The 144,179-nt window shown below is 37.7% G+C and overlaps 2 protein-coding genes across 2 annotated transcripts in view; one reads left to right on the forward strand and one right to left on the reverse strand.

The window, feature by feature from the left end:
- Positions 1 to 758: 758 nt before the first annotated feature.
- On the reverse strand, positions 759 to 58,896 carry LOC120772890 (homeobox protein orthopedia). Its single transcript, XM_040101760.1, has 8 exons — positions 58,715 to 58,896; positions 55,496 to 55,798; positions 37,154 to 37,389; positions 34,526 to 34,684; positions 7,125 to 7,329; positions 6,705 to 6,830; positions 3,533 to 3,696; positions 759 to 3,309 (listed from the first exon to the last, which is right to left on the reverse strand). Exons 2-8 carry the CDS (start codon positions 55,524 to 55,526, stop codon positions 2,917 to 2,919), a joined length of 1,314 nt encoding a protein of 437 aa, XP_039957694.1. The 5' UTR covers positions 55,527 to 55,798; positions 58,715 to 58,896; the 3' UTR covers positions 759 to 2,916.
- A 51,425-nt stretch (positions 58,897 to 110,321) lies between these two features.
- Positions 110,322 to 144,179, forward strand: part of LOC120772826 (retinal homeobox protein Rx) — a 59,125-nt gene continuing 25,267 nt past the window's right edge. The window contains exons 1-4 of the mRNA XM_040101633.1: positions 110,322 to 110,764; positions 117,629 to 117,748; positions 129,730 to 131,118; positions 131,442 to 131,608. Of these exons, the coding sequence (XP_039957567.1) occupies positions 110,371 to 110,764; positions 117,629 to 117,748; positions 129,730 to 131,118; positions 131,442 to 131,608 (2,070 nt within the window). The 5' untranslated portion in view covers positions 110,322 to 110,370. The remainder of the gene's footprint in view (positions 110,765 to 117,628; positions 117,749 to 129,729; positions 131,119 to 131,441; positions 131,609 to 144,179) is intronic.

Below are 144,179 nucleotides of genomic sequence, written 5' to 3' on the forward strand. Positions count from 1 at the left end.
TAAAACAAATATAAACAATTTTCCGATCACTTAATCAACACACACATCCCAACTTTCTTACGCTCGCCGAAAGCACACTCTCGTCCCACTGTGCAGCATTTATTTACACCTAAGTCGAAGCTTTTATATTTATGGGCAAATAGTAGATCCATCAATTTAAAATGTTCACAAAGACAAACATTTGTAAGAATGTGTGTTCGTGTGTGAAATATCGAATATTGGCTGCTTTGTCTAGGCAACATCAACTTATTTGTTGTTGTTAATTTTTCTTGCATATTTATCCTTACAAAGTGTGGAGGATAGAAAGGTTTAATTAAATTAGTTTAAAATGTTATTGCACAAAAGGAAGCAGAGTTTGGATAAAATTAGTTATTGTACATTCACAAGCAAATAACTGTAATTTTTCCAAGACCGAATGACACCAAAATTCTGACAAAATTATAGGATACATTGCGCTGTAAAATACTCGGCGGGCTATTGGACCCTAACAATATTTCCAAGAGCTGCAGTTAAGTATTTTTACGTTTTTTGAAGTTCGATATTTTTTTCGGAATTTGAACATTTTTTTTTAATTCGAAGTCTAACTTATTGGGAAAAAGTTTGTTGGTTATAAGTACTAAAAATTATAAAAAAATATTTTTCTTTCGTTTTATCAAAGTTAGCGAAATTCGAAATATGTATTTTTTTCGAAATTCGAAATTTAATTTTTTGGGAAAAAGTTACTCAGAAAGGATAAAAAGTAATTTTTTGTCGTTTTTCGAAGTTAGCTTGATTCAAAATATATATTTTGTTCGAAATTAGAAATGTGACTTATTAGAAAAAAGTTTATTAGTTACAGTTACTAAGGAAAAAATTATTCTTTTCGTTTTTCGAAGCTATCCAATTCGAATTACTTTTCTTCGAAATTCGAAATTTCGACTAGCTTATTCTAATCTAATCTATTATTATATATAGTGACCAAAAATGTAAAAATCTGAGCAGAATGCACTTTATCCTCTCATTTAACTTGTGTAAAACATTTGTCGCTCAAACTTATAATACAGTTAATGTATCTATGTATGTGTGTGATCAAAGTCGGATATTTGGAAAAAATTAAAAATAAAATTTTCCTATATGGCGTAGTTAAAATATGTAATCAAATTCGGATCTTAAACAAAAAAAAAATATTTCTAAAATACTGAATGGACTTGGAGACCTTATAATATCAGTCATATAATCCTGACCGAACAATATTATACAGCATTGAAATGATAAGAGGCGTAAATAATGCCCATATTTTTTCTTGTTTACGGTTACTAACTATAGATATTTAATAATACTTTCTCAATAAGCTCAACATCGAATTTTTTTTCGAATTTGGAGACTAACTTCGAATACCGGAAAATCATTTTTTTTATTTTCGAGATTATTTTCGAATAACGCATAAACTAATTTTTTTCTTTTGGAGACTAACTTCGAATAAAGGAGAAATTACTTTCTTAGAACTTCACCTGTCGAAAGAACGACTTTGATCCAATAGCCATAAAAAGTCGATTTTGTTATTTCCAGTTTACTGTTATTTTTTCAAAATTTCTCAAAAAAAATTTCAGAAGCTCATATTATGTTGACATTTAATAACATTCTCTTCGTATACTTCGTGTATAGTCGTGTAGCTTTGTGTTTAGTATACATATGTATATGCTTGTCTCTTTTCAGAAGCATTTTTTGTTTTGCTCGGCTTTTTGTTGTGATTTTTTATTTATATTTGAATTTAATTAACATTTACTTAGCACCTAATTATGTAATAACTTACTTGGGAACATGTATATAGATATATGTAAATATAGTCACTAAGTTTAACTTTAATTTGATAATTTATAATTACTCGTTCACTGCTCTTCATTTCGTATACATTTGTTCTTTTACATTTTATAGTCTTTAATTGCGTTTTTTAATTCGTTAAGTATATGCTTAAGTACAGTATGACACTTTTAAAGAAAACCCAAATTTTTATGTACACTTTATTTTTTAATATTATTTGCAACAAATTTTTAGTTTCAATAATCGAAACTGACCGCTGATACAGTGACTCAGAAGTTTACACGGTCGTAGCGGCGAATTGAAAAAGGATTTCGTAAAATATATTTGCTTATTTTCCTATCTAACTTTTTAGCTTTGAAAAGTTTTATTTTTAATTTTAAATGTTGGAATAAAAATTTTAGCGATTAAACTCTTGCGTCACTGTATATATGATACTGGCATTGTATGTAGAAAATTTTCAGCTATTACAGGAATTAAATTTTTTTAAGCAACATAATTTTTACAGTTAAATAAAAAGACTTTCAAAGGTATACAGTGTGTGCGAAAAATTACTGACTTTCGCAGTTAAAAAAAGCTTGTCTCTTTGAAATACAAAAAAAAATAAAAAAATTCACTGTTTCAGTTAAGTTTTGGTCAATACCTCTGCTGCATCCGTCTTTTCACAATTTCAATATATTTTCGTATCTGTGTATATATTCTAATCTAGTACTTACATACAAACAATTTAAGTCATAATGCAGTGCATACAAGTTTTTTTGTTTTTAAATCTTAATTTTAAATTTGCATTATGCTTGCAGTTCACTTTTTACGTATACTTCGTTCGGTTCTTTGCTAGGCTCTGTGTAAACTTTTCAACAAAAATTATAACTTCACCACAGCCCTTACAGCCACTGTACTCTGTTGCGCGCCCAGTGGCTGCCAAACTGCTGTGCGTTTCACCTTTCTTCTATTCTTACACGCAAGCGCCATCCTCAACCGTGTTGTTTTTTAATATCACCACCTTTGCGCCATGCCACCATTGCCATCAGCATCCGCTTTGGTCACATGCTAGAACTCATGATTCCCACAACTGGGGAAGCCGTAATCCGAAAAGCTTTCAAAGCTCTTCAACAAATTTCAGTAGACCGAATTGTGATGTTCGTAATTGTTGTGGGCGGCGGCCGCGTGATGCAAGTACGATGGAATCGCCGATGTGGCATTTAGTTCGGAAGCGCGACGCCGCAAGGCGGCTATACTGTGTCCTCGCCAGACATCTTCTTCGCCGACATTGCCGCCATCTGATGGCGATTGCATGGATTGGTGGCAATGTGGCACCATGTGTGAGCCACCGTTATTAGCCGTATGTTCTTGATGTTGTGACTGGGGTTGTTGTTGCTGCTGCTGCTGTTGTTGTTGTGGTGGTGGTTGTTGATGGTGGTGATTTTGTTGGTGGGCTTGTTGCTGTTGCTGCTGCTGCTGTTGTTGCTGTTGCGGCGTTGTTGGTTGTTGCTGATGATGTGGTGGACCACCCTGTGAAGGAAGAGTTTAAAAGTTAGCGATGTGAAATTAAGAATGTCATGTTGAAGGTGGTGAGTTTAGTCGATGCACAAACCTTACAAAATGCAAATGTCCTGCAGACACTTATGGAGCAAATATCTTTTACTTGCAGCAAAAAAAGGACATTTGCGTGACTGCTCGACTAAAACTCACCAAATTCACCTCGAGCACAACATTCATCCCCTATTATACACACCATTTGGTCGCCATTCATGTCGTTTGGCCCCGCGTTCGGCTGATTCGACAGTGGCGGTGTGACCGATGAGCACGAATTGATGTTCGGAGGCGTGGTCGTGGTGGGCGAGCCGCTGGCGCCGCAGCTAACGCCACCAACCGTGTGCTGATACATCATCGAATCACCTGAAAAGCGAACAAAAGAGTTAATCGTGAATTTCTTATGCAAACATGGTCATTTTCACGCTTGTGCTGCGTCTTCTCAAAATATACAAAGAAATAAAAGAATAAATACGCAATTCAAAGGAAAATACTCTACAAGCATAGGAAAATCATGAACTCGTCTCCAAATTTTCAATTAGCGCTGGAATGTGAAAGCAAACTGCAACCAAACTGTCGCCAAGCTACTAAACAAACACAAGTGTCTATGGGTATGTGTCACCTAAGCCTACAACAGTTCGGGCAATGGCGGGGGCATTGTTTGCACCCTTCCATTTTTCCATTTTGTCAACAGAAAATTGTTGCTAATTGTAAAGGCAAATAATCGAATTCATCACTGGTGGAAAAAATAAGTCTGTTGAAATTATTTTTCATCGATTTTTGGAGCAAATCAAAATGCGTAAAATCGTGTCTAATCAATTCTCTGGAAACTGGTTTACTTACAAAAGATTTGTCAAATTTGTTAATTTGTGAAAAAATTCAATAGAAGAGTTGTGTTTTGCTGCGAATACAACAACAACAGTATGATACTTTGCGACATCGCCGATTTGCATTTTTTTATTTTTCTTTCAGATAAGTTTATTAGGAACGATTAAAGTGATGAATGGAAAATTTGTGGCCTTGTGGAGACCAGCACAATGGCAGATAGGAGGCGACGAGCACACAATTTCATCAATTGAGTAAACACAAAATTAACAATAAGTCCACCAATGATCAATATGTCATTTGATTGCTCACTATGTGTGAGGGAAAACATTAATTTCCTGGCAGAAATCGGTAAAGTAGTTCCATAGTTATGATAAATTATGCCCTCGACACTCGGATTTTGAAACCGGAATGCAGCCGGATTGTTAACGAGTCTATGACTTCGAATTTGGCGCCATTACACAAGTATTTGGAGAGTTGGTGGTTTCAACAACCATAAGACATAATCTCCACCAATTTTTGTTTCTATAAGGCGAGGTCTATGAATTATTTAGTAGCCTTTCCTCCACTGTTGAGAAGAAATGGTCGACATCTTAGCAGTTTTAGCTGCACGAAACTACAACACAACAATTTAGTAAAGCAAGAACCGTTACACCAAGTACCACCGATTATTTCGGTTGATGAACATCTTGCTTAGATGAGCATATTAATGAATTTCTCACCTCTTTAATTTACCTTCACACTCCGATAAAAGACGCAGGTGAACCAGTCAAAGTTTCCTTTTATGAGTTTTATGAGTAAAAGTGCCTTATCCCTATAGATATCTAAAAATCCCGCTTGATAAAATTCACGTTCAGGAGGTGAAGGCATTATCATTGGTGCGACTGCTGCTGTACTCCGTCGCCACTTAAAAATTTCCTACAACGAGCTAACACCAGACCTCAACATAAAGAAATGTATTGTGGCGCAAAGCATTATAGAATGTTATAAGGAAATCATACATCCAGTGTCTTAAATAATCACACTATTGGAATGCCAAAGATCCATTCGATCCACAGATTCGCTACAGGACTTTGAATCATATTCTCTGCAGGCAAACAAACTGGTTAGTCGCATTATTGCTAGTTTCTTAATCGAAGAAATAATAATATACTGACTAATGTAGTTCCACCGTTAAACTTGGAAAAAAATGATCTGTGGTCGGTGTCAACCTGTACTTTAAACGAAGTTTAAGACTTTACAAACTCGAAAAAACGATTAATAGTTATTTGATTGTCGAAAGTAGATTAAGAGAAAAGGTTCAGGTTACGGTAGTTTAAGATGTCGATTATAATAGGGAGTTCACTTAAACAGCTTAGATATGTTGTGACACCTAAAACTCCTATATAATATATCGGAGGGTCTTTTGATCGGCCGATAAATTTGTGGTGAAGATTAATGTCAGTTTCGCCGAAGGTAAGACAGTCAAGATGTTTCAACCTCAATTATGCAAAAGCTGCACAATGAAGAAGAAAGTACTTGAATATTTCTACCTCACACTTTTCCATATAAGTTTGACAACTTAAGAGAAAAGGTCTAAAATATACCGAAAATGATAATATAGGGTAGTCGAAAAAGTATTTTCGTATTCGATCAAATACGACAATAATGTGCGAAAAAGATTATGATCCAAACGTTCATTATAAATATAAAATAAAAATAAGTTTAAGTTTGATTAGAAATACAAAAAAACTTTTCGACTACCCTATATGACCCGAATTGTGCCAGAAGTTTTGTTTCTTGTTTTTTACGATGATCGATCGATCAGCATAATTATACCACGGTTTTAAAAAAGTGACGGCTTGTGCGATATTTCTTGCAGTATTAATGGAAAATCTGGCTTTGGACCTATAATCTCTCAGGCAAAGTTGTTCAGAATGATTCATAGAGTATTCGCCGCATACGCGATTTTATAAAAAAAAAATGGACCAGCTCTAATGTTCCTTTAGTTTAGAAAAATCTTTAAGAATGTGAGGTCGATCTTTTATAACGAATCGCTGATCTTACGAGCACATTAAATTATTTAAATACATATTATTTTTATATATTTATTAAATAAGACGAGTCTTCAAAAATATCACTAAAAAAGCGCGTGGAAGTGGACAAAGCCCCCTTGATAAGGAGAGTATTACTATTTTCTTTAGAAGGTATTAATTATATTTGACGAGGATGAGCAATAAATCTGGTGACTTAAAACCATCAAAAATTTCTGAAAATTTTAAAACAGAAACACAAGTTTTTAAGTTTTCTTTACAAATTCTTTACAAATATTCATTTTTAAGAAATTTATTATGTTAGAATAGTATTATCAAGAGTTGTTAGTTTTACATTATAATTCTAATTATATCTAAAATTCTAAATAAAAATTAATTCTACAAAAATTGCTTTTTTATAAAATGAAAATATATTGCAAACTACAAATTGTTAGTTAAGAAATTTTAGTTGAAATTTAAATAATTAATATCTAAAGCTTCTACAGCTTGTTAAGGTTTATTGCCATATACACATACCTAAAGCGTTTAGTCCATAATGCTGATAGCTGCCGGCACCCATTGCGGAACCAATGTTAATACCCGAATTAAGACCACTATTTATTGTAGATGAGAGCGGCGAAGATTGATTTAGTTGACCAAAACCTTCGATTTGTTACGGTAATATTTGCAGGAGATTAGTATTTAGAGGATGAATTTTGTTACAAAAGCATAAATAAGAGAAAAGGAGAAAAAGAAAAGAATAAGCGAGTTAGTTCTTCGTTAGCTTGACTATTAGAAGCTGTAGTTTATAGGTATTCAAGACAGATTTCTACTCGCACAGCAGCAAATTTACAGCTTCAATTTAAATTTAATTTACGTTTGACTAAATTATCTGCAATTCCTCTATTAATCTACTTTTCTACGGTCTTTAGCTATTTGTATGTTGGAAGAACTCACCTGCAGTCATCGGATTTACGCCCACGCCCCAGCGATCGCCGCCGAACATGCCGGTACCGCAGAGGCCCTCGCCCATGGCAATGTTGGTGATGTTGGCGCCGAAGGGCGGCAGTCCGTGCGATGGCAGCAGCGCGCCCGGCGTGCGGAAGACATTTGTGGTCTTCTTGCGCTTCTTCCACTTGGCGCGCCGGTTTTGAAACCAAACCTGCAAAAATTTAAACAATAATTTCATTCAAATTTCTAATCAAATTAAATTTCTGGAGAAGTCAGTTAAATTGGTCAGTTAAGGAATGTCCGGAATGAGAGCTATGCAGGTGGACTAATGCGCCAATAATCAAACGTAAATACATGAGTGCGTACATAACATGTAACGAACATATGTCTGCTCGCACACACGCACATATGTACATGTGTAAGTGGCACACAGCGCCGTTGTTGAACAAGCTGAGAAAACACAACTTTAATCAAGATCAATTACCGGCTTCAACATGACCAACGCAGCAACTACCGCAACATATTTTACAATAAATAATCACCACACTTGTAGCGACATAGTTTGCACAAACACACGCGCCCACACATGCACACACATACACTTAGACGGCTGCATGCAAATTCGCCTAACCACATAATATTCATAAACCCAACCACTTCGAGTCGTCGCTCAATCAATATTTTGTATAAACACTGCTGACCACCGACACACTTGAACATAAATTTGCATACATATGCACATACTTTACATCTATATATATATACATACATGTATATATAGTAGCTATGTATATGTAGCAGATAGTTACATCGGAGCAAGAGGTAGGGCAATAATTTGTAAGCCTTCGAATCGAACACACAACCTAGGAAGCAAGCAATTATATCTTGACTTGTATGAATATATATATATATATACGAGTATATATATATGTGTTGATTACTGTGTATATGTACAATTGATATGTGTAGCAAGCCCAATCAAAGGAATCAAAGGATGAGCACTTATTGCGCAGAAAGCGGCAGCTCGACAAGCGCACAAAGGTAAGTGACGCTTCACTTCTTAAACTTCTCAAACTCTAGATTCTTCCTCAGCAAAGCACACTGTTACAGCTATTAGATACCGTCAAAAGTGAGACAATCCTTTACATGAAACATCCATATATACATACATATATTTCTGCATATTTGCATGTCTCATGTTGATTTCGAAATTTCTGTGAAGGAAACAGGAATCATGTCAAGAGTGGACATATTTCTATGAGACAAGTGTTAGTAGGGTTCGAAAGAATTTAATATATAAGAGGATTGCTGTAAAATGTTATTTAAACCCTCTTAAGCTTGATGACAAGGGAATACGAAAATCAAGAGCAGAGCTTTCTGCACATGAGTTTTTCAACACAGAAATTTTTTTTGAATTTAATATTTTAGGGGAGCAAAAATCATTGTAGTAATTTAGAGGAATGCTGCCGAGTTGTCAGTTCTTGGCCGAATTGTATAACATCTTTTAGTTTTTATGTCGAACGTTCTCTATATTTCCGAAGGCCAATCTCTTCAGCTGCTAATAATAAGCATCTTTGAGCGTATTGAAACTCTTTGCTAAAATAATTTTGCTTTTAAAAATTGCTTCTCTTCAGAGTAAATTCCTATCGGTTCTCTAATTCGATGTTTAAAGTATTTAAGGAAATAACTATAAATACGTTGCCCAACATCCCTGTGAACTCACTACATATGTATTTATAAAAACCAAGTTGTGATATAAGAATAATTGTCCTGGACTCTCTCTATGATATAACTAACAATAATATCCCAACCATCAAATCATATTTTTCAATACTATTCAGTTAGGGCATATTAAAGACTCTTCCAACAGGAACAACGTTAGTCCCTATTGATAGATGCTGTATATTCTTCTGCCTTCTCCGATCCTGTTTTCAATACTATTTCATCCAGAACTATAATTTGATTTTGGATCGGGTACACTGAACATGGTAATGCAATATCCAAGTTAATATTAGAATCATACTACAAGGAACTACGAGATTAGACATTAAGATTGATTCTCCGATCTTGATCTTGATTCTCCGAAATCAGAATCTAACACCAGCCAGAGTTCAGAATAGCTTACCCATCATGTAGGGACAAAATTTATATATATGAAATTTTAGTATCGATAGCGGTGACAAAGCGCTGATTGAAAAAGCGAAATCTATTGTTAAGGGCAAACCATAATGAATCATATTTACATGCATGCAAGTATTTTCAAACGAGTTCATGGTGAAAGTCTTCGCAAAATTCCAAAGTAAATTCCACGGGTAAATGATATTTAAAAAAATGTATTTTTCTAAGTTTGTAGGACTGTCTTTAATTACTAAGTCAACTTGGTTGTTTACAGCAGCTACTTAAGCCGGTACATTTCAGTAGTGCGCTGCGATTTTTACAATGGATAAAATAAATAATTGTCTCAAATTTTGTATTTCTAACCTTAATATCGTGTGGGGAATCGTAGCATATATTAAAAAGGGCTTAAGGTGATTCGTTATAGTAAAAAAAAGCCTACGAGTGGCACAAAGCCTTCAAAGACGGTCGAGATATCGTTAAAGACCTAACTCTGGAAGACCTTCGACCTCTTCAACTGATGAAAATATTAAAAAAGTGAAGGGTATGGTGCTTGAAAATTGTCAGACAAGTGTTAAAAAGATGGCAAGAGAGCTCGACATCTCTCACTAGTCCGTTCGAATAATTTTAGTGGATATTTTTAATATGAAACGCGTTCTTGCTCGACTTGTCCTGATAAAACTGGAGTTTTTTCAAAAAGCAAGTCAACAATCATCGGATTGAATGGAAAAAATGAGCCGAAACCAAGAAAACCATTCCAAAGCTGCTCAAAAATCAAGATGATGCTTATTTTTTTCGATATTCGTGGTTTGGTGCATCATGAATTTGTTTCGGACAGATGGTTACTAAGTTCGTAAATTCTATTGGGTCATATTGAGGCGTTTGAGTGAGACTATCCGTCAAAAACGGTCGGAATTTTGGAAGAAAAATTCATGGATTTCTATGATGATAATGCACCATCGCATCGAGCCACGATTGTGACCCATTTTAAAGCCAGACACGCAATGAATACCAGTGATCAACCACCGTATTCACCATATTTGGCTCCATGTGATTTTTTTTTGTTGCTTAAACTGATATTGCAGCTGGGCGGAAATCGATTTTAGTCGATCGAAGAGATAAAACCAAAATCGCTGAAGGAGCTGAAGGCCATCCCAAAATGTGCTTAATAAAAGGTGGGGATCCGGTAAGATATATCTGGTATGTTTGCAATGAAATCTTGACGAAGGCATGTCGGAAATAGACTCACAAATTCTCCCTTTACTTTCACACAAATACTAAACTTTTAGTCTAATCTGTTGCAATTTAAGTAAATTTGACTATTTTAGCCAAATACTTTAAGAATTTGGTATTCGAGTTGCTTTGAAGTTAGGATTCGTAAGGAAAATGGTTCTAAACGGTTTGAGTTGGTTCTTATCTTTAACTCAGTCATATATGGTTAAGAGAATTATTTTATAACTCAAAGGGCTATGAGCTCGTTTTCAATAGTTTTAAATTCTTTAACGAATATTGTAAATCTTTAAAACTTAAGCACACCCTCTTTATTATTTTGCATTTCAATATTTTATGGCACACCCTCTCATTTCCGTAAACTTCACCGGAAGCAGCATCCGAATCACTTTTGTTGACAACTTAGACAAGTTCCTTGAGTATACTTTTCACCAAACCTCACGAAGTCGCAAGTAAGAAGTCAAAAATGAAGTGCTTGAATCAGAGGAATGTGTTGGAATTAGGCGGCAAAGCAAAACTTATTTTTCGCCAAACAAAAGACTTTAACAACGCCTTCTACAACAAAAACAACTGCGCAAATACAGCACAGCAACAAAAAACACACCAAAATAGTATTTGGAACTGCAAGTGCAAAGTGACTTTGCTTGTAACGCTGATGTTTGGTCTCTGGAGAGTTTCGTTGTTTTGTCGAGACCATGTCGCTCCATCTGTCTTCATGTGTGAAGCTTGTCTGTTGCCGCAAAAACTAAACCAGCTGGTATTTCGGGGGTGTGCTTAACTAGGCGAAGGATTTGTGTATGAGTGTGTGTGTGTGTTGGTAAGTATGCCTTTACAAATAAATACGAAGTATGTGCTAGATATAAAGAAAAGAGCAAACAAAAAATATTTGAAAAGCTAAAAATATTCATTTCAATTTCAAAAACGTTGAAAAATTTAAAAGTTCAAATCTGAAAACACATTTTTTTATTCCACCAATTTTTTTTGCTAAAATTCATAATATAAACGAAATCGCTCATATTTTCCATACACGAGTACACACATACATACAAAACTCCGTGTTTGCCACAAAAATGTGGCTGGTCATAACTGCTTTTGCGACCTTGACTTGTTTATGTATTCTTTTACGAGCGTGTCGAATGGCGAGAAATAGCATCAAATATTGGGTGTGCATGTGTGTGTGTCTCAGTCTCGGTCTTGCACACTTTTTATGCATGGAATTTGTTGGTGTGCGTGTGAATGGTCTATTCATTTACTTTTAATTTAATAAATTAAGTTCACTCACACACGCACACAAGCAAGCAAACACTTTCGAGTAAGCTCGCACACACACACGCATGCACACCTGCAGTGTGACTAGTAAAAATGCTAAACGAAAATTGCCGAAAGCAAGCCACAAACAAATATGCAGGCTTTTTAGCTAAGCAATTGAGCTTTGCATAGCGTGCATTTAGGCGCATTTGGGTTTGTTTGCCACAACTACTTGCAATATTTTCACACTTCCTGCCACACTTTATAATTCTCACATGCCCTTCCGTTTGGCTGTCACATGGAAAATATAGCTGCGCGTGTGTATGCGTGTTTGTGTTGAAAATAGGCAAATCATTGCCTGCTTTATGGCGTGCGGCAGCCGTTCAAATTGCCAATCGCCAAGCGCACGTCGCCTGGGCGCAACCACCAGCCAAGTTGAAGGCGTTGAAAGCTAAAGAGGCGTTAAAAATCAGACGCTTAAATTTTCATGCTCACTGCCTCGCGCCTTTCCTCTCTCTCTGTTAGAGCGTGTGTGGCAGCAAGAAGCATACTTTTCAGGGTGTGCGTCGCCACTTACATTGATTTTTCGCTGTACCTTTTTTCACGTTTTTGTTTTTGTTATTGTTGTCAATTTTTGACTTTTTATGCAGGGCTATTATAAATGTTGTTTTGACGCTCAATTCCGCCCTGCCATCGTCCTTCATCCATCCCTTCATGAATAAATTATGAAATGATGAGCATGCAAAACACATTAAAGCGGCGGAGCGACCCGAATAACGGCAAGCCAAACGCTAAGTAAGTGGGTATCTGTCTTACCAAATCAGGTCAAATGCATTATAGAACACGCTCGGCGAATTAATCGAAAAGTTGCCTCACATGACTTCATGTTTGAGATTTGCGTTTGTATTCAAGTACATACATGCTTACACATTAAGGCACTGGAGGCCGTGTATTACAAATATCGACTATTGGCATTCGTACTCTGACAATTGGAGTCGATATACGCAAAAAAATTCCAACGGTACCTTTTGTTGAACGCCCCTAATGCATTTCTTTTGTCGCTTTAAATGCCTCTCTTTCATTTGTATCACGTGCTGAGAAGTGCAAAAGGAATGTGACATTTATAATATACAATTAAAGTAAAGTATTGAAGCCAATGAAAACCGCAGACTTTTTTATTTTGTTTGTTTTTATTATATCATAAAATATTAAATAATATATTTACCCACAGAATTTGTTATAAATTTGTTTCATGGTTTTCACAGGACGATCAATGAAAAAGGTATTTAGAAAGCAAAATTTGAAGTTAGGTTGCCAATGAGGTATAGTTCAGTTTAGAATGGAATTCTTTTGGATTTACGTCATAGGTAAACCAATTTTTGAATATGGGTGTATCCGATTTCTTTGAAGGAAATCGAAATATTACTTCAAATTACTTTTGAGAAACCGGCAACAAGGTGGAGCCTTATTTAGAAGCTTTGTTGTTTTTTTTCTGCTTAAAACTCTTTAAAAATTATCTAAGAATATGTCCCCAAAGTTATAGATAGGAATTCGAAATATTTTTGAAGCTAGAGGGGAAGTAGGGGCCGAGCGTCTGGCAGGTATATGAGCGCTTGGGCAGACTTTGACGCGCGATTTTTCGGTTATAAATTTTTTCTATTTTTCTTAATTGGCGGGCAGGATAGAAAAAAACTAAACTTCGTGTGGAATTGAGGCAAAGTGAAGTTTGAACGTACTTTTAAACAACATAAAGTAAAAATCTTTTGGTCAAAAACCACTTTTTTTTTCAATTTAAAAAAAAACTGAAGAATTTTCACTATTTTTGGAATTTTATTAGTTAAACTAGAACATAAGTTATTAACAAATGTGAATCTCCCTGAATTTTTTGTTTCAGATAGAAATTGCGACCTGTATCGGGCAAAATTTGCGAATGATATTTGAATATATAACTAGAAACCCTAGACATTCCGCTTTAATCATTTATTTCTTTCCTTCTCAAAAAAATCCTAAAAAAATCGATTTTTTGAAGCCCCTAAAGCAGGCTCCCCCCTTAAGACTGTTTTTTAGTATTAGGAAGATGCTCCCACTGATGTTAACGGTGTTCAAATTTTTTATTTAAGCGAGCCTTCTTGGAAAATGTAACTTCGGAAAAAATTAAGATATCTCGCTGAAACTTGGTACACATGCTCTCCGGTCCATCTGCCATCCCACTAAAGGTCATTAATCGAAAAACTATCAATAGCTATAACTTAGCAGCAATTGAAATACAATTGAATACTGAAATTTGGTATAAAAAACCACTTTATGGAAGGAGCACTTGTGGTTTAAAACCTTTAAAAGGTGGACCGCTCCTTAATCGGTTTAATATATTGGGTAGCCGAAAAAGTATTTTCGTATTTTGTCAATAGATGTCGTTGAAGTCGTACATATATCTGTCATGTCATCACTATATGGTTGGAAAGGTGAGATTTAAAGCTTAATTTAACCAAAAAACTTTAAAAGTTGAAAGTTGAAGAAAGTTACAGCAGTTCAAAAATGAGTAAAAATAATAAAGAAATTCGCTATATTTTGAAATTTTTTTATAAAAAAAAGAAAAAAGGCAGCGCAAGCCATGATGCGCCTCAAATAAGTGAAGTCAAGTGAAAACTTGCTCACGCCTCCATATATCTAATATCAGAATTTTCAAACACCGATTGACATTATACCAAATAACTACTACATACATATATATATGGCAGTCCATATGTAAGATATGTTTGCAAATTTGAACACTCCATCTTCAAAATAATATATTTTGATGCTGAAAATATGTGAATTTAGTCCATGAATTGACCGCACTCTCATATAACACATAAAGGGTGATCTATAGTAATTCGAGGTTCCCTACTTTTTTGAAGAAGAACACAGAAACTTCAAATTTAATGGAGAACGTTTGTTATCATTTGAAAAAACATTCTTTGGCATTTTTTGTTTGAAGATTATCTCTCTCAAATGTTGGCCGCGTATACTTTTCAAATGTTCCAATCATTGAGTTCAATAATCGATGGCTCGTTTGAGCATTTCGACTGGCAAATGGCGAAATACACGCGTCATGTTTTTTTCCAAGGCCTGAATCGAAGCGGCATTATCCGCATGGACTTTAGGCTTTACATATACCCACTGGAAAAAGTTTCACAGTGTGATACCACACGATCTTGGTAGCCAATCGACCGGCGCAAAGCGTGAAACGCTCACCGAAAAGTTCTCTCAATAAATCTATTGATTGATGCGATGTGTGAGAATTGGCGCCGTCTCGCCGAAATCACGAGCTTCAACTTCAAGTCACTCTCAGCTACGGCTGCTATATTTTCTTTACTGCCTGCTGGATATGGTCTATTGGGTCGTATATTACGCAATAATGAATGCTGGGTCTCAAAATGGATGATCAATAGGCCGACTGTGATGACCATAAGTAGGGCGAAGTGTTTCTTAAAATTATGTGGCCTGACGCTGAATATGAATGAAATTCGTCAAAGCTTTGTTTGACGTTTTCACATCAACTCATTATATCACATATTTCTCATTTAAGGATGATTTTATACAAATTTAGTTGACGCGCAATAAACCATAGTAATAAAACTAGTTAATAAGATTTTATTGAATGAATAGCGGAATTGCTTAGTTCAAGAACACAATCAAAAAAAATTAATGCCCCAGTGAATGCAAACGAAGCGTGTATTTCGCTGAGACAACAAACAAATATTAACTCACCCAAAACGAAATAGAAGAGCAATCAATAAATTATGCGCCACAATAATAATAACAGGTGTTTAATAACACATTTTCATAATGCACAATTAATGTTGCAACATAAAGAGTACAGCAACTAACAGCAACACAATTCATGTTCCTGTTGTTTTTTCTCCCTTACCGAACAGAGCTTTCATTTATTTTAGTTGCTGTCAGCCACAAAAGCATATTTCGCCATCGAACACCCCTGGGTTATGACGACAACAATAACAACTGCTGCCACATCAAAGTCTTTGCGTACATACGTGTGTGTGTGTGTCTATGGCTTAGCAGCGGAGCAACGGCGGCAAGAACAACCTTGACATTTGGCATTCACACTTCGCTTGTGGTGTTTACGGCGCAATCTGCTGGCTCATTTGATGAGCAACCCAACAGGTTCATAATATTCCCTTAACCGCCATTAAACCGCATCATCAGCGGCAATAACACCAACAATAACGCAACGAAGAGCATCAAATCAAAACACTTCCCTAAACAATAGCGTTGTTGTTGTATTTTTTCACTGCTCATTTGCTGTTTGGCCGCTTCCCTTCCGCAGATTCATGCGTTTGCTCGCAGACGGATATCATTTTCACCCTCTGCCATTTCTATTTATTCGGTTATCTGCTGCAATTTCGCGCTATTTCACTTCCTTTATTTGCCAGCGAGCGCGCATATGTTCTTACGCCGCAGTCGGTGTGTGCGTGTGCCTGGGCGCGCTTAATGCCTTTGCACCCTCTCAATTTGTGTTGTGACCACGGCCACGGCGTGTCCTGCCACAAAGGCATTAGCCGCATTATTGCCTTTTCATGAACTTCAACTTCATTTATTATTCGCTCCAGATTTGCCAATTTGCTGTTTGCTTTGTTGATTTATGTTCTAGCTGCTGGCTTTACGCCTTTGTTGTTTTTGTTTAATTTTTTTTGTTTGTTGAGGTGGTCCTCTGCAGCTAACAATGCTAGTTGATAGGTTCGTGGTCAAAAAGTCAGCAGTGTTGAAGTGGTCTTCAGAGTCGGTTTAAATATTACTTGCCTAAGTGGAAATATATGTTCAAGAAAGTTGCAGCTTAGTTATCAGTCCTAACAATTTATCAAAATAGTTGTGCATTCCGCCATAAGGAGTCATATATTTTTTATGTTAGCCAATATTCTATATATAAAAATGTATGTTGTTTAGCGGTTTTTGACATATTCTAAAGTAATCATCATTAAATAAGTTAGTTTTGGGTCGAATAAAGATTCATATATTTATTATAAGCTTCATTAGGATTGGTATTAAATTATATCGGAAAAATTGATAATGGTCGGGATGCCAAATTTAACGCGATCCCTCCCTCTCGAAGTTCTTTTTGTAATCCATTCGCGTATTTTGGTTCGATATTTTTGGCAAGTGCTTCCTGCTATAGACCACGCGGGAAGCCTCTACTTTCGCTCTCTGAGACTAACATGATAATTTGTTTCTTTCGTTGACAGTTACGTATGATTATTTTTAGGCAAGTTTTCTCGATCTTAAGATCCTAATTTAATGCTTAACAGTATTGTAGTACTCGAGCTTTTCTAAAAGGAAGACTATCCTGAAGTTTCAGTGATTCATTATTGGATTTTACTGATATCCATTTCTTCGAGAATTTTAAAATACGAGGATTGCCTTTTACATTTCAGTATTAGGGAACAAAAAGAAATATTAATCATCGAAGAACCCTGCTTAGTTTCTAAAAACATTATTCAGTAGAATACCTGTATATACACTTCTGCATGCGTTTATACCAATCGTCGAAACACTTTTACCGCTCTAATTGAGGATCCTCCAAAACATGTGTTCTGAACGCATCAACCGTCTCTTCAAGTGCAGAAAAACATTGACATCTTAGTATATTTTTTAAGTACGAGAATAACGATCCGATCCCAATCAACATACGGATCCGTCTTCGGCGGTTGGTTTTCCTGATTTAGTGATGAAAGACAACTGGCAAACAAAAGGTTGCGAATTACTCAGAATTTAGTTTACCACGTTTTTCTAGTGATAAGGTTGCCAGATGTCTAGTTTTTCCAAAAAACAGGCTACCATTTGTTTGGAAGTGCTTTGTGCGCGAACAACTTTTGTTGGATTCGGCTCATCTTGAAACACCCATACAGTCGACTGCTCTTCACTTTTGGGCTCATACATTTAAATCCATGACTCATTGCCTGTTACGATGTCATAGACTGTTTATAAGCACCGCTATCGTTTTTAATACTTATCTGGAGATGGGGCTTATGAAGGAGGTTAAAAAGATGGCTCAAGGTAAATAATATATTATTTGCCTCAACAAGCTATAATTAAGACCGAAAGTAACACAGCAAAACTTTGTCACATCAGCAAAAACAACAAACGCTTACAGTTCGAACGACGTAATGCTAATCCAGCTCGAAGACCAAATGTTTGATTGGTTTGTATAACCAAATGTTTAATCTTTCATCTTACCGCGGGTGGGGAAATAAAAAAATTTCTGACTAACGTTATTCACATCTTTCAATATCCCACCCGCGGTAAGATTAAAAAGTGATTGTGCTGGGTCAACATTGGGTTTTAGAAACCAGTCAAACAAAACTTCTTCTGACCAATCGACAAGAACATTTTCTTGGGCTATCGACAAACTGCGTATTCTCTACCGTGACATTTTTGAAAAATAATCGCGCAAAAATGTTCGCGATTTAATTGCATTTTTTGGCCGACATGAATATTTTAAGTTACTGTAAGCAACACAATTAGCGCTTATGCAGGGTTTGTCCGGAAAAAAATACCGACTGCATTCGGTAGAGGACGTTCCTAGCTAACGAACGAGCGGCTGGTCAGTTGTCTCCCAGCACCTGGAGAATCAAGACAAACATTTTCGCACGACGTGTTTCTGTGAGTGGTGCAAGCCGAAAACGCAGCGTTCGTTAGAGCAGAGGTACCCGATTAAATTCTGTGTGAAACTTGGTCAATCTGCGACAGAGACGTTTGATATGATCAAGCAGGCTTACCCAAATATTGCTTTAGCAAGAAGTGGTGTTTTTCCGTGGCTCCAGGCCTTGTTGGAGTGCTGGGAAGAGGTCGTTGCCTTCCATGGCGCCTTCAATGTTTGGAAATCGCGCTGCCAGTACTGCGTCGATGCAGAAGGAGCTTACTTTGAAAGTTTTTAAAGAATTGTAAATCGACTCAGTCCAAACCCTGTATGTCCAAACGTTCTGAATATGTACACCATTAAGATATCAAACTTAATGTTAAAGTTGTGAGTGAACAGATTGCATCACTGAGGTTGCCAAATCTAAATTTCTCCTCAGAACTCGTAAAGCCAAAACATGTATAGTAAAGTGTGTTAGCGATCTGAAATTTCGAAACTCAAATGTTATTCAACGATCTTGAGAGTGCCACTGGTATGTCCTTAGACCAGACAGCTAAAAAATTTTCCTTATGAAATCCTGAGAAGTGTAAAAAGTTACCAACGAGGACAAATTAAGCCCCAAAAATTGCCTTGGGATGCCATAATATTTAGTTTGCTGTTTCAAACGAACTCAGCTTCCGCTTTCCAAGTACAATATTAAATATTGATGTCAAAGCGAGTGAGGAAAATGTGCACATCAGACAACACAAATAATTCCGTTCACCGCGCACAAAACATCAAAAATCCATTCAAATTCAAATTCAATTAACAACTTTCAATAAAATCGCGTACGCGAAAACCAGCAACAACAACCACACGGTGAACAGGGTATTTTGAAGAGCATATGACAAATGCAATGACATTTTCGCGATTACAACAACAACAGGCAAAACAAGCACGCGCATGCAAAGCAAGTGGCTGCAACAACAACAACGCCAACGTGGCAACAATGCGCTACAGCTGCGGTAAGTGGCACTATCGAGCGCTGGCCGCAACAATAACAGCAAAAACGGAAAAAGATTGACACAAATGAAATTTTGATTAGTTTACAAAGCAAATATGAAATTGTTCATAAGCGGCGCCATCAGAGTACCATCAGAGAACTCAATATCGTCCAAAACCAGCACAAAAATGCAAAAAAGCCGAACACTTGCAACGCCGTGTGGCAAGCGTTATTGCACAACGTGCCGTAATCAAAATTCAATTTGATTTCCAAGTATTGCCGCAACATTGCCAGCACTTATCGACTCATCTTTTCCATTTTTCAATTTGTTTCCGATTTACCACAAAATTTTTTCCTTCAGCTTCGACAGGCTTTGCAGACCGATTTAATGTCAACAATCAATCTTTTTGCTCATGCAACAAAGCCACAGTATCGAGAAAAGCTGTAAAATCGAAGCGAAGCTACTCAACATGTCGCAATGAAAATGTCATCAGCTTTATGCAACCGTTATCGGTTATCAACTGCATTATTGCCCGCAAAGTATTGCCCCAGTCCACAACTATAGCCTCCAATTGCCTCAGCGGCTCCTTCGTTTGTACAAACAATCGCACAAGCGTTCGATAGCCACTTACTTACACATTCGAGTTTATGAGTTCAGCGCACACATACCAACATAACTGTATCCACCGTGCTTGCCGGCGGACGTCCTGCCCGTTGGTGAGCTAGTGAGTTGGTGAGCTGGTGAGCGGGCAGCTTATCCTTTCGTTTACTTTAAATGCGCATTGAGTGGTTTATGAAAATCGCTTTTCGGCCAATATCTTTTCATTTAGCGAAGCATTTTCGCATGAAATCTTCTTATTATGTGCGCCTTGGCGTTTGCTGTTATTATTGGACACAATGAAATTGCAAATAAATTCAAGCAGCGCCCACACACTCGCACACAATACAAATGCACACACACAAACACACTCGGGTTGCCGATTCGTTCAATGAAAGCTTGGCAAGCCGGCGGAAAGCAAAAGCCAAAAGCATTTTTATGAAAACACTCACATTCACTTACGCCGTGTTGTTTGCGGTGTGTTATCCCCAAAGACGGTGCGAATGGAGTCGATTTATTTTATGGTATCCTTTAAATCCTGCTTTACGATCAAGCCAAGCGACACTTGCTGCGCCACCACAAACCCACCGCCGCCATTTATTTCATTTATATTTGCTTTTATTTCCTTTTTTTTGGTGTTCACTGGCTTTACGCCCACGAATGCGCTTCGCTGCGTTCGCCGTGTGTTCTTTGTCTCTTTCCCTGGGGGTTTGGTCGAAACTTTTCATCATCTCTGTTTCGGGATTTATTTTCCTACTTTCGGCCACAACTTTTGCAATTTTATTTCACTTTCGTGTTCAGTAGTAACGGTTGTTTATAAGTTTGAGCGAAGGTTTTGAGGTTGCGAAGCTATGGAACGAGTTAGAGTTTAATTCTTTCGAAAAAAACTGTGCAGCTTTAAATTTGTTTATCATTTCGATTCAGCTTCTTTCCAGTTTCTTGCTCTTTTTCCTCTAGTTTACTTTAATAAACTTTTCATATGGTTTATGACTCTCTTCTATCAAGTTATTCCTAGACATAACTTTGCTTCTGAAATAACTAATGGGTTTTTTCAATAGAGACGCTACAAAAGTAGACCGAATGTGACAGCAAACGACAGCCATATTTTTACCTGTTCTTTTGACATCTCTCTTCAGTAAGGTTTGTCATTTCTTCATGGAGAGATATACGATCCAACAACGAATCGAAATTATTAAAACTTATTACCGAAATTCGGAGTCAGTGGCCTTAACTTAAAGAGCGCTACGTCCAATTTATGGTTGTTATAATCGTCCTGTCAGATCAAAAATTCAGGGTCTAGTGAAAAAATTTGAATCCACAGGGACAATCCGGTGCCAGTGAGATAAAGAAGTGTCCGTAGTGTCGAGAATATTCCTTAGCGTTATTGGTCAGACAGCAATTCACACGTACTTAATGAATCCCCAATGCATCAAAAATAAAAACGGTTTGCTGCGGTTTGTGGGCTGGCGGCGTCATTGGGCCGTACTTCTTCCGTGATGATCAAGACGATAACCAAATATTTTTGGCCCGAATTGGATGATGTGGATTTGGACAATATGTGGTTCCAACAGGACGGCACCATTAGCCATGCAGAGAGTGTCAAAATCTATTTATTGAAAACCAAGTTTGGTGAACGTGTTTTCTCATGAAATGGCCCAATCAATTGGCCGCCTCGGTCGTGTGATTTGACGCCGTACGCCAAAAAACCAGCGACAATTGATGAACTTCGTACAAATATCGAACGTGAAATTGCAGCAGTATCGCCAAGCTTTTGTAACCCGTTATAACAATTTGGGAGGAGGAGAAGAATCCTATATTAAGCCAATCTGAACAATACGAGAATAGTTCTTCAGTGTTCGATATATTTTATTCCAAAAGAGCAGCTTATTCGTCGAAGCCACTAAAGCATATAGCTGCTACACAAACTGATCGATCAAATCCATGGCTTCTATGAAAAACTTTGGTATTTGACAAGGTGTCTTCTCGAAATTTTGCATGAGTTATTATCCAAGGACTATTATAGCGTATAGCTATCATGCAAACTGACCGAACAACGTGACCAAATCAAGGTAAAGACTTTTTTATTCCTTTAAGCTCGTCTTCTTTATTTCGATGTTTGATCCCAGTTGGAGATTTCAAGCGAAGCCAAGTATCTCGACCTGGTCTTTCCAACAGAGTGGAGGTCTTCCTCTTTCTCTGCTTCCCTCGGCGGGTACTGCGTCGAATACTCTCAAAGCTGGAGTATTTCGGACGGCATGACCGCTGTCTCTTTATTCGCTGAACTATTCTTTCGAGGCTGACGTAGTTGTTGGTGTTAACGTTGGTTCCATGATAGATAAAATTATCTTATCCTTTTATACTACTGTATATGAAATTCACCTGTGAAGGGTACTATAGCTTCAGTTCAGCCGAACTTAACGTGCTTGTATTGTTTTAGACCAAACTTTCGACATGTAGACCTCAAAGAACTCTTCAAAGAAAACTCCTGAATAATTGAAAAATGCATTTTTAGTCAAAAGCCTCATGCTAAACTCAAAAATCACTAAGGTGATCTTTAGAAAAAGTGCTCAGAAGCGACCACTAAAAGAAATTTATCAAAGTGACGTTTCTTCTTCTTGTTGTTGTTAATATTTTTTAATTTCGGCAATAATTTTATTTTCCCTTAAATTATTAGCGTTCCGAAGAGCAAAGTGAAGTGAAGCGAAAGCTTTGCATGCTCGAAATGCGTTAATACATACATCCATACATATGAGCATATATACATATTTACCAAACATAAATACAGTATACGTGTACATTGTAAGTTAGGCGCTGTTATTCCGACACTTTGTCGCTTTTGTTGTTTGTATTGTAGTCGTCAATTGTTTCAGGAATTTCAAATCAAAATCCCAAAGCAGTGATTGTCAGTGGCAACCGGAAGTGCGCTGACGTCTTCTTTATTTTTTGAGACACCAATACTGCATGGGTGGAGGCAAGCGTGGAATGTTGGCAGAATTTCACCTGCAAACAAAGCGCAGCGAACCATTCACAATAGCGCACAAGCGAGCTGTAAAAGCAAACACAATGCATTTTTAGCAACCCTTAAAAGCAGGTGTGTCGCAGGCGGATGAAACAGCAAATCCCAAGCGGCGGCAGAGAGCAAGAAAAACAGCCAGCAGAACGCATGCGCGCTGCTAAGCTGCTGCTCTGTATGTTTGAGCATGTGTTGTGGGTGGCGGAGGTTTTGTTTTGTCGTTTCGCTGCCAACGAAACTTCATATTCGAGGCTTTCCAATGAACTCTTGGCGCCGGTACACTCGCTGTGCGGGAAAGTGCATGCGTTGTGCAAAATTTGCTGGAAGTTAGTTGTTGTTTCCAGTTTAGTTTGTTTGGATAAAAGTGTTCTGTGGAATTTAATATGAACTGCCTTTCATATTTTCCCATTTTCCGCCGCTCTTAAGCATTGTGAAAATTTCAATTTTTTATTTGATTGCATTTTCATATAAAAACGCATTTGTATGGTCTCCCACTCGTTGCTTTCTCTCTTAAAAAATCGCGTTTTTCGCATCTCCATCGCATACACGATGACACAAACATATGCGTTCGTACTTCAGCTTGCCACAACCGCACATCAGCCATAGACAATTCAATGAAATTTACCGTATCAGCGGAATAGCTTTGAAAATTGCTTCATTTGCCATAAAGCGAATGCGTGCGAGATTTTCTTTATGTCCTTTAATATTCTTAAATGACATTTGTGTGTTTTTGTGCCGTTTTGTGTTTCGCTTTGAGCCGACAACGTCGTAGGTTTAGTTTTAAAGTCTTAACGAATGTGTATTACAATCTTTCTATAACAACTTTAGCGGGTTCTATGACATGGGGCATAAATAAAAACTTTGGATATACACTTATAACCAATTAATGTTACGCCGTAGCTACGTTGTATGATAAATCGATGTTTGATTTCATTTAACTGCGTTGAAATATACCTCATGTCACCTTGGGGAAGAAGGGAGAGGTACTACTAATAAGAGTGCTACGGTAACATATTCGTTTATGGCAATAAAACTTGAGTTAATTGGTCTCAACGCAGAGTTTAAAGTACAAACATTATCCTTAAACTCAATTTAAGCACCACTTCTTCGAATGATCTAGAGGTACATTACGGAACGAAATTTCAATGCCGAATTAAAAAACTAAGCTGCACCCTTTGACTATTTTGCCCGTCCAGCATCAAGGTTCATCTGTGCTTGAAAATGTTGAATAAAGCCCGGAGTTCTTTAAATGCTTAATGAGAACATTTGAAAGTTGCTCACAAACACACTCCAGAAAATAAGTAAATATAAGCTCATGACGATAGTGGCCCACAATAAATCATAAAAGAATCGATTTGACTTTGATTTGCAAGACAAACTCAGACTAAAGCTTATGAGGTTTTTTTCATCTGAACTATTTTGAAAAGTTAAAACTGAAGTGTTCAAGAAAAACTTTAAATTTGAAAAATTCAAATTTCTCAGAGTAAAAAATTTTAAAAGGTAATATTTCCTAGACAAAATATCCCTTGTAATCAGAAAAACAATCGTCGCACTCGCGACTAGGCTTCCACGTCACTGTTGACAGTAATAACTTTGAAGTCGTAGATAATTTCGTCTATTTTGGAACCAGCATTAACACCAACAATAATGTTAGCTTCGAAATCCAACACAGAATAACTCTTGCCAATCTTTTGGCTACTTCGGAGTAGGCAATTGTTCTCGACGAACAAAAACCGATTTCTATAAGTCACTCGTTATTCCCTCGTTTTCGAGTTTTCGAGAGAAAGGTTCTGAGGAAGATTCATGGTCCTTTCCGCATTGGCTACGGTGAATACCGCATTCGATGTAACGATGAGCTTTATGCGATATATGACGACATTAACATAGTTCAGCGAATTAAAGGACAGCCGCTAAGCTGGCTATGTCATGTCGTCCAATGGACGAAAACTGTTGGATTGGATCTGAAAGTATTCGACGCAGTACCCGCCGGGGAAAGCAGAGGAAGAGGAGATCTCCACTCAGTTGGAAAGACCAGGTGGAGGAGGACCTGGCTACACTAGGAATATCCAATTGGCGCCACATAGCGAAAAGAAAAAACGACTGGCGCGCTGTTGTTAAAGAAGAAGAAGAAGCTTGTTTGTTGTCCAATTTCGTACTCTAAGATAAGATCAGGTTAATATTATGAATCAAAATTTGGATGATATTGGTCGAGCACGTTTCGAGATATGGGTCTTCACCGCTGATACTTTTATTTACTTATTTATCGAGCTTTCAATAGTTCTTAGCCCAGCCGCGGGTAGTTTGTGGATTTCAACAATTTCTCTCACGTTCTAAGGTGACGCTAAAATTATATTTGCTCTGTGCAGTGTAGTTGATTTACCTTAAGGGGTTTGGGAGATATGTATGTATATACATTAAACTTATTAGGGAGCAGCCAACGATGCCTTCACCACTGCAATCGCATGCACCACATTTAAATTTTGTATCGCGATTTGGAGCTTAGTTAAAGCTCTTTATAGGTTTTTGATAAATGGCGTCTTGTGGCCGTGACAATGATACGGTTCCATCTTCTGGACGAAGGAACATATACAAAACATGTCAATGTCAATCACAATCTCAATCAAAAAAACCGACGTTTGAGTGTCAAGAAGCGCGTGTTCGAAGTTTCTTATATTTAAAAAGATATCTTAATTTTTACATTTTTACTCAAGTTATCGCTTGTAGGGACATACGGATAGAGACAGACAGTCAACCGGATTTCAACTTTTTTCGTCATCCTGATCATTTATAGGTATATAACTCTATATCTATCCCGATTAGTGATGAAAGCTATTATACCTTGTTAAGAAAAATTGCAAGAGTTTAAAAACATCCTCCCCAAATATGCCCTAAAAAGACTAATAGATACCTGAAAGCGCTCGAAAACGAAATTGATATTATTTTCTTCGAGTACAAAGACGATTTCCTTAGATTTTTCCTTGGAAAAAAACTAAAAAAAATTGCAGTTTCACATTGACACAAACACTTTTTCGTTAAATAAAGATCTAATGGTTATTCCTTTTGAATTTAGATCCCATTTCCCATGCTCAATACAAATAATAAAATAAATCATAAAGTAATTTTTAATTCTACGCAATCTCTTAAGATAATTTATGAATTAAAAAAAAGGAATGAGGGAAATTGTACTTGAATACATTTTAAAAGAGCTCGCACGCAAAGCATCAAAGAGCTTCTGAGAAACTTAATCTGCTCACCCCCCACAGCATAAGCGACCATTAAAAGGCAAAGCTTTTTCATAATATTTTCTTACAGTCCACCGTTGCCATCCTCAATTCACCTTTCATATCTGCGTTTCTACAAAACTTCGCTAGAACAAAGTCGGGCAGCTCATATAAAATTTAATCAAAATGTCGTTTTAGTGAAAAAACTGCTCTTATCGCATGTGTAAGTGTATTGGTGTGTGGGTGTGTATTGGAAATACCTATTGCCACATGGCGTGGTGGGGCATAAAGATGAAATATGTTATTTTTTATACGCTCGTCTCATCTCTATTTAATTTTTTCTACAAACAAAAACTGCTCGTCGAATAGTACTCGGCGTGTGCGTGTGTGAGTATCCATTACGCAGCTTCCGTTCGGTTGCCATTGGCGTCCGCCCCCAATTTGTGGCAGAATGCCACCATTTTGCAGCATGCCTTTCAGCTGTTTCCAATAGGAGCAACATGCAACATTTTCGACTCGCAGTTTTTCGCTTTTCCAATTTCACATTTTTGGAATATTCATTCATTAGATTCTTCTTTTGTTTGACTGCAATTTGCTTTGAATACTCAACTTGAAATGTGGGCAATAACGCTGCGAGATATTCAGCTGGCAGCACAAAGTCAAATGCCATGAAAACCGTTATGTATGTGTGTGTGTGTGAGTGTATTTGCCCCGCTGTCGTAGGGATGGTTGTGGAGTGGTTGTTTAGTTGGTTGAGTTGCTGATTTGTTTTTATTGTTTTTGTTATTGCTTTTTAAGAATGCTTTGTGCTTGTACTTTTTGCCCTCAACGTGGCTGATGGCGAGCGTTGGCGCCAAGTGGTGTGGCGTGAAGTGGAGCATATCCATGGCATCGTATTTTAATTTAATTTTAAATGAAAAGCCATAGCAAACAACATAAAAGATAATGTTTTCTTATTTTCTATATTTATGAATATTCAAAGTGAGAGTGTGTTTGTGCCTTCTTTTACTAGTGGGGTTTTTTCAAGCTAAGGGTATGCATATTTGTGAACCTACTACACTTTTGTTGATTTCACGGAGTAGATATTCGAATTATTTAAAGAAATATATACTATTTTACAAATACTGTTCAATTGAACTGAGAAAACAGCGGAAATCGTTAAGCTATTTTTATTAACCTCGATTTTCATAGAATCATGTTTAATATTGGGTAGTCGAAAAAGTTTGTTCGTTTATTTTTATTAGATGTCTTTGCAGTCATATATCTCCAGTGCTACCAATGATATTGTGTCATACCATATAGTGTTGGAAAGGTCAGATTTTAAGCTTCATTTAGCCAAAAATAATTTAAATTCAGAAAGTTGAGAAAAAGTTACAACTGTTCAAAAATGAGTGAAAATAACGAAGAAATTCGCGATATTTTGAAATTTTCGTATAAAAAGGGAAGAATGCTACGAAAATCATCAATGAAATTTGTGAAGTTTACGGAGACGATGCTGTGTCAGTTCGTGTAGCACGAACAATGGTTCGCCCGCTTCCATTCTAGAAATTTCGATGTGAAAGATTACCTCGCTCTGGTCGACCTTTCTTTGAAAAGTCGATGAAACTATGAAAAAGATTGACCAGGACTGATCAACAGAAAGGGCTTCTGGGAGAGCTGGGCTGGGAAGTTTTGATGCATCCAACATATAGCCCGAACCTTGCACCATCGGACTACCATTTGTTTCGGTCAGTGCAGGACTCTCTTAATGGAGTAAAGTTGGCTTCAAGAAAAGCCTGTGAAAATTACTTGTTGCAGTTTTTCGTCGAGAAAAACTGATGGAATAATGTCTCTAGCGGAAAAATAGTAAAAAGTGGTCGACAAAATGGTACATATTTTGTTCATTATAAATATAAAAAAATAAAAAGTTTGATTAGAAATACGAACAGACTTTTCCGACTACCCAATATTATAAAATATATCTAATATGAGATCAAGTAAAATTAACCATCACATTAAAGTATAGGCTTTAGGTGGTTGCATAAGAGCTTTTCAACCAAGTTCGCGGAACTTCAGATGAGTCATTATCGTTGCTAACGAACTGGAGTTGTCCTGAGGAAACATAATTCCCCACCATTAGTCAATACTCACACTTCACTTCGAGGCAAATGCTTACTTCAGACGGTCCAATTTTTGACAGTACAGTTCCGAATCAAAAATTTTTTCAAAGGAGCAGCTCATAGTAACTGAATATCTGACAATCCCATCAAAAACATAGTTAATATTTTCTGACCGTCAATCCTAACCACCGTTTGACGCACTTTTCATCACCAATAACCATCCGCTTCAAGATCGATTTTGGTTCGATTCAGTAGCGATTCGCAGATAGAAATTCGGCCATTAAAACAGTGTGGTCCATCTTTGATATCAAAATTATCAATGTCACAAAAAGTAATCACATTTTCAGACTCCTGGCTAGCCTCCAAAAAAAACAAAAAAAATCCATCACTCACGCTCAGTTTTAAGACAAATTTATATATACCATGATGTGCATGTTCACTTTTAGTAGCAATAACATATGCCAATATATACATTAACTGATTTTGTTCTATGAATTTCACACCTACTCAAAACACCGAGCAAACAAGTTGCAACACACCCAAAAGACAATTATTCACATGCAAACCGTGCCACACGCCTACACACACCCACACAACAGCAGTGCAAAAACAAAAACACATTTATAATTTTATTATTCACACTGAGGCCAAACACAAGGCCAAGCAGGACGCCAGACGAAAAACCCACCGCCCATCGCATGCCGTCGTCGGCGAATTAATCACGAAAAATTCATTGTCCCCGTCGGTTGTTTAAGACACGTGCTACTTTACAAGCACAACAACAACATAGCAAAGTGTGTGTGTGTGTATACTTAATAAACAAACCAATAAATGTTAAACAACCACACAATGGAACAACAGCAGTCTCCGACGATGCGCCGTCCAGGCAGCCAGTAATCTCTCAGCGTGTTCGTTCGTAAAAGTTGCATTTCTGAAAATGATGATAAGTCAATTTCGCGGCGTGTTGAGGGTGCTTGCTAGGCGTCCAGCTGTGCAGACAGATGCTGGAGCGGCGTTCGAACTGTAATGGATCAAGGGCGTTTCACCAAGCTCCTAAGTTCCACGTGCCATCGCCACATAATTTGTACACAAACGTAAGAAGCGGAAAGTGGAAATCGAATGCCGATTTAAATGTACAAATTCGCGACAATTCAGTGATGATTCGGCTTTTTTCCGACTAGATACGATGGTGCAGATCACGACGCTGACTTACGAATTGGTTTTTATAATGCATTTTGAGTAAGTGATAGCAAGGCAACCAAACAAATAGAAGGGGAGGCTCCAGTATGCAGACAGATAGAGACTCCACTGCATACTAGGATGGCTGAACCACTGTGCGAGAGAGAAAAATTCGTCTTCGACGTGCTGCCCGGGCTTTACTATAAAGTCTATGAGCAAAAAACTGGGCCCGTCGACTTTCACAAACTCTTTTGCCGCAAATTTTTTAACAGACAGGCAGACAGGGATAGGTGGTAATCGTTGCTTGTAGTCTGAAGTTGTCTAGGAGTAGACGGTGTCAGGAGAATATAATTTGAGAATACTCTCCGCGACATAGTTTAAAGTCTAGCTGAGGGGTGGTGTAATGCGGTTGATTTAAACATCAACCCGTGAAAAACAACAGTGGTTCCTTTCACAAAACGAAGATCATTTCCGGACTTACAGAAAGTTGGAGGTGTCTGAAAAGGTCAAATTCTTAGGCCTCACAGTAGGCTCAACCTTACGTTGGAATAGGAATGGAGAATTAACACTGCCCGGAGTGCTCATGATATGCAGACGCCTAGCGGGTAGAGTCTGGGTCTGCAAGTCAGGTATCATCAGGTTTGCTGTATACCACGATCGAAAGGTCTATGGCCACATGTGGAGCGGTTGCTTGGGCATCGATGGCAACGTGTTCTTCGGTAGGTCTTCAACTATCGAAGCTACAATGACTCGCTGCATCTGCGCCTCAGGAGCAATGCGCGCTTGCCCAACCGCAACTCTTCGTAGGTCTTCGATCCGAGAACCAAATAAATATTTGTTTTATTTTCTTCAGGGGTACCCAAGTTAATCAAAAACACCTCACATGCTAAAACTCATAAAAGGCATGATCTGTAAATAAATTAAAACAATATTTTAATACAAACCCCAGAGATTCGCTTGCAAATAATGCAAAGGAATGTCATACTTCCGATAAAATATCAATGGTTGTTTGTACAAAAAACTCACACTAAGAGATGTATGGCCTAGTGTTAAATCTCATATATATGTACTCATAATTTATATGTTTATAGGTATGTAATCACATGTATAAAATACTTTTCAAGAATTATTATGCAGCGAGTGTTGCGCACCAACTACATTTTCGGGTAAGATGTTCCACACGAAGCTCTACCTTAATATCCTGTCTTTATCCCATCATTAGCTACAAATCCACGCCGATTGATTTAGGACCGAGCATGTGTATGCATATTAAACATGTGAGCGAGCACATGCCCAACAAGAAACACACACACATATATACATACACACATCCATACATATATGTATGCATGTACGAAAAATACCGACGCAAACGCACCCTTTCGCTCGGTGAGTCGAAAAAATCGAAAATCAAAATAGCTAAATTGCGGCAGGGCTTAACACGTGAAATGTGTTAATCATTTTGTAATCATCGCTGCCGTTAATATCCTGCCAAATGGCACATCGATGAATATACACAGCGTCAACAACAACAACAACAGCAACTAATGGCACACAACATGAAAAATTGGCCACAATGACAATAAAATTACAACAAATATAGCAATAATAATATGAACAACAACAACAACAATGTAGCCAGCGCGTCATTGATAGCCTGCCTACACGCTGGCAAAGTTAATTTATATGCTAATTTTATTAACAGCACAGCCATAAGCCCACACACCGCATTGCCCTTCGCCCCTCTTTGAGCATTGCACCGTCCTTGCTGGCTGCCAGCATGCGACTAAAGTCCAAAATAAATCCGACAATCTGACATTGTAAGCCTAAAATCAAACATATTTTGTTAGACGACGAAGACAATGATGCCACACACCCCACACAACAGCCCGTAGCCTGCGAAGTCCGGCAGATATACAGACATTAGACCTTAACAGTGGCGTATGTGCCAGCACAGGGTTGGGCGCATTAACACCAACAACCCAGCCGATTTGGCGTAGTGTCTTTTACCGTTTTAGCTGCCCAGCCCTTTCTCACTCTCTCACCCTCCTGTCGGCCAAACACTGATTTACAATTATTAAAACAATTTATCACTCGCAAGCTCGAAGAAAGTAAAAAAACGTATATCAATGTGTTTGGCTGTCGAAAAAACGACGCATGAGCTTCGTGCGCCTTGAAGTAGACTACACGCGATTCGTTGGCATTTCTTTAAGCTCGCCTTTGGCATATGTAAATCAAGCACCTCGCAATAAAAACTCAACCGAATTCATGCATAATCAAACGGATTCGGCAGACATGTGTCCGGAAGCGCCGTAGGGGTCCCGTTTAATTGTTTTATGGGCTGTTTAGTTTAGCATAGTTCTAGCCGAGATAAGACGCAATTAGCCACCTGTTTGCTGACGCTCTTAGGCCGCTGCGAAGTGCCTCACATAGAGCGTAAGTGATACTAAAGCAGCATGCAACAACAACAACAGCCACTTAGCTTGCTGTGGAAGCAAAGTTTTGCCACAAAGTGTCACGCGCTTGCTAACTACTCACGCTTGTATGTGTGTGTGTGGGTGAGAATACTCATTCCCGTGCGCGTGTGTGTGTAAACGAAAACTTCTTTTCTCGGCCCATTAATATCCTTTGTCGGATTAAAATGTTGGCAAAGGCACGCTTCACACCCACGCACACAGCCATACATTGCCGAGACACAGTGCGTTGGCCGGAAGCACAAAATTTAATGAAGCAGTAAATTCGATTGTCGCATAAACAACGAGGCAAAAACAACAATAAAAACCAAAATACAACAACCCACCCTTGTCAGCTAACCTAACACACCGGCCGCCCCACTGTTGAGGATAATGCCAGCACCCACACTTCCTTCCTTTGTTTCGTGCTACAAACAGCAGTGTGTGCCTACATAAACGTTTATGTATGTGAGTGTGTGTGCATGTTGTGTGAAAGCGTCGAAAAACTGCATTGAAATACCAAAAGTGCCTGTCGGACCCATCGTAACTTCTGATATGTGCTGCCAGCACACGAATGCGTCGGCAGTCGGCCACTAAGTGAGCAAAGCGTCCTCGTGTGCATGTGTGTGTTTTTTGTTTTTGTGCAGAAAAACGTACTTCGCCTCCTTTCAGCTGGTTGCAGTGTCTTCCATTTTTCTATAAAAGCCTGAAAATATGTGTGGCAGCCAACAGCTTTTAAGCCAGGTCGACACAAATTTAACTTTATGCACCGTTATAAAGCATACTTCAGGCGACGACGACGGAAACTTTAACAGAACGAGAGCGAAAGAAAGGTGAGCAGAAAATTTAAATTTGAAGTCAAAATCTGTTATGAGTGTAAAGAATGGAAATAAGGTGGAAATGGTATAAAAAAGGCGATAATAAGGTTGTTTGAAGGATGTAGTCCAGTATTGCCTGAAAAATAGTAGCATTATGTAACATTATATCTATGAATATGGTATGTAAATTGTGTAAGAGACCAGATATAGAAGGAAAGTTAGAAATGGAAAGGGACTATGTAGTTTTATTTTCAAAATTCACCAAATTTCAATGAGTGTGTCAGTATCAGATAGGTCGCGTACTCATATCTCTCCTTTGAGAAACTAGCTCACATTCTATTCTAATACAAAAAAATGCTAAAAAAACTTGAAAAATTCAAGAAGCATGAACAATGAAATATTTCGAACTTCCAGATAGCATAGGAGCACGCGACTCACAAACGGAACTACATTGACTGATCTGATGGAGTGGACGCGGGGATCTAATGCATGCAGCTCCATCTCATGCAACCCTTTAAGCTCCCGGAATAGTGCAATACCTCCTAAGCGGTAATCTTTGCGCTCGGGAAAGCCGATAATAACGCAGGAAATGACATGAAGAACACCAATAAATATGTCAATAACCAAGCGTCAGAGAATGTCCTTAGAAACAGGGAGGCGTACGGAAGGAAAACGCACATAATTTTGCTTACACGGTCTCAAAAAGACTGCAGGACAGTTGTTGGCCTAGTCACAAACAGAAAGAGCAGGGAAGTAGGCATTAGAGAGATGCTGAAACACAGCACTTGCTTTGGTCCGATTTTATCTAGAACTCTTCTTAAGTATCTAGGGGCTTCGCAGTTCAAGAGACTAGATGAACTATCAGAATTACATAAATATCAGGACTCTATTAAACTTCGCTAAATCGTTGACGTCATATGGTCACATGGTGTAAACTTCAGCTTCAATTGAACCTCCATCTGTCATTACAAAATACCTGTAGGTATATTTATATAACTCAATCCTGCAAAGTACTCCGTTTTCACACAAACTCAGTACAATTTCTCAGTGTTCAAAAATATATTCTTATAATATCTGCTCTCGGGTTCAATAAAAACTGTTTAGTACTTAAAATAAGTAAAGGAAATAATTCAATAAATTCTTAGTGGAATATTCATGTGTTTCTTCAGAAGTAATAAACAGGAAAACTTAAAATACCGCTTTTCGAAATCATTTGTATATTAGTATTGCATTTGTTTTCAATTATTATTGTCCATCACACCGTCTGTATGTATTTCCATTACTGCAAACACAATCCGAAAGCAATCACAACACTCCTTTCAGGCCGCAATGACATTTTAGAACAAATTTGCGGCCTAATGCAACAAATCGGACATAACCAACTATTGAACATCCACGAAATGTCATGTTGAACAAGCCCAACATGGATGACGAAAACCGCACTGCAACCAAAACCACCAAAATATCAAATTATTGTTTCGAAAACACCAGGCAGTTGACCCATCCGAATCAGCGCTGCAAGCGAAGCTAAAAATCGAAAACAAACAAACAACGGTAACGCACGCTGGCAGCAACAACAGCGCAACACAGCCGCTGGTGACAACTATTATTCTAAGCCGACAAATATATTTGCGTAGCTGCCATTGCCGACAACCGCAATCAACTTCGACATTTGTGCGCTCGAAACCGCAACATTTCGAAAGTGCACTCGCTGTCAATTTTGATTGCAAATGGCGACGCATATAACTGTCCGCTTTACATATTACACAAGAATAGTATGTTAGGCTTTCCAGCTTCTATGGTTTTGGCGCACTTACCTGCACTCTGGACTCGGTCAGTCCGATGCGCATCGCGATTTCCTCGCGCATGAAAATGTCCGGATAGTGTGTTTTCGAGAAGCACCGCTCCAGCTCGTTCAATTGGGCGGGCGTGAAGCGTGTGCGATGCCGCTTCTGCTTGTTGTTTTTATCCGAGTTCTGCAAGAGATAGAAACGCTGTTGAACGTAAGCCATTTACCACTTAAGCGATTGCGTAACATTATGTAATTAATAAATTCTAGCTTATAGCAATCTGCGTTAATAAAATATAAAAAATATAAACTTTTTCAGTTATTTATAGTATTACATTATCTGCTGAGCTGTGGACCTATCTAGGAATCTAACTATTCATCCTCGCTTCGTTAGTCATTCCGGCATTATTGTCAATGCAATACTTGTTTAAGTAAAAACCGTATGCGGGGTTCAGGTCAAAGCCAGGGAAATAGTTTGCTTTAGTAGAAGAGCTACCTAAACTTGGAAACCAGAATGCCTAGTGTTATTGGCCATTAATTATACACTTCATACCATATTATGGAAGCGTCGGAGTACATGTAATCATATATATTGGGTAGTCGAAAAAGTCTTTTCTTATTTCTAAACAAACATCAATTTATTTTTTTATAATTATAATGAGCTTTACTGAAACAAATATGTACCATTTTGGTCTACCACTTTTTGCCATTTTTCCGCTGAAGACATTATTCCATCAGCGTAAAACTTTTCTGGTTTCTCGACGAAAACCTACGACAAGTAATTTTCACGGGCTTCTCTTGAAGCCAACTTTACTGCATTAAGAGGGTTCTGCATTGACCGGAACAAATGGTAGTCCGATGGTGGAAGGTCAGGGTTATATAGTGAGTGCAACAAAATTTCCCAGCCATGCTCTCCCAGCTTTTGCCGAATCATCAATATGTGTGTGGCCTAGCGTTGTCTTGATGAAAGACGAAGCCCTTTCTGTTGATCAGTTCTGGTCGTTCTTTCGATTGCTTGCTTCAATCTCATCAGTTGTTGATAGTAAAACGTAGAATCAATCGTTCACCAGTGCATGCAGAAATGGTTCAATTTCATTTCGTTTCAGCAAAGAATCGCAGATTTTAATTAGGTCCTTTAAATTTTTCACAGACAATTCTTGTGGTACTCAAACATCGAGCTTCTTTTTGAAGCCAACGTTTTTTAGATGATTGAAAAGCGTTTGATGATGAATGGTAAGTTCTTTAGCCATGTCACGGTTGTTTATGTGACGATCCTGGTAAATGTTTTCCATAATTTCATCGACTTTTTCAATGATAGGCCGACCAGAGCGAGGTGCATCTTTCACATCGAACTTTCCAGAACGGAAGCGAGCGAACCGATGCTGTTCTACATGAACTGATTCAGCATCGTCTTCGTAAACTTCACAATTTTCATTGGCATTCTTCTATTTTTATACAAAAATTTCAAAATAAAGCGAATTTCTTCATTATTTGCACTCTTTTTGAAGAGCTGTAACTTCTTTTCAACTTTCACGAATTTAATTTCTAAATGAAGCTTAAGAGCTCACCTTACTAACACCTTATGGTATGACACAATGTGTTTGGTAGCACTGGAGATATACGACTGCAAAGACATCTACTGACGAAATACGAAAAGACTTTTTCGACTACCCAATATATCAAAATCGACGTGAAACTTTGTTTTCAATGTGAAAATTATGTTTCGAAAAAACTACAAAAAATTTATCGGCACTGACTTTGATCATCTATTAATCAATAAAATCGTGAAATTGTGTTTAAATATTATTTTCCGCTACCAACGCTTTCTTCAGCCCACGGTAGCTTACCGAAACATCAAATGTTATTTTAAGGTAATCAGTGAGTCTTTTATTTGTTGTGCATTGTCCATAAAAAAATCGATTTAAACTCAATGGGTCCAAAAAACCGTTAAATATTTTCATAAATTAAACCAAATCGATGATTTTGATCGAATCCTGCACCAAGTTCTTCTAGCTGACTCACTGCTTCAACTAATTTTTCTTTACTCACACAAATACCACAATATATTACCTGACATACATATATACATAAATCATACACAAGTACATATACAACTACAAATATAGAGAAGAAATACACTTACTTTTTCAATTTTTTCGATAAATTTTCGTTTGTTTGAATGAATGAATTCAGATTTGTGCGCGCATTTCGCATTCATTTGCCAATTAATAAACACAATAGACGCGCAACATAACATACACACACATACGCACATGTGCATGCATATATATGTGCAGGAAAATGTTTGGCAAACGCAACACAAATGAAAATCGGTTTTGTTTTCATTGGTTCGAAATTAATTCAGAAATGCCCGATTTGGTTTTTCAACAGCAAGAAGGAAATGCAAAGAAAGAAAAGAAAAAACATCGAGAATATGAATTAACAAACATTCAATAATGTGTAAATATGTATGTATTGAGAAAAAGGATGCACGAGCTTTATAAAATGCACAAGAGATGACGGTTGCATGATTCGCATTTGAAGCTCAATTTAACTTAATTTTTTTCAACTTTTTCTTAATTTTCATGAATTTTTCTTGCGTTGGCCCGCGCCTGCATCGCTGTGGCTTGCATTTCATTGCTTGTTGCATGCTCACCTGATCCTGCTGTTGCATGTTGTTGTTATTGGTATTGTTGTTGTTGTTATTGTGATGCGGATTAGGCGTGTCGCAGAGGCCGCCAGTGACGTGCAGCCGCGCCCCGCCGCCCCCGCCGCCGCCGTTCAGCACCGCGTCGGCCGGGTTCTGCGCGTTCGGCGGCAATTGGCCGAAACTATTGACGCCGGCGTGCAAGGCCGTGATTGCGGCCTTGGGTAGATCACAATCCTTGGGACCTGCAAAGAAAACCCGTAATCAATTATTTATTGAATATTATTATTATTTGCCATAGCCATGGTATAAATATAATTCAAATATCATATTTATTTAATTCTGAAACGTGCGAAGAGTACTTTAAGAACAAATATAATAGAAACCACTCATATCGAATCAAACATTTGAGTTTTGGAAGCGACATTATGCAATAACTCCCCCTCAGCTATTTCATGAATATGAATCAATGAATCGCGAGGCCAGTACACACAGTAAAAATTTTTTGTTTAGGGCAGTTCCGATGGGATTCTGAATTTAGTCTAAACCCAATACTCTAGTTCTTGAAACACTTTATATGGTTATATGGGTTTTCTCGCGTAAAAAAACAACATTTATTCAAATATCTGTTTAAAATTTCAAGAATATCGGTTGAGTAGTTCTCGAGAAATCTTGCCAACCGACTTCATAAACATAGTTTCGAGATAAACGAGTTTAACGACGGAGCTCTTAGCCTAGCTAGCCTCGAGCGAACAAGTTCTCAAGGCTGCATCTCCGAAACTATTACCCAGATCAACTTGAGAATTTAGGACAATATTCTAGAGATGTTGTAGAATTTAGTAAGCCAAATCGATTTTTGAAACCCATAAGCCCATGTAATCCACTAGTCGTAGGGAAATGATTGACTAATATTCTTAGTAAAAATTCTGAATATTTAAATTGAGTTGCTGCCTTCTAAAGTGTAGCCACTCACTTCAATCAGCTTCGTCAGTTTATTCTTAAATGTGTTTTTCATAAAACTACACTTTTTATCTTTGCTTGAGACAAACGATCCCATTACTCTATCTTCAGCATTTCTAAAACGACGAACATTTTGGGTAAAATTCAACGGGTTTCTTAAAAAGTCACAATTTTAAATTTTCAATACTTTCAAGTAGATAATATTTTTTGTTTAATCTACAGAGAAAGCCGAAATTACTGCAGCAGGAGAGGATCTTTTTAAGCGCCGTCGGAAATCGCGTGTAAAACTTTTACTCTGTCTTCTTAAACGTTAATAAAGTATTTTTGTAATTCCGAAAAATCGATTTGTTTGGTGCTTCTCATTGTGTGGCTGTGTTGAAGCAAATAAAGGTAGGGAGATAACTATAGGGAAGAATAAGGTTTTAAGGTTTTTTTTTTTAATTTTATTTTGCCAGTTAGTTTATTTTATGCTAACTGGTTACAATGGCTTCGATAAAAAAAAATAATGACTTAAATGAATGCATGCTTAAGAAATAAGAATGTAGTGTTTAAATTTCAAGTCGATCCTAAAAAAATCGATGAAGATATCAATAAGAAAGGTCTAAAAACATTTTATATTAACAAAAATTAAAATGGTCCTGCTTTACATGAATGATTACCTCGTACCTGGATTAGGAGCGTCTCGATTCTTTATATACCCTTTAAGAGTCAAGTTTTCATCAGCAAACCAATGTCTCTTTACGACTAAGCTCAATTTACCCAATGATGCAGTACATTTCACTAAGAATTTGCCAAAGGATCTGTAGAAATTTCAGCTGAATGCTGAAGCAGCTTTTGAAATAAATGAGTTTTGTGTAGTCTTTTGCCCATGTAAGTTTGAAATTATGAAATTCAGAGCCGATATAACCCAAGTAATTAAATTTGATTGCGTAAAAAACAGATTTTTTCGTTATTTAATTAGATGTAATTTTTCTCAAAAGAACGAAATAATAATGATCAAAAATTGTATTTTACTGATTCACAATTTTGTTAGAAAAGTTGCCAAAACCGAAAATGAGAGTAAAAATTTTCCAACAGTTCGATTTTTTGTGTGGTAGCCAAGGGATGTAGGGTCAAACCACCAACATTTACCAAATTGAGATAAAACTTTGAACTCATATTCGAAATCAGAACACCTCAAATACCGCACAGATATCCTAGCACAACAGTCGCAATTTTTTTCTACAGATTTTTTGATAATGATCCTTTCCATTTCCTTATTTCGTTTGCCTCCAAATAAAAGCACACTCGAAAGAGCATCGAAAAATGTGGGACAATCAATAATTAACGACTAAACCAAAACTGAAAAACAAGCAATGTTTTTCAAACTATGAAATCAGTACTTCTAAAACATATTCTTTTTTTTTTTGCTACTTATTTTATTTGATTCACTAGTTATAACCAACCTCAGATAAATATATAAGCTGCAGAATAATTTTGTGGTGAACTGTTTAATATCTTAAATTGCTTTTATTATTTTAAAATGTTTTCAGTTTTTCTGTAGTTGCCGAAATACACAAATTTTTCGATTTTATTTTTGTTGCTATTTTGGCATTTACTTTTAGTTTGGAAAGTACTCGCAGCTCATTAGCGATCAATCAGATATTAACTCATGCGTTTAATAGGCGAAAGTTAATTGAATTTGCACATATTTGCCGATGCGTGACACACAAAGTTATACACAGTATTGTTGTTGTTGTTGTTGTACATATATTGTATTCACCAAATATAATAGGCAAAATTGCAGCGTGCGATCACTAAGTCGGCTTATTGCAATTGCCATGCGCTGAAAGCACACACACACACAGGTCCGCTGTGCCCAGCACTGTTTCACTATTGCTTTTGTTTTTGGGCGCGTGTAATGATGACGCACGAGAAATCCGTTGGAGCAACACCGCTACTATCGCGTATCGCGCAACACTGAGGCGATCAAGTAAATTGAATTTTTCAACAACCTGTCATTCAAAAGATGCCAAAAACAGCAACAGCAACAAAGGAGACGAACGAAGAGAACGAAGTGCTACAGTGCATGCACACACGAACAACAAGCGACTTTAGTGAAATAACGGACGGACGCGACAGCAGCAGTCAGTAGTCGGCAGTGGCGGCAGCAAAAACGCTAACAACTTACAAGCACTTTTTTATTTGTTTGCTTCTCGGTGTGTGTGTGTGCGTGTGTGTGAAACAACTCGCTAAAACAGTAGCAACAACAATGCACGGGAAACATGTGGATGACAGTTGAACGAAGTTGGAAACGCCGTCAAGCAGGTGAAGATTGACAAGCGACACAGCCAAACACTCGCTGCCGTTTGCGATGGCTGACGGAATGGGGCGGACGGACAACTGTGCTGCCTACACATACACACACACTCATACTCGAAGAGGAAACGCCAAATACAGATGTAAGGGCGCAGAAGGCGGCGGCGCGGCGAATGCCTAACCCCATCAACGTCGCTCATTGTTTCTACGCCGGAGGCTGCGCTGATGATGGCGATGGTAATGACAATGATGGTGGAGGCATAGCGTAAAAAAACAACAAAGATGCTACAAACTACAAACAGCGCAGACAGCGGCGGCAAAAAAGAGGCAAAGACACAGTGAGCAAACAGAGGCGAAAAGGTAACACAGCAACAACAACAACAACAATAATAACAAAATAGTGTATATACAAATGGAGAATAACGCCAGCGCAATTAGCAACAACAACAGCAAGCGCAACTAAAACATTACAACAACAAAAAACGGCAATAATCAATAATAACGTTAAAGAAGTTAAATGCTAACAGCGACGGGAGCACCCACACACACACACACTCAGAGACCGACATAAGTGCCAACGTAGTGCGGATATAAATCAGCCTCACCAGCAGCAACGCGAAAGTGGTTCCGTATCTTGCAAAGAGTTGGAATTTTTTAACACGTACATGCGAGGCGATCCAATCCCAGGCGCTGAGCAAACACATGCCACATGCACGCATACATGAAGGCTGAAAATCGTATACGTATTAAATACTGTTTTACAATAGCAACAAAAAACGGTGAAATCACACCACCGACACCTGAACGGCAACAGCTCGAAGCGCTGCACGCCCGCTCGTGAAGTCACTGCGGCAGTGCCGGCAGCGGCAGTAAAGGCACTGCCAACAGCAGAAACAGCAAATATTTGTTTTGTTCGAATTGAAACTGTTTCCAACACTCGATGATCGCTTACTGCGCAACTAACCTAGGCTCAACTCTTCCGCGTCTTGCGTGCCTAAAATGATGTTTTTGGCATCCAAGCCATTCACTACAACCGAACGTGGCCAAGTCAAACATTTACAAGTCACTGGTGGATGCGAACTCACGTAAGTGCGAGCGCCTCGGTCGCGTCAAGTCAGTCCGAGCCATAACTGCTGCGACAAAGTAAGCCTCTGCGACAGTCGGTGGTGCAATGGTGTGTACGACAGGCGACAAGGGGAACAAAAACACAATTCTTCCAACGGAACAGATTGCAGGAATGAATTAATTTTTAAGGAAAGGTTGAATTGTTAAAGGGCAGAATACAGGCTCCAGAAGCATAGCTTTACCAGATAAAGAGATCAATTCAAGCACAAATGAACTTTTTAACAGTTTCTAATTTAGAAGAGCAGCTCTAACTTAATACATTAGTAACTATGATGTATGTACAATGAAGAAACATTATTGGAGCAAGGTTCTACGAGACCTAAAGTCTGAGACGACCTTACTGAATCAATGACCTCAACTACTGCATGAAGAGTCAAAAACAGTCTATACCAACTAAAACCGTTTCAAATATGTACTACTAATTACTGCGTGTGGTCCACAATAACTAGTTATATACATAAGTCCCCACTCTCAGCTGATCAAAAATCATCACTGGAGTGAGTCTTTTAATTTGCTGCGTACTGTAATTTTTAACTATGATTCCCCTTGCTTTATGTAAAATGAACTACAGGGCGTTCAATAATATCCTCTGAGCTGTTTGAGACCACGCGAAGGTCGGACAAACTACTCTTTACTTAGTCGCTCGCACTCGCATTCGTGTTGACTTTGTTGTGGAGGTGGAAGAATAGTAAATTGTGCGATTTCCGTTGAAGACACGAGCGTAATGTATTCGAATTATGTCGGACTTAAGGATTTGGTATAAGCGTGTGTGTGTAGTCGTAGGCACAAATACATTACGAATTCGTAAGACTTCTACAAAAAGTCAATATTGACGTCAGCAAAAAGTTGCACCTTAAATCATAAACATACATAAATACAAGTAATAGACATATCTGCGCATACATATTAGAGCGAATTGATTTACAGGGAGCCAAAGAAAATGTTCTACATGTACAAATACAATATTTGTTCATCAGTTTTTGAGATATCCAATTAAAATTTAATACGCATGCATTTTCATATTCAACTGATGATTTTTCGAAACCCGCCAGATCGAAAAACATATCACATATCTCCCACACAACCGATTATTCAGATTTTTTAAATTATCGTTGAAAAAATCGATGGAATTACGGAAAATATTGACTAGGACCGTCACATAAGCAGTCATGACATCGCTATGGAACTTAACAGTCATCATCAAACGGGTTTGAGTCATTTAAGAACGGCTGACTACAAAAAGAAAACCGATGTTAGAGTATCACATGAATTATCCGGCATCTGCGATTCTTGCTGAAACGAAATGAAATTGGATTATTTCTGAAGCGAAACGGTAACAGAAGACGAAAAGTGGATCAAATGCGACAATAATGTGCGAAAAAGAAAATGGTCCAAGCGTGGTGAAGCTCAACAAATAGTCGCAAGGCCAGGATTGACGCCTCGAAAAGTTATGCTGAGTGTTTGGTGGGATTGGAAGGGAATAATCAATTATGAGCTGCTCTAGCAGCAAGAAATCGAAAAAATTGGCCAGAACTGATCAACATAAAAGGCTTCGTCTTCCATCAGGACAACGCTAGACCACAGAAATTTTTGATGACTCGGCAAAAACTGGGAGATAGCCTTGACCTTGCACCATTAGATTCATTCGTTTCGGTTAATGCAGAACTCCCTTAATGGAGTGAAGTTGGTTTCAAGAGAAGCCTATGAAAATGACTTGTCGCAGTTTTTCGCCGAGAATCCAGAAAAGTTTTACACCAATGGAATAATGTCTCTAGCGAAAAAATGACAAAGTACGAAAAGACTTCTTCGACTTCCCAATATTATATTATTATATATTATAATCATAGTTGCATGTTGATAATACATATATGTATATATGTGCGCATACGATTTTTTTTTCATAATGAACTAAAAAAATTACAGGGTTATTTTCTATGTCTGGATAAAATAAAATATTAAGAAATTTTAATTTTAAATTTTCAAAAAAAAAAATTTTAAATTTATTTAAAAAAAATCAAAACAAATTTTAAGAAATGAATTTAAAAATATTTTGTTTTATACAATTTTTTTATTTTTTTTATATATTTTTCTTTTTGCTATAAATTAAATATTTTATAAGAGATAAATTTCAAAATTTTATTTTAAAGAAATAAATTTCAAAATATTTAATTAAAGCAAAAAAAAAAGTAAAAAGAGATCGGAAGAGCACACGTGAATAAATTAAAAAAATAAATTAAATATTTTTAGTTTATTTATTTCTTTTATTTCTTATATTTTTAATATTTAATATATTATTTTTAATATTAATATATTTTTAATATTTAAAAAAAATGCAAAAAAAGATCGCAGTTTATTTTTTTTTGTCGCTTAAAAAAGTCTGCTGCACTAAAAATGTAATTTTAATTCAACGAAAATGTTGGTTAAAATTTTCTTTGTTGTTTCTCCGAACCTTTTATCATCATTTAGTTCATATACCTGTCGGCATTGTGCCTTTGACTTTGATTTTGACTTTCCAGTGCCATAAAATGAAGACGTGTTAAGTACTGTGAAGTCTTAAAATCAATGATTTTTATTGTTTTTGAATTAGCTTGTTAAAATTTCGGTAGCTTTTGAAGCTGCCGTTTTGAATACTTTGTTTTAAAAAATATTTACAAAAAATACATACACATACATATATATGTACATATGTATATGTGTGAAAATTTTTGTGGCGTTGTGTGTGAGATTTGGATTTTCTCCTGTTTCAAATATTTTGAAAGAGAGCTCTAAAATCTTGATTTTAATTCTAGAGCTGATCTGATCAAATTTGACCGGGACTGACTAGAAATTACATTTCCACATATTTTCATACAAATCTTTATTATTGCATTTGAAGTAGGGCCAGTACAAAAATGCCAACGAATAATACAATTTTTCATACATTTTTTATAAAACTCGGCTTTGAAGACCTACAGTGACTTCATTGACTAAGCGCCTTCAGCGAATTTCGATTTTTTCAGTGTCGCCTTACTTTTAAAGCGTCATTCGTTAAATTATTGGCAGTTTTGACTTCATTTTTATAAACCCACGTCTCTTCACCAGTGATGCATTTAGTAAATAAAGGTCTAAGTTGTATAGCAATTATTTGCGATCTCTAAAAAACCAAAATTGTCAAAATAATTAAAAAAAAAAATCAAAATATTTCGAATTTATCAAGTCCATATCGATTTCTCGGATAAACAATTTTTTTTTTATATTATAAAAAACGAGTTCTGGATTCGTAACAAGTTTTTGTGGCACTCACATTACATCAACTCTAAGTGACACCTCTGCATTGCAGCAACAGCACACATTTATATAGACTCAGATATGTCGCAAGACTTGGCGTCATGATCAACCATCAGCTTGCGTCCGCTCCACTCCAAGGCGACAATCCACCGCCTGACAGTCGTCCCAGCCCTGGCACACCGCACCACACAGTCCCAACAAACTGGGCACGAACTCATGTAGTGGCATCATAAAATGATGCGTGAATTGGAGTTGCCAGCGAAGTGCTAATTTTTACACCAACATCCAGCGCGGCTACTGTTCATTAGCGTCGCCGCTCCGCCGCGTCTACACAAACCACAACACACCGCCGCGCTCGCACTCGCGCCCCTTCCACAGTCGCCTGCGTGTTGTCATCTTCGCTTGCATTCCGCGATATTGAAAGTGTATTTGGCTGCAGTCGCAAACCGGAAAACTCATCGCGCAGTGAAAAAACTGCTCACATTTAGCAATACTGCTGCGAAAGCAACAACAACAACAACTCATTTAATGTAAAACTGCATGCAAATATTGACGGTAAATAATCAATAAACAAATGATTAATGAATTTCCAAAACACGTCGCTCAAATATTTCACCAAGCTGCGAATGCAACCGAAAATTCCAAAAGCTTGTTGGCGTGCAATTCGTGTTTGAATGCTTTTATGCACTTTTTGCATTTTGCGTTCGTTAGTTAGTGTACTTTTGTCAGGGTATGCAAAGTTTTGCAATACTTCATTTTTTAGACACACTCTGCTCATTCAAATAATCATCACTAAGCGTACAAAAGCAAAGACAATGGCAAGCGATGCTTAGTCAATTAAAAAATCTAATCAGTAATAAGTACATTCTCATTTCATCGGTTCTTACTTTTGTAGAGATGTAATTGAGATAGATATAAGGTTATTTTCTCTTCTTTACTGGCGTAGACACTGACGCGATTATAACCGAGTTAAAACAGCACACCAGTCGTTTTTTCTTTTCGCTGCGTGGTGCCAATTGGAGATTCCAAGCGAAGCCAGGTCCTTCTCCATCTAATCTTTCCAACGAAGTAGAGGTCTTCCTCTTTCTCTGCTTTCCCCGGCGGGTACTGCGTCGAATACTTTCAGAGCTGGAGTGCTTTCGCCCATTCGGACAACATAACATAGCCAGCGTAGCCGCTGTCTATTACAGCTCATCGTTCCATCGAATGAGATATATGCCGTGACCAACGCGCAAAGGACCATAAATCTTCCGGAGAACCTTTCTCTCGAAAATTCGTACCGTCTACTTATCAGATGTTGTTATCATCCATTCCTCTGCACCATATAGCAGGACTGGAATAATGAGTGACTTATAGAGTTTGACTTTTGTTCGTCGAGAGAGGACTATATTTCTCAATTGCCTACTTAGGTGTTGCTACTGGTTTCAAGATAGACGAAGTTACCACCGTCAATAGTGACGTGGAGGCCAAGTCGCGAGTGCGACGACTGTTTGTTTGATGGCAGGAGATATTTCGTCTTGACCTCGTTCACTGCCAGACCCATTTTCTGTGCTTCCTTGTCCAGCCTGGAGAAAGCAGAACTAACGGCGCGGGTGTTGAAGCCACAATGATAAGGTCCAATCAGTTTGTTGACGGTGGGCTTTAATCTTTCACACAATACGCTCGATAGAACCTTATACGCGATGTTGAGGAGGCTTATCCCATGGTAGTTGGCGTAGATTGTGGGGTCTCCCTTTTTTCGGATTAGGTAGAGCACACTTAAATTCCAATCGTTCGACATGCTTTCGGTTGGCAATCCATCGGCTCCCGCCGCTTTGTTGTTCTTCAGATGCGTAATTGCTATAAGATTATTTACATATATTAAAATCACAGGGAAGAGGCGATTTGTTTTTGAAAGTATATCCATGCAAAAGATTTGTGTCGCAAGTATCAGCAGAAAGTATGGGCATATGATATCTGGCTTCCGCCTAAATTTTCTCATGGCAAATTCTTATAGCAGCTCCGCAGTGTGTTATAACTTTTTAAGGCCCCAAATACCGAATATATGAACATCATGCCTATGGCTGACTTTTTGCCGAAAATATCGGCTGAACTTTAAGTTATATCAAAGAAATTCGGAGAGAAACTTTCTATGATAACAGTATGTCCTTACGACAAAAAGGGGCAAATCCATTATCGGTCAACACCAGACAACACTTGTCCGGCTTTATTCCTTACGAATTTTGATAAAGTGTTCGCTTACACCATAACTTAGCCCATCCTTTCTTCTTTTAATCAGTTCTGCTTTTTCACCTTTACCACCCTTAGTTTGTCATTATTTGCTTCTTCTTTTCAACACTCTTTAAGTGCAATTTCTAAAATTCCAAGTCACACTTTATTCCACAAAATGCTGAAAATCGATTTATTGGCGTGGATGCGCACACATCCTGCTTTGCTTTGGCTTTCTATACATTTCGTGAGTTTGCTTAGCTTTGCCGCATGAGCTACGGTTTCGCATAGCACCTCTGGCCCCCTTCATGCCCGTTTTTCAGTCGTGAGTTCATTGAGTCTTGCGATTTTTCGCGGTTTATTCTTGAAACTTGTGCTCGCGCATATTTCTCCATGAACGTCACACATGCAAATGTGTGTGTGTGTGTGTGCTGACCATAAGAAAGCGCTGCGCTTCTAATGCCCAGCGGCGTTGGCAGACCGATGGCGTGAAAAAACGCGCAACGCCAACTCCAGCACCGCCAATAAGAAGAGGGGCATGTGAGAAAAAGCTTTTCGTATGTTTCGTGTCTGCCTGTTCGCATTCGCGCTTAGACACCCATCTACACACACTCACTATAAAACGGAGAGTGGAACAATTCGTGTGGGTTTGTATGTGTGTGTGCGCGTTCGCATTAAATTGCTGCCACTGTTTGCTTGCCGCAAAATCGTGATTAACAAATTATGGGTGCGGTGTCAGGTGTGAGTGATATTCTAATAATATTTTGTGGTCGCCGCCGCGTTGCTTTCCTACAACTTCGTACTTTATATTTTTGGTAGTCAAACATTATGGCTAACACACACACACATGCATACAAACATTTGTTTAACTGCACAGTTTTCACTTGACGTCAGTGCTGGTGCTGGGGAGACTGCGACTTGTAGACGCTGTGTGCGTCCAAGGGAGTCTTCTATGTGGCCCCAAGCGGTCATTGCGTGCAGTTGGTCTCCAATGATGTTGGAAAGAGGTCAACACGTTAAACGTGAGTTTATTCAACATTTTTTAGCCTTTTCTGAATCACACTTGCACAAATATGTGAAAATGTTGCAGCGGAACCTTATTCCGATCATGGAAAACTTAAGTTGAAGAGTCGCAATTTGTTGCTGTATCTTTTTTGTACCTCGCCAAAGGAAGCGCAATTAGCTGATGTCTGCATTGAGAATTTTGCAAACATTTAATCATTTGATCTCAAAGACAGCCAAGTTTAGAACACTCAGAACTGATTATTGAGTCGATTTAGGCATGCTCGTACGTCTGTAAGTCTCTCTGTCTATAGATAGGTGACCTGGTTCCTCAGTTTTTGGGATATCGTTCTAATCTATCTATCTAAAATTTTGCAAACTTCCGTTTTGCTCAAAAAGCTGCTTATTTCTTGGAATCACTGTAATCGGGCCACTATAACATAAAGCTACCATAAAAACTGACCGATCAAAATCAAGTTCTTGTTTAAAAAAACACTTTTATTTAAGAAGATATCTTTACGAAATTTAGTACAGATTATTATCCAAAGTGTAGCTATAATCTCCAAACATATTGCTCAAAACGGTCATTTGATTCGTTTAATAGCCAGAAGTCACACAGAGCTAAATCAGGCAAATACGGTGGTTGTGGTACGATATTGGTCAAAAATTTGACGAAAAACTCACGAAGAATCGTTGCAGTATGAGACACTGCATTGTGGAGTGCAAAAACCAAAAGTTGTCGGCCCATAATTCCGGCCTCCTTTAACGAATAACTTCGCGCAAACGTCGCACAACACTCAAATAGTATCCCTTTTTGACAGTTTGGCCGGTCGGATCGAATTCAGAGTGCACCACACCTTGATAATCGAATAAAACTGTCAGCAAAACCTTAATTTTTGACTTGCTTTGACGTAGTTTTTTTCGGTTTTGGCTCAGCTTTACCACGATATTCGGCCGATTGGTCATCTGTTTCTGATTCGTAAGCATTGATCCAAGACTCATGACCATTAATAATCGGTTCATGATATCCTGGTGATCAGAAAGCATTGTTACACAGACGTTAACGCGTGGCTGTTGTTTTTTTTTTAGTGATTTTGTAACCGATCGTGATTTCACATTTCGTGGGTCCAAATAAGCTTTCAAATTGGTTTCGACTGATCCTTCCGATATTCTAAGGATGCCAGTAAGATCTTTAACTGTTAATCGTGGATTCTCAAGCACCAGTTCCTTTATTTTATTGACGTGTTGATCATCAATTGATGTTGATAGCCGTCCTGGACGCGGTTCGTCGTCAACGCGTTCTCGACCCTCTTTGAATAATTTGTAACAATCAAAAACAGTTGATCGCAAAAAACTTACATCACCGACAGCCTTTTCCAACATTCTACCAGAACTTTGATTCCCCACACAAAATTTAATGGAACTTCTTTGTAAAAAATGCCGAATGCACTTTATGTACATACTCCAGAAATACAAGCGTGTACTAAACACTAATGATTACTTTGATATGATATGTGGCACAGATGTCACTGACATTCATACCAACTTAGAAAAAACATATTTCGACGAATGGGTTTTTGGACGAAATTTAAATTGCAAAGTCTTACTATCTTTGCTCACAATATTACATAGCTAAAAACTACCTTTTTGTTGAAGAAATAATGATGAACTACCATATTTACATAAGAGCAATTTCCGACTAATTGTTACCATTAACATTTCATTAGACAACTTAATGACTAAAAGCTAGCAACTCATGACAGATAAGACGGATTTAAGCTCTTAAAGGTTCAAATTCTTCTGAGCACACCTGAAGATATCAAAATTACGGAAATATGAAATCAAGAGCACACACCCGCTACTAAGCTCCGCTATGAACCACTGCGATTGTCGCGCAGCAATTTGAGTAGCCAATTTTATTGCGGCAACGCTTAAAAACGCATAAATTATCAGCCGCAACAGCAGATCGCCAAAGCCAAAGCCAAACAGCGCAGCTGTTGCTGTTGCATCTTTGCGGACGCGTGCTGCATTGCCGCACAAACCGCATAAAACGATTAATTAATTACGAATTTGCCAAATGAGAATTTATAGCGAACAATTTGGGCAATTTTCGAAAATTCGCTACAAGTGCGGCGCACGCGGAAAGTGTGGCAGCGCAAATGCTCGGCATATTCCGAGCTGCGGTAAGCTGCCAAAGCACACGGAAAAAATTTGCGAGCCGAAATTGCAGGAAATTTTCCAAAATGGCCGATTTGGAAATCGCTGCGTAGAAAATAGCGGCAAATCAACAAGGCAACAACAACAACAAAAGCGAAACCGGTAAACGCGCATGGAGCATGAAGCGGCTCATATGTGCACATAACGGTGCACAACAGCAAGCGGTGCGTAAAATTAAGTCCAACGAATTACAAATGCAATTGTGAAATTAATTTAATTAATCCTTTTGCGCCTGCCAACAACAGCAGCGCTGGCATAAACGTCGTGGCACAAACAGACTTGCGGCAGTTGGCAATCAATGGCACTCGCACTCACCGTTGCCAGTCGGCTTGTTGACGCCATTTCAGTCGGTTCACTCGCTGTGCCACTCACTCACTGCTGTTGTCGGCTGTCGGTGGCATTAAAAAGTTTTTACATAGAATAAATCGTGGAATTTTCACTTAATACTGACGGTAACAACAAATGTAGCGAGCGCGCTGCAGGCACAGCCAGCATTTCCACGCCGAATAAAAATGTTGCAGCAATTTAGGCGGCAAAGCAGGGAAAATGCAAATTTTTGGCACTGCCGCTACACACAAAACGGGATTTCAATTGGTGTTTGTGCATTTTCGAAAATGTTCACCATTCCTAACAACAACAACAAGCAACAAAAGACCGGCTGGTTATGCAAATGGCTTTTAATTGGTGGCAATGTTTCGGCTCGAGTACCTGCGTCCACAAGTGCCTGCCGAGCAAATTGCAATTTTAGCTAGGATTTGTACAATATGCACCACTGTGCGCGCGCTGCTATGGTGATGGCGTTGAGCGATTTCGAAAAATGTAAATTTTCATTGTCGTAAAACTAGGCTTTGTGACTTTGTTGTGGCTGCTGCTGCCGGATCAAAGGATTAGGAAATTTATTACCTTAAAAAAGGCTTGGCAACAAACGTGTACCACGCGTACCAACAATACATATGTGGAAAGTTATTGTTTTTGTATAATATGGAAGCTGTTTGCTGTTATATAATTTGTCATTACAAACATTCCGGAATAAAATTTGCATGCATAACTGTTGTTAGAACCGCTTTTCGGCTAATTCCATCTGCATTGCGGAAGCCATTTTTGGGATAAATGCAACAGACTTTATGTTAAATAGTCTTACTGTTTTTAACTATATTTTATTGGAACTTAAATGATTTACGGATAAAACACTCTAATCTTTAAAAAAAAAACTAGGTCAAAACCTTCTTAGTATTCAAAATTGTCTTCCAAACGTTTCCAATATATTGGGTAGTCGAAAAAGTCATTTCGTATTTCTAATTAAACTTCAACTTATTTTGGTTTATATTTATAATGAACTTTAATGAACCAAATATGTATTCAATAAGTGTAAAAGTTTTCTGATTTTTCGCAAAAAAACTGCGTAAGTAATTTCACCAGGCTTCTCTTGAAGCCAAATTGACTCCATTAAGGGAGTTCTGCATTGACCGAATCAAATAATTGTCGGATGGTGAAGGGTGGATGCATAAAACTTCCCAGCCAAGCTCTCCCAATTTTTGCTGAGTCATCAAGGATGTGTTTGGTCTAGCGTCGTCCTGAAGGAAGACGAAGCCCTTTCTGTTGATCAGTTCTGCCGCTTTTTTTTGATTGTTGCTTCAATCTCTGCAGTTGTTGACAGTAAAATTTAGAATAAATCGTTCGACCGGGCTAGATGATTCCTTTCCAATCCCACCACAATTTCGTTTCAGCAAGGAATCGCAGTTGTTAATTCGGTCCATTAAACTCTTCACAGACAATTCATGTGGTATCCAAACATTGAGCTTCTTTTTGTAGCCAGCCTTTTTTAAATGGTTCAAAACCATTTGATGATGAATGTTAAGTTCCTTAGCGATGTCATGGCTGTTTATGAGATTGTTCTGGTCAATCTTTTTCATAATTTCATCGACTTTTTCAACGATATATCGACCAGAGCGAGATGCATCTTTCTCGTCGAAATTTCCAGAACGGAAGCGAGCGAACCATTGTTGTGCTACACGAAGTGATACAACATCGTCTACGTAAAATTCACACATTTCATTGTTGGTCTGCGTGGCATTCTCCCTTTTTTATAGAAAAATTTCAAAATATCGCGGATTTCTTCATTATTTTCACTTATTTTTGAAAAGCTGTAACTTTTTTTTAACATCTCCGAATTTAAGTTTTTGGTTAAATGAAGCTTAAAATCTCACCTTTTCAACACTATATGGTATGACACAATGTCATAATTGGTGGCACTAGAGATATAAGACTTCAACGGCATCTATTGACAAAATACGAAAATACTTTTTTGGTTATCCAATAGTATGCCAACAATTTAAATATGTTTTTAAATATCAGAAATTGTCCAAAACTACTAGTGTCTTTCTCAATCTTCTTTAAAAAAAAATGCACTCCTAGTCTAAACTAATATTTTTTTATGTTTGGAAAAAAGTAAAGACCGGCTTTGTCCAATTCCTTACTCTTCACCCATACGTTTACATTGTCAAATTAGCAGAAACGATATTAAATAATCAAGCCCGTCTAAAATATTCAAAAACTCGGTTTTTTTTAGCTTAAAGTACACTTTCGATTCCCAAAATCATCATTCTACTGATAGAATAGTAAAAAAAGAAATCCCATCCACAGTGGTGTCGAAGCGTTCGGGTCAGTCCGCTCAGCAAACTAAGATTTAACCTTTAAAAGCCTTTTTCTCGAAACTTCATTTTACATTGGGGGCGACGCCTTTTTGCTAAAAATGTATGTACATACAATAACATACAAAGGATTATGTCTTATGCAGTTAAAGATCTATAGAGATCCTTTTGAAAAGGTGATTCTGATGATCAAAACGTCATCAAAATAAAGACATTGGTGCTTAAGAATCGGTGGTTGTCGGTCAGAAATGTTACTGGCTTCGTTGGAATATCGGAAGGATTAGTCAAAACAATTTCAAAAAATTATGTAGGTCTAAGAAGAGTAAACGCACTATTGCTTCCAAAATCACTCAATTTTTTTGAAAAACAGCGTCGCGTTAACGTCTGTGAAACAATGCTTTCTGATTACCAGGATGTCATAACACGTATTATTACTAGCGATCAACTTTGGCGTATGCTTATGACCCGGGAACAGACAATCAATCGACCGAACATCGTGGTAAAGCTGAGCCGAAGCCGAAAAAACCTCGTCAAAAAAGGTCAAAAATCAAAGTTATGATGACAGTTTTCCTCGATTATCGATGTGTGGTATATACCTAATTCAGGCCAAACTATCAACAAGGAGTATTATCCGTTATTCGTAAAAAGAGGCCGGAATTCTGGGCCGAAAACTCTTTGTTTTTGCACCACCATCAATGCACCGTTACATACTGCATTTATTCTTCATGAGTTTTTCACCATATTTTCAACCAATGTCGTGCCGCAACCACTGTATTCATCGCATTTGGCCTCGTGTGACTTCTGGCTATTCAGCAAACTCGAACGACTGCTCCAGGAAAACTGTTTTGAGTCAATTGAAGACATTAAAGGTGAATCGCTACGTATGTACATATATTGAAGGTTATACTCGAAATTGACTTTAACAACTGTTTCGAGGATTGGAAAAAACGTTGTCATAAGTGTATTGTGACCAAGGTTTACTTTGAGGGAGACGACACAGATTTTGAACAATAAATTAAGAATTTTAAAATTGCGGAAAAAGTCTTACTATTTTTTACTCGAAATAGTAAGTCGATTTTCAATGGAATATTTTCAAAGTGAAAAATTGATTCTACACAAAATTTACAGATTTCGATAAAAAATATTAAACATAAATAATAAAATTTCGCTCTAGCCTTACTTCTTATATTGCTGAGCAACGCGTTCGGCGCGAAAGCCATAAATTGTCAAATATAATATTTGCACCACAAGCAATACGTAAAGGTTATAAAAATGCAACGCTCGCACTATCGACGGCACACACACACAAACATGCACAGTTACACGCAATAGTTATTGACCAGCGTACATAATATACACTTGTATGCGGTGTGCTGCCAGCGAAGTGTTCGAGCGTGTGCTCGAAAAAATGTGCAATAAATTAATAATCGAACAAATTAAAGTAATTAATTACTAGTTGAAAAAACGGCACTTGAATTTTATAAAATATACGGCCGCTGCAGTTGGCCCGTAAAGTGGCTGGTAAAAGCGCAGAATCGGCCGGCAGCAGCGGCCAAGCGTTGCTGCAACAAATGGAGCAGTCAACAAGTGCACATATAAGCAAATACAACAACAACTACGATTGTTGCATTATGCGTGTAAAGGCCACTGGAAGCCCGCGTGTGTGTTTTTGCAATTTACATTAATTTATATACGTAACTGTATATAATATAACATATATACAAGTATGTATGTATAGATGGTAGGTGGTGATTTTGTCGAAAACGAAAGTGTTTAAAAATCATTAACATTGCGGTAAGAAGAAGTTAATATTGTATAATTTATACAATCAGTTGTAATTTGCATTAAAATAATTTCCACAATTATTGAGCCGAGCAATTATTACAATTAACACCGCCGTCAATGTTTGGCTTTGGCGATAAACGGTGGTAAGTGGACGGGCAAGTGGTCGCCCACCCATGGAACGGAGTCAGTGGGCCAGGCGCACTGCTAAATGGTTGTGACATCGGCAAACAGCCGCCACTGAACCGGAACGCGTCTGCCAGCAGCGATCGGTGCGCTTCAGCTCCGATTCGATCCATTTACTGGATCCGGTCTAGGCACACTCACACCACGGCGCTTGTATTGACACACACACTTGCCGCCGCTCAATTATCCGCCATTTAGCGCTGATTAAGTTGATTATAATTCCAGCGGTCCTGAGCGCTTGACCACCTGTGGATTGGTGTGGGAATCGCAAACACACACACGCACGCATGACACTGCGTATGCACAAAAAATTAGTTTAATTTGCTTGTTGTCTTCGGTGTAGCTGGCTTATTGTTGTTATTGTTGCGCTATTGCTAAATTGAAACATTATTATTGATTAGCGTAATTCTCCGGGCGATCTTAATTATGTATGTTTGCTTGAAGACACACAAAATGAAAAAAATAACAACTACAACAACACCGCAGCCTAAACACCCACACGAAAACTAACCGTTTACAGCGTCGTCTTTAGACGATTTGCATTTCGTTTATGAGCCGTTAATTGAGTTCGTATGAAATATTCCAATACACATTTCGAATATCAAATATTTATGAGTTTACCTATTGATCGTTAAATATTTGCGCTCCAACTTACCCAGAACATTGGCGCCCAGATTGTTCAGCATGTTTGCTGAAAAGTTCCGAATCGATAGCGCAGACAGCTTGCCGGTTTTCCGCTTAACGCGTTGATTTTGGTATTGAAATTTCTGTCGTGAGTTCTCGGTACTTTTTCTAGCGTATTCAATTCGATTGAATAACGGTTTACGTGTGTGTGGTAGTGTGTTGGTAGTTGCTTCGTAATTATTTTCAGAGAAGTTAATCGGTCGTATACATGTTTTATCACAGTTCGTGTGCCGAAAAGCTTGGCGCGACGGCACTACATTTCAAGGGAATCGTTCTGCAAAAGAAAAGTGTGCAGTTAGCATTTCGAAAAATATTAAAATATGTATTTTTTTGCAATGTAGTTCATAATATAATATAATGTATAATTTTTTAAATATTATTCAAGTTTAATAGTATTAGGTATTCGAAAATGTCTTGTATTTCTAATCAATCTTCTACCTCAACTTCCCCGGATTTAATTGTTTTTAGTTGAATGAAGCTTAAAATCTGTTTCAACACTAAATGGTATGACACAATGTGATTGGTAGCACTTGAGTTATGCGATTGCAACGGCATCTATTGACAAAATACGAAAAGACGTTTTCGACTACTCATTATACTCTTTATATATTTCGTGTTTTTGTCAATACTTAACACTTAAAGACTTGGTTGATAATTTTGGTAGTATCAAACCCATTGGAAAAGCAAGATAAAGTAACAAAACATTAATGGAAAAATAATATACGCGCAATCTAAGGTCGGGAAGTGGATGGTGGGGGGTGTATGTTTGAGATTTTAAGGGTTACAAGCGATTTTTATTGATTTGCAGCAAAACTGCGAGTCTTATTGAAAAAAGTTGAATGGCAAAGTGTAGCTAATAAAAAGATCTACAAATTTTGTATGTGCATCTTTTTCACATAACCTCAAAATGTATGTAAAAAATTCAAATAAATAGGTTTTTGGTTTTTATTTTTATATTTTACGAAAAGAATACGTCTTTCACGAAATTTACCCCAATTGGCTTTTTTTATATTCTAATAATATTTTTGATTTAAAATATTTATTCTTTAATCTTATTTTGGCTTAACAAATCACACTATTTTCAATAAAAACTAATCGCGTTACATAATATGTTTTTTTTTAAGCGAGTATTCTAGTGCAGAAATTTAAAAGAAGAAAATAAATATTCGATAGTTTAAATAATCAAAAATATACCCTTAAAATGATTTTTCAAAATTGAAATAATTTTCGTAGTTACAACCGTTTTAGTGTTGTGCCAACTCGAAAGGACAATACGCATTTTTCTCGAAACTAACAGGCGATCCAAGTATTTCTTTAGCCTCTTTTTGACAGATCACGCGTCAGTCGTAACAAGCCAAACTTTATTCCGTAAAGAATGTATTGCACACGCTTCGCTTAACTTATGGTCAACATAATCGACAAACTGAACGTACTATTCGCAATATCATCGCCCATCTGAGACCCAGCATTCATTACTATATAATATTCGACCGAATAAACCACGTCCAACACGCAGTGAACATATAGCAGCCGTAGCAAAGAGAGTACTCGGTTTGACGTAGGGAACGACTTGGCGCATTTTACGTCCAGATCATAAATTGAAAGCGTAGAAAATACAGCTTTTGCAAGAGTTGAAGTCCCTCGACCTTCCCAAACGATATCGCTTCGCTCTATGGGCTCTTGATCCAAGAAAATACGTTTTCAAGCCGAACTTCGTTCAGCGATTAGAATAATTTCTGGCTCCATGGGTATGCAAACAAGCAAAATTGCCGCATTTGGGACGTCAACGGTTTGTTGTTGTTTGTAAGCCGGTGGAAAAATGCCCGTAAGAACGTAACCGACAATGGCGACCGCTATCGCGCCATGCTAACCGACTATGTGATGCCTGAAATTGAAGCTCATGATCTCGGTGACATTTGATTTGAACAAGACGGCGCCACTTTCCACATATTGCATTCATCAATGAATTTATTGAGAGAATACTTCGATTAGGAGATAATTTCTCGTTTTGGGCCGGTCGGTTGGCCACCAAGGTCGTGCAAAAGTTTTTTTTTAAATTTCACAAAGTTGCAAAATATTGAAAAAGTCTACCCTTATTTTTCTTATTGAGATAGCAACATCTACTTCAAGGACGCATATGTATATCAAAAATTTTTTCTTTTTTAATTAATTTTATGTGCTCATCAAATATAAATCAACAAATGAAAAAAATAAATAAATCAAAAATGTTAAGTAAATAATATTTTTTTTCAAGGTGTCTGCTTTCTTTAGTCGTTGTTCTTTTCTTTTCTGAAACCTCTACCTTCTCCTGCTCAAAAAAAACTTGCATTACATTTAAGTTTAATCAGAAAATGTGAAAAAAGCCTCCACTAAACGATTTTGAGATATAAAATGAATATATACTATATCTAGTAAAAACATTTAAAATGTTTTACAATTTTTTTTGCAAAGAATTACTCTTTTTTCTGCAAAGGAAATTAACAAAATTTATAAAAATAATTTTTTAAGAATGAAATTTATTTATTTGATGACTAATCGAAATGGAATTGGAGAAGGTATTATCAAAAGTATAATATTAGAGAAATATGTATTACTATTAAAAAAGCTGCTCAATAAATACACAGAATTACTTCATACATATGTACATATACATATCGCTCATTTGTAAGACCGGCATAAGATAGTTTTGTATGCACATATAACACATAAAATTTAGTAAAACAAAACCTATAACACATAAAATTTAGTAAAACAAAACCTGTGTTACATAACTTGTTGGCCAGACGTTGTTTGATATACACAAAAATATGCAATAAATTATTAGTATTTATTTAATTTTTCGCGCTTGCAAATTTTGTTTTTGTTGTCATTCCTTTGTGGCTTTAACTAAAAAATGCGAAAGCTTCAAGTAAGCATACTAATATTTATTAGCAAACAAATGATGTATGAACTGCTTACTAAGTGTAAACTATTTTGTAATCTGGAAGTACGTAGGTACAAACATACATATTTACAACGGCGTTTGTTTTCCATAAACAAACTGCCACAATAAAACGCAATCGAAAGATCAAAGCCGCCGCTGAAAGCGATAACAATTCAAGTGTCATAAAAAGTAGCATAAAACCGACAATGCTAATGAAATGAAAGCGCCTGGAAATGGCAGCGCTAAGTTGTAATTAAACGCACTCACCTCGACTTGGGCGCACAAGCGGGCTGGCCTTCATAACACGAATTAATTCAATCAAATGTTTGCGAACTTCCGGCAACTCCAAAGTGACATAAAGAGAGTCATTGGCATCAATTCGAAATGTGGAAGTGCGAGCCGCTTTCAAACACCCACACATACAAAGTGCAGGTATTTTTATTTTCTAATTTATTTTTGATTTAATTTTTATTTGCTTACATAGGAGTCCCGCATAAACATATGAGTAGGAGCTTGTATCCTTCGAAGCTGCAAAACTTGAATTGAGTGTTGAAGGCGCAAAAACCTCAAGCTTTTCACACACCTTTCAGCTTCCCGGACGGATGAAACCGATTTCTTAATTATCTGGTATTATTATTTTTCATTCGGCTGCACAAGTTTTGGTGGCTTCAATCATTTTATTGATTTATATTTGCACTTCTGTCATTATTATTTTTATGGTTCAAAAATTAGCTTTGTTTTTGTAAACGCTTTTCGTGCGCCAAGTCATTAACACACTTTCAAAACACCAGCAGCATGCGCCTTTCGTCTGTTGCACCCTACCGCCGCTCCACTAGAAGCGCACTCTTTATTTCGTCTGCGGTTGAATCGACTACTTAATTCACGGTTATAATTTAATTGACACTTTTAATTAAATCCAACAAATTCTCGGCACTGCCGCGTCAGCAGCAACAACCACATTCACCGTTCACATTACAACACGACATTGCCATATTGCCACATTGCACTTGCAACACAACAATTTCGAGAAAGATTCGGTAGATGAGCTTGCTGTCTGCGCTGTGTCACTGCGTTGACCCGACTGGACGCGTTGGGAGCAAATTAATGTCCCTTAAATGGTCATTAAATGTGCGTGTCGGTATGAACTCACATATGTTGCAGCGTCTGTGTGTGATGCCTTTGTGCAACAGTGCAAAAATTTGCCAAAACTAACGGTGACGGATGCACAAGCGCGTTACACTCGGCGAGCGGACAATTCGCATTTAAATCGAATTGTTGTGAAATCGAAGCGAGCAACCACCAGCGGAGACGAGTCGAGCAATTTAGGCAGCCTGCCAGCTAAGCTGCGCTGTCTGTCGCCAAGCGTTGAGGGCGAGTTTCAATCGCCACCACCACCACTAACAACAACACTGCACGGCGAGGTTGAGGCTGTGGCGCTACTTCCAATTCGCAGTCCTCTCCAAATCCAGCCATTCGCTTGAACACAACAATAGCAAAACAATAATAAGACAATCGAGTGCTTGGCAAAAAAAAAAAAAATTTAAACTTATAACTCAGGGGCGTAGATACTAACTAAAAGTGGGGGTTCGTGGTTCTAAGCAAGCTCAGGATTCATACCAACCAATACTAACTTTATTATTGCTTAAGATATTTTTTTTCATCCGCGGTGACTTATTTTCGCACGCCCATGCGAATGTACATTTTTTACTCAGCCCCCCTGCACTTGTCCCGTGGCGAGATAAGCGCGTATGGCATATTTTTTTGGCTGCTTTGCCTAATCGCGCGTTAAGGCTGCCATTAGTAGCTGCACCACCGTGCATAACAACAACACAAGTACACATGAAACTGGCGATGGAGCCTGCTGCTCCAGCCCCAAGTGCCGCAAGCAGCGAATATATTGGCAAGCGATTTCCAATATGGAGGTCAAGGTGGCGCAACAAAGATAGCGCGACTCTATCCTATCCAACGGCATCGTTTGGCTTAGCAGTAATGTCTGTCTATCTTGGGCAATCGCTCAGCGCCAGCCATTTTGACACGGGGTGGGGTTCGCGCGCACAGACACACACACACCACTTCACTGTCTCCATCAGCACTTGTCGTCAACACTCGCAGCGCATCTCTGGCCCTGGCTGCTGCTTCGCTGCCATGCCAGCCGCACACGACTCGTGTGCTCTCTGTCGCTCACTAGCGCGCTCACCGTTATCAATTATGCATGAGTGAGAGATGCTCATGCGTGGGCGTGGTTTACATGGTGCGCGCGCTCTCCCTCTCTCTAGCTCTCACTCACTCCGCTTGTCGCAGTTGTTGTGGCGCGTCTATTGTGAATGGACGTGGTGTATACACCTGTTAGGCAATCGACTTCTTGCGCTACTGTAGTGCTGCTTGAAAACAAAAACAAACCGTCTGCTGAGACAGCAGTTGCGCTCTCCCACTGGAATCGGTCAACCTGACTTTCAGCTTCCTTGTTTGCTCAATGCACTTGGAATGCTTGCACAATACTGGATTTTCAGACACTTTCATTACTTGAGTTTTCTTAGCATACCGTTATTCGGCCGCCCGTATTATGCTGCTTCAAAGAGAACCACATTTTTATTATCTCCGAACGTAGACGATAGACGATTTTTATGATTTAATTGAGGTCTAAGCGCAACTGCTGTTGGTGTGCCTAAATGGGCCCAAAGGGTTTCAATTATGCAAGTAGGGGCAACTGCTTATGTGTGTATGTATTGGTGGGAGGGTATATGGCCACAGTGTGTCGAAAATGTTTTCATTGCAATACATTAATGCTTATTGTGTTGGAATCGCATTACAATAGTTTTGACTTGTCTATAATTCCAAACGCTGTCCAACGTTTCTCCATATTTAAGGTTGAAAGTCTCACAAAATGCGTCTGTCGTGAATTTGTTGTTTGAAGCGGCAACTTACTTAATACTTAAATAAGATTAATGGACATTTGCTGAATTTTATCTACTTTAAAAAATTAATTTTCAAATTTTTGGATTCCCTCTCTACCATTCCCGACCTCCAAGTGGAGCTCTGAAAAAAGATGGCTGGCTGGATATAGGGAACCATTCAAGGTCTGGTCAAAGTTTTGAATTTTGTTACAATGACGACTTCCCGAAAAAAGAAATCGTTTCTTCACTTCACTTTGTTTTCACTTCAGTGTGGCTTAAAATACGAAATTGTTATCAAATCAAAATATCTCCCTATTCAACCAATCTGAAGAGTTTGCAACTAATGTGCAAAGAGAAATTTTCCACACCGACTCTAAAAACAGCGTTTCGAGAAAAAGGCGTTTGTAGTTTTGGGAGTCGATTCTTCTTGCTTCTTGGCGGTGCTTACGCCTTACGCGATTAGGACCGAGTTTACGACAGCGCACTAGTTCTTCCATTTTGATATTGGGCGCCAATTGGAGATTCTAAGTGAAGCCAGGTCCTTCTCCTCCTGGGCTTTCCAACGAAGTGGTTCTCCTCTTCCCCTGCTTCCTGCGGCGGGTACTGCATCGAACATTCTTCAGTCTTATTTCGCTGGACTATGTCAAAGTCATAGCTCGTACAGCTCATCGACCACCGACTGCAGTATTACCCGTTGCCAATGCGCAAAGAACCATAAATCTTCAGCAGAACTTTTCTCTTGAAAACTTGTAACGCCGACTCATCAGATGCTGCCATATAGCGGACGGGGATTATGAGTGACTTGTAGAATTTGGTCTTTGTTCGTCGAGAGAGGACTTTACGTTTAAGTAACTGCCTAAATTCATTATTCACTATTAATAGAAGATAGTATTTGGTCTGCGGTTTGCATTTTATAGAAGATCCCAGATCACAAAATTCTTCATATATCTTGATACTGTTTTCCACATCGTCCTGTTTTCACGGCAGCACTCTGAGACCAACTAATTGGGATTACATTTTTATGAAAAAATACAGAGCTCATCAACAACACCGGGATCGGGTTCCAGGTAGATAGGTAGAGTGGTTGTGTCACGACGCATCTAGGCTTTTAGGAGGCCCATAGTGCTAACATCAGAACTAATATTCCCTCTCTCTATTGTCTTATTATCTTCTCTCTGAAACATCCCTCGCTTTTGATTCTGAATTTCATCAGTACAAGCATTATTTTTGCAACGTCTGAAACCTTCTACCGATAGTTGCGATTCTTCATCAGTTACAATATTCAAGTCAGTGCGAAGGGAACATTTCCTCCAACTCTCGGTCGGGTATTTAACACCTCTCGTTAATGTTCCCCTCATTCGATTGCATTGAAATTTTCATTGTCGATTAAAAAGTATATTTTAATAGCAGAATAGAAGTAGATAATTCCTGGAAAATTAAGAAGTACAAAAACAACAAAACAAATTACAACGAGGGCAAAACTAAAAACATAAAACTCCGAGAGCCAACAGCAAACTTCAACTTTTTATTAATTTATTCATACATGGACCCGGAAACCACCACACACATGCAGCCTTTATGTGTGTGTGTATGTGTGCGCCAGAGATAATTATTTATGAATGCAAACAAAGAATGTACAAATCTCTTCCTTTGAGTAAAAACGAAAAATTTCACGTGAATTGTCAAAGCTGAACCAGCAAGTGTGTATATGTGTGTGTGTGTGTACTGTAAGCCCTGTATGCTTGTGTGTGTTGTCATTTTATTAAAAGGCCGAGAATTCATCTCTGTGCGTTACCAAAGCTGGCACGCGCCAACCTCGTTGCTACCTGCAACTTGTGCGAGTATGTTGCATGCCACATTCTACGCATTCTAATAATCCAAGTGCTGGCAAAGTTACTACAGTTACAAGAACGGCAAAAACAACTGCTACACACTCACGCACACACACATAATTCGCACAAGTAGTAAACATTAGTTCGGTGTCGTGTTGGCAACCAGTTGATATTGCTGTAACAATTTCGCCAGCAATCAGTTGCTAGTTTGCAGTTGCTGCTCCTGCCTAAGCGTCAACACGTGGCGGCCTGCTGCCTGCTGCCTTTGAACATCTCGCTGGATGTGATAGGAACGTGAACGAGGGAAGAAGGAACGATTTTTGTTATTGCCTTAAAATAACTTTGAATTTGTTATTGTTGTCACCTTTGGGATGGTATGAGAAACAAACAACAATGACACAATTGTTAATTTTATTGGTGTCTTTAAAGTACTGAAATTATGAAAATAATATTGTGGTGTAGTCAGATTATCATAGACTAAGTTTTTTGTTTTTTTTTAAAGGTTTTTTAAGAGAGGGCTTTAGTTCTAGGATTTCGAAGAGTTTTTTATTTTTTTCGCTGAGGGAAATGAAAATAAAATATTTATTTTTCTAATTTTTCCATTCGAATTAGTTAAGAAATCAATAAATTTAGTTTTAAAATCTAACTTAAATTTGGCTAACTAAGAGTATTTTAATTAAAAACGGTTAATTTGTTACTCAACTTATATGTGGGTCAAACCACGTCAAGTGGGCCATGAAAAATTCGAGAAATCTCCAATTTTGAAAATTAGCAGTTCATTAGGAAGGGGACCAGACGCATACCCCGCGATATACATATTTCGTTAAAATTCCTTTTTTTTATTAAAGTTATTGAAAGTTGAAATTTAGAGGACGATAAAATTGTAAAATTATTTTCTCATAAACTACTGAAGATAAATCGATGAAATTTTGTGAAGTCAAAGAAAAATGTTCGTGCTATATTATAAATATTTTTTCACGGTCAATTTGTTTAAATAATAGTATTAACCATATTTTTTTGTTAAACAATTGAAAGTTTAATGTGTTCTTCACGCTGAAACTGAAAAGTATGTGACACAACGCGGAAAATATTCACCTTTAATAATCTGAAAAAAAAAATTTGTTCATTCATACCATTCCAAAGATATTGAATGTTTTGGCCCCTACCTCTCTTAAAACGCATGGAGCATCGTTGCGTGTTGCATGTGCGCTCGTAAGCTCCCGACATCTGTGCCGCAAGAAAATCATAAGCGCAACTATCGCATATTGTATCAACTGACCATTTTGCGGTTCTGGATATCTACTATATATCTGCATTGGTTTTAAAATTTTCCAGGTGGCAATATCTATTTAACCTATTGAGACCCAGCGATAAGAAACCTGCTTATATAAGCCGTCTCAATTAAAAACGAGTAGAACTACCGCTTCTCGTAAAATTTTCTCATAATCTTCAGACCTTATAGAAAAAGTTGTTCAGATAAATTGATTTGTAGCATAAACGCATCTTACGGAAAAAGACTTGAAAATATAACGGGTTTTTTCAAAACAACCCTACAAAAGTAGACCGATAGGGACATCAAACGACGATAGATTTCCCCCCTCCTTTGACATTTGTCTTCAGTAAGGTTTGCCAAATCATCATGGAAAGATGTAAGATCCAACGATGAGTCGAAATTAATAAAATTGGCTACTGAAATTCGAGCTCAGTGACCTCAACTTTAAGAGCGCTACATCCAATTTATGGTCGTCACAATCATCCTATCAGATCAACAATTGAGCGTCTAGTGGAAAAATTATTTGAATCCACAGGCACAGTACAAAATGTTCCCGTGCCAGTGAGACAAAGAAGTGCCCGTAGTGTCGAGAGTCTCTCACGCGTCGTTGGACATCCTTGTGACGTCATTGCGGCGGGTTTTGTGAAAAGATCTTGTTCTACATCCCTACAAGATCAAATTGACATAAGAACTGAAGCCGCCTGACGGCCGGAATCCGCGTATGTTCATGAATTGGGCTGAGCAACAACTTGAAAATGATTTTCATCGAAAAATCGTACTTCTTCCGTGATTATCAAGACCGGCACGTTTCTGTGAATGCGAATCGCTACCACTCAATGCTAACCGAATATTTTTGGCCCAAATTAGATGATATGGACTTATGTGGTTAAAAAAAATTTGGGGATGCAAGAAGTTAATTCCGATTCGGATTACAATAGGTTTCAAGATACACTAAATGCTGCAGAAATAGATATTCTTTCTTTGCCACGGTTTATTTTACAAGGGATAACGAATATGTAAATGATGAAATCCAAGACACCAGAGTTCGTCAAAAAAACATCGCGCTAAAGTGGCAAAATTAATTTTAGTAACACTTCTCTTATATTTAAACATTTTTTAATTATTAAATAAGTTTCTGTCCACACAACGAACTTGTACTTTTAATTATCTTTGAGTTTGTTCATATATCGTTAAGGCCCTGTGATACGCTCTCGTATAAGAGAGGAAATGTCCGGACCAATTTCTTTTTCTTAATTAGGGCTTTCAAATAATGTCCATTTTCGTATATAAAAGTTAAAAGTAAAGTCGGGGCTTAATGGGTAAAGCACCAGGAGTAATCTGCTATCTAATCATAAAATCTCAACAACCTGGATATCTTTGTTCCGCCACTTATAGATCCCGTTTGAACCGCTCTCTCTCTCTTCCTCAGTATATTTTCTAAAATTATCCGAAAATTTATCCAGATTATTAATGAGACAGTATTACTTGATACTCAAATTTGTTTCGAGAGTCTGACAGCTTTCCAATATATTTTGCACAATTTATTCATAATTTGGTGCTTAATGATTAACTAGGAAGTTTTCGACTATCAACACTAAAATTTTTCAGCTTCACATTCCGGAAAAGTCATAGCTTTCATAAAATCTGTAATTGTGCAGCAATTGCTGTATCAAATGCTCGCCTTTCAGCTTTCTCATACTAAGTTCGGAAATTTTCTAAAAATGTAACTAAAAGAATATGCTTATATAATATATACAACTCTTTGATATTATGTTTTTATTGTTTTATGATTCCTCATTAAATTAAATTTTATCATTTCGAAATCAACTGAAATTAACTTTAGTTTAAATGATTCACCCTCTTATTCCCATCCATTGGTAGATTGCACCGATATCTGGGTATTTGTTTACTGAATAATCCATGCAAATTATTTTTGAAACGAAAACAAAATTACATTTCTGAAAACATAATATTTTGTGAACTGTAATTCGGTCTGTTTTTAGCAGCACCTTTAAATTTTGCGCATAGAGTCTCGCATATTTTCGGTAAGGAGCCTGAGAAAAAGGATCACGTGGTGTTTGTTTGCGCGAAAATGGTGCACAGAACCCTAATCGTAACTGGAAAACTGGAAATTAGAGTGCATTCAATATTTTCATAAAAAAGATCGTAATCTAGACACTTGAAAGCAACCAATTTTGTAAGATATTCAGGGCAGCAAAACCATAGTATTTTTGTGAAACTGGGTTATTTTCATCAATTTTTCATCAATTTTTATTTGCTGCAATCTCCGTGGAATCTAAGCTACGTCGCCATTTTAACCTAAAATCTATATAAAGTATTTAATAAACTCGACTATGCTAAATTTTTTCTGTACAAATTTCGGCTAATGTAAGGTCTTATCGACATTAAACGAAGCCACTTTTGCTATTTATAAAAGTTGCGATTATTTCCAGCAAATAGCATACAAGGCAACGTATAAATGTTCGAATTCGGTGTTTTGAAATGATATCATTAAAAAAATGGCGGAAAGATAAGTGAAATTGCACTGATTTAAAGCTTTCCTTATGAAATTGACCTGAACTTTAAAATGAGTCTTAAGACTGAGTCAAGAAATGGTGAAGAAAATTACCAAAATAGAATGGTTGTCAATGTAAGCGATAGGTCTATATTTTCATAAAACTATACTTGTATATATCAAGTGGAAACTATTTATTTTTTATTAAAATTTATTATGTGAAAATAGCAATTTCTTAAAAGCGTAAACGGTTTTTTTTTGCATTTGGATTTTAGCATAGAAATGTAAAAAAGTAAATTTTTTCGTATCCCATTGTTCATTGTAAAGCAGGCAAAACACATACTAAAGAATTAGCCGACTTAATTCGAATAATAAAGGCCTTACCTAATTTTACATAAAGAAAATTTGTTGACATTTCGAACTTCCAATTATATAGTATTTTCGGTCAAAATCAGCAAAAAAAACTCCAAACAATTTGCATTTCACAAACTATTACAGCAACCAAAATCATAAAAAGCCTGAATATTTGTAACAAATATATATTTCCAGGGAAATCCAACACTAATCACTATGAAAACAAACTTATACATATAGTATGTCCAGATGTATGTACATATATGTACTTATGTAGCTATGCATTGTGACCTTTTCTAGGGTAATGGATTGCAAATACTCACTCACAGCAGTATATGGCTGTATATAGTATACATACATACATATACATATGTATCAGCGTATGTGCGCACAAAAATATATCTACATATTTGGAGGAAAAACACCAATGGTTAAACATCAAAATGGCATAAAGTCTCAACAGAAAAGTGACTTTGGTTTTAATTGAATGATAGATTACCGGGTGCGTGTGGACAGTTTTGCATGCCAATGGACTTGTTTAAACCAACAAAGAGAGGGGTTAGGGTGGGGTACACATTTAAGTGGGTTGACCGGAAAAGTCAGTAGTCTATGCAGGACACATAGAAAATTTGGAGGCTCTAGTGATTAAACCTATTGACTTTCAAATGGTTCATTTGGTGTTGCGACTGGTGCGAATTCATAACTATGATTATATTAAGGACCAATATTTAAAAGGAAGCTAGATATTTTGCAGAAATGCATTTTTTTTTTTCAAAGTTTTTAGATGCATAGAGTTTCCTAAAAGGATGACGGTCAAATAAAGAGATATGTTTAACGCATTTTTGAAATACACTTCCATTCCGACACTGTTCAAAAGAATTCGGCCTTTACCCCTGCAATATACTTTATATACAATTTGATAATCCAGATTTTAAGGATGAGGGACCATTGCCTGCGACTAAAGTTCGGTGAATGAGCTCAAACCAGTTGGATCTTGATTCCCGTTCTCATTATCGAACACCTTTAGCGAGGAGACACTTTACTGGCTTTAGAGTATATTCTATGGAGACCCTTCAGACTCGATTGCGTCCAGAAAAAGGTGATGTTGGCATGGTTTGTCATGTCTTTCGAGTCTTTTTTGTAGGGTTATATCCAGTCAAGGGTCTGAACCGTTTAAACCAGCTACTACAAAGAAATATGCTGATATACTGTAGCGATCACAGGGTCCAGGCAGAGCGGCATCCAATACTGGGTAAACGCAAAGTTTCACACTGAAAAAAGCAATTCGCAATATAAAAGCTATCTCAGCAAGCAAAGCTTCAAAAACAACAAAAACACTACAAAGAAAATACTGTTGTGCGTGGTGGCTGTGATTTGGAGCGGGTTTGGACCTCTCACACACAAACATAGATATGCAAATGTTTGGTTGGGATAAGGATTTTTTGTTTTTGTCTTTAACTTGGAAAGAGTGTTGCAGCAGAGACGAATGCGATAATCAGTCAAAATTTATGACAACAAACCACAGAGTCAACTTAACGCAAATGACTTAATTGGCAAATGACAGAGCGTATTTACGCCCCTGCCATGTCTGCCAGCAGAGCTCCGCCAGCGTCTAACGCCAAGCAATCCTCTAATGCATGTTTGTGAGCTTGTGCGCTTTGCTATTAATTACCCTTGCTTTCTGAAAGAGCCCAACAATTTGGGACCGTTTTGGATTTCTTTTAATTTCCAAAAGATGAAAAATGCTGCGGCACTCGGGAGGGTAGAGTGTGGCCTTGCCTCTTGACGACCTCATGCACACTCCGCTGGAGTGCTAGGCGACGCTGCGTCTCGCTGCGATTTTTCATATCACTCGTAAATGTCCCTTAACCATTTCTTGTTCCGCGTAAGAAAGTGTTAAATTCGCCGAAGCCATTGAGCTGAGCGCTGCAAAGGCGGGAAGACGACAAGACACAGCAGCGCATGTTGGTTGCCTCTTGGATCATTTATTTAAGCCTGGCATGTGTACATGAAAAATCTGATTCGCGCAAAGAGCTCCACAAATGGCCTCGGACTAACGTTCAACAGTAATTTGTCTACATTCACAGCGGATGCTCCGCTTGCCACTTTGTACTGCAAACGTTGTTGCATTGCTATACTATACTATGCTAGTGAGTGTGTGTGTGTGTGAGAGTGTGGCTGCCTTTCAGGCCAAAGACGTTGACAACCGCGAGCGACAGCCGAAAAAGGATGCGCCGCCGAGCGTCAGCGTGAAATTTCTTTAGTGCACTTTCATGTTGCGCATTATTCTTATTTAGTTGGCAGCCTTTTGTGCTTTTTTTTAGTTTATTGTTGCTTTTGTTTTGGTTTCTTGGTTGTTTGCGGAAATCGCTCATTGGCTTATTGCCGGCATACACACACATATATACATTTATATACCCATATATTATAATATTTATTTTTATGTTGAGGGAAGGACATTTTTTCGAGAAACGCTTTCCAATTTGAGCTGAATTTTGAATCAAATTGTACTTGTTTATAAAAAAGCTAGCAACAAAATTTCTCCAAATTTCAGTTTTTTTTATTATCGTAGCTGCATTGAATATACATATTGCATGCAAATATTCTTGTTTGATGTCCACAAAGTTTCCGTTTAGCAAAATTTTTTGTTCCGATGCTATGTATAATATTAATTAAATTTAAAAATGTCACTTATTGACCGAGTAATCTCACAAGTTTTGTTAAATATGTCTACCAAGATAACTTCTTCTTCTATTTCAATTAATAGTTAGGAGTCCTCTTAGCATTCATAAAGCTCTCTCTTCCTTTTTTCAATCAATCCTTTTCTGGCGATTGTATAATATCCAATCCTGAAAAATTATATATGCAACTGTAGATCTATAAGTAATGGGAACAAGGAAATACTGCTGTGATCAAATTGAAAGGTGAATATTTAATTTATACTTCGCATGTTTTTCGAATCAGTAAATTTTTTTTTGGAAAGCTGGTAGTACTGTTACTGACATCTATGCTAAATCACGTCAAAATATTCACTAATATTTGAGATACGCGTCATTTTGTGAGGCTCTAAAAGTTAATTCTTCGGTTTTTACTATGTCTGAATTTATTTAACAATAATGCAATGCAATGCGATAATGCACCATCTCATACTGCATTGGTTATTCGGGATCATTTCGCCACATTTTCAATTAATATCGTGCCGCAACCACCGTATTCGTCTGATTTACCTTCGTGTAACTTCTGGCAATTCAGCAAATTCACATGACCTGAGTGCTATGATGACTGGAAAATTCACCTTTCAATTTGATCACAGTAGTATGTTTGCAAAAAATAGAGGGAACTGAAAAGGCGTTGTCTTGCCTCATTTCATTTATGATCTTTGGGTTGGATAAATATAACGAATGATCCAAGTAGAGGTACGTTTTTAATAGCCTTTTTTTTGAGAGAACACGCGTGAGTCGTGTCAAGGCGTTACGTTATTTTTTTCAGTATTGTTTGGCATTTCATCATGGAGGGACTTACGCTTGAACAAGGTTTACAAATCGTTCAACTTTATTACGAAAATTCACGTTCTGTAAAGCATGAGTTTCGCTCAACTTATGGTCAACATATTCAGACTGCTGAGCGTACCATTCGCAACACCATCACCCATCTTGAGACCCTTAATTCATTATTTGGTAATATTCGAGCAAATAGAATACGTTCCAAGAAGATCCGACGTTTTCGAGACAAATTTTATTCAGTGATGGGGCTCATTTTTAGCTCAATGGGTATGTAAACAAACAAAATTGCCGCATTTGGGACGAAGACCTTCGGTTCAGAACATCATGCGTCTCATTCGCCAGTTACCTGTCAAAATGTTCGAACGATTCATCGAAAATGGAACTCAACGGATGGACCATCTGAGACGTAGCCGCGGCCAACATTTGAAAGAGATAATCATCAAAAAATATATGCCAAAAAATTATCTTTCGAATGATAATAAACATTCCCCATTAAATTTGAAGTTTGTTACTGTGTTTTGGGGAACCCCGAAATGGGTTTGAGTTTCAGTATTAGATTAGGTTAGATAATTTTGAAAACAAAAAATTTATATAAGTACTTATATGCATTATGATAAAACCCATTATAAACGAAAGATAAAATAACAAAGATTAAGGGAAAAATACTTTATGAGCGATCTAGGTCGGGAAAATCAAGGAGAGGAACGTGGTTGAATTCTTCAGAGTTAAAAACGGCTTATCAGGATTTGCGGCAAAACTGCGAGTTAGTGAAAAGGTCTACAACTTTTGTATGGAGTCTTTTTTGACATAACATTGAAAATTATCTGAAAAGATCAAATAACCAACCATCAAATAACCAACCAAGTTTTCGGGTTTTTTTATTTTTAATCTGTAAAGTCTTTTTCTTTCACGGAATTTGGTATAAATTTAACTTTTTATGTCAAACAAAAATTTTAAAATATCTCAATAAATGAAAAAAGCAGACCCCACTTCCGTTGTGTTTCAACCTGCAACGCATTTATTTCTTTTTTTTTATCATTTTCAAAGATTCTGCACTAGTCTATAAATCTTAAAACATTGTAAACATTTGTCTAAATAGTGTCGATTACCAATTATTATGTTACCGTTAGTTAATTATGTTCTTCGATTACGAAGATTTTTTCAGATGCTTCTTCATGTTTTTAGAAAAATCGCATTTTGCCGAGAGGTGAAATTAGCGTTTGTATTATCATACCGGACCTCAGGAGACTGCAGTTGCTAGTGAACACCCAATTTTTTAATCGAAATCGATTCCCGTGCTCGACAGTTGACCCATTCTATCGAATCTATGATATTATCATATTAATGAGTTAAAGTAATAGTTTGGTGGTAGGCAATCGATATTCTGTTGCTTTATATAATTGTCAAATGATAATCAGAACCATTTTTGGAATTCTGATGAGACTGACAGCAGTTCTACAAAATTTCATTATATTCATTGATACGCTACTGAAAGTCTACTTAGAATATGAAAAACACAAGATTTTCGAAGGTTTGGTAGACGATGAAAAAATAGTTAGTTAATTAGTTAGTGGATTTATCAATAATATTTTCTTACAGTTTTAAAAAATTATATTGTTTTCATGTTGAAAAATGTTTTCTGTATTCGGGAAAAACTTCTTCAGGTAGCACTAATCAAATATTTGAAAATTTGTTCTCTTACATTTGAACGACCTTCTGTAAAATGCTCCACACCAGCATCGAGCACACAGTTACGCATTGCTCCAAAGCAAAGTGAAGTAAACAGAAAATCATTTTTATTTGGCAGCGGAGCCACGAAAATGTGCTAATTAAAAAATCAAATCAAAAAACAAAAAGTTAAACAAATTTGTCATTAACTTTAGTCGCGAAGCGATAGACGGCCATTTGTGCCCGCAATTCTGCTCACATAAATGTGTTTGTATACAGGCATATACATACATACATATATACTGTATAAAATATAGAAGCAGACCATTTTGAAGAAAAAATAAAAAATATACATGAACAAGCTGGAATTCCTTTGTTATTTGGAAAAAAGTAAAATAAAAACAAATAAAACACTACATCTCACTTCTGTGTTACACACGCTGAGTTTTTTTATTTTTCCTACTTATTTGCTCAACTTTTTTCTTATAAAACATTTTACGTATTTTTTGTTTATTATTTAAAAAGGTCTCAACTTTTAGTTCTTTCGTGACTTTTCGAGGTGCTAATTGCCAAAACTTGCTTGCTGCGTTTCAGCAAATAAGCGAATGACTGTCGAGTCACTCATGTGCTGGAATCCGATATGACTCTTGAAACAACAAGTATCCACGTATAAAATATTATAAGATTGAAGCAATGCTTCGAAAATGCACAAATTTCCCAAGTAGGCATCCCAGCCAAAATTTGTAATTTTTGACTCTAAATTGATGCAAATGTTTGGCATTATGCTTAAGATAGCCTTGCCAATTTTAAAGATTCATCAGCAAGTCGCTGGTAAACAGAGGATCTTCAAGCAATGAAGGTTCCCTTTCCTTGCTAAGAGCTAGTAGTTCCCATATATTCTTTCTGGAGGCACAGATTTTTCGAACATCGGTTGGGAGAATTCAAATTGCTATATATGTATAATGTGGCTGAGGGTTAATTTCGCTCATTGTAATGCTAATCCCACCAGATGCGTGGTTTTAGTGGCCTAAAATCTTGAAATAAACTTTATATCTTATAGTTTTGTAAAGAAAAAAGTTTGCCCTTAAGTTTGCCCTTAAGTTTGCCATAGTCCATACAATAAGAGTAATAGTATACTAACTAAGTACACAGCTGGAAAATGAATTTGCGCACTCAGGCATCACCATTATCGTCAAAGCATCATTAAATTAAGATTAAGCCATCAAAACTTAAAAAGCCAAGAATACATATGTCTCCATAATTTTAAAAACTGTTAATTCTTTTTTTTATTCTTCAAACTCAAGAGATCAACTTTGAGAATTTACATAAAGCAACCCAAACTCAATAAACCCAATTAAGCGCAAGCTCTACACACACATCCCACTAGTGTGGGAACCCCTCCCCCTCTGGCGAGTGCTGCCAGTGCCCAGCACTCGACGCGCATTTAAATCGCTCCGCAAAGCCTTGAAAAAGCCTTTCGAATAAAGCAAATCCAATTTAAACGCCGCTCATTTCTTACTTAGCTCTTTGTGCAGTTGTTGTTGGCAATTGTTGTTGCACTTGTTGTTGATACTCATTTCATGGGTCTGCTCAAGTTGTCTGTGCTCACACAGGATTTTCACATGCATGTATAAGTCGAGGCATAAATATTTTTTATTTTGCTTTAAAACCGAAGGAGTTCCATGTAATCGTAGTTGTTGTGATTGTTTTTGCCTTTGTGATTTCTTCTTGTGCATTCCATACATGAGTTGCACATAAATCACTTTCCTAAATTCGACAGGATATTGTCTGTTGACATGTTTTCGAGCGAGCAAAGCCGCACGATGTCTTAGCTGTTGCTGTCGTGCCGCTGTGGCATTGTCCAGAATAATAAAGCTTGCGCCAAGAAGCCACCACGCCAGAAGAAACTGGGAATGCATATGCCCGCTTTTGTGCTTTTCTGTGAGGAGCACGAGGTGCGTGTGCATATAAAGGAGCGAATTTAGCAAAAAGATAGTGATTCGGGCCAATAGAAATAAAGGATCCCGAGCTCGCAGTTGACACTGAAGCGCAGCTTACACCCACTTTTGCAGTTCAACTTTCTTAGAATGCTTTGCCCAAAAAGTTAAAATTCTGCATCCCCAACTTGAGGCACAAAAGCTGATAGAGGCAATCCCAAAGATTGTAATAAATTATCAATAAATACTCTACGAACCTTTCGAAAGGATATTAAGGCGTTGTTTAAATGTATGTATAAAGATGATTTTGAATTCAAATTTTGACCTTCAACTTTTGAAAATTTTCATTACAGAACATTAAGGGGTCTAGTATAGTTATGGCCAGAAAAATGTAGAAAGTGGATGGAGCTGATTTAGGAAATACCAGGGGGTTAGGTTAAGGGGTCAGTAGGGTAATCTGGCCTGTTTTTTTGAAATTTTTTTTCATAGAAATTTTTATTCTACAATAGAACTTTTTTCACATATCATGAGGTATATCGTGGAGTGTATCAACGAAATCTTTGGGAATTTTTTGATGACATCTGTCGGAGAAATGGCTGGGTAAATGAGATGCGTTTTTGCACTGGCGGATACGATTTCTCATGTTTGGATCATCTGAAACATAAAAACATTTTTTTTAATTTTAATTTTTTTTTAAATTTTTTCCTTTGTTTTTTTTTACATAAATTTAGTCATAACATTGTCAATAAATTATAAAAAATTATGAATCTAGTAGGGACGATAGCCAGGCGTTTTGTGAACATTTAAAAAAATTAAGGAAATCGGTTCAGTAGTTCGACCGGAATCATGTCCGCCAATTTAAAAAAGTGTGTGTTTGAGAAAAACGCTTTTAAAGTTTGAGGTGTGTACTCCGAGCGCTCCGAACGTCGAGCGGTATTATTATTTTTAGGCCTTTTTCGAAACCTTCCTATAGTAAAGTGGGTATCTACATTAATTCTAAGGGTATAAGTGAACAAAAAATGTTTGAAAAAAGATTACCCTACTGACCGTTTTAGTTGGGTTATGTTAATAAAGTGACTTCTCAGGAGGCCACAAAAAGATTCCATTTGGACAGCTGGAGAGATCAAAAAGACCATCGCATATAGACAACACGCCTACAAATTTATTGAGGCGTTTATATTAACTCTAGTATATTCTCCGAGTTCGTAGAAAGTATAGCAACGGAGATACTTCAACCTCTGACGAAAGCTGGACAGTGGAGGGGAAGTGGTCTAGATGTTTTCATCTCTTCTTCTTCATTGCAATTTTAACATGTTGCGTCCTCAAAAATCTTCAGCTTAACAGCATGAGTGCTAATAGGAAAGGACTATCATTGCGGAAATATGAGCATTACCAAGAGCTAGCAGTTCAATGGACCTTTTACATCCCACTCTGGGTCAGAGAACTTTCGCAACCCCACAAGTTCTGGTTGCTAAACAACGCTTGCTTAGCTCGTAGCAAGCTCACAGATCCAATGCTCGAATGCACGAAGACAAGGGAATACCTACTCGCTTCCATCCTAACGGAAATTGGGTATGGGTGCTTTTTCTTGCAAGACTATCGGCTTTAAAATTTCTCTTGACTCCGCTGTGGCTAAGCACTCAGACCAAAGTTAATTTGGAAGTAGATTGTTTCTATTGTTAGAGAGGTGATAAGCTCCTTGGCTAGCTTTGGGCTCACAGTCAGCGTGCTCATGGTCTGCTCTCGAACCGGTTGCATAAATTCCTAAAAGAAGCCACACTCGGTGAAGTACATCTTGATGGCTAGCACTTCTGCTTAAAAGTCACTGAAGTGGCTCTCTCTCCAACGTTCCCCTTATACTTCGATTCTTCTGGGAAAAGGCTCGTTCCGCCACACCCACACACCTCTCGAAGGTATGTAGGCGGAGAAGATGTCACTGTAAGCAGGTTCCGCATTTCAGTGCTCCACATTTTCAAAGAATCCTTCATGTGTCCAGTTGCCCGTAGTCTGAAAGCAATATTTGCAGCAATGCATCTGCCGACTATGTCATAAAGTCAAAGCACTACTTTTTGTGAGAGATCTCAACGCTTCCCACAGTTCCTCTACAACAACATAGGATAATCGAGGCTTCACTTAAATTTTTCTCAACATTGTGCTTCAATGTTATTATTTCATCTTTTCGATAGGGTAAAGTCGAGAGTTCTCCAATTAAAGGGTACCATGTACAGTTTGACCTGATTATAATAAGTTTTAGCTTATGGCAAGGTCGTGAGAATTGAAAGACTTTAAGAATAGTGACTACTGAAAGCTCTCGAATGACAAGGCTGTCAGGTGATACACATGCAGATGATGTGAGTAATTCTGTTACCAACAACTTTACCGTTAAAAAATTGTTCAGGGTTCATTTAGCTTCAGGATATACTCTCTGTATGTGGTATATATGTGTATTTATACCTGATTTGGTTTGTGTCTTCGCTATTTATCTTTACTACCCTAGTTTTGGTATTTACTTAATGATGAACGATTTCACCAAATTTTATCGTTCTGAAATCCTTATGTTGTATGGTCTAAAATCAACTTCTTCATATTTTTCTGGTTCAGTAGGAAAATTAGTTAAATTCCATATCCCTGCAGAATATTTCAGAATAAAATGCATATTCAGCAACCGGAATTAGCCTGGATGCCACCTGTATTCGATTTTTTTACTGAGTTGTTGACGCTTCCGGTTAAGAAATAATATATTTTGAGAATTTTCTGCCTTCCTATCGTTTATTAAACCGTCCTTTTGCTTAAATTCTAAGTTTCGGTTTACAAGCCAGCCTAATAGAATATAGTTCTGTAATTTTATACATACTTATACATACAAATAATTGAAAATGAAGATGAAGATTCGTGTAAATATATATATTTTTAATTTTGTATTCTTAGGTATGTGTGCGGCTTTCCATATCCCTTTTTTCTAAAACTTTTTTTTTATCGCATTGACTCTCTTAACAGAATGGTTTGTTATTTCTGTATCCGTTAGTGGGGTAATCGAGTCAAACACCAAAATTGTTACCAATATTAGCGACAGATGGCGCGCTACATACTTAGCTATCAATTATAGAAAGGTGTATGAGTTGAATTTATAGCGAGTAAATAGTGCCCTTCCCAAATGAGTTTAAAGGCCGTTTTTTCAATGTCTGGTGGTTAGCAGCCATTTTTCAGTTAAGTTCTGGTAAAAATGATGGAAGCAGTTTTGGTGAAGCTAACCAGAACGTAACTGACAGCTGGCTGCTAACCAGACATTCCAAAACGCCTCTTAGTGTGAAAAAAATTCAAAGCAATTCAGACAAATTATGCTCTTTGAAACCTAATCCAGTGGAATTTAATGTTCCAAGGCTAACATTTTCCGATTTTGAATTTATAGCCTATACATATTTGTCGTACAAACTGACCTATTATCAAAATAAAGTCCTTCTATGGAAATCTTTTTCATTTAACAAATTACCCTCATGAAATTTGTCATTTGGTATTCTCCAAGGCAAACTTACAATCTACGAATATATTATTCAAATCCAACTACTACTTGTATAGCAATTAACTGCTATTCAAACTGAAAACTTTAAAAACGTCTTCCAAATTTCAATTCTGCCATTGAGGTCCCGTAAAAAACATAAATTACTCACGTTGAAGATTATATAAATAGGTAATGAGCAAATTTAATTATTGTAGGTAATTATTTTCGCCTCAAACGAAACTGTTTTCATGAGCTTAGTTTGCGAACTCACGCAGATTACTGCAAGCCGAATGTTTAATGAAATAATGCAAGCAGTTAATGAAGGTTGATTACTAAAATTTCAATAACCGCAGAAACTTTCCGCTCACATTCCACGCTCTGTCAGCGCTCCCAGCTTATTTAGCAGCAACGCAGGCGCAGCAGGTCGCCATCCGGTGGTCTACTGCAGCAACGTGAACTCTCCGATTGCCATGTCGCGTGTAAATCAGTAGCGTTTTTCACACATTCAATGGCTGATTGTCTGATCGCAGCATACTGCAATTATGCACTCAAATTTAATGAAATATTAGCAAAAGCGCAGATTACCAACACATTATCCGCGCCGCAGTCAGCGGGATGCCCACACATCTCTGCATACCCACCAGCCGTACAGCCCGACACACTCGACTACCGTGGCTCAAATCCGCTTAAGCACACAAACAGGCTGTGTCGCATTTGCTTCGCAGGACACACTCGGCTTCTCGCACATACATACACACAACCGACGACAACGGTGTGGCGAACAATGTGCGAAAAACACATTAGGATTAGCTGTCGAGCATTGCTTTGAGTCAATTGTTAAATGAACAACGTCACACCACAAAGACACACAGCAGTAAGCACTCCGGTCCTTGTAAGCGTCATGATCCTGCCGCATCCATGCATTTGCGTCTATGAGAGCGTGTGTGTGTGTTGAATGAAAAATGTGTGGAGTTCTAGATCGGAAACCGATGTTTCAATTACCCATTGAAGCTGCCAGTAAATGGAAACCGCAACCGAAGTAGCATGTTACTGATCCTGCCACTCTGCTCTCTTCAGACATTGTGTTGTTGCTGTTGTTCGAGCGCTTGTAATGCGAAAGGATAATTATTTTGCCTTTGTAAATATTGTTTTCCACACTCATAGCGTTCTTGTTATTGTTGCTGTTCGGTTTTACTCCACTTCATACTGTTTTCTATTCTTCTACAGTGCTCTGTTGTGAGCTGAGAGTAATGAGATCCTTATCTCAGCATGTGTCCTTTGTCATCGAGAGTTGCACACACTCAGCATAAGGAAGGATCATGAGACGTCTACATCTATTAGCGGATTATGGGCGTTTACTTTGGTTTTCTTGTTGGCAGTCTCCATTCTTCAGAGGCATATGGTAAGTGCTCGAAATATATAGTGTGTAGACATCATGTTTGTACTCTATTTCACATTTTCGAGTTTGTTTTCATGTTGCTTTGTTAAAAAATCGTTTATTTTACACAAATGTATCCTAAAATATCTTAATTGGTGGGTTTGGCGGGAAAAAAACAAAAACGCCCCTTGGATTGCAAATGGAACGAGCGGAACTGGATGCAGGAAGTGGAATTCAAGATTGCTTTAATTGTGTAAAAAACTTAATTGGCGCCATAACTGTCTTAGAGTTTATGCATTGATTGGCCTCATATGATGGTTGTTAGTTTTATGGACAACTTTCTGTCTCCTTGACATGGTTTTAAACACCCAACTGAATCCAAGTTTGAAATAATACAAACAATACCTGCTCTTCTTAACTTTGCCTTTCCAACGCGATATAGTACTGTCTCATCGGGTACCCAATAAATGCTTTAGTTGTTAAGTTAGGAAAATAGATTAATAACTCGTGAGGCCACTAATAATTCTACGTGGACGGCTGTAGACACTTGTCGGTTGTGATGTCCAAAACAGCTAAGAACGAATCAAAATGATAGTCGCATATCGATGAAACGCCCAAAGCGCTCCATAAATTTATTGAGGTGGTTAATATCTATTCCAGCCAATTCGCCGAGTTCATAGAAAGTATGACAAACAAGATGCTTCAGCCTTAGTCTGGCGAAAGCTGGACAGTGGTGGAATAAGTATCTAGATGTTTCCACCTTTTCTTCCTCATTGCAATTTTGAGTTCTCCAAAATCTTTAGAGTCACAAAGTGAGTGCGAGTTAGGGTACCTATCATTGTGACCATGTGAACTTTGTTAAGAACTAGTAGTTCTATGGGTATTTTGCATCCCACACAAAAGCTGGTTGCTGACCAACGCTTACTGAGCTCGCTCGAGATGAAAAATGTGTGAGTCTGTATACATTTGGAGGAACAACGAGGTCGTCTAGTTTTGATTTTCTGAATAGTTCTACTCAAGACTCTTACTCAAACTAAAATAGATAAATAAGTTCGATGTTCATCTTCTTTAATAGCGTATACACCACTTACGCGGTTATCGCCGAGTTAACAACAGCGCGGCAGTCGTTTCTTCTGTTAGCTATTTGGCACCAATTTGAAATACCAAGTGCAGCCTGGTCCTTCTCCACTGGACTGGAAGTCTTCATTTTTCTTTGCTTCCACCGGCGGGTACTGAATCAAAAACCTTCAAAGCTGGATTATTATCTTCCATTCCAACAACATGAGCTAGTCGCCGCAGCTGCTGTCTCTTGATTGGCTGAAATATGCCGCCGTATATCTCTTACAGCACATAGTACCATCGAATGCTATATTCGCCGCTGCCAATGCGCAAAGAAAAAATCTTCCGCAAAACTTTTCTATGATATGACTTTGAAGTTATGACTGTCAAAAGTGACCTGGGAGCCAACTTGCGAGTTCGTCGATTGTTTGTTTGACGACAGGAAATATTTCGTCTGGCCCTCGATCACCACCAGACCCATCTGCTTCGCTTCCTTATCCATTCTGAAGAAAGCAAAACTAACGGCGCGGATGTTGAGGTTTGGAGTAGTGGTACTACTGCTAACCAGATGTCTCCCAGATTTCAGTGACTTTAGAAAATTTCCTTTACTGAATCGGAATAGTTACGAAAATTTCATAATCATACATATTTTATCTGTTCTACCATCAGAATTTAATCTTGGGCGCAACTATTATCATAATCTTAAATCAATCTCTTTTGTACTTCGCTTTTCATTTGCTCACAGAAGAAGTCTCGATTTAGACGCTAATACGAGTATTTCCACAAAAAGAAACTCAATCAATTGCGAAACAAATTTCCGTTTCCGTTTGCATGCCGAGTTGCTACAAAAAATGGAAAACTACATTTTACATGCGCAGATACATCTAAATATTCCCGCACACATAGTTACATTGAATAACCTGTAACGGATAAGCCCATGTGTGGACTAGTTACGAACTAGTCCATTTCAAACTAGTAATATACCACCAGTAATTTTGACATTTATCTCCTGAAATAGACAAGCCCATGTGTGGACTAGTTATGAACTAGTTAATTTCAAACTAGTAACATACAGACCAGTCATTTTTACATTTGAATGCAGCATTGGAATTTTACTTGATTATAATTTATTTTATATATTAGTGGGACTTATGTGTCTTGAAAATATATTTTTCTCATTGCAAACTAAAATAGAAAGAAAATCGGAAACATTCATTCATTGGTGTAGTGGAATTATATTTCTTATGAGACTACCAAATTCTTGCTGCCGGGAGCACGTACACCTCAACTCACCATCGCTGAGTGAGAATTTGTCCAGGTTGCATTTGATTGCACTTTATTACGTGTCAAACCCCTGTTGAGAGAGAGACAGAAGGAGAGATAGCTAGAGGTAAAGACGAAATGAAAAAAGCGTATTAAAAATAAAGCAAAGAAATAAGTGCGAACACACACACACACAGTGATATGAAAACAGATATACACATACACATGCATGAGATCGGAAATGCAAAAGGTGCGAAATTGAGAGGGGACTCTTCATTCAATCTTTTTGTTTTCGGGGTGGCAAATTAGCCGTAGGCTCACAACAAAATCGAAAGAAACGTGCAAAGAGAAAAGCGACAACTACAAAAAAATTGTCGAAATGACAATTTAGCTTGGCGCACACATACATACAGACACACAAAAATACGTTTTTGTTCAATAATCTAATATGCATATGAGCGTGAGTGTGTTGTTGCTGTTCGTGGCGCGTAAAACTGTGCTTGTAGGCCATTAAAAGTCGCCTTTACTTCCCACATTGACATCGACAAAGACGACTTTTTCTCAACACACACTCTACACATACATACATACATATACCAACTTTTTCTGGCCATCATGGCTGGCCTGCGGCATTTTCCGATTATTAACAACTAAAATTATCATACTCGCTGTGATTTTTCGCCTTTCAGCACAACAAACAACTACATACAAATCTGGCCGGGGCGGAAATTGGCCGGCGGCTGTTAGTCACGTGACGCTTAAAATTTAATTTGTAGTTGTAGCAAAAAAAAACGCCAAAGAGAAACATCAAGCTGCTCGAAACCGAATTTAGCAACGCTGTCAAACATGTGTAACATTCTATTTGTCACTTTGTATTTATTTAACGAATAGTTATATTTATACAAGTATTTAAACTTTTGCAACATGTTGTTCCAGAGTATAATAATTTTATTCACCGAACGGTTGTATGTGTCTCCTAAAATTAAGCGAGATATATATAGGGTTATATACAGATATATGTATGTATATTAATAATTAGGATGATGATAATGAAGCGGAGTTAAAATCCGGGACTGTCTGTCTGGAGTAAAAATTGAAATATCTTGATGAAACTTGGTATGTGCATTCCTTAGTACAAAAATATACGAATTTGTAGACGGGCGTAATCGGGCCACTACCACGGCCACAAAACTACCGGTTTCAACCAATTTTGGTACCCTGATTTTTACGTTACAGCCCTAGGCCCCATAGAACTACTAAGCCTTGTATACCTGAAGGTGCTTACCTGGTTTTAATCCTCAAGTTGCAAGAGTATACCCGAACTTAGCTCTTCCTTACTTGTTTAATATTTTTTTGCTGCTACTATATATGAGACTGAAAGTCTTCAGCTTTAACCAAAAACGCTATACAAATTTCCAGAAATAGTCATCATTCATAAGTTATAAAAGAGGCAAGTTTTAAATGAGATTTACGGTTGGAGGTAAACATTCCGTCTGGTTTCACTCCTTAGTTGTGCAATTCTTTCTAAGAAGCCGCCTTTACAGACTGCTAATGGTGTATTAATTCAACTTCTTCGATCACAAGTTCTGTTTTTAGTCTTCTCTATATACTTTATGACTATTTTTGGTCAGCAGACTCTCACAGAACGTCAGTCATCAAGTCTATTTTGTCTACCTTATATACATATGTAAGTGCAAATCCGACCGGGAACTACGTGACTTCATTCATTATTTTGTACATAAACTCTGTCTATATACAAGTTAACATGTTTAGGTCGCGGCAGAATCAATCAATCTCATTACATATCTGAAGCCTTCTATTAATGCTAGAAATAAAGGTTACAACTTTTCCACTAATTACATTTTATGGAGTGAGTTCGTATACTTTGATTCCTTACGTCATAATCGTACAGAATATTACTGTGAATGTTTGACAGTTCGTTGTGAGTGTGAGTAAAATCGTGTATCTACCTTTTTTGAATTTTCGTCGATAAGTCTGTAATACTTCCGTTGTTCCAATTATTTTGAACATGCGTTGCAAAACTACTGTCCTTGTGAGTCTTCTCCATTATATGGTATGCCAATCTTTTGAAGCGTAAGCAATATTTTTCTTCACTCAAATATATCGAAATCTTCATCTGAACTTTAACGTATTTCGGTGTTTTTTTATGGTGAACATGCTTTGGAGATGCGAAAATGCCGAAAGCTATTTGCACGATTTAAAAGTCTTGATTTGGCTTGGGAGTCCTGAGCGGAAAAAAGTTAGAAGATGAAGGATTGGAAGATATTTTGTCAAATGGGAGAAGAGCTCGCAGAATCTTCGGAAGTCATAACTTCATGATTAAACTTTTGTGCTAAAATTGAATGTAGTTCAAGTAAAAAGTAGACTTTTTTCACAAAATTTATCGATCACAATGCATTTGCCACCGAAACGGTTAATTTCCTACTCATTTAAGAAAATTGCAATTTGCAAGTGATGATTATGTTTTCAGAGTTAAAATCAGAGCATTTCCTTAACCAACGCTATTTCCTACTCATCACCCCCCTAGCTTAAACGATAAATAACAAAAGTAAGCAATAGGTGGGTGGCTTAGTGGCAGTGGCCATTTTCTATTATCCGCTTTCTTGGTGAATTCGGTGATTACGCGCCTTGGAAGTAATTAAAATTTTGGCATCACAATTTTGCAGAGTTTTCATTATTGAAATTGCAATTGCAATGTTTTCACCTTTTTTGCATAAACTAATTACGCACACAACAACAACAACTGTGCTGCTTTTCATGAAAATTGAGATGGTGAAATTTCCGGTTGCAGTCCGGCAGCGGTTTATTGTAGAAACTTCATCGGCGGGACCCGTCGTTGTGCACGTAAACTAAGTAATAAAGAAATTAATGACTTTTGCATTTGCGAAAAGTAAATTACGCAGGAAATTGATACAATTTGATGAATTTGTTACGTAAATAAACGAAAGAAAGTAACAAATTCATAATTACATGAAAAAAACTTTTGAAAAACAACTCAATTAAATAAATAAATGAAACTTTTCCTCGGTAATGAATTGAAGATGAGCGTGCATTGTTTCTCGAACCATCACTGACAATCTACCACCAATCTTAGCATTATTTCCATGGGACTAATATTTTGCTTTTAGCTTTAAATACTTAAAACGATAAACAAATTAGCCATAGACTCAAAGATCGCAGTTAGAGTCGGCTACGTGTTTGCTTCTTCTGTCCGTTTGCTATTTGATAACCCATCTGTATTTCCAGTGTATGTAATACCTTGGTATTACTAATGGGTGATCCAAGTAAAAATACTTTTTCAGTAGTCTATTTTTGACAGATCACGCGGGAGTCGTGTCAATGTCGCGTTATTTTCGTTCAGTATTGTTTAGCATTTCATTATGAAAAGACTTACGCCTGAACTACTTTTAAAAATCATTCAACTTTATTACGAAAAATCACATTCTGTAAAGAATATGTTTCGCTCCATTTGCTCAACTCATGTCTTGAGACCCAGCATTCGTTATTGGATAATATTCGACCGAATAGACTACGTCCACGACACGAAGAGCGTGAAGAGTCGAGTCGGCGCCATTCACAGCAACTCGGACTGACATATGGAACGACTTGGCGCATTTTCGTCGAGTACTTAAAGTGAAAAAAACAAAATACAGCTTGTGGAAGAACTAAAGCCGCTCGACCTTCCCAAGGGGCTGTTGAAAAGTTCCAAGAAGATTCGAAGTTTTCGAGCCAAATTTCGTTTCAGCCAGGAGCCCCATTTCTGGCTCGATGGGTATGTACTTGTAAACAATCAAAATTTTCGCATTTAGGATGAATGACTTTTCAAGAGCTGCCATTTCATCCAGATCCGCCCTTGATCACCCTATACTATGGTCAGTGTACTGTCGCATAATTGAGGAAGCTATTTTTAGAGCTGTCTTTCGGAGAACGGCATAACGGTTTTTGCAGTGATTAGTGTTGATTTAGACCCTCATGGACATATGGTTTCAGCTAAGATCTGCTTGGTGTTGTATTTGAGCTACGAATCGTCTAGCCAATTGTTACGATCTTTTTCGTAATCAGAACACCGGTGCATGTTGTTAACCCATTATTAGTGAAATATACTGTCAGTGGCAAACTAAGTGCCTCTAATGGATGGATTAGGATGTGGTTAAGATCAAGTGCATCGTCGGCGTAGCTTATCAGAAATGTATCATAGATTGTCATAGATTACTGTACCACCGACTGCCTTTATTAGCTTCATTTGTGTATCAGTTTTCAATTTTTGGTTTATAACGAATCAGATCGCCATATATTCTATATTCACATTTACCATCACTGGAATCCTAAAGTGGTCTGTTGTATTCCTAGTTCTAGAGAACGCAGACTCGATGTACTGTCTGTGTCACTGCTATTTCACACTGTTGCCTTCATGCGATATTTAAGTATTCGCAAAAACAATCTTTTTTTTTCTCAAAATTCAAAATGTTGCCATATCGTCTGGGTGTTGCCGCATAGCTCATTTGAATCGGGAAAAATCTTGTTATTTTGTTGCTGATATTTGACACTGAACCACGAAACAACAACAAGCATTCAATCGCATTGAATTGCCGCGAGCAATGGCACGCCCACTTCTGTAGGCATTCATAATATCATACATAATATTTGTACAGTTATTATTGAATACCTGCGTAATTGTGTGCTAAGGTTAAATTTGGGCGGCGCGCACACACACAGCACACAAACACAAGGACTCGCTTGGTGATTTGAATTCTCGTTTGAACCGGCGATTGCATGACCAAGTGGCTGAGTGCGTGGCTGCTGGTGATGTGTTCCGATGATTGCATTATGATTTAGTAAGAGTTATGATTCAATTTTTGACAATTGCCCAAAAACAAATTCGATTGAATTGCGCACTGCAGCTCGCTGGAGTGGCTCGGTGCTCGTGGCGAGCGCGTTGGAAAGGCGGCTGGCGCTGGTAGGCGTTGACCGACCGCAAATGTTACATAAATTGCAAGTTGATAAGTTAAGCGCCCGCGGCTGCGTGTAGGAAAAGTGTTGTTGTTATTCTACAGTGTTTCATTATTCAAATGCGAAATCAACTCGTTTTTGAAAAAGTGAAATGTTTTGGGTTCATAGAAGGTTTCTTCTAATATTCTTAATTTCACGCTCAAATTGCTTGTCATCTGCCAACTAGAAATAGAAAAACAAAAACAATTAGGTGCTAAGTACATAGCCCACACCACAAACTCGAAACTAGTTTTTTCAGCTTGCAGTTTTAGCATTCCTTTGTTTTTGTTTTTCTTTTGGTTGACATAACATTACCGATACAAAACAGTTACAAGTATTCGGCTCATGTCACATTCACCCCACCGCATCATTATCTAGGTGTACTGAGGCAAGAAATCGGCTTTCACACGTTTTTCAACTGCGGCTTCCTTCATCTCAACGCAAACAAAAATTTTCGCACACGGAGATGTCCATATAAAACGGTAATTAGTTAGGTACTTGGAGCAATGGATTAGGTAATGATGTCCTGCAAGTAATTTGAAGAGATAATTAGCTCATTTGAAAGAAAAAAAAATACAGACTGTAGAACCGTAGGAAAAATTTTTCAACCAAAAAAATATTTCTTCTTTAAAATGAAGCCAATGAAAATTAAAAGTATTAATCAGTCGAAATGAGATATATTTACATTATAATTACTACTATTTGAGCAAATAGCTTTACTCAAAACTTGTTTAAGGGGATATATTAATAATTAATTTCAACAAATACGCTTTTTTTTGCTTATTTGTCGACTGCACATATGTACATATGTATGTATATTTTAAAACTTTCTCAGACATTTTGAAATTGATCAAGCAAATAGTTAAAGCATATTTTTGAAGCGTAAGCGGGTCCAAAAACTTGAAAACGTATTTTTCTCGAAACGTTGTCGTTGAACAAAACTTCGGACTGATCAGTCTGAAATTTTCACTCGACCTTCTTTCAGGTTTGACATCCGAGCGCTATTTGTACTGTTTACAGTAACTTAAAATATTCATCTCGGACAAAAATGGAATTAAATCGCGAAAGTTTTTTAAACTTTAGAAGTGAATTAACTCATCGATGCATCGATGAACTTAATTTGATTTTTGACGATGAAGCTCCGTCAAGAACCAACTTTTATCGATGGTAGGGTGTATCCAATCGAGGTCAAAGATCACTCAAGCCAAATTTTATCACGATGGTCCAAAATAAGTTGCTGTTACTGTAACTATTGATGCTGTGCCAGATGTCATATGACCTATAGTGAGATTGAGACAACTATGGGCATTAGTGAGACCAGCATACATTCAATATTGCATGAACATTGGATTGTGAAAACTTTTTTCTACGTGGTAGCTCGTGTTGATTGGTCAATGCAATACGCCTGTTCTGATGAGCCGAATCCAACAAAAGTAGTTCTCGCTCGAAAGCACTTCGAAGAAAATGGTTACCTGTTTTTCTAGCAAAACTAGACATGTCGCAGCCATACCTCTGGAAGAACGCAGAACAGTAAATTCCAACTTGTTGTAACCGACTTAAGAACAGCATTTTTGAGCACCCAAAACATCTACCGTAAAGTCCTGACTTCACACCGAATTATTTCTTTTTATCCCCGTTCGAAAAAAATTAACTAAGAGGTCAACGTTTTTAGTCATGGAAAGAGAAAGAACTCACGTTTTGGAGATACAATCAGAATGCCAAAAGTGCTTGGAAAAGTAATTCAAACGAAAGTCTTAATAGAAAATGGGAAGCCGCCATTTTATGAAAAAATATCAAAATTTTTACCAGTCCTTCGATCATTAACTGTATTCATCTCTGGTAATAATACATTATTTTAGTTCTTGGTTTTGAGAAAATATTAAGCAGGAAGATCTTGCTTTCCAACAGACACGGAGATCCTCCTGGAGATAGGCTACGAGAAGATATGTATCCAAAATTTTTCAAATTGAATTACCGATTATTTAAGTTCTAGAAATTATGTTGATGTACATTTTTATTAATTAAAATGCTTTTTCAAAAAAAAATATTAAGGAAAATTTGGAAATAATACCAAATAAATGCCAACCAAAACTATTGGAAGAGGAAGAGCACTCCAGCATTTCTTACAGGGCAATTATCAACTAGTGGCTAACATTTCCTACAAGGATATCATCATACAAGTAGTTGTCTCATTATTACTCTGTTGTATAGCACAACAATAAGTTCAAAAACAACGAGGTGTTAATAACAGCGAGATAAAGTCGAGTGGGGTAAACAATTGAGGCATCCATAGGTCGAAAAAAAGGACCAATAAAAGAATGTGTAGGCTACGATGTTCCATACTCATCTAACAAATATGAAAACAAATCTTAATGGAATTAGCTAATGGAGTTACATCGTCAAGATTTTTGAAAATAATAAAATATTTTTGAAATTTTTTATCGAAATTATGTATTTTGTTTCTGTTCGGTCATATATGAATTAATTTACCTCCTTAGTACTAAAATCTGGAGGGAACTTTCCGAGCTCCCGTCCATATCTGTATTTCCTCTCTGAATGAATAAAAGATTTTCCTAATAGTTTATTAATAAAAAGCAGAGTCTTCGGTTAGCTCAATTTCAATTTAGAAATAGAAAGTTCATTTAGTTTAGCCAACAACTTATTAGTTTTTTGAAATTTTCTCTAAAACATAGAAATTGATTACGAAACGAAAATATTCGAAATTAGTTACGTCTTATGTTTTGATTTGATAAAACAGCAACAAAAATTAACAATAATTGATTTGTAAATATCTCATTTGATTATTGCTACAAGTCTCTCCCTTGTTGTTGCCTGCTTTCGCACAGGAAATCAAAGCAACCCGTTAATTACAAATCAAACGAAGTTTGACAGATGTCCTCCGAAGTGCATCGTGACCCGCAAAACGGCTGTGACGGGTTCGAGCGCCGGCGGCACTCAGCGTGTGGTCGAATAATACCAGTGCTGACAAAGACTTGTTACGGGACCCACGTCGGATAAAATCTGTTCGGAGCCCCTGTGGTGCCACCGTAAATACTCTAAATAGTGGCTAATAGAATCGTGTAGTGTTGCATGGCACAAATCATTGTGGTGTTTCAGTTGAACTAACAGATTTATGGATTATTATTTGGAAACTATTTCATATTTTAGAAAATATGAAAAAATTGATATCGAACTACGACATAATTATAGAAAAAGGATGTCAAACGTTTGTAAAAGGAGGTGCGCCAAATACTGTTTTTGTGGGATGTCAAATTCTTGCTTATTGGTTCCCATTTCTGGTTCGTATATCGACAGACTATTGCAGGAAGAGGTTCCGACAACCCTGTAAAGCAATTAATCTTCAGTTGAATGGATTGTTTCAACGAGGGGATCCAAGGTTAAGATGCTTGAAGGGTAGTTTGCTATGTTCCGTAACTGAGACTATATAGATGATGTCAAGTTGAATTCTATGGTCTTTCCATTTCTCTCAGTATAGTATACAATGTAAGAAAAAAGAATCCGGAAACTTTAATTAAATTCCCCGGGTAAACGTGGTTATAGTCGAGTTAATAATAGCGCGCCAGTCGTTTTTTCTTATTGCTATGTGGCGCCAATTGGAGATTCCAAGCAAAGCCAGGTCCTTCTCCACCTGTTCTTTCCAACGGAGTTGAGGTCTTCTTCTTCCTCTGCTTCTCGCGGCGGGTACTGCGTCTATTACTTTCAGAGGTGGAGTGTTTTCGTCCATTCGGACGACATGACCTAGCCTGCGGACCCGTTGTCTTTTAATTAGCTGAACTATGTCAATGTCTTATTAACTCATACAGCTCATCGTTCCATCGAATGCGATATTCGCCGTGACCAACGCGCAAAGGACCATAAATTTTTCGCAGACAGAGTGACTTATAGAGTTTCGTTTTGTTCGTCGAGAGAGGACTTTACTTCTCAATTACCTATTCAGTCCTAGTAGCACCTTTTGGCAAGAGTTATTTGGCGTTGAATTTCGGGGTTGATATTATTGTTGGTGTTGATATTGATTCCTAAATAGACGAAATTATCTACGACTTCGAAATTTTGACTTTCAACAGTGACGTGGGTGCCTAGTCGCGAGTGCGATGACAGGAGATATTTCGTCTTGTCCTCGTCTTTATCCAGTCTGATGAAAGTAGAACTAACGGCGCGGGTGTTGAGGCCAATGATATCAATATCATCGGCGTACGCCAGCAGCTGTACACTCTTATAGAAGATTGGAAGATTGTACACGAAAGGAAGTAGCCTTGTCTGAAAGACAAAGTCATTCCCGATCCTGATGTACCTTTTGGTATTGCTTAACATCAGCTTACACAGCCGTATTGGTTTTGCGGGGATACCAAATTCGGACATAGCGGCAGCTCCTTTTCGGACTGTGAAAATCAGCTTCGAAATCGACGAAGAAGTGGTGTGTGTCGATCCTTTTTTCACGGTCTTTTCCAAGATTTGGCGCATGGTGAATATCTGGTCGATTATAGATTTTCCAGGCCTAAAGCCACACTGATAAGGTCTAATCAGTTTGTTGACGGAGGGCTTTCACACAATACGTTTGATAGAACCTTTGCGATGTAGAGGAGACTTAATCCTTAATGCGTTGACCATGGTCGTCATCAAAAGGGAGGTCTCTCATACGAGGTTGTTAGTAATTTTACGTATCGGGTCCCAAACCCAACTTACAACTCTGTGGAATGGATGTTCGTTAGCTACCCAGAGGATACTTGGTCTAAGACCGAAAGTCGTGAGCTGTTTGAGCCATAACCATGACCACTCCCAAGAGAATGGCGCTCGGAGAACTTTCCTCACTTGCGTGAACTTCTTCATCCAGGACTCCATACTTTTGAGATTAAACTCGTGTTCAGAAATATGGAGTGGTATTCAGATCGAGAATTTCAGCTGAACCGAATAAAATCATTAGTTTTGTCGCTGGAAACCAGTTTACCCCGAAGGAAATAAGCATATATAAATAAAGAGATATACATACATATATATGTATGTGTGAATATAATTTTAATTTAATTATTTTTTACTGAGCGAAATTATTACGCCTGACAATGGCAGCAATTAGATATTAAATAAATCTAAAACGAAGCTTTTTGAAAGCAGCAAATTGATGCACACACATTAGAGAGTGCCATGCTTTTATACACACACACAAGTACACATATATTTCTGTGCATAAAATAGATACACACACATATGTATGTCGGAATGCGTATGTGTGTTTTATTTCGGTTTATTTAGCTCATTTACTTGTTTGTTTATTTAGCGGTAGTTTTCCACCAGCGATTTCAATTATTTTAATTAAATCCAAATTGCAACAGCATCAATTTGTGAGTACTTTTATTTACATGACTATTTGGTGTGCAATGAATACACATCCACACAAACAGATGTATGAAAACATATACAACTCACCGTTTGTGAGAGCACGAGGAGGAGCAAAATGCCTACAATAATATATACATACATATATATTTACAAATATATTAATATATGCTCAGTTATACCCCCACGCATAAATATATTGGCTGTCGTGCACTCACCGTCAACGCTAGCAATTATCATTTACAGTTAGTTGGCGAATTTCCTCTCATTTGTCCCGAATTTCATTAATTAAGCGACCTTCGTTTGCCGCCGTCATTGTTGCCAATAAACAGAACCGCATAACCCTCACACATCGCGCCCATGTTTAGTCACGAGGGTTGTTAGATAACAAACTTAATAAGAAACGTTAACTTCGCTCTCAGCTATAATACTCATTACAAATAAAAGGAACTTAATTTTGATCGATCACCTTGCATGGCAGCAATTTGGTCGGAGATTATGCCATTGTATTAGTAAGTTTTCACAGAAAGAGACTTTTTTGTTGTTAACGGGTGATCCAAGTAGAGGTATTTTCTTCAATAGCCTTTGTTTTGACAGATCACGCGTGCGTCGTGCCAAACTGTCATGTTATTTTTGTTCAGTATTGTTTGGTATATCATTATGGACGAACTTATGCCTGAAAGCCGTTTACAACTCTTTCAACTTTATTGGCTGACTTAGCGTAATATTCGCAACATCATCACACATCTTGAGACCCAGCATTCATTATTGGATAATATTCAATTGAATAGAAAATATAGCAGCCGTAGCTGAGAGTCTACACGAAGACCGAGAAGAGTCTATTCGGCGTCGAGGCCCATTTCTGGCTCAATGGTTATGTAAAAAAGCAAACTTGTCGCATGGCAAAGAGCAACTTGAAGTAAGAGCGGCCATTTCATCCAGAAAAAAAACGATTTGTTGGGGTTTGTAGGCCCATGGAATCATCGGCCCATATTTCTTCAAAACTGATATCGGGTGAGAACGTAACCGTCAATGGCGGCCTTTATCGCGCCGTCGTACCTACTATTTGATTCCTGGAACTCAAACTCGGGACCTCGGCGACATTTGGTTTCAACAACAAATAGACAGTCGACTAATCTTATCACGCTGATCAATTATGTATTTATTTTATAGGATCTCCAACTTCTTTTTCTGTTCGTTACGATGGTTTACTTATAATTTCTGTTTTTTGAAGATAGCTCAGAAAGAGTATTGAGATGTAGTGAGACCTGTAAGTAAACGTTCGGAATCAAGAAGATGCAAAGAGAATATTTGGAGGGTTGAGACAGATCATGCGATATTCAGATAATTTGAAATTGGCTACTCTAATTTTACCTGATAAAATGGTAAGCAAGGATTTTGAAAAACAACCTATAGAGATAAAGTTTTTATTCTTCGAAAGGCGAAGCTTTATAAATGTCAAAACAGTAAATTCTAAGTTGGAAGTCTACAACAGAAAACATCTGTACAAGAAAACTAGGATGGAATACGTGATTTGGCAATCTTCCTACACCCTTCTCTGATCTCTACTTCATTGTTTTTTAAGTAGTTCCATAAATATCAATAAAACACGTATATATATTTCTAACAAAAACTTCCCTTAGCGAACCACTCTCGTTTCAGTACTTGCTGCATTTAGGAGCTGTCACTGCACATATTGTTGTTGTAATTAGATTGCTAACAAACCATCTTCGAAAGCTGCTCTTTTCGTAGAAACTTTCACGTGTACGCTCTCATTAATGTGAATGTGTGTGAGAGTGGCTGTAATAGTGTTCGTGTTTGTGTAGCGTTATTTCCCGACTGCCTGCGAATTTCGCCAACGCACACACCCACACCCACACCTACACCTATGTAAATGTTTCATTAATGTGCTTAGCTGATTTTAATTAAATTTGCAAATTCAACCGCACACAAGTTCATGTCGCCCGCTAAACAAATAAATATGTCGACACTCGCTCTCACTCGCATTCACGAACGCCCAAACATTTCTAATTCCTACACAAACAATATATTCTATATATGTGCATACATACATAAGTATATGTATATAGATATATATGTGTATAATAAAACATTCACTCTCACAGGGCACTGTGGCTGCTGTTTCGCCATTTTCACATTCAGTTTGGATTTGCCTCAATTTACCCAGTCTTGTTGCACTTGCTAATCCCTTGGCGCTAACGATACAAAACAGGCATGTATGTATGTATGTAGAAACAAGTATATACCAAGTATATGTAAGTTTAGTAGCAAGTTACTGTCCAATCACCACGCCAAATCAATTCATACATAGGTACAATATACATTTGGGTGTAGCTCCTACAGCATCTTTCTTGGCACTCTTCGCAACGGTTAGGTGTCTCAAAATTTGCGAGAAATACGTCCCTAGGTTCTGCAGTCACATAGATTAGGTTAGGTTAGTCTGGTAGGTCAGTGAACCCCGCATAAACCAGTGTTACCAGGTCCATGAGGAGTAGTCATACCTTAGGATGCGAATTTCAACAGACTCTGTGGTCTCACTATCAATACCTCTTCCAGCGGAGCAAGTGCACATGAGATGCACCATTGTTTCTGCAGTCTTCTCGATCTGTCAGCCTCATTCTGTCGGCCGTTTTTACGAATATATTAGCCTTATATAAAACTGCATGTCTTTTCACTAATTTTATCAAATAAATATAATATATTCCAGATAGAGGTTTATTATGCGAGTTGTTTGTTCGTTTTGTCACTTGCCACAACTTGGCGAATAGAACGCAGCTAATACATAAATGAGATTATTTCAAATAATTGTCACATTCAGCCGGTCCTTTATAGTTATATTGGTTTATGAGAGCGCTCTTCACCTCCTTCACTGCTAAGTGTCTGTTATCACAGAGAAACCAAGATTTCTAATTGAACTTAATGAGAAAATCCACTTAAATGTAATTTCGCCTTTTGTGCGACCTCCAGGCGCTACTCCAGCAAATTTACTCCTTTACTGCTTCGTCACACACACACACACGTATGTTGAATACACGCCAGCAGCGGCACGTTTAAGATGAATTGAATGAGACGCAACACTGAAGAAGTTTACACCAAGCTTTACCTATAGATTTATGTGTGTATAATTGTGTGTTTGTGCATATAAGTCAAGATGGCGCGCGTTGTTTCATTCAGTTGTCTTCCTTAGTGGTTACAGCGGTTGTCTTTACAACATTCACACAGTCATATTTACATGAATACATATTGTGTACCCTCACGAAAGCCATATCTATGCTCCTGTTGCCATATAGAAAAGTAAATCTATATATATATGTATGTTCAAAAGTTTGCTTGTGTGTGTGTGTCGGTACTCATATAGTAAATTGAAGAAAATTACATTTAAACATAGCCATTGTACTTGCGCAGCTTCCTCTTTATGCACATTCATACATACATACAAGTACATATGTCATACATCTGTATAGGCAACTCATACGTCACGCATACACACATATGTATGTATGCATGTAGATTTTGATTACTTAAGCCGGTGATGATGAAGAAATTCTATGTTTAATTGAGAAAATAAGCGAATGATGGAATTAGTGCAACTTCATGCCGCGTCTTCTGTAGTCTTTTTGGATTTTCTCTGCACTTTCGCCAACATCTTAACCGCAAACTCGAGCGTCTATTCAGCTAACGACTTGGGGAGTTCAAAAACTCATACAAATTGCATCACATAGAAGAAATCACAGTAGCACAATCCGACTTTCCATTAAAGAGAGTCATTTTATACAAGTTTTTCATATAGGGTTTCATCCCGTATTCTTCTGAACCGTTTTCTCTATAGGCATACTATATTAACGGCTATTTTTATCACTGTAATTATTGTAATCCTATAAAATATTTGCTTTGATAATTAAATATACTAAAGGGTGATCAATTTTTTTAAAGAAAAAGCAGAAAACTTCAAATTTAATGCGAGTTTTTATTATCATTTGAAAGAACATACCTTGAACCATTTGTGAGTCAAATTTTCGATGGCTCGCTTGAGCATCTCCACTGGTAACTGACAAATGACACACGTGATGTTTTGCTTCAAGGCCTGAATCAAAGCGGGATTGTCCGCATATATTTTAGACTTTATATATCCCAACAGGAAAAAGTCTATCAGTCTGATATCACACCATCTTGGTGGCCAATCGACAGGCCCAAAACGTGAAATTATCTTCACCGAAATATTCTTTCAATAAATCCATTGATTGATGCGACGTGTGGGAAGTAACGACCTCTTGTTGAAACCAAATGTCGCCTAGATCACAAGCTTCAATTTCAGGCATCAAATAGTCGGTTATCATGGCACGATAATGTTCCCCATTGACGGTTACGTTCTCACCGGCATCTTTTTGGAAGAAATATGAACCGATGACTCCACCAGCCTCCAAACCACACCAAACCGTTGTTTTTTCTGTATGAAATGGCAGCTCTTGAATTTCTTCAAATTGCTCTTCGTACCAAATGCGGCAATTTCGCTTGTGTACATACTCATTGAGGCAGAAATGGTCCATATCGCTGAACAAAAATTGGCTCGAAAACGTCGGATCTTCTTGGAACTTTTCAAGAGCTCATACAACGAAGCGATGTCGCTTGGGAAGGTTAGGAAGGTCGAGCGACTTCAGTTCTTGCACAGGCAGTATTTTGTACGTTTTCAATTTAAGATAACATTCGCCATGTCGTTCCATACGTGAGTCCGAATTGCTGCGAATGACGCCGAATTGACTCTCCACGGTCTTCGTGTATACTCTCAGCTACGGCTGCTATATTTACTTCACTGCGTGTTGGACGTGGTCTATTCGGTCGAATACTATACAATAATGAATGCTAGGTCTCAAGATGGGTCACGGGTCCGTTCCGGTAACGTAGATTCGACTGTCTTTGGAATGGGTTTAAAAGTTCTTATATTCCGCTTAGATAAGTGGTGAAGTCATACCTGAATTATTAAGTATTTTCATTCATTTGTCAAAGAATGGGAGAAAACTTTCTAATATGATTTTCCAACACATGAACTATTGAATTGAAAATAAGGTTTCTAATGGCAGTTGATATTTTATCACAAACAATCTCAATATCCACTTTCCTTTCGGTCTGTCGGAGTTTTTGATCTCCCCACATCGAAACGAGATGTGTAGCTAGATAGACTCAGAGTAACTAGCAGTCTTTTTATTTTCTTTTTGGTGTTTTAGCTCTCTCACTGTGTGTGGCACGACTGCGGAGTTGCGGAAAGTCAAGAAAGTTTATTTGTGCTGGAAATTTGTGGGTAATAGAATTAAATTGCATTCATTAAAAAGATGTTTGCTTTGCATTGTCAGTGTTGTTGTTATTTTAATGCTTGAAATTGTCTTGATTGTCGATATATATAATACTTTTGTGGCAAGTTTAGTTAATTAATCAAAACTATTAGACGTGAATGGTTGACACGAAGGTAGTTAGAATATAAGTTTACACAAAAACATACGGACAAATTGTAATATTACGTATGATTTATAAACAGGTTTTTAGACTAGAAAGTTGGCACTGTGGTCTAGACATTGAAGGCCTATTCTCAAGTGGGAAATGTAGAAATTGATGATGATGGTCTAGACATAATTCACATGTGAGAAAAAACCTACATAATTTGGCTATTGGAGGCGGCATTCATTGGAACATTTTAGATATCATTAAATTTGGAATTTATTTTGGACATACCTCACTTGTGATCCAAACTAGTAATAACAAAATTATCTACTCAGTTGTAATATGACTTGTTACTCAGCACTGATATTTATATCTCTGAGAGCCTTTATGCCGCGATATCTGAATTTGGTATCCCCGCAAAACAAATACGGCAGTGTACTGCTGACGATGAACAACACCAAAAGTTCCGTCAGGATCGGGAAATAACTCTCCGAGCCGTTCGATACTAAACAAGGTTTCAGACAAGGCGACTCCATTTCGTGTGACTACGTTTGGAGAAAATTATTCGAGCTGCAGAACTAAACAAAGAAGGTACAATTTTCTATAAGAGTGTACAGCTCCTGGCGTATGCAGATGGCCTTAACAACCGCGCCGTTAGTTTTGCTTTCTCTAGAATGGATAAGGCAGCGAAGCAAATGGTGAACGAGGGCAAGACGAAATATCTCCTATCATCAAACAAACAGACGTCGCACTCGCGACTTGGCACCCACGTCACTGTTGATAGTCATAACTTCGAAGTCGTAGATAATTTCGTCCGTCTTGGAACTAACACCAACAACAACGTCAGCCTCGAAATCCAAAGCAGAATATCTCTTGCCAACAGGTGCTACTTCGGACTAAGTAGGCTATTGAGAAGTAAAGTCCTCTCTCAAGGAACAAAAACAAAACTCTGTAAGTCGTGCTATATGCTGCCTGGACGATGACAACATCTGATGAGTCGACGTTAAGAGTTTTCGAGAGAAAGATTCTGCGGAAGATTTATGGTCCTTTTTGCGTTGGCCATGGAAAATACCGCATTCGATGGAACGATGAGATGTATGAGATATGTGACGACATTGACGTAGTTCAGCGAATTAAAAGACATCGGGTACGCTGGCTAGGTCATGTTGTCGGATGGACGAAAACACTCGAGCTCTGAAAGTATTCGACGCAGTACTCGCCGGAAGAAAGCAGAGGTAAAGGAAGACCTCCACTCCGGTGGAAGGATCAAGTGGAGAAGGACCTGGCTTCGCTTGGAATATCCAATTGGAGCCACCTTGCGAAAAGAAGAAACATAATTTCCTTTAATTTTTGATGTATTTTTTTTCTTGAAACATTTTCATTGGTTCTTCGTCTTGTCTCCAATGCTGGCTTATGTACTCCTGGCAATCGTTTCTTGTCGAAAACTCTTCATTATCCGATCCAGATCGATTATCTGGTCCACAGATATACAGTTGGGACTAGTTTGGTTACATTTTTGAACAATTTTGGGAATTTTGTCTGTTTACATACTCAATAAGCCAGAAATGGGCCTCATCGCTGAACAAAACTTCGTCGAATATTCGAATAGTCGCTTGGGGTGGTCGAGCGGTTTCAGTTCTTGTACAAGCTGTATGTTGTACACTTTCGATTTAAGATCTCGACGTGAAATGCGTCAAGTCGTTTCATATGTGAGTCCGAGTTGCTGAGAACGGCGCCGAATCGACTCTCCTAGGTTTCGTGTACACTCTCAATCACGACTGATACATTCTCTATACAGCGTGCTGGACGCAAGAGACAAGTGGTGTTTCATCAGGACATTTAATTATATAACAAAAGCATACAAGTATATTCTAAAGATTTGAAGCTCTTTTAACTTGATATATTATATCCTTTTTACCTCGAAAATTTTCTTATATTTGCAATAAAAGTCATTATTTCGGCTTCTGACAAATTACATAATACTTTTTAGACCGGATCGACAAAACTGCCATACACCCATATGCGCAGCTGTCTAACTAAGCCATCTTCTTTTGCATGCTACAGCATTAAATGGCGACACCACAACGGCAATGAAGTGAAATCAGCCGCGGCTACTGTTTAATTAAAAATATTTCAATTTTAATTGAATTTTAATTAAATCAACTTTATAAACTTTGCATGGCTGCGAGCTTTTTTATTGCTTTTATTGCTTGTGCGTCTCATCTCTTAATTGTTTACGTTTAAATTCTGGTATAATTATGCAATTATGCGAACAAAAAATTTACAATTTAATTGAAAAATAATTAAATACACGCCAAACCACACAATCAAGTCAAAACACACACTGCCATAGAAATTGCAGCGACTTGCCACACACATACAAACATACAAGCTACAGTTATTATGCTCAAATAAGCAAGTCGACGTTTGTGTGTATATGTGCATGGCCGTGCACAAAGAAACTCACATAAATTGTCCTGACAAAAATTCATTAGTTCATGAACGATGAAGAGGCTGCGCCGGGGCAAGGAGTTGGGCGTGAGTGTGTTTTTAAACAAGTTTCCCGTATGTGTGTGGAGCGTGTGTATGTGTCTGTGCCCTGCAGTCAACTATCAATCAAATCAACTAGTTCTAACACACTTTAAAAATAGTGTGGACTGCAAGCTCAAGCAGTCAGCTGACTTTATGCGAGTTGTCAACTGACAGATCTCGGTCAGAAATTGTTAAGTCCCATTGTAGTTCAGCAGAAATACAGTCTGGTTCCATTTGTATCCTCAAAGTCAATTTCAGTTAGGATATTGTTCAAGATCATTAAACTTTCTTTTTCAGCAGTTTGCTATAAATTGGCATAAATTCGATACTTCTCTGACTAGTTAGTTTGTGGTCAGAAAATTCTAGTTATGAAGTAGCATATTTTCAAACTAATTTATGCTTCCCTGCAGGGTATCTATTCCTAAAAATACAAATATTGAAAGATATTTTTGTGTGAGTCTGGGTGTGAATTTCTGCTCGCTTTGATGACAATGCTTTGCAGCAAGAGTTTATCGCATATATGTATGTATCATTAAATTAATTAATTCATTAACAAAAATTAAAAATTAAATTGTTTGCAATTCTCGCTTCAGTTCGTTTGAGCACAAATTTATTCAAACACATGAAGATGAAAGTAAATACTTGTACATTGATGAGCGCTGGTGCCTGGAAAGTATCAATTAAATAAGAGTAAGTTTAAAATGTGGTTTATTTTTCATTATGTAGAAAATGTATGTCTACAAAATCAAATAATATATTCCTAATAGAGTCTATTCTATAATCGGATGCCAAGATAATCGGAATGGTCTCGGATTTATATCCGGCCAAGAACTCTACAGTATATATTTCGCAAATTGCTTTTTGAAAATTTTTTCTACCCCTCCAACAACAAAAAAGTATGTTAGATAATAATGCAGGAAAGAAATATTATATATTGGGTAGTCGAAAAAGTCTTTTCATAATTTGCCAATAGATGTCGTTGCAGTGGTATATCTCCATCCATCACTTAACCAAAAAAAAAAAAGTCGGGGAAGTTGAGAAAGGAAGGGAAGAATCCCACACAAGCCACCAATGAAATCTGTGAAGTTTACGAAGACGATGCTGTATTTGTTCGTGTAGCATAACAATGGTTCGATCGCTTCCGTTCTGAAAACTTCGATGTGGAAGATGCACCTCGCTCTGGTCGACGTATCGCTGAAAAAGTCTGTGAATTTATGGAAAAGATTAACCAGGACCATCACATAAGAAACCTAAGGAACTTAACATTCATCTCAAGCGGTTTTGAACCATTCAAAAAAGTCTGGCTACAAAAGGAAGCTTTATGTTTGGGTACCATATGAATTGTCTGTGAAATTTAATGGACCGAACTAACATCTGCGATTCTTTGTTGAAACGAAATGAAATCGAATCATTTCTGAAGCGAATGATAAGAGAAGACGCCTCGAAAGGTTATGCTGAGTATTTAGTGGGATTGGAAAGGAATCATTCACTATGAGCTGCTCCAACCTTGTCGAACGATTGATTCTACATTTTACTGTCAAAAGCTGATGAGCTTGAAGCAAGCAATCGAAAAAAACGCCGCCCAGAATTGATCAACAGAAAAGGCTTCGTCTGCCATCAAGACAACGCTAGACAACACACATCTTTGATGACTCGGCAAAAACTGGGAGAGCTTGGCTGGGAAGTTTTGATGCATCCACCATATAGCCCTAACCTTGCACCATCGGACTACCATTTGTTTCGGTCAATGCAGAACTCCCTTAAAGGAATAAAGTTGGCTTCGAGAAAAGCCTGTGAAAGTTACTTGTCGCAGTTTTTCACCGAGAAACCAGAAAAGTTTTACACTGATGGAATAATGTCACTTGCGATAAAATGGCAAAAAGTGGTCGACCAAAATGGTTCATTAAAGATCATTATAAAAAAATAAGTTGAAGTTTGATTAGTAATACGAAAAGACTTTTTCGACCCAATATATGTATGCTTTGAAGACTAGAAAATATATATTTGATTTTGATTGAGTCCCCGGATGGAAATAACATTTCGAAAGCTGTAGTTCCGGCCAGAGAATTTGTGTTTAGGCAGTACTGTAAATAGTCGATTTTGGAGCATTAACCGTTATTAATCTTTCTATTCAAAAAAAAATATATATATACATATATAGTAATCCATTCGTAAAATAGCATCGGAAACCGTGACTAAAGCTTAAACGGTTAAGTTAACCGATTCCGAAGCTGTGATTGCTACTATGCGTGTCTTAAACGATTTTGCCAGATAACCCAAAAGGATATCCTAATTTTAATTTCCTTTTTTAGTTTAAATATAAACACATATTTTGTCAAAAAAAGCTTGAAGGAAATATTATATTTTCTTTATGTATAATTATGATATTGAGCTAAAGAAGATGAAGACTGACTTGTATTTTAATAGAAGCAATTTCTCTACGTAAATTTGTAAGTAATGTCATTCCTAGATTTTTTAAATTAATTTCAAGTTAATATAGTGTCCTTACTAACTATAAAAGCTCTCCCAGATCAGGCGAGCTGAGTTAATAGCTCATGTGATTATATTAAGCTCTCGACTTCATGTTTTCTGAAAGACTTCTATTCCAACAGATCACAGCAAATATCAAACTAGCTCAGTCGAAGTTAATTACAGCTTTCGTGAGAACCTCTGTGTTTTTGAACAACTAACCAATCAACTGTAAAACCGCATTCAAGAAGACGCAACTATTCTTCCTAAACGACTTCTAAGCAAGTTAAAATTAATTAACATACAGATACACATATATACATATACGCATGCACACATGCATATGTCCTAGCATTTTAAATTTATAGAATTCACTTACTTATAACGACCCAACACTGAACATCAAAAACCAATTAAAATCAATTTGGCAACCAACAACCGCACACCGAATTTTCAACTCATAAACTCGAACACCTTGCATCGTTTCCTTTTCCAATTAAACTCCACCATTTTCCATTAATAAATTTACATAGAGACGAACTCACAAAGGCGCACATACGAGTGTGTGGCGCTGACTTTGCACACTCACACACCCACACACATATACACATATACAGACATAAATACGTTTTGTTGGTATGAAGCTTCGCCACACAGCATTTATTATTGTCGTTTCCTCCGAATGCTCACCATCCACGAATCCCCGCTTGCCGCGCTGCTTGGCTCCGTACTTCTTCTTTGGCTTCCGCTCCGGCGCTCTTCGCCCCGTCACCACGTATTTCTATAATAAAATTAAATTAGAAGACCAGAAAATTAAATCATCAAAGCACGACAACCCGAGCAACTGGCTTAAAAAACCTGCTCCATTGGGATGCATGTGTGTAGACGCGGCTAGGAATGAGTATGCGCGGCCAAACACATTAAAAATGGCAACCTTTTCCATTTTGCTCTCGTGTAGGTTTGTTTTTTGCGCCGCGCGCCCAGCGAATATGTGGAAATTTCGTTCGATGGCAACGTCACTTTATTTAATTTCCAGTACCCATTTCACACACATGCAGACACACACACCGACACATATGTATATATAGTGCAGCTGCCCCCTCCAACCCCCCAACAAAACACTTTTATGGCGCTCGCCACTTCGATTTCCCTTACTGGCAGTCATATATATATAAATGTACATGTATGTATGTGTGTCGCTGTATGTAGCACCCACACGAGTTCACCCCTTCATCATCAGCGCTTCATTGACTTGCGTGAACGTTTTTCATTAAACTTGAATGATGACCAAAGCATCCTCGTGTGTCCATTTAGCGGCAGCAACATCATCAACGGCGCAGGCTGGCTGGTGGGTGGTGTTGGGCAGTCATATGCGGAGCTGCGGGTTTGGTGGTGTGGCGTAACTGCCTGCTCGGGATTGGTTTGACATTGGGTAGTCACCTAAATTAAATTTCTTCATCAACTCAAACTCATTAAAAAACAATAAAGCAACGAAGTGTTCTTGTTGTCTCTGTAGTACTCTGGACAGTTTTGTTGTTGTGCGCTGGACTGCAACAGCTGCTGTTGTTGGTGTTGTGCGCAAGCGCGCTCATTGGACGCGAGCAGAAATGCTCATGGCGTACGCGTAAAGTCGCTGCGAGCAGCGGAGACTGGTTTAGGCCACTCCTCCTGCTCTACAAACACACTCACAAACAAGGCGAAGCCAGAGACAGGGTTTTTTTTTGGTAATAATGTCAAATATTGGGATATTTTTGAAAAGCGGCTGGCAAGAAATTGGGGGAAATTTTGAGTTACACAAATCAAAATCTAAATTTAGTGTTAGAATGTGAGTTAGAAAACCGGTTTACAAAAGGGTGAAACAAAACGAAATGAAATGATTATCACATTTGTTGTAATCCACGTGCTTTTGATTCGCTCAGAAATTATTCGCTGGAAGATAATTATGAGGCAGTTCAAAATCGTTTTCCAAAATCAAATTATATAGTGTATAAAAAAATAATTTTGGCATTTGCTAGTTTGGATGATTTAACAGATCTTATGCCCTTATAAGTTAACAGTACTCTCCTTAATTGCTCGGGACTAAGGCAGATAACTTAAATATTTTTGAAAAAAATCTGTGATAGACTATAGTAAATATTATTTTTCTCCTTGAAGGTGCGCCTATACCTGGGCCAATTTTCGTAATACGTATAGCCGCGTCGGTTGACGCACGTGATTTGTGCAAAAAACGAAAATTAGTGCGAACTCCTAAAGTTCGGTGCATACTAAAGTATAGCCAGCAGGGATACGAGAGCTAGCATGAGACACTAAGTAGTAGAACTTCTAAGAAAAGAAATTCTGCGAAAATATATTTGCTGGTTTCAGCGTCCGATGTGCGGGTATAGGAAGGTGAAAGGTTTACTGGGGTTTCGTCGAGCTAAACCGGCCCATTTTCAATCGTTTTTTTTCTTATGAAATATTAAATATTTTATTCAAACTTCTTAGTTTTCCAAAGTTACATACATATATTACAAAGATTTTATGGAATTTTTAAGGGAAAAAATTTCCGGCAGTCCCTCAAAAGGGTGTTCAAGCGTTCACAACAGAACTCCTACAGGATCATCAAAATTAAAAAGAGAAAAATAAGTGCTTGCTAAGGCCTTTAACAACAGGGGTAATGGATGAAAGAAAATCACAAAAGTGGCTATATGGCTGGTCTCGAGCGCGCAACGTTTCAAAGCTCCAAGACTCGGATCAACTTGAGAATTTAAGAAGAAAAATTTAAGATATTCTAAAGATGTTATAGAATCAAACACGGAAAAAAATTTGTTCATGGTAGTCGTGAAACCCATTTAACCCCTTAAAACTACTAGGAGCTTATTGGATCCTAAAGTTACTCTGGAAATTCGGAATTTTTTGTTATTTTATAATAAAATACATTTAATAACAAGTGTCTTTATAAACTAGTACTTCAGATTTTGAGATATCGATCTGAAACTGCTATAACAAGAAATCGCATTCAAGTTTTTATATGAATAACCTTTATTTGATAAGATCTCTTAAAGAAATTTGGAATGCATTGTTGCCCAAATCAAGGTTACAAACCATTTGGATGCCATACATTGACTTGTTTATCAAACACTAATTCTTGTATGCAAGTTTTTTATTTGTCAAGGGTACTAAAGATGCAGTGCAACTGAAGTTAATGATTTTTCTTGTTTTTTTATATTATTAAGTTTTAGACAATATATATTTTTTTCTAGATTTGGTGATCGTTACGTTACAATCTGGCAATTCTAAACTGTATAATATAGTTCGACGTTTTTATGGGTATGGGTAGCACATACTTAGAATGTTTAAACATACGAGAGGTGTTTTAGTTGTTTATAGTTACTCAAAACATTCAACTCGGCCACAAAATGGAATCAGTTCACGAACATTTTAGCGCGATTATTTTTTTAAACTTTCGACGTGGATTATCTCAGCAACAAGGCATGGGTGAACTGAATTAAATTTTGGGCCATGAAGCTCCAGGACCAATATTTATCGCTGGTATGGTGATTAGAATCGAGGTCGTAGATCACTCCAAAAGGAATTTCGTGAAGGTCGTCCAAAATCAATTATTATTATAGTAACTTATGATGATGTGAGCAACCTAATATTGCAAGATCGTCATATGACCTGTCATGAGATTTAGTCAACTGTGGGCATTAGTGAGACCAGCATACATTCAATATTGCATGGATATATCCCTGTTAAAAAATTTGTTCCTAAAGAATCCCAAACAGTTTGTCAATCTCTCAAAAAAAGCTCGTAACAATTGGTCTAGAGAAGTGTCAAATACGAAAGCGGTGCTTCGACATAAGTCTATGACAACCTGACAGATGTTGAATCTCGATTTTACAGCTGACGACCGTATGTTGTGAATGTTTCCAGATGAGCCGTATCCAAAACGACTATTCGCGCACGAATGGCTTCCGAGCAAATAGTTGCCGGATTTTTTTTTTTTTTTTGAAAACTGAACATATAGCAATCATAACACTACAACAATACTGAGCTGTAGATACTGGGTGTTACACATTGCTTTGCTTGCCAGTTATCATGAAATGACTTTCAAGAAATCAGGAAAACAAACCACCGAAGGCGGACCTCTCTTCATTTATTCACTATGTTACCAAGAACTGATAGTTTTAATAACTTGTTTAAAAATCAGTTAAATAAATATTACATTCAAATTGCTTAAATTTTATTTTAAGAGATTTTGAATTGAGATTTATGTTTGTGAAGGCAAGCTGTTTTAATTGAATTCCCAATAACTTCGAATGAGAGGGTAGCTGCATTTGAATTTAGCAAATAAAATTTACTTTTCATAATCATTTTCCTTTTTCCTTTTAAACGTCCTTTAATATAGTGCCTCAGTGAAAATATTTTTATGTATATACATACATACATACATATGTATGTATTTGTAAGTATATCGAGATCAAATAATGCAGAAAATTGCAAATAATACTTTTTGTTGTTCCGTTCGTGCACGTTTACGTCGCATAATCAAGAAATACAGTAAGGATAAACATTTGATGAAATTAACCAATATCCTGACAAGCAGCTCCTGCAAAGCAAACGATATTTCCTTTAAATTTTCGTTGCATCCACAACGTTGCAGTGACTTTGTTGTTGTGTTGCGCTGCTTTTCTGCTTTCAAATTTGTCGATTTGTGTTGTATTTTTTCCGTCTTCACTTTTTGCTGGAAATGGGCAGCACAAAATTGAATTCAATTGAATTGTATTGAAGTGAAGCGGCGGAGCGCTGCTCAAAGGATGAGCGTATAAAGTGAAAATATTTACCGCAATACATATGTATGTATGTATGTATGTATGTGTGCATGTGGCGCGTAGTGAGTGTAAGCATAACAGTTACAGTTACAAATACAGTGGCATTCTGCCAGCCATCATGCAATGGTTTTGTTTCCGTTTTCTCCATCCATTTGCTGCTGTCATCTTTTCAGTTATTTTGTTGTTTTAGTTGCTTTTTTGTGTTTTCATCTTCCCAATCAAGCAATAAAAACAACAGCGGTTGCCCACAAACATCCCCTTTCGGTAATTGCACGAAAACCAGGCATTCAATTCAATTCAAACCGACCGCACACACACACTCACATACATGCGCATTTCGTTTTGCTCTGCTTCCCTGCTCAGCCTCTGGATTCGATTGCGCTGCTGTCTGTCTGTCTGGTGTGCGACTGTTTCTATATCTATTCCAGCAGACCAAGAACACTTGGACAACTCCTCAGCCTCCACTCACCGCGAAGCGCACACTGCCCGCCCTCCGCCGCCCGCTCAGTCGCTGCCATCTAAACGGTGTGCAAATATCTCAATTATCTTGTCTCGGCTCTTGGCCAACTCGCTGCTCGTTTATCGTTTATTGCACAATAACAAAATTAAGTGCCTTTTAAGCCACACACAAGCACACACACACACACAGCTGCCCGCACGCGCCCGTGTTTGTGGAATTGTTCGCACTTTGGGAGACAAGCGAAGTGAGTAGCGCTGAACTGTTATGAACTTGTGCAAATGCTCTGCTGCGAGTATATACCCACAAACACACATACACACGCCTCGTTTGTCCTGCTGTCGGTATTGCCAACGCTTTTGTTGTTGTTGCTTCGATGGCGCTTCATCAAAATCACAGTTCATTTGCGCAAGCGGGAGCGGGATGCACAATCACTCTGCGCTACCACTTATCGGCCCGCAGCACACACTTGGCTGCGTGTGTGCATGTGTGTTGGCTGTCTTCTTCCTTCCGCCTGCTTTTCATTCAATTGCCCACTCTCCAGCGCTTACTTTGCTGATTTATGTGATTAAGTGTTTTTGTATCCTTATAAAGCTTGCTCTCTTCCATTACAGCAGCTGCAGCAACACAACACTCACAAGCACACTCGCATACACTTACAAGCAGAGAAGGAATTATGCGACGCAGCGCCATTGCCTCATCAAGCGTTGTTGAATGAGGGTTTTGCATATTATCCCCGTAAGTACCCATAGCCATCCGTCCTGCACTAATGAGTAGCGGATTATGTTCGAGAGAGCGTATGTGACGCTCAGCTGATGCATGTTCAAGGGGTGTGAAAATGGTAAAGAGTGAAAATTTCCCTTTATTTTCGTGGCCATTTCACATGGCCTCTTGAATGAAATTCGATCGTGGTCACGTGCTGAGACACTTTCAATTTGTTTACTAATTAGCTTGGAGATTTATTTTTAGGGTCATGCGGAAACTAATAGTTTTATTAGAGCACATAGTGATGAAAATGGGGAAATTTTATACTAATTTTTATTATATACATACAATATATTAAGTTTGCCATGAAGTTTGTAACACCCAGAAGGAACCGTCGGAGACCCTATAAAGTGTACACAGTGAAGATGTAAATGTTCAGTTTCTAAGCTCGTCCATCTCACCATGTTCTCTGTATGATTATATATATACGCGAACTGTTTGTTCGGAACGGTTTGTCCGGAAAGTAATAGGACTGATTATCTTCCGCCGCGACTGTCCTTCGGAGCGTACCGTCATCTACTGGATTCGGTAGATGGCGTTCCTAGCTAACGAACAAGCGGCTAGTCAGTTATTTCCGAGCACCTGGAGAGTCAGGACAAACATTTTCGCGTGACGTGTTTCTGTGAGTGGCGCAAGCCGAAAATCCAGCGTTCGTTAGAGCAGAGGTACGCGACTAAATTCTGTGTGAAACTTTGTCAATCTGCGACAGAGACGTTTGATATGATCAAGCAGGCAGGGTCGGGAATAGGTCGCTGATGTAGACAGGAAGAATGAGCAAATCCAAAGTGAAAACGGGTTCAAAAAATTTCCATCACGTACAGATTAAATCATGGTCTGTCTAAAAAAAAAAAATAGGCTATACACCGTAATTTCTGTCTGCTTTTTGCGGAGGTCAAACACATACCTTTCAGGCCGTGTTTTTCTACTTGCCACTCGGAAATATTTATCACCCAGAAACAAAAACCTTGTTTTCGACACAAGTGCGTATTCCGAGAAATAGACATTTTTCCTAGTAAGCCAGCCAAGACTCAACAAAAATATCCTTTTCCTTACTCAACACTCCTCTCTGTATTGGTGAGCGCAATATTTCTTTAGGCCACGCCTCTCACGCGTTCCATACACTGCAAAGCGAAAAAAACCACTTCATCACACGGCTTTGTGTGTGTGTGTGTGTGTGTACTCTCTACCACGCCACTCAACCCTCCAAACCAGTTTCCCAATTCGATTTACGAGCATTCGAGTTTGCTGCACGTCTCACACTTACCAGAAACAAGCAACCAACGAAACAGCAAACCAGCCAACCAGTCAACCTGGCAAACGGTGGGCTTAGCACTCTCGGTAAAGCGTGTCAGCCTAGGCAACCTGAACGGCCGTGTTGGTTTTTGCCGTTTGTTTATTGCCACCTTTGCATTGTGGCAGTGTGCTTCACGGTTGCACTTGAGCTCCGGCTACCTGGTTTTACGGTTCAACAACGCACGGCATTCGTACTCTGGCCGAGGTAACGGCGCGTCCGTGTCAAGTTTGAACTAACGGTTACGGAATTTTGACGGGTTGACATTCAAAACAAAGAAAAAAACAACAAATATTTGTGACCAAATCACTTACGTGAATTAGTGAGGTGAAAAAGCGTCGGCATTGCACTGCTTGCCGATTAAATAAACACAAGACGAGAGCTTTAAAGCGAGCTTTCATTGTGCTTTTGAAAATAAAATTAGTTAATTTAATCAGTGACACTTTAATAAAAAGCAATTAAACAAAAAAAGAAATTATGAATTATTTTTGTGAAAATTTATAGAAACGAAAATATTTGAACTTCTCTAAAGCAATTTGCTGCTGTGAAAAAGAAGCTTGTGAACTCGTTAGAAATAATATTACTAATAATTAAATAAACGAAAATGGATATAAAAACTACGCCACCACCCACACTAATGAACTCGCGGTCCACTGCATCGCCGCCTGCCAACAATAGCGCCACTTCGCCAGCGCCCGCCTCTCCCACCGCCGCTATGGCATCGTCCACGGCCGCCGGCGCCATGAGCAGCATTGCAGCGCTCGGCAGCATGTCCAACGTGCAGAAACAGACTTTTCAAAACATTTTTGAAAAACTGGTTTCCAGTAATGGCGACGGCGGCAAGTTTCCGCCCAAACAACTCGAGAATTTTCGTCATTTGCTGGAGAACGTGCGCGATTCGAAGAACTTGCAGCTGATTGTGGAGAAATTTAAAAATTTGGAGCAGTTCGAACAAAACTTTTTAAGCGGCGCCAATAATAACTCGGTCATTGCGGAAGGTATTGAATATAGTTGATTTTAAGTTGGAAAAAGTGTTGAAATTAAGTGAACTCTGGGAGCTGCCCGGTTAAATTTCGTTGCATCATAGCTTAGTTTTAAGCTGAGTTAAAAATTAGTTAGTCAATATCACTTAAGTGGCAGGTGATTAGGATTTATAATAATTTCTAATCAACTGTGAACTTTCAACTGTTTTCGAGATGATAAAATTGGTATACGTTTTGTGTCCAGCATGTGTAAATCTTCATCTTAGTCAAGCGCTGCTAGTTCCTAGTTCCTTAAAAACTAAAACAAGTATTGTGTGCAGCCAACTTTTCCAGAAAACATTATTCATTACAGATCATGGTTAAATGTCCATTAAGATCCATGAAGTTTTTAAGGTAGCCAAAGTCGTATTTCGTAAGTTCAAGTCTGCGTTTATGGATCGTGTTTTCTTGGCTAAAGATTAGAATGGTGAAAAGGCTCCAATTGAAGACGTAACTTGATGCTACATCTGCGTTTCTTTGCCTTCCTCTCATACTCTGAAATAGGTATATTATGTAAGTTTGCTACGAGGTGTGTAACACTAAGACGGAAACGTATGACCGTATAAAATATATATCTCAATGATCTGTATGCCCAGTTGAGGCGACTTACAAATGTCCATATAAATATATATAACGGTACTGCTCAAAACTACGAAAAATATCAATAAATCAACAACTAAATACGCCTGAGACATAAAATTTCATATCCAAGATGTTTTCAGAGGGTTTTATGGGAATTGGTGTGAAAATTGGACGTTGGTTGTAGCACCACTCACTTTTGGGTGAAATCACATATCTCGGAACACGACCTCCCAACTTCGACTAAATTTAGTACGTGGAAATCCTTTAATATTCCTATATCACAGTGCGAAAACTACTTCCCATATAACACAGTTTTAAATTATATTTGATTCTTTCTTTTCCCAGTGTGCAAAGCAAGAAGTAATTAATGTAATGGGCTACAATTTAGCACGAATAATCCCTTTGGAGTATTTAATCGAAAATTGTTCGAATCCGACTGAAACTGCTGAAGCCCATAAGTACCGAATATGTGGACCCCAGTACCTATACTTAGTTGATTTTTGACCGAGAAAATCGATCAATGTGTGAGATATACAATTAAAATTCAGGGATAATTTTTTCGTGAAAATAGTCTTTGTGTCTTTGTCTACGTGTAAATGGATTCAATCGTGTCAATGCTTCCCTTAGGTCCCTTGTACCTAAAATTTGGCGAAATTCGACCTAGCCCTCATAAAACTAACACATAACATATGAGAGACTTTACTCCATATGATTGGTAATGGCACCTTAATGAACCACAGGAAACATTTTCTTAGTATGTGGCATATTAATGGAAGGTAGTAGTATTAGCAAAAAATAAATAAAATCATTCATATATGTGTACCGTTGAACTTCTATAACTCGAAGTCTCTCTAACTCGAAGTTGTATCGTGGATTATGGTGCTTCGAGTTAGGAAAGTTCAGCTGTATGTATAAAATGTTCGGTTGCCCCTGAACTTAGCCCTTCCTTACTTGTTTCAAAAAATGTTTCGCATTTTTTTATTGATTGCGTTGTAGCTCTGCTTGTGTAACTTTGAAAAGTCTTTCATAATGAAGATATTGTGTAACTTTAACGCGAAGTTTTCGAAATCAGAAGTTAAAAATTATTAAAAAACATAACAACTTTTGTAAATGTTTGATAATATTGACACAATAAAATCGTTCTAGGCACTAAAATATTGACTTGATTCTAATTCGTTTTTCCATTAAAACGCCATTATGCGTCGCTTAAATAGAAAAAGAAAACAGTATTTAGCGTTGCCCACTTTCCATAGGCAAAAAGACTTTGAATGCAAATAAACAAATTACAACAATAATAATGGCCATAAAATCAGTCTGATTTAATTAAAGCAAATGTGCAGTAGGCACGCTCTCAGCGGCTAATGTGCTTACTATATACAATTAGAATAAAAAATTGAGAAATTCGCCAACACATGCAGCACATGACACACCTGCAACCTTAATTGAATGCAAATTACACGCAACAACAACAATAGACCGAAAAAATAAAGAAATTGCGATAAAATTTGTTCACAACTTTGTTGCTGTACATATTTGCTCACACACATACTTATGTACACGTTATTACACAGAGAAAAAAAATAAACTAGGGTTTAATACGATGACCTGGTGACGGACTCTTGTTGCGAAAATTTGTTGATGAAGTGTAGGTGTTTCAAAATCTTTTCTGAACTTTTTTTTATGTTTCATGGCAAATGAAACTTAAAAAATATAAATTCCGAATATAATGTAATCAATTTTAATTTTTAAAGTGTCCTTTTCTGCAATAATTGACTCAAATATGTTTGCCTGCCAACTTGTTGTTGGTGCACTCACAGCTTTACTGCAATCATTATTGTCACAACTAAAAGCCAGTTCGCTTTATCTCAGCCTCATATACATATTTACCAACAATTTAGGTCAATAATTAACAATTTAAACACGCTCACGAATCGCCACCTACACATAGAACTAGGCACAGACTAACGATGACGGCCGAAGAGATTTAGATATCAAAACCCAGTGGTAAAAAGCGATGGTTTGAGATTAAAAAAAGACAAAATGTAAATAATGATCTTTACAAATACAAAATATTCATTACAAGCACTTATTTTTTATCGTTCGGTTTGTAGGGCACCTCTATGCCCTATCTGAACAATCTCTTCGGAGAATGCCCTGTGCCGTGGACAATAACCCGTGCTAAACTTGGTGAAGATATCTCGTCTTTTTCATACGAACTCTTTATTTCGTTCAGTTTGTATGGCATCTATGTGCTATAATGGTCTGATATAAGCGGAACCGGGGAAAAAAAGACGCGTGCCAAATTTCAGATCGCTATTTTAAACTAGTTCGCATATATACAGACTAACAAACATGTTTAAATCGATTCGGCACGTTGATCATCATTTATTTATATTGAGTAGTCGAAAAAGTCTTTTCGTATTTCTAATCTAACTTCACCTTTTTTTATATTTATACTGAACTTTAATGAACCAAATATAAACTATTTTGATCGACCACTTCTTGTCATTTTTCCGCTAGAGACATTATTCCATTAGTGTAAAAATTTTCTAATTTCTCCCGAAAAACTGCGTCAAGTAATTTTCATAGGTTTCTCTTGAAGCCAATTTTACACCATTAAGGGAGTTCTGCATTGTCCTAAAAAAATAATAGTTCGATGGTGCAAGGTCAGCGCTATATGGTGGATGCCTCAAAACTTTGCAGCCAAGCTGTATGTGGCTTAGCGTTGTTCTGATGGAAGACGAAGCCTTTTTTGTTGATCAGTCTGGCCATTTTTTTTTTCAATTTCTTGGTTCAATCTCATCAGTTGTTGACAGTAAAATATAGAATCAATTGTTCGAGCAGGCTGGAACAGTTCATAGTGGATGATTCTGTTCCAATCTCACCGAACACTCAGCATAACCTTTCGAGGCGTCAATCCTGGCTTTGCGATCATTTGTTGAGCCTCACCACGCTTAGACCATGATCTTTTTCGCACATTACTGTAGTATTTGAACCACTTTTCGTTTTCTGTTACCATTCGTTTCAAATTCGATTTCATTTCGTTTCAGCAAAGAATCGCAGATGTTAATTCGGTCCATTAAATTTTTCACAGACAATTCATGTGGTACCCAAACATCGAGCTTCTTTTTATAGCCAGCCTGTTTTAAACGGATCAAAATCGTTTGATGATGAATGTTAAGTTCCTTAGCGATGTCTTTTTCATAATTTCATCGACGTTTTCAATGATAGGTCGCCCAGAGTGAAATGCATCTTTCACATCGAAATTTATTGATATTAATATTTTCTAGGTTTCCTGAAAGACAATATTCCGTGCATAATAGAGCTTACAATAGAAATGAAAAACTCGGTCTCGAATATATGTAGGTTGATAGGTGGAACAAACAAAAAATAGTACCGTTCCTTATTAAGGCTTCATTTACGAATTCAATATTACCTAGACACTGCAAAAGCTATTTTCCTCACAATGTCACTAGTTGTGCCAACGTCAAAGGCACCACATATATTCACACCACACCACATCCAACTGACTAGTTTTCACCACTGGGATGCGATTGCTTGCTTGCATTGATAGCGGCGACACAAGAATGTCTCTGTAGGCTGCAGGTGGCCATGTTGCTGCTTTGCCGTGACATGACAAGCTGTGCCTGCCTGTCATGACAAATTGTCATAAAAGTGATTTTTAGTTTCTGATAAAAGTGCAACAGTCAGCCGCCAACACCGCCAACACCGCCAGCACCGCCAACTTGCCACTTCGCTCAACTCCCACTTTTGTGTGGGATTGTGTGCTGGGTCGGCGACGCATTTGGTGGCATTCGTGTGGCGAGTTGCAGTTCGGCGCATGAAACGATCGGTAATTACGGTGTTTACCTCGTTAAAAACAAACATGTCGCCAATAAATGACATCCCCGCCACCCCCACTGCCCACCGCCACATAACTGTGCAAACACGCCACACACACACTTACACATTTATGCATGTGTTTAGGAGCGTATGAGTGTGTATGTGTGTTGGATTTTGTGGAGCAAGGAGGTGAATGCGCAACTGCAGCGCTGCCGGTGGTGTTGGTGATGGAGTGCACTTTTAATGCTATTAAAAATTGCTTACAAATTTATGACAGGCTCGTGCACTTAATTGCATTCATTATTTTAATTGTGTAATTCCGATTTTTTAATTTAATGGAAATTGTATTCAAGTGACTTTCACTGGCAGCACAAAATTTGCCTGCTTGACCAGAGCTTACGAATACATATGTGTATGTGTGTGCCAAATGTGTTCAGTTTTACAAGTTAAGTGCGAACAAGGTGTATTGGACTTCGAAATAAGATTTTGAAACTGATTTTCTTGCAAAATAGTACCTATTAAACAATTATCCATACTAATTCTAATATGAAAGTTGAATTTTTTTCATTTAATTACATTGTTATCCCTTTATCTACTGAGACAGCATAAAAAAAATAAATTTTTGGGAATTTAAGAAAAAAAAATTATTCTTTCAATAAAAACTCTGAGGGAGATTTATAGATATCTTCGAATATATTTTTTTGAAAAAAAATTAAATTATTTTCGTGTTACATGCAATCTCCAACGGAGCTAAAAAGGCACTTCCACTACCGAAATTTGACTTTTGATCATATTTGCATTGGCAAAATAATATATGGAGCACTAATATACTTACTTTCGGAATAGACTGACAAAATTAGAAGGTGATGGGATCATTTGTCTCCGTAAGTCCACTCAAGCAAGTTTGAAAATTTTAATTTTGAAAGATAAGGTGATAGAGCTGGTTAAACTGGAAGGCTATATTTTAGAAGGCAGTAACTGTAACTCAATATCTATTTGAGATATACAATATTAGTATGTTATAAAGAGGTCTTGGTGAAATCAGCTACGACTTTTACTGAATTGTCCTTCTTAACCGGAATGTGAATGAGAAAAAGCGAAACAAAATTCATAGAGTGTAGCCCTATTGTGTTAACAGTTATGGTACTTAAACGGCCACAAAAGGCTACGGGTAAATATTTTACGAGTAGTCTTCGAATCTGCTCTTTGAAGAAAACCACGGGTCTTTTCAAACAATTAAAAACGAATATTTATGCCAGCATTCGCCATTAATTATCCACTTGCACGATGTTGCTACAGGTTATAATACTGTTTTTCACCTAACGGATAATTGTATCATCTAAAAAAATCGAGTTAGATATAGGCTTATACCATATATACAATATAACGGGTGATCTAAGTAGAGGTACTTTATTCAATAGCTTTTTTTTGCCCGCGTGGGCCTTGTCAAGCTAATTTGTTATTTTTGTTCATTATCGTTTGGGATTACTTTATAGAAAGCTTGAATAACGTTTACAAATCGCTCAACTTTAATATGTAAAGAATGTGTCTCGGGTGCTTCGCTTAACTTGTGGTCAACATAATCATTTTGAAACCCAGCATTCATTATTGGATAATATTCCCCCGATGCAGTGATGAAAATCTATCACCCACAGCTGAGAGTGTACATGCAGACCGTGGAGAGTCGATAAGAACACGATCAAATGGTTTCGCATTAATCAATGGATTTATTTTATTGTGTGATATCACAGCGTTAGAATTTTTCCTTTGAGGATATGTAAAGTCTAAATTTTTGCGGGCAATCCCGCTTCTATTCAGGCCTTGGAGCAAAACATCACGGCACGGATGGACCACCTGAGAGATAGTCGCGGCCCACGTTTGAAACAGATAATCTTCAAAAAATAAATGCCAAAGAATGTTTTTGGATAACCTCGTAATGAATCACCCTTGTCTATCTGTCAGTCTGTTACAAGAGATAAAATTAAGCTATCTTAATGACACTCGTTAGATAGTTTCTTTACAAAAAGTGAGGACGGGTTCGTAGATGGGCGTAATCGGACCATTGACAAGTCCGCAAAGTACAATAACTAAGTACGAAATAAAGATAAAAAGCTGGGATTGATGACATCGGGTGAAAACCTGTCCTAAATCCCATATCCAATAGCTAACAAACCTGATGCACTTGAAAGTATTTCCCTGGCTTTGATACTGATAAGTTGCAAAAGAATGAAATGTTCATCCGAGACTAGCTCTTCGTTATTTGTTTTAAATTCGATTGGTTTAAAAAAAAAATCACAAATTTTTTAACACAATTTCTGAAGAATACCAATCCGTTTGTTTGGTATCTTTATGAACACATAAAGCGTTTCCAAATATTAAACTAATTTTAACAAATTCAAATTTGAAATCTTTTAGACGCTGACATCACTTTGAAGGACACCTCGCGGAAATTCGGCACAAGCGGTCAGGCTCTAACGCCACGCCATACCATTGACGCCATACTGGGACTAAAGAATCGCAGTGAATGCGGGGAAGGTAAGTGCAAAGCTTGTTTAGCGTTTCCTTTTGGAATTCGAAACATATTTAACAACAAAGTACGAAGACAATAAAGACTGGATTTAAATTACATTTTTATTAGAGGGGGCTTGCGTGTTCCAGACTTCTTCTCCATGTTTGATTGCGAACGTCATAAAACACCCACAATTGTCGCTTTTGGCAATTACAGCCGTGTCGAAAGAAAACAAAAAGCAAATTGAAACACAATAAAATTTGACAGGTGGCAGCACGGCCAGGCACCAAGTCGAAATTGCGTTATAATCCATTTAAATCGTCTACTAATCCTTGGAGTAAAAATAAAAAATGGCGAAAACACATTATAAACTACCGCCCAACCAAAAAGGCATTTAAACTTTCAAGAAAACTGCATAAATTTGAAGCGCTAACAGCCGATGGCAACTAACAAAACGCCAGCAAACGCCTACTCGCGTGGATTACTGCAAACAACGGTAAAACAATGGCACACAGAGGATAATGAAATCGGCTTAATCCCTTTACGAAATCGCGAATCACGAAATCAGCGCTAGGTGACGACGACGAACGCTTTCGCTCGCCGCTCTTATCAGCTGTCGTGCATCTAAATCCGCTAAATTACATTCCGAAGCGAAAAACGAAGGTGGTGCAGAGTGACGCTGATGGTGTTTAACAGCCAATATAACTACTAAACTGCGAGGGAAGCGCTGTAAACTGACTAGCGTCTGCTTACTCAACTACACATTTGCACACAGTTATGGTATCTTGGTTATGTGTGCGAGTTTTTATTCATGTTAGGGGGTATTCCACGTCTGCGAAGGAATCCTTAATTTGAAGTTATTTCCTCGTGTAGACGAAAACAAGTGTTAATGTGATTTAGCGATTAGCATTCCACGGCTTATCTACACAAGCCACTTTGGCACGGGACAGAACACATTTGTATTTTCTTATTTTTAAAGAAGCAAGCTTTTAGTTATTTGAATTTAGGCATGATTAGTTTGGCAAATTAGGTTGATCACAAGGTACATATGTACACCCCTCTCATTATTTCCACGTTTTTCTTAATAACTAGCAATGTGCCTATGGATCTTGCCGATATTTCGATATACAAGTATTTATACCATGAACAGGGTATATTAATTTTGGTCAGAGGTTTGTTATGTCCAGAAGGAAAGTTCACTCGTGAACCTCGTTTTTGAGATATCGGTCTGAAATTTTTTTCATCGTAGTACGCCTTGAAAAGAAGATTGTACCTGCGTTTGGTATCGAACGGCTCGGTGAGCTCCTTCCCAGTTCTTACGGAACTTTTGGTGTTGATCAATGTCAGCTTACACAGCCGTATTACCTTTGCGGGGATGCAAAGTTCAGAAATAGCGGCTTGGAGGCAGCTCATTTTCATGCTCGTGTGTCAATTCTCTTTTTACGGGCCTTTTCTAAAATTTGGCGCATGGTGAATATCTGGTCGGTTCCATTTATATCACTGACTTCTATTTACTATGCAATAACATTAATATATAAGTATATTAATAGCAAATGATATACTCGCTGTCAATCTTTTTCTTCGAATATCGTTTCTTGTCAAGAAAAAATTATTTTTAGACATATCACTCAGCTATATACCATAAGTATGTGTATGTAAGTATTGGTATATATGTAAGTAAATGTATGTGGTATGTATTTATCTGTCATGGCGCACGCCCAGCGAGCAAACACCGCCTGGATACACCAACACTCGCGCATACCTCGAACATTTAATTAAATCTTTGATTGTGTTTAATGGATGGGACCGTGTCCTTTGTGCAATTAGATAACCTGATTCATGACGCAAATGACAGTAATAAAATCAAATTAATGACATGCCGCGGTGACAATTACAAATGTGTGTGTAAACAGTTATTGCTTGCGCATAACGGCTTGTTAGTTACTGCAACTTACTCGCTTATACATACATACTATGTATTTGACTAGTTTATAGTACGCTTGAATAGATAAGACAATAATAAGCACAATTATTTCGGCAGATAATTGATTTCTAGTTAATTTCAGAGCGTGTTCGCGAAGTTTAACGATAGCTTTTGTTTAAAAAATAGTTTCTTTAAAATATTTTGTGTAATAAAATATAATATCGCTAAATTTTTTTTTATTTTTATTTGTTACACATCTTCTTTCTACATCTTAATTAATTAGTCGTAGTTTTAGTAAATAAAATTTTATTATTTGTTCATGTACATATACTAATATTCTCATGGCTCTGTTTCTTCTGTCTTATACCTATGTACATATGTAATAACCTTGTTTCAATCAGATGTCTGGAAAACCCAATAATTGTGCAGTCCTATTTTTGTAAGAAGGGGATGAAATTTCTAAAAATAAATGTTTATTCTTGTCCGATTGTCTATGCCTCCAAAAATTACATAGTAAAATTTTCTGTAATATTTCAAATATTTTTCGCGTTACAGCTTTCTAAAATATACCCATCAATTCTAGTCAAGTTAGGCAATCAGTTTATCATTAAACCCGTTTGTCCTAAAACGGCATTTTTCAAATGTGCTTGAGTAGTTGTTCAATGACTAATGATCTGATCACTACCAAATGTTCTATAAATAGGTGTCCATACAATGACCTACCAAGTTTTTTGATTGGCACGCCACAAACGACAAAAGTTTCGGCTTTTTTTTAATAACCGCCATTTCGACAAATTTTGATTTTTTCAACACAGGTCACTGTACAGACGATATCTTTTAAGCATTATTTTTTTCGTTTCCTAATTAAAGAAGGTCGGAATCACTGCAGCAGTAGAGAATGTTTTAATCACCGACGGAAATCACCTGTACTCCGTTTTGTGCGGTGTTTTTTTGAATTTTCTCCGAAAATTTTCCATAATTTCAGATTTCCAGATTTCAACAAACATAGGGCCTACTGACCTCTTAAAAAATTCGCATAACTCTATATGAGAATTTTTGATTGAAAATTTGTGTTTTTTGTTTAATATATTAAATGAGAGTTTCTCCTTAATAATTTTACCAAATGTTTTTTATACAAGATAAAAATAAAAACAAAAAAACCTGAATATTTTAATTTTTCACATAAATTTTGGGGTTATGTTAAAGAGGTATTAATATAAAAAATTTTCGTATTTTAATTACCTTGCAAATTTGGCATGTAACTGGTTTCTTCACATCTCGTAGTTTTGCCGAAAATCGACATACGCCGTTTTTAACCCCTCAAAATTCTACCAAGTCCGTCGCATCCCTTTCCATTCTTCGAGCATTTAATCACAGCTTAAAAAGTAAAAGTCTATGCACTAATTGCAGTCATAAAAATATATGTTTAGCCAACGGAAAACAGTACTAGATATACATTGTATAGTACATAGTATATAATGGGTAGTCTAAAAAGTATTTTCGTATTTCTAATCAAACGTCAACTTATTTTTTTATATTTATACTAATAAATAAACAAACAAATATGTGTATATACGAATATAATATATAGAATATATATATATCGCACGCTATTGTCATACTAAAATGACGATTTATTTCGTAATTTCGTAATTTTGAGGTTATACTTGTATAATAGGTCCTTGTCTCTAATTTGAGGTCACAAAAACTAATTACTTTAATAAAACTAACGCTATTCAATCAATAGCAGCAATTAATATATATTTATAAGCAATTAATTACGATAATTATATCATTGTTATTTTTTTTATTTGATTTATATACATAAGTATATAGCGGTATATGCATTATTATACTTGTATTTCGTAGAGGTTAGCCGTTCCACCAGCAAACCATGCAGCCTTCACATAAAAAAATGAAAAGCTTTAAATTAATTATGTTTCAATTACAACGATAATAAGCCACGTCATTACCCAACTTGAAAAACTTGAAAAATTAATAATAACAACAACCTTCCACACAATTATGGCGTGCGTAGCTTTTACCTCGTTGACTAATGCGTGAAGGCTTCGACTACAACTCCAACTTCAACTCCAAAACGGACTTGGACTTAATTCGTTCAATGAAAATAGCTTTTTACCTATAACATTCATTATTTCCACTATTATTTCTGTTTCTGTTTTTGTGCAAATGGGCAGATCCTAAAATCAATTAAGTGCTGCGCAGTACAAAAATAAAAATCAATTAAAAATGGCTACCGTAGGCGAGCGCGCGTGTGTTGGTGTATGTGTGTGGTGGTCACTCGACTGCGACCGTTAAAAGCTGGTGCTGAGACGCGCCTATCACTCAGCCAATATGCGGAGTCGTCAGATCGCTTAAGCGGCCGGTAGGCGTTTCCAGTTGTCATGGTAATTGAGTGGCTGGCAGCCAATATAGAAGCGAAATTAATCGAATTACTTGCAATTTTAATGAACCAACAAACGCCGCTTGCATTGAAGCTCAAAGCGCTAAACACAAAACAGCAAATGGGACACAGCGGCGTATGAGTATTGCAAAATGCCATAATTGACAGCTGCAAAAGACAAACTTGCAAAAAAGTAAAAAAATTATAATATAAAGTTAGAAACCAAGCAGACACATACTCAGCAGCGCACTCGGCGCGCTCACAATGTGCCACAAGTGTCTCGTGAAGTAAGTAAACATGCTTACTTAGGGCAAATTAGACGACAATCATTCGGTCCAACACTGTTGCAAACTGTTGCAAATACAATTGAGTTGGCTCACAATTCGTTAATAACCTCATTAAAGGTCTTAATGACCTGGCAAATCCGTCAGCCGCAGACAAATTAAAGCATAACACGTGAGTGGGAAGCCAGCCGGTCGGAGGCGCTCTGAGCGCACACACAAATATGCTTGCATATAATATGGTGTGAGTGTGTATGATTGGGCGCCTTAAGTGGCAGCGCAAGATGCTGAGTGCGATTGTGCCGTCTGAAGCTTGCTTCAAACTGTCAAAAAGCATTTAAACTGACAGCTGATGCCTAAAGTAGGTACCAGACTCACACACATACACATACATGCATATTGAGCACATTAGAACTTTGGCTGCTCGATGCTTTGCAGGTATAAGCCCAGACACCCATGCACCGCTTTAGTTGAGTGAGTAGTGGCAAAAGCCAAGGGAGGGCATTGGAGGAATGAGAAGAAATTTAGGGCGCAAAACATATGTATATATTTTGAATTGAAAGGATTTTATTTGAAAAAAAATTAAGTTACTGACTCCTGGCCTTGTCAAAATATAGGTAGGCGAAAAAGTCTTTTCGTATTTTTAATCAAACTTCAATTTTTTTTATACGAGTATTTATACTAATAATGAAATACACAAATATGTACCATTTTGGTCGATCACTTTTCGCCAATTTTCCGCTAGAGACATTATTCCATCAGTTTAAATCGAAAATTCGAAATTTCCAGAACGGAATCGAGCGCACCATTGTTGTGCTACACGAACTGATCTCTCCGTAAACTTCACAAATTTCATTGGCTTGCGTGTTATTCTTATCTTTTTCATATAAACATTTCAAAATATTGCGAATTTCTTTATTATTTTCAATCATTTTTAATTTAATTTAACTTTTTTCCAACTTTCCCGGATTTAATTTTTTTTGTTAAATGAAGCTTAAAATCTCAATTTTCCAACACTATATAGTATGACATAATGTAATTTGTAGCACTGGAGATATACGACTCCAACGGCATCTATTGAAAAAATACGAAAAGACTTTTTCGACTACTCAATATTTTTGAAGAAAGCATTTATTTAGCAAACTTTCCTATATAAGCATTTCACTTTTATGAAAAAAGAAAGATTTCTCTTATTAATAATTCTTCTATAAAGCGCTCCAAACCCATCTAGAGTCATATCCATATTACTCTCGTTTAAACTATTGTATATATGTTCGTCCATTAACACCAAATAACCAGATTGAAGCTTCCCCTGTGTTCCCAGAAAACCAACGGATATCGGAGTTAAAAAAAAGAAAATATATATAAATATACACAATAAGATATAAATGCAAACATATATACATATACATATTTGGCTCGTTAAGTGGCCGCGCGCATCGACATCATTAAGATTGAGATAAATGCATGTTTTCGGAGCGATTGATGCGGCATTAAATTGAGCGGCAATAAGAACATTAATGAATTTGTAAATATAAGCGTGACATGGACATTGGAATCTGACGCCTACCGGACAACAACAAAGCCTAAGTACACCTAATTCGAACGCTGGAAATGCTTTGCTATAAAAGAAATAAAAGCACCAAAGAATCGGACTAAAGAGTGTAGAAAATCCTTGTCATGATTGACATTTTGTGGCTGATTGCGCGGCTCATTGCATTGTGGCAACATACATACATACATGCGGGCAACATTGCCTTTTAATAGCAACAATGGGCCGCTCATAAGTCATCAGGCAGCTGAAAGCGCGGGGATCCCACAAAACAGACAAAACGGAGTTCAGAGCTCTTGAACGGCAACCAAAAATTTCAAGTGCATTGATCTCGAGCGCGTCGGGATATTTGTACTTCGCGGCTAATAATCAAAATTTATACGCCCCCCAGGTGGGCTGTTGTACAAATTAACTACTGCTACTGCTGCGCTTTCATAGCTGCTAATTAACAAATTTGTGAAGAAGGAAAAATAAACGGCTGCTGAAATTAGTTAATCAACGAATTGTTTGGAAAATTATACAATTTCTATAATTTTAATTTTTTCTCAAAAAATCACGCACAATAGGTGTAGCGAAAATGTTGGTAGCTCAACTGCAACTTTAACCCAGTTACGCGGGGTTAAGCACTCGACTCGGCAGACAATCAAACATCTCAATCCAACTACAATTCTTAATATTTCACGGCACCTCAAACAGCTTGCCTAATGTGGCTCTCCTCTCTTCGTCAACCTGTCAGCCATTAGTTTAAGACAATAACAGTTAACAGCGAGCGCGCAGCGTTCAACGTTTGCCCGTTTCGCGGCACCATCGTGTGGCTGTGACTAATTGGTGGAAGCCCACACTGATCGCAAAACAATTACCACCACACGATTGACTGGCTCAATTAACGCCGCGCGTCGCTGCCTTTGCACGAGTCGAAGAAAGTCGGTGAAATAATTTGTTAGATTTCATTGTGAGCGTGCTACAAAATTAATGGAGTAATCGACAGCTCAATTTGTGGTGTTGGAACCACTGAGTTCTTTACATTAATGCAGTCTTTCGTTTTGGCAATTAAAGCGTCAATTATTAGAAATCAAGGCATATGTGTGTCCGTGTAGGTAAATAAGGCTGAGAAATGAGAGAAAAGTGAAAATATATACATAAAGAAAGAAGAAATAACGGGATTTAATAAAAACTCTTTAAGAAACCAAGTGTTTGTCGAAAAAACATATTTTAACAAATCCTTCAGCCATGCGGAGGAGGTTCAAAACTTTCATGGATTTCCATTAATAAATCGTGCAAAACATTATTTTCTTGTGAGCCTTTCCAGTGCACCTCATTAACGTCAATCATTCTCTCTTAGTTTGTGTGGGAATACATTAACGCCCACGCTAATTATGATCCATCAAATAACTCTCTAATCACTTCTAATGCCACATTGTCCTATCGAAGCAATATAATCAATCTACAGCGATCATCTCACTTGATCCACATAACACAACAAATAATGCACTTCAATCGCTCGCCAACATTAGCTTCGTTAATTCCCGCTATTTATTTGGGCACACAAACAAATGCCACAAAACAATCGTTAAAATGTCTTACAAATTGACGTTAATCGCGTCAAAATGATGACTCGGCATTTGTCTGCCGGCGGCGGGAAAGACAACTGCTCTGCAACTTCAATTAGACGATTACTTGCAACATGTGGCAACAGCTCTCTGCAATTAGGGCAACACTGCAACAGCAACTATCGCCTACACACATCTTATTTCTCGTTGTAGATGAGACCGGAATCGCGTCTTGTTTAAAGTATTATCTTCTCATATTTCTTATAGTTTTTTGTTTTTGCTTTTATTATGGTCTTTTCAAAGGAAGCGTTTCTGAGTAAATGCCGAAGTCGGCGCTCTTAATTGAAATGCTGTTAGAGAGTATTACGAAATGTCATGGTTGTCATGTTGCGGACGGAAGACACGAGTTCGGTCACTTAGATGAGTCGGTCAGCGAAGGAATGACTTTGACATTTGATATTAATATTTATTTTTGTCTGCCATCGGTTATATGCCTGGCGAGAGATATACGTTTTCTTTACTAAAAGGTTTCACTGAGAGCAAAGGAAGTCATAACCTAGATTAATTTAAATTATCAAATAGGACTGGACACACAAAAAAAAAACGAAAAAATAAATGTATTTGTGTTTTTTTAACACAATTCTTTTTATCGCCTTCAAAATAGACTTATTTTGAGCTAATGGTAGCAATTATGCCAAGTTTTAATCAAAATCACTCTCATGCTGGTATGTGGCGTTCCATTGTCATAGTGAAAAACCCAAGAGGTTGAAGATCCTTCCTGTTTCGAGGTAAAAATCTAAATTCAGAAAAATTAAGCAGGGTGTTCCGCAGTGTGGTGTTCTCACACCGTTACTGTTTAACTTCTACACCAGAGGGAATTTCTATAGGCTGATGATTGCTCTCCGACCTTTCTAGGTTCCTCGCCGCACGGAACCAAATATTCTCCGCCATAAATTCTACAGCGACCATATTCACAAACTGGTCGAAGGAGCACAGACTTGACTTTAATATTGCAGTCAATGGCGTCCGACTGTCAATAACCTTATAATTTTAGGTGTGACAGTGAAACGCAGACGAGGAAGCTACAGGCATATCAGACACTGCACTCTATTACGGAATGCCTCCTGATGTCTCCTATCGAACATCTACACAGTGTTGACCCGCATATTCCCAATTAAGGAGCATAATTAAGTCCTCTCCAAGCGGTTTCTGCTGAAGTTTTTTCGAAGAAATCATCCCTGCAGTCAACCGCTTGTAGCGGAACCGCGAAGCATCAAGAGCTCCTTCCTCAACTACGTCGACGACATAAGACAATACGCCGATCAGATTTCGGACGCAACTAACTTCAGACATGCACTGACTGCCATTCAAAGTGGAACCATAAGCACCCTCAGTAGTGAATGGCGTACTTGGATCAAGCCACCATCCATTGCAGACGAAGAGCTGGAGTCACCGCGAAAAACGAGATTGACCCTTGTGCAGCTTCGTTCTGGATACTGTGGCAGGTTAAACTTCTACTTATCCCGAATAGTAATAATAAAATATATGTCCAGCATGCAACAAGTCTGCGCATGACTCTAACCACCTCCTTGCATGCTCAGCTAACCCAAGAAATCTGACACCCTCGTTTGACTCATTTTTGAAGAGCCATTCGCAAGATTGTTGGATAGCTTCGACGTCATATTCATAAACCCACGTTTCGATCCAGCAATAATTTTTGTCAAGCATCTCGTTTACGACCTCTATTCCACGTAACTTTTGCAAAAGATTCACATCTTTTGTCACTAGTCTAGCACTGACACTTGCCAAAACCAAAACGTTTTGAGTCGACCATGTTTTAGTGAATCGGTGCGAACGCCGTTCAAACGGTTCAGTTTGAGTCAGTTTGTTCAGACGATATTTTGGTATCCATACCAGGCTCCTTCTTCCTACACTCTCTCGATGTCATCATACCTAGCGAAAGTGATTCGTTAAATAAGACTCACCAAAACAAGATCGCGATATTTTCGGTAAACGCTCTTTGTACTCATAAATGTAAAATATATCATCCCAACCGGTAAGAAAAATATTTACTGATTTCGTTTTCGCCAGGACCAGTGCGGCCTGGTGTTTCATTTAATTTTGTTTCATGATAATTTTCGGCAGCTTGAAAATAACTATCTCAGTAACTTTTACGACGGGAAAACAAATGTCTATGAAATTTTCATAAACTCAATTAAACGGCCATCAACGAGGCCGACTTTCGCGATTTTGGCGAATGCTTGGGGCGATTAATTACATTTCATGCCAGCAATTAACTTAAATAACAAATCGAAATGAAAGGTTTTCAACTTAAATGAGCAAATCGTGTGCGTGTGTAAGTGAGCGCTTCACTGATTATAGAGAAAAGAAAGTCACTTTGGAGAGAGTGTGGAAATCAATCAAAGAATTAATTTACATTTCAACTCAAATTACGGCGTTACAAGCCTGCATTCCAACCACTAATATTCGTGTGCGGGTTTGTGATCGGAAGCAGCAATCTATAATCGCCCCGACTCCGCGCCGGAGCAAAACCGCACCGAAAATTGCATTTAAACACATCAAAATGCAATTACTCAACACAACGTAATTATACATTTTTCAAAACACTAATTGGACTCACCGAACGCTAACCAAATGGGCACAGCACACTCTGAGCCTCTCACACACGGTACTCTTTTTGCTCAATCCGCTCGTTACACATATCGTTTGCATCGGCGCATTTTAATACAATAAGTAGTTCCACGGAAAAATGAATCCATTTTCAAATCGTTGAAGTTACAATATTTCGCCGACTAGTAAACCGTCAATGGGCGATACCGTTAGCAAATAAAGTGGTGGTAGTGGTGGCAACTCACTACCTTTCCTCCACATATCATTAACGCCACGGCACCCACACTCACGATAACGCCACTCTCTCGCCTCGTTGACTAACTAGGAGACCCTTTGGCCGCGCTGCAGCAGCTAATGACTTCCTCGCATGTCACAGGATATTTTCCCTCGGCAAATACCGAAGGAGCGATTGTTCCACTCTGCGACACATGTCTATGTATGTGAGACTCTTTGGTATTTCTGGTTAGCGGACGCGGTGCTTCTGGGTTAGCATTTAAAATAATGCCGTGTGGCTGAAACAAACGGCATTTAAGAATTTTTATTGCGGCACATTGTAAATATGACGCGACTAATTGAATGCCGTTTATTGCCATGCTCCGGTATGAATATGTGTGAAGCAACTGTATATGTATGCGCTTGCAAGTACACCTTCTTTCAACCGTCTGCCAAGCGACTGGTTAATCGCCTGGGTGGCAATACTGATATTCGACTAAAATATGTCTCTTCTTCTTCTCCGTTCTGGCAATGAGCATAGTACGGTGTTCCATTGTCTGCCAATTGTTCATTGACCCGTTTGCACTCTTATTAGAGGTCCTATGTAATTTCTTTAAAGTCCCCTCTCGACGAACATGGAGCAAACTTTATCAGCCTGCCGTCCTACCTTATGGTAAAGCGGCATAGACAATGGCAAACATCTGATGAGTCGACGTCACGAGTTTTCGAGAGAAGGGTTCTGCGAAAGATTTATGGCCACGACGAACATCGCATTCGATGGAGCGATGAGCTGTATGAGATATACGACGACATTAACATAGTTCAGCGAATTAAGCAACAGCGGCTGCGCTGGCTAGGCCATGTCGTGCCATGTGGCGAAAACACTCCAGCTCTGAGAGTTCTCTTGAAATGGAAGACTTCCACGCCGTTGGAAAAACCAGTCGGAGAACGGCCTGGCTATCCCGGAAATCCCAATTGCCGCCAAACAGCGAAAACTACGGAAACTGAATTGTAATAGTAACTTGTGCTGTCCATATCCCATTCATGCCACGTTTGCCTACTGGTTAAGCAAGCTAGGGATTGTCTTCAGCGAGACTCAGCTATATTTATTACATGTTTGCTGATTAACTATCTACAATTTGCCGAAGGCATATCAATTCCCTCTTTTCCGGTACAGCTTGTCCATAAAGTAGCGGGTCAGAACCGCTAAGAGATCGAACTAAAAAGTTTTATTGAAAGTTGTTATTATAAAAGGTCACTCGGACTGCTCTAACTGGACACTTTTATATAAACTAAGACTCCATAAGAACATCAAATTGGCCAACACATGAAGTCACTATGCTGATATACGCACCAAAGTCTATTCACAGAAAATCTGCAGCTTTTAAGTAATTTACTAAAAAAAATTAAGTCAACTCAATCACTAATGCACTTATAACTTCTCATCCACAGCTAATGATGACGCCACCGATTTGCGCTGCAACATGTCGCTGGCGCATCTGCGCAATATGGACAATCACATGGCCTCAATGCTACAACAGTCCACACACAATAAACACGGCGCATTCCCCAACATGCAGTCGCCGCCCGCGCACCACCACCAACATGCTGCCGCCTTGCATTTAGGCACACCGCCACCGCCACAACACCACACCGGCCCACATCACCCGCACCACCAACCGCTCAACTATCACAATGCAATGATGAGCTTTCCGCATCAAAACATTAACAACGCCGCTGGTGGCGCCAACAGTCATTTAAACTATCCACCACTCGAGTCCGGCAGCACCGACTCGGGCAGCACACGCACCAGTCCGTCCATGAGCAGCGGTGATTATCTCAATTCGATGCATCAAATGGTCGAAGCAAGCCACTTACAAGCGGCACTGCATCACCATCATCACCCCTCGCACCCGCATCATAACTCACCGAACGCCGGCGCACCGCCTCCGCCGCCGCCGCCATCACATTACAGTCACCAACAGCATTTGGCCGCATTGGCAGCACACGCCCAGGCACAAGCGCAGGCACACGCGCAACAAGAGCAAAAATTCGAAAAATTCGCCAAATCATCGTCGTCGGAACCGACATTGGCTAATCAGTCGACCGCCGCCGCCGCTTCGTATTTCAGTCTCGCCAATGGCTCTAGTGCACTTTGCGGCGGCAGCGGTGGCGCTGTGACAGTCAGCGGCAACGCACTCGCCAACAATCATCACAATCTGCTCGTATACGATGAGCGTTCCATGTCTTCGCTCTCGGCCAGCGGTGAGATCGACGCAGGCGATGAGGACGACATGAAGGACGGACAGGGCGATATGTCGGGCACAATTGATGTTACATCGCCGCAGTCGCCCGCAGCTCTATCAGCTTCGCCGTCATCGAATTATAACAATGTCGGTGCGTCGGCTGCTTCACTGCAATTTGGAGGACTAAAACGCAAATCCTCCGTTTCCTACTGTGATGACTTGGATGGCGGCGAGGCGAATGAGTCGAAATTAGCCAACGGAAATGCTTTAGAAAATTATGCAATGAAGAGCTTCGAGGGCATACGTGCGCGCACTTTCGAAGAGGTACAGCAGCAGTCATTAAATGGCAATTGTAATGCGTTGGAACAGCAGCAGCAGCAACAACAGCAACAACAACTACAACAACAACAATTTCAGCAGCGTCACATGGACGATTATCGTTTGATCGGCGGCAGCGGGTCCGGCGGCGATGGTCCGGATCGGCTGAATGACGCCGATAGCGTGGTGAATGGCAGCTGTGCATCCAGCGAAGACTTGAATCAGACTAACTCCAGCGAGCAAGGCGAAAAGATAACTTCCGGCAGCGACGATGAAGGTATTAACAATTCTATAGTTATTATTTGTCTGCGCTTTTGGTGCCACCAAATTAAATTGTTATTAAGTTCGTAAAGTATTTTCGCAAAATTATTTGCCTGTTTAAGCGCAGCCAACGCTAACCATGAATCCTTCAGTAATAAAGAAAAACCTTATTGATCGTATGCACTCATGTACTATAATATAGTAAAATAGCTTCCTAATTTAAGCTCCGTGCTCTTCGAAGAGATTTTAGTGAGCAACAGCTATCGTGACTCTAATATAGTGTTTTAACTTACCATGCTTTGAAAACTTATAATAAATTATTTTTATTCAATTCTCCAGCTCAAGATGACAATTGTTCCAAGAAGAAACACCGCCGGAATCGCACAACATTCACAACATATCAACTCCACGAACTGGAGCGAGCTTTTGAGAAGTCACACTACCCGGATGTGTACTCACGCGAGGAATTAGCTATGAAAGTCAATTTGCCCGAAGTCAGAGTGCAGGTGAGCTACAATATATTGGGAAAGGGTTAAGAATTACTGCTAAATTTGATGCCTAAATTTTGCCATTTTTTGATAGTCAGGGTTGGAGCATCCCTCTAAGTTTTTGTATATAAAATCAGTAATTAAAATTGGTATTAATCTTCTTCTTGATTTGTGTCCTAACTTCCTCATATCACCATTTATTGCCAATATAGTTTCGCACCCAATCTAAATAAGCCAAAGGGTGGTTCTTTAATCAAGCAGGTTTCTTCATACCCACATTCAGGTTTACAGATATCTCGAGCTTGGTGCTGGATAAGATCGCAGCCGATGTATTACCAATGAAAAGTACAAGGGCGATTCGAAGATCTCATCATTACTGCAGAAATTCTGAAATGTTGATGAGAGTATTTGTTTCTAAGATAACACAGGGTTAATGTCGAGATTTACTATTATATGGATCCTATTAAGGGGTTACATGGGTTTCCTCGGTTAAAAATCAGTCTTTTTCCAACAATTTTTTTCTCATATAAAAAATTAAATATTTTATCATCTATAGTGAAAAAATAAGTGTTTTAGTTCAAACCTTAACTTAGAACTTAGACGAAGGAAAAAAACTGAAAATTGGATTTTTGGCAGACATTCATAAAAACAGCTTCGTCAAAGTCTTTAAGAATTGTATCTCTAAGAGCTATGCCAAATTTCATGAAGATCGGTTGAGTAGTCGAGAAATCTTGCCAACCAACTTTAAAAGCACATTTTCAAGAAAAACACGTTTAAAGACGGCGCACTTAGCCTAGTCTCGAACGCACAAGTTCTCAAGGCTGTATCTCCGAAACCATTTCTCGGATCAAAAATTTAGGACAATATTCTAGAGGTGTTCTAGAGTTTAATAAAACAACAAAACATAGTTCGATTTTTTGATGCAGTACTAGTGACTCTCCACATTGCTGAAGAAATTCTGAAATAGTGATGTAAATTTTTTTTTCAATAAAACAGGGTTAAAGTGGAGAGTTACTATTATACGGTTCCTAAAGAATATTTGAAATACATTACTTTTATCGATTATTTCAATTTCCGAATATGTATTATATATTACCTTGTGAATTCATATATATTCCCAAACAGTTCGTAAGTGTAAACCTTAGCCAAATAATTCGTACGCAGTCTCACTTCGTAGGAAATTGGTTAATTTCCGTTCGTAATTAATTTTAACCAAATACAAATAACGAGGCTACACGAAGAACGTGAATATAGATATTTACATATGTATGTATATATATGAGCCATGCTTATCCAATTAAGTTTTTTGACAGTGATTTATGGAACTTAAAAGCTTTGTAAAAAGTTTGTGGTTAAAAAGACAAGTCCCGTTAAATGTAAATATAGTGCTGGCTGAGCAATAACTACTGTTTTCCCCAAAATGCAAATATCCACAATACATACAAACATACAGCCAAATAAAATAGCAAGTTAGTGCGAATAACGGTAAAAAATATGCAATTCTTATTTAAAATTTATGTCTCAATCGCTTAAGACAGCCAAGCGATTGCAGAAGGAGCGCTTGCAGCCAGAGTCGCGGGGAGACCCACAAATTAGGAGTTAAGTTATAACCTCACCTCGGTGTGCAAATAACTCCGTAACCCCGCAACTCATAAGAAGCGCCAACTTTTAAGCAAGACAAATATGGGCAATGAGCATACCGAAACCATGTCGTCGGCGCGATGAACTTGTTTGCGCTTGCCGGCAATTGTGGTAACGTCTACGGTGTCGCCTTCGTTGGTGGTAAATTGCGGCAGAGCCTCATAAATTCCATAGTGTAGAGTGCAACATAAAAAACACGCACGAAAGGCATTTGCCATATATTTATGTCTCTCATTTTTTTGGGGAAAACAAATAATATCACAAACAAATAATGTTTGTATGTACTTATGTATGTATATGTGTTCGTCTACAAAAAAGAATGCCAAATGGAGCTTGCGTGGATACCCCTCACAGCCCAATAAATGTAACCATGCAAGAAGTTCATAAGCCGAAGACGAGTCCTCAGGTTGAATGGCAGCATTGGGAAAGTTTGTTATTGGAAATATTTTGATTTTGATTAAATTATGGTCTTTCTTAACCAGCAGCTTTGACACGATGAAGTTTGAAGACAAATTATATAAGGAAAAATATGCTTAAAGTGGTTAAACGATAGTGAAATATATAAATATGTTTGAGAATTTGCTTTTCTAAGATATCTTAAACTAGATGAATGGATTTAGTTTTTCAATTTCACGTTGAGAACAGCACAAGTCGAGGAATTGTCTTTTAGAACGTTAGATATCAGCATTCCCCCTTCACATTTATTGGAGTTACCAAAGTAAATAAGAGATCCTTGCCAGATGTACACCTTTTTCCGTTAAAAAAAGAAAACAATTCAGATTCCGACTGATATGTGACGATAAAACAGTAAGTCTCCTGAATTTAAATAAGTTTTAAGGCTTAGCCTCCTTTACCTGGAAATAAGATGAATCATAGGCATTTTTCAAACTAAGAATAAATAATCAAAACATCAAATAATCAAAACAAACGGTGGTTCCTAGTTGACAAGATTCCAACTCTCGTATAATCTACAACAAAGATATTAAAGAAATTCTTCATTAGCAAAGATGTAATTATTGGATTGACCTTTGCCAAAGAAAAAACTCACAAAAACGCGTAGACTTCAAAAATAATTTTAATATCTTATTTTGAATACTCAAAATTAAAATTTTCTAAAATCTTAGGCAGGCACGATAGAGAGATGTAGAATAAGGATTTTTATCAAATTTCAAGAGAATCAGTTATGTAGAAATCGAAGCTGTTTCGAGAATAGTCGTTTAAAATTTTACATTAACGTCCAGTTACCACGGCAATAAAGCAGCCATAATTTCGAAAAAAATGTGAAAAAATAAAAAATTTCGAAAAATTTTTAGGGAGATATTTTTGACAATCTCAACTATCGAATTTTGTAAAAAAAAGCTTTTTTCAAATTACTAGACTAAAATACCCGTTAACTAATATCTGCACCACTGCCACACCATTGCTATGCGACTTGATCTCATAAAATGCTGAATGACTCGTCATCGAACATTTGATCATCAAATCTTTTTTGTAGCTGAACATTACTCTGCCGTGCTTTCGCTATTATTTTGAGGTTAGTCGAAAACTGAAAGCAAACCCAAAACCAAGTAGTGCATGTATCTGACCATTAGACCATGCCAGGAGATTAAATATTGACTGGATCTACTACGTAACTGTCAAAACTTGGTGGTATAACCTTCCAGATTGGCCGCAGAGTTGCTTAGACTATCCTAGCAGTACACGAAATATCTTTATCTTTCAATAATTTTTTTTTTGCTCTCAAGTAATATACTTTAATTTGGGAAAATTTTCGAAATATCGAAAATCGTTCTCGGCAAGAGAAAATGAAAGGACACAGAAAAAGATTTGCTGAGAATCACAACCATTTCGTCGCATAATGTTTTATTAAAATATTTCAATGAAAAATTGTATCCAATAAATGCATTATTCTTACAAAAAAAAATCTTCTGAGTTCAATTTGTTTATAATATATTTTAAAACCATCGCCTTAGGATATTTTTCGACACATTTGTATGTATGTACACACAAATTATTTATTTGCGTTATAGTTTTTATATTAATCGAAAAGGCCTTAGGACCGCCGCCAGCAACCCCGCGCAGAGACTATCAAATTTCGTGATTTGACAAATCATTTTTATTGACTAAACATTACACCAGCAACAACTACAGGACGTAAATAAAAATTGTCACCACACCAACACAACGCGCTGCAATAAAAATGTCGTCTCACTTTGCTCGCTCAAAGTTGCGCGCCCCACACACGCTCAATTCATGCCACACAAAGAGGCAAACAGCCACAGCCAAACACGGTTGAGTCGCGTATATATAAACATACGTATACAGCACGTAAGTCGGTGAATTTTCAGCCACTTTGCAGCCCACACTTCTTATGAGTGCGAGCACCTTTCTCCTCGCCGGCGCAAACGCCGAAGTCAAAGCAAACGCTAAATTACTGTGGCTGTAAGACAGAATCGTAGAATGGAATTGCAATGATATAACTGCGTTTGGGGTTCGTGACAAGTGGGAGGAGCGCTTGGCGCTTGTCGGTCGTAAAAGGGGTTCGTCGCGCTGCAAATTGTGACTGCGAGCATTTTTCGTCGTGAATTGAAATTTCATTTGAAATTTCATCACGTGCACAATTGGTTTATCAGCAGTTATAGATGGCGCTTTATGGCGTTCGGCCCCTATGTGTCACTTTGTCAAATTGACACGAATTCAAATTGTGTCAAATACCAAGATGCGCCGCCGCTCAACCCTTCCCAGTACCACAAGGGAGCGGGTTGCAGGCCAGGCCCTCCCTGCTTTATTTGGGCAAACTTGTAAAATACTCAAATCATTTTGCGGTTAAATGGAGGGCAACAACATGCGAACATTTGCGGAGCCTAGCAGCGACTGGCAGTGTGGAAGTGGGGGGGCTTGTGGTGGGCCAAGGCAACGGAAGCGGTCTCGTGTCGTTTAGGTATTTTGCTTGCATTTGCCTGGTTAAATTGCTTCGGTTTAGTGGTTTGTGGGCTCACATTGCTGGTTTAGATGGAAATTTGTTTTGATTAAGTTTCGTTTTGCCTCTGCCCTCCCCAGCCGAGCTGCTGCCCTCGTTATGCATCGCTCACTTCCTTTTTTCGAAATCAAATGGAAAACTTTTATGTGCTTACAATAATATTCGTTTCGTTTTCGTTTTCGAAATCACATTCACATTTTCATATATTTGCTTCAAAGTTTATTGGAATCGTTCTTGTTGCTCTTTCTCTCGTTGTTGCTATTGTTGTTGTTGGCTTATAACTATTTGCATTTATTTATTTATTTGGTTGCAATTGAGTGCGGCTGATTGTCGTACCGTTAGTTGGTTTATTCGCTCCGTAATAGAATTGTTAAATGTTAGTTTAAAAAGTTTGATTGGGTTTTTTGTTGCGGTAAATTGCATTTCAATGAGTTGTTAGTATCCTTTTGCCTTTTCACATTGACAATAGTTTGTAATCTAAATTTAAATGGCCACATTTTATGTGTCATTGTAAGAATTCCGAGAATGTTAATATATTTCCTTTAACATGCATTCGCATACATACATATATGTATATATGTATTAATGAAATCGCTATAATATAGCATTGATATATTATCTCATACCTTGTGAGATGTTTGGAAGATACTCTAAGGGATCTGTCGGGATATCGTCCTACAATAACTAAGACCCTTAGAATGGTTAAAGCAATTAAACTGGAGAAGCTTTATGTTAGTGTAAGTAATATATGTACAAGTTGAGGAGGAGAGATATGATTTCATAGCTATCTTCGATTCGCCAAACGAGAGTAGAGAGTATTCACTAAAACAATGCTATGACGCATTCGCAATTGTGCTGCGATTCTTTCTTTGATGGAGTCAAGGTTGGTAACTTCTAAATTTCGGATCTTACATTTTCGATAAAAAATATAGCTTTTATACGCTTACCCTGACGGTAACGGCGGAGATCCTTTAAAAGTGTATATGTATAAAAGATCAACAAGATGTTCAGTGGCCATCTATCTGCCTATTGATAACCAGTCCCTCAGTTTTTGCTTAAATCAGAATTTTTGCACACGTACTTTTCTAGCAGCATTAGCAGACTAGTACTTTACAAGTATCAGCTTATTTCACGGTATATAGCATATAGTTGTCTCACAAACTGACAGATCTAGCTCAAGTCTTTGTAAGGGAAAATTTTTCATTTGACAAGATATCTTCACAAAATTGCCAAAGATCATTATGCAAGACATTAGAGGGAGCATTTATGAATCTCTTCAATTGTAAGAATTAACATGTTTTAAATTCTTATTGAAGTAATATTTTAGGCTATTCTGTACCTTGATGATCAAATTTGACCCGGACTGGTTCATTTAAACTGTGGCCGAATTGATAAAATTTTTTCCCTCGATTGGTACAACGTGTTACTTGTATAAGTCAATCAGTGTATGTTTGATAGATGTTTTTTCACCACGCGAAAAGTTTCTTCCAATGGAAATCAGCTAGGAAATCATTGAAAATGTTGTGAAAGTGTTTTGGGGAGTGATTATCACGAATTCACGTTTGGCACGAAGTATTCAGTGAATATCGTGAATTCATCACATAATTTCCGAAATCACTTAATTTCAATCAAGCGACCACCAGGATGTCGTGAAACGTATTATTACTGGCGTTGAGTCTTGTGATCTATGCTTACGACCCGCAAACAGACGACCAATCGGCCGAATAGTAGGTCAAAAATTAGGATTATGTTGACAGTTTTCTCCGATTATCTAGGTGTGGTGCACTCCGAATTCCTTTCCACCAGCGAAACTGTCAACAAGGAATAATATTTAAGTGAATACGTCGTTTGGGCGAAGGTTTTTGTAAATAGAGCCCGGAATTATGGGTCGACAACTCTTGGTTTTAGCACCAAGATTAAGCACTGTTGCTAACTGCACTGATTCCTCGCGAGTTTTTCGCCAAATTTTCAACTAATATCGTGCCGTAACCACCGTGCTCCTTATTCAACAAACTCAAATGACCGTTCCGGGGAAACTGTCTTGAGTCAATTGATGACGTTAAACGTGAATTGCTAGGCGCATTGAAGTCTATACCAGAAATTGACTTCAGCAACTGTTTCTAGGATTGGAAAACGTCGGCACAAGTGTATTGGGGCCAAGTGGGACAACTTTGACGGTGACGACATAGATTTTGAAGAATAAAATAAGAATTAGAATATTATGAACAAAGTCTTAGTATTTTTGCTTATAGTAGTATAAGAGAGCCCAGTTTAACAGTACTTTAAGTTCTCTTTGAAATACAGGCAATACAATTTTTATAACTATTACGAGTCTATATTGTAAATTTATGCAGATTACCTCTTCCCGAAGCTTGTATAAATAATTCCAGCTCCTACACTTAACACAAACTTTTATATGTATGTATATGCATATGTGTATGTGTGTATGTCTCAGCTGTTATGGAAAATTATTCAATGAGTATAGAATTACAAAAATTTGCTTATCGCAATCTTTACGATTGCTTTTGTTGATTTCTAAATGCGGCGGATATAAAATTTCGACAAACACAGGTAACGCTAACGGAAAAAATTGGACAAATCACAATAATTTATTGGTATGTAAATGAGAGCACAAAATGGTGATCGCTGAATGGGTATTAGGAAAAATAAAAGTCAAATCGAGTAATAAATGTTGGCATGAGATTGACATGTACGAGTGCACTTTGAGCCACAAACGCACACATTTGCACGCCGATATACGTGCATACACCTTAACACATGTATATGTACGTATGTATGAACACACGAGCTAATTTATTGTGGAATGAATATGTGAAATTGGCTGCGCTGGCGTGACATGTGCAACACGCCACACATTATGTACCGAAGTATATATGTATGTATGTATATGTATACCCATACATGTTTGTGTGTATTCTAGTTGGTAGCCCAAATATTGCGCCGCCACCAACAACAATAACTCCAGAAGGCAATCAATATAACAACGCAAAGGACAACCGAAAAACAACAAAATGAAATCGAATCAGCAAACAAATAAAAAAACTCCAATAAAGCGAACGAAATAAAAAATAAATAAATATACGAATAAATAAAAATAACAATAACGGCACGAGAAATTGTATAAAATAGCGAAAAGCAATAGCGAATGCAATAAAAATCCATTTGATTTGTTAGTGAAATGCCATTTTTATTTGTTTTCGGCATTTTAACGAGATAGATACCTGAGCGAGCGCCCAACAAAAACTAACCAGAAGACTTACGTATGTACATATGAGACTTTATACATACATATTTATATGATATATATGGGCAAGGACTGCATCCTTGAACAAAATTGATTGCCAGTCTGCATGTGAGTGTGTGTATGTGTGTGTCTGCGGATTGTGGGACATTGAAGGTGACGTATGTATGTGCTGGCAGTTTAGGCGCTTCAGCGTCTTACCACCTTCTATCAACTAAATACATACATACATACCATACCATATATTCATCTTTTTTTTATGAAGTAAGCATATTTGTGGCGGCTCATTGGCAAAGTGGGCGGCACACAAATTTTATTTGACAGTTTTATGCTCTGATTAAATCATTTTGCTTAGCACTGTAATTGATAGTTCCTGTGCGGTTATTGGTTGCCATTACTTTGCTTTATATTTATTCGCAATAAAATGTGCTTCTGCAAACAAAGTTAAGAAAATTTGTTCAACATTAATTTATCATTACACACGCACAACTAAACCCCAGATCACATGTGAAATGGAAATAGGAAAGCTTTGTCTTATTTTTTCTTACTTTAGATCGCTTTGGTGAGTATTCATTTATTAAACATTTCGTAAATTGCACTTTGCGGTAACAACCTGTGACAGGCGGACGCCTGCGGTCATATACTGACGTAGGTACATATAAGTAAATTTATATAATGAAAATCTAAAAATTAGTTTCATTTTAATTTGTTTGGCTTTGGATACTTTGCGCCTACTTCTTCATTCCAGTTCTGAGTTTCCAAAAATCAATTTTGTTTGCTTCGGAGCCATGAATGTATTTGTAAATGTTGGTTCGGAAAAGTCTTTTCGTATTTCTAATCAAATTTCAACTTATTCTTTATTTTTTTGTGTTTATAATGAACCTTAATGAGCCAAATATGTATCATTTTGGTGGACCACTTCTTGCCATTTTTCCGCTAGAGACATTATTCCAGCAATGCAAAACTTTTCTGGTTTCTCGGCGAAAAACTGCGACAAGTAATTTCCACAGGCTTCTCTTGAAGCCAACTTTACTTTATTAAGGGAGTTCTGCATTAACCGAAATAAATGATAGTCCTATGGTGCAAGGTCAGTTTTTGTCGAGTAATCAAAGATGTGTGTGGTCCAGCGTTGTCCTGATGGAAGACGAAGCCCTTTCTGTCGATCAGTTCTGGCCGTTTTTTTCGATTGCTTGCTTCAATCTCATCAGTGGTTGACAGTAAAATGTAGAATCAATTGTTCGATCAGACTAAAGGAGTTCATCGTGGATGATGCTTTTGAAATCCAACCAAACACTCAGCATAACCTTTCAAGGCGTCAATCCGGGCTTTGTAACCATTTGTTGAGCTTCACCACCATGATCCTTTCGCACACTATTATCGTGTTTGATCCACTTTTCGTCGCCTGCTACCGTTCGCTTCAGAAATAGTTCGATTTCATTTCGTTTCAGCAAAGAATCGCAGATGTTAATTCGGTCAATTAAATATATTAAACATTGAGCTTCTTTTTGTAGCCAACCTTTTTTAAATGATTCAACACCGTTTGGTCACGAATGTTAAGTTCCTTAGCGATGTCATGGTTGCTTATGTGACGGTCCTTTTGTCAAAAACTAAAATTTTAAAGTATTTCTATCATTTACGGTAGTCATCTAAGGTATTAATATTTTGTTTTTTTTTTTTTGGTTTTTGTATTCAACCTATTTTTAAGCTGAAAATTCGTGCTCACCGTTAAATTTCTTTTTTCAGTGTTCAGTACTTTTCAAAATGAAACTCCGATTACTAAAGTATATAAAATCAAGAAATGTACATTTTCTTATATATTTATTAAATAAAACGCCTTTCGAAAATTATTGGAAACACTATAAAGTACATATTTTCGACTGTCCGTCTGTATGTCTCTCAGTTTTTGAGATATCAACTTTTAATCTTTCACACCTTCTTTTCTCTCTCAGAAACTACCGGAAAGAGCTGTCGGAACAGCCGATATCGAAATATAGAGTATGGTATTGTATAAAGCTGACATACTATACATAATGTCCGCTCAAAATCACGCTTTTATACTAGAACTAATGCACATGAGAAGGGTATTATAAGCAGACAATTATGTCTTAAAGAGTTTCGGTCAGTATCCAGTTCTTGAAACAAATCTCCTAGCAAACTAAAATCATTAAACTATAAATCTGGATCCTTTTTCCATTGACGTTCACAAAAGAACAACAACTTTCTAAGCTGAAAGCACTACAAGACCGAGCAAAGTGTGATAATATACTATTGGGGTACTCACAACTCGTCGTAAAGCATCGTAAAATCGTAAAATTATAAATTTTTACACTTGTTTAAAAAAAGTGTTGTTGGATTTCATACAAAAATGAGTTTACACATTTACAATTCTCAATGCTATCGTTATAACTTATAACTTTATGAGACTTGTGAAAACCCTATATCTATAAGGTTTGTTTTATATGTATTCCTCAATAATCGCTTGTATATACATATGTAAGTACATTTCTCCTGTATATACTTATGTACATACATACATATGAACACTCACTTGTGCACAACTGACTTCCGCTTTCACAAAACGCTCGCTTCGAATGCGCTGCTTTCTATTCAACACTTTCTAACGCGATTCGATGCAGTCAATCAATCTTTTGTTGCGGCCTTTTGGTTTTGTATTAATTAACTGTAATTATCTAGTTTTTCCAATGCGTTAAGCTTTAATTAACCCTTTTCTTCAAACAATTGAAGGCATAAAACAAAGCACACACACATACTACATTTACACATAAATATATGTATGACACACATTTGGCGGCAAATAGCTTTCTTGCAACACAACATGCTGTCGAACTCCCACATTAACTGTCTGTGGCTAATTCGGCGTGTGATTGCGTCCTTAAAGAGCTCCAAACCAACTCCGTGCAACCGAAGTTTAGCTACATCAAAACAGAGGAAATACACTTGTCCACCCCTTTCCTTTTTGCTTGTCCTTCTATTATTTATTACGTGCAATTTTCTTTTTTGCTATTCATCTCAATCAGCGCAAATTCTCTTTCACTTTCCTCGTGAAAGCATTCGAAGCAATCAGTTCGGTGTTCATTTTTTGCATTGCCACGTTTTACTCGCTCTCATTTTCACCATTCGGCTTCAGATGAGCGTCGTAAAAAAGTTTCATTTGTTATATGCTTGTCATCTGTGGCTGAACTATTTATTTTTCTGCATCAGCCTCTCGGCATCCTTGAGTTCTCACCACGACAACGCAAGTGTTTATGGTCACACCATAAAATGATTGGATTATCTTTAGCTGAGGCTAGTAGCAAAAAACTCTGCTCTACGTTCCGGTCAATTATGACCGAAAGACACTTCGAAAACGTCAGTCAGCCAAATCCGTTGCTTAATATGAAAATTTATTCTTTAGGCTCGCTATAAAAGCAATTGGTGATTAATTTTACTCCGAGCGAGATAGAGAACTTCAAACCATCTCTCAGCAAGAGCTGAGTTTTGTAATCGAGACTGTTATCTAGCAAATATTTTAAAATATAATAAAAATATGAAAATTTATAGTACAGTTAGAATTTTTATTTCATATATGTAATCCACCAATAAATAATATTTTTAACTTCTAGCTTGCCTAATATGACCACAAGCCAACAATTCCCTTGGGTATGCTCAGCTAACAGGTCTCCTGCTAAAGCATTTACAAGAACAGCAGTAATCATTCTTACCGAAATGTGTTCGTGTGATTCCCGTGAGGCACGGACCAAGTTTTCCTAACAATATGTTCTATTAACTGAATTACTTAATGGGGAGACGGACAGATCGCCGCAAATGGTGTGATGAAATTGGTCATAAATAGCCACTTGATGATTCAATCAACACAATGAAAGCGATAATTTGGAATTCTAGTGGGAAACTCGTATCCACTGATTAGAAAATGAAATCAGTTGAGTGCATGAAGTGGTCGTGTGAGAACATAATTGCCGAGCGTGGTGGAGATTAGTTATTCAAAATCAATTTGGTTAATGACTTCAGGGTATTGGTACGACATTTTGTGCGGTATAAATGATTTGTTTAGTTAAACAATGTAGATATTATAAAATTATTTTGTTGAGTAATAGAATTAAAATAATATATTGGGCTCTCGGCTAATAAACGGAATCTCACATTGTTCTTGAAGTGATATGATTCTTTTTGGCTCTTTCGTTGAAGTTTTCTGTATAACTTCTCAAGATTTGGTAGTTTAATGTGAAACATTGAGCTCCATTCATATAATTTTCCCTTCCAAGTATACTCGTATGATAGACAGTCTGCACAAACCTTAAGCAGTTTTTATTGTGTTTTGAGGTTATTTCCCTACTATTTTATTTGTTGGTTTTTAACTATTTAATTCAAACGCTTAGCGGAGACTAGACCGAATATATAATTGCCATCCGAAAAGTGTTGAATCTGAAATACCATTTAAAGGGTTACATGGGTTTTCTCGGTTAAAAAGCAGCTTTTTTAACAAATTTTTTCTCATATAAAAAATGAAATGTTTTATTAGAATTTTTTATTCTTACCAGCGTACACTATTAAGAAAGAAATTCCGAAATTTTTGGAAAAAAAATATTTTATAAACTCAGCCATTGCAAAGCCATATCCGATGACCCCTCGGAAAAAGGATGTGCTCGCATTGGCAGGCTAGCTCCTCACAGAATCATCTAAAGTGA

Source organism: Bactrocera tryoni, chromosome 3, assembly GCF_016617805.1.
Source record: "Bactrocera tryoni isolate S06 chromosome 3, CSIRO_BtryS06_freeze2, whole genome shotgun sequence".
Taxonomy (NCBI): Eukaryota; Metazoa; Arthropoda; class Insecta; order Diptera; family Tephritidae; genus Bactrocera; species Bactrocera tryoni.

Bases quoted from the DNA above. Each gene is read 5' to 3' on its own strand.
- LOC120772890 (XM_040101760.1), bottom strand. From the start codon at position 55,526: ATGCTGAACAATCTGGGCGCCAATGTTCTGG. The intron at 37,390-55,495 runs GTAAGTTGGAGC...TTTTCTTTGCAG, and splicing joins TCTGGGCGCCAATGTTCTGG to GTCCCAAGGATTGTGATCTA. The intron at 6,831-7,124 runs GTGAGTTCTTCC...AACAAATCGAAG, and splicing joins CGTAAATCCGATGACTGCAG to GTTTTGGTCAACTAAATCAA.